The following is a 129708-nucleotide window of genomic DNA, read 5'->3' as shown; positions in this document are numbered from 1 at the left end:
AGAGGCACCTGACTCAGCCTGGAGGATCCTGGAGGACTTCCAGGAGGAGGTGATGGATGCCTGGAGAAAAAAGCCAGAATTATTCTGGAGGATGAAAGAGTGTTCCTAGCATGATATTAACAGTTGCAAAGATTGGGAGGAGAGAGGGCCTACGACTCTTCAGAGAAGCTGAGACTAATTCAGGGGCAGTAGTCTGAGGCTGGGGTGCCAGCTGCGGCCAGATCATACAAGGACTTGAATCGTGGAGACAAGGGGTTTGGACTAGTATGGGAGGAAGGTGAAAGTTATGGGATTCAGTCCCAAGACCAAGACCACTCTGTGATTTCCATTCTCTCCAGAGACAGGACCCAGCTCAGTGCAAAGGGTGTCTTATGCTTTGGTTGCTGCTGTTAGTTTTGGCTTTGCTTTGGGCGTGCTTTATTTATTAAGCACCCACAAAGTTATGCTGGAGAAAACCATGAAAACCCGCATGCCTTTCACTCAGCTTTATCAGGTTTAGACTTCTTCGTGTTTTTAAGATCTTCTTAAAAGTAAATAAATTATAGCTGATAACCCCATATGCCCCCTCTGGTCTTATTTCTCTCCTTCCTTTCCCAAGGAAAATGCCCTCCCGAACTTGGTGTTTATTCTATTAAAACCTATCTGAATTATGTGTGCATTTAGACAATATATGGAGTTGTTTTGCACATCTGGAAGCTTTACCTAAACGGTACCATGTGGTCTACATCTTTCCACAATTTATTTTTGTCCCCTCCACATTGCAGTTATGAAATATATCTATTTAACACTCATTCCTCATTAAAAAAAAGATAAACACAAGAAAACAAATGCTGAAGTAAACAAAGAACAAGATAGAACTTCCTTCATTTGATAAGTGGCAATTTCCAGGAACCCACAGAAATGTCTTACTTGTGAATTACGAAAAACATTTTTGGTAAAATCAAGAAAAAAATAAGGATGCCCATCTTACTATTTTCCTAGTGCAATAATAAATAAGACCTAAAAATATTGGAAAGGAAAGAGTGAATGTTAACAGTGATCATATTTCCAGAAAGTCCTGGGGACTTAACTTCTCGACTAATTAAAGGACTCACCAAGCTTAATGTACAAGGGAGCAAGTTTCTATGTTCTAGCAGTGAACATCGGAAAATAAGAAACAAATCCTCTACCTAATATAAGAAAATCCCTTGAACGTTAAAGAATAATCATAACAAGACTATGAGTAAAGCTGTTATTCTACTAAGGATGTATCTGCACAAATCAAGACAAAAAATGAGTTCCCCAAAAGAACATTCAGTATTTTAAAGAGTTTAATTCTCCCTAAATGAATTTATAAATTCAAGGCTATCCCAATTAAAATCCTAAATAGATTTTTGATTAAATTGTTTTATTGTGGTAAAATATGCATGACATAAAAATCTACCATTTTAACCATTTTATTTATTTTTTAAAAACTGATGTAGAGTTGATTCACAATGTTGTCATTTTAACCATTTTTTTTTTTAAACAGTGAATGTGTGCGTACATTTTTTTTTTTTTTTTTTTTGTGATATGCGGGCCTCTCACTGTTGTGGCCTCTCCCGTTGCGGAGCACAGGCTCCGGACGCGCAGGCTCAGCGGCCATGGCTCACGGGCTTAGTTGCTCCGCGGCATGTGGGATCCTCCCGGACCGGGACACGAACCCGCGTCCCCTGCATCGGCAGGCGGACTCTCAACCACTGCACCACCAGGGAAGCCCCTTTAACCATTTTTAAATGAACAGTTCAGTGGCATTAAGTACATTCACGTTGTCATGCAACCGTCACCACCATCCATCTCCAGAAATTTTCCATCATCCCCAACAGAAACTCTGTCCCCATTAAACACTCACTTTCCATCCCCTCCTCCAGCCCCTGACAATCACCGTTCTACTTCCTGTCTCTATGAATTTGACTCTTCTAAGTACTTCGTATAAGTAGAATCTTAAATAGATTTTTTGAGTCTTTTTAAAGAAACTTAATTTGGAAATAATTTTAGAATCACAGATGAGTTGCTACCAAAACACAGAGTTTAGTGTACCCTTTACCCAGCTTCCTCTGTCAATAACGTCTTACTTTACCATTGTACATTTGTCACGGCGAGAAAATTCCTACCGATACAATACTATTAACTAAACTCCAGACTTCGTTAGATTTCATGTTTCTCCACCAGTGTCCTTTTTCTGTTATAGGATTTCATCCAGGATCCCACACTATATTTAGTCATGGTGAAACCCTGTAACTCATATTGGGATGTGAACCTGCACGTTGGGACTCGAACCCAGCCCAAACAGATTGGGACTTGAACCCATAGTCATTTAACTGAGATCACACACCTGGTCTCAGGACTTAATGAAGTTCCGGGTCTTGATGTCTCATCGCAGAAAGAATTCAGTGAGAGACAACATGATAGGTAGGAAGTGGCTTTGTTTAGAGAGAAACACACTTCACAGACAGAGTGTGGATCACCTCAGAGTGTGAGAGTGGCACCAGGGTATGGGGTTGTCAGTTTTTGTAGAGGTGGGTAAGTTCAAAGGCTAATGAATGGGAGGAGAATTCCAGCTATTTTGGGGAAGCGGTGGGGGTTTCCAGAAATTGGGCCACAGCCCACTTTTTGACCTTTATGGTGGGCCTTGGAACTGTCATGATGCCTGTGGTGTGTCCTTTAGCTTACTGATGTGTTACAACGAGCATATACTGAGGCTCAAGGTCTGGTGGAAGTTGACGCATCCGCCATCTTGGACCTATTTGGTTCTAATCAGTTTATGTCGTGTCCTCGGGCTATGTCATTCCTTTAAAGGTTGTGCCCTGCCCCCTTCCCTCCTGTCTCATTTGTATTCGTTTGTTCAGGCTGCCATAACAAAGTACCACACACTGGGGGGCTTAAACAACAGAATTAATTTTCTTGGATCTGGAGGCTGGAAGTCCAAGATCAAGGTGTCAGCAGGGTTGGTTTCTCCTGAGGCTGCTCTCCCTGGCTTGTAGATACCCATATTCTCCCTGTGTCCTCACATGGTCTCCCTCTGGGTAAGTCTGTGTCTTAATCTCCTCTTCTTACAAAGACACCAATCACATTTATCACATGTATCCATTTATCCACCTAGGAGTGGAATTCCTGGATCTTATGATAACTCAATGCTTAACTATTTGAGGGACTTCTGAACGGTTTTCCAAAGTGGCCACAGCATTTTATATTCCCACCAGCAGTGCAAGAGTGTTGCAATGTCTCCACATCCTCGAGGACACTTGTCTTATCTTTTGGTTTCCAGCCACCCTAGTGGGTGTGAGGGTTTTGATTTGCATTTCCCTTGGGGGCACTCATTAAAAGTGCAGATTTCTAACCCACTCCCAAGACAGTCTGATTCAGTGAGTCTGGGATGAGGCCCAGGAAAATCAGGGGGGTGGTCTTTCTTTTCTAATAATTAGGTTAACTTCTCATTTAAGCCCCAGTTTCCTCCTGGTGGCACATTTCATCACAACTGAACATGTGTTCAACCCATACAATTAGATGAAGCTGAGGCCCAAGAAGGTAGAAATGGAAGAGCATGAGGTCAGGAGCAGCATCTCTGATCCGCCGAGGATCACTGTAAAAAAAGGACTTTCAGTGACCCATGCCAATTAATCATTAGCTGGTTGGTTTACTCCTGTTTGTGTTGTTTTTCTGTTACTTACAACTAGATACATCCTGGCTGACACACATCCTCAGAGCTGAGAGAGATGAAGCCAGTTATGGATCCTGAAGCCAAAAACTCGGCCTCTGTGTACTGGTGCCGAATTGAATCTCAGAGACAGAGTTTTAGGTGAAGTAGAAGAGAATAGCTTGGGACTTCCCTGGTGGCACAGTGGTTAAGAATCTGCCTGCCAATGCAGGGGACACAGGTTCGAGCCCTGGTCCGGGAAGATCCCACATGTCCTGGAGCAACGAAGCCTGTGCACCACAACTACTGAGCCTGCGCTCTAGAACACAGGAGCCACAACTACTGAGCCCATGCACCACAACTACTGAAGCCTGCATACCCTAGAGCCCATACTCTGCAACAGGAGAAGCCACTGCAATGAGAAGTCTGCACACTGCAAGGAAGAGTAGCTCCGCTCACTGCAACCAGAGAAAGCCTGCACACAGCAACGAAGACCCAATACAGACAATAAATAAATAAATAAATAAATTTTTAAAAAGAAAAGAATAGCTGTATTTCTTTGTCAGGCAAAGGGGAACACAGTGGGCTCCTGTCCCTCAAAACTGTGTGTCCCAGGCTTCCCTGGTGGCGCAGTGGTTGAGAGTCCGCCTGCCGATGCAGGGGACACGGGTTCGTGCCCCGGTCTGGGAAGGTCCCACATGCCGTGGAGTGGCTGGGCCTGTGAGCCGTGGCCGCTGAGCCTGCGCGTTCGGAGCCTGTGCTCCGCAACGGGAGAGGCCACAACAGTGAGAGGCCCGCGTACCGCAAAAAAAAAGAAAAAAAAAAAACTGTGTGTCCCTACCTGGGGGGATTTAGTGAGGAGTTTTATAGCAATTGTTTGAGGTCAGGGTTGCTAATAACAATCAGGGTGTGTGCAGGGTCTGCACTCCTTTAATCTGGCCTCAGGTGGTCTCTAGATGAGCTTCTCAAGGTTATCAAACAGTGATCTCTGGAATGAAGAATGCTAACATATTCCATTTGTTGGGGGTTTTAATACTGTAAAGAGCTCAAAGATATTGTTATGTGTATCCCTTGAGGGGGAACCAGGACCCTGCCCCAAGGCTGCACTAATGTTCTTGGCTTCTCCTCCCTTGTCTCTGTATCACCTCCCTTCCCTGATTAGCAATTGTTCAAATCTGCCCTTTGGAACTCGGGGAAGGTCATGGAGGCTGGAGTCTATCCCTACAAATGAGAAATGGGGGACACAGAAAGGTTCCTGTGCCCAAGAACCCCACAGGGTGCTTCTCAGTTTCAGTCCTGAACATGGAGGTAATTTAAAAATCCCTGCTTTTAGGAAGTGAGTGAGAGGCATGTGTCTTAGTTAGCTTGGGCTGCTATTTTTAAAAAATACCAGAGACCGAGGGCCTTAAACAACAGATATTTATTTCTCACAGTTCTGGAGGTCCAAGTTCAAGGTGCTGGCAGATTTGGCTCCCGGTGAGGGCTCTCTTCTGGGCTTACTGACAGCCACCTTCTTGCTGTGTCCTCACATGGCAGAAAGAGAGAGAGAGAGAGAGCTTTGATGTCTCTGCCTCCTTTTATAAGGACACGAATCCCATCATGAGGGCTCCACTTTCATGGCCTCATCTTACCCTAATTACCTCCCCAAAGCCCTATGTCCAATTACCATCACATTGGAGATTAAATCTTCAACATATGAATTTGGGGCAAGGGAGAAACATTCAGGCCATAGCATCTTTTTAATGACAATCATGGAATAGCAAAGCCCTTTAAGCTGGTCTCTCTGCCCACGGGAGCCTAGAAATTTCCATCTGATTTCAGCACGAAGAAATGAAGGCAGGATTGCCCTAGAGAGGAAAGACTTCCTAGGTAACAAGTCAGTAGATGATCACAGTTGGTAATTTGAGAAGAGTCTATTACTGAGAAGTAGGGCACTGTTTCAGGACACCAGATCACCCACGTAGCCATGCTGGTGGACAAGAGAATGACCTCCCATTTTCCCCACATTTGGCAGGAACCTGTCATTTGGGGGATGTCATTTGAATGATGGAGTCAACTTCTTCATAGGTCCACATGGGCTGACCAGGATGGAGGGGATTTAGTGCATTATTAACTTCTTTGTAACTGGCAATATACACATGACATACAATTTATCCTTTTAAAGTGTACAATTCAGTAGCCTTAGGTACATTCACAATGTTGTTGCAATTCATCATCACTCTCTAGTTCCAGAACGATTTCATCACCTCCAAAGGAAACACTCGACCGATTAGCAGTCACTCCCCATTCGGCCTCCTCCAGCCCCTGGCAAGCACTAATCTGCTTTCTGTCTCTGTATGTTTGCCTATTTTGGATATTTCATATAAATGGAGTCATACAATATATGACCATTTTTCATCTGGCTTCTTTCACTGAGCATCATGTTTTCAAGCCCATTCACGTTGTAGGGTGTATCAGACCTAATTCCTTTCTATGGTTAAGTAATATTCCATTCTATGTAAATGACCATATTGCGGTTATCCATTCATTAGTTGATGGGCATTTGGGTTGTTTCCTCCTTTTGCCTCTAGTGAATAGTGCTGAAATATTAACTTTTACTGAACCTTTCCTTGGTACTCTATGTGTCTTGTAATACCAGTTGTGTTTACTGATGCCATAATCCCCATTGCCTGCATCTCACCCTCCACTGCAGACCCCTGTCCTATTTGGCTGCGGTCAATTCTCAGGTTGGCAAAAAAAGAGTTTGGACTCAATTGGGAGTCCCCTGTAAGCCTAGGAAAACACTACATATATTACTCATGTCTTCTGACATTAGTAACGGCATCCATTTATATTGTAACAGCTAAAAAAAAGTCTCAAGGGTTTCCCACTGATGGTGAGATCTACCTGTCTCCCAAATATTTCCTCCCCAGACAATACAAAGCAACAAGAAGGGAAAGCAAAGTGAAAAATCCATGTCATTGGCATAACCTGAAGACAGAGAATACCCAACCTTAAAAGAACTATGAGGAAAACAGAAAAATCATGAACCACAGCATGAGATTCCTCACCCTTCCTCCTCACGCCTGCTCCAAGGGCAATGGTGAAAATCTGCAGGGGATGCAAAAGACAAGAGCTAGAAAAGTAACCTAAACCTGCTCTAGAACTACCTCCAGAAAGACTGGAAATACTACTGTAACATTTGAGCAGATCAGAGTGTGAACTATAGGAGAGGGATGAATTCTTCAAAATGCATAGTTTTTTTAAAAAATATTTCATTACTTTTTTTGTTTTATTTATTTATTTTTTGGCTGTGCTGGGTCTCCTTTGCTGCACTTGGGCTTTCTCTCCAGTTGCAGCAAGCAGGGACTACTCTTTGTTTCAGTGTGCATAAGTCAGTTTTGCTGCATTGACATAAGCAGGTGACATTGAGCTGCCTATCTCATAAAACATCCCCAATATATGACACATATGAACAAAAGGAAAATAGTAAATTCAGAGAGAGTAATTGAAAAGATTCATGAAATGAAAGTTAACACAAATCAACTAAGGAAAAAGTCCCCCAGAAAAGAATCAGGAAGTAAAGGAAAACCGTAAGTCAACACTCTAAAGAGAATTAAATCTAATCAAACAAGCAATTGAGGATATGAAAAATCATCTTACATCAAAAATTCAAAAACTAAAGAACCAAGTACTGATGTGGGCAGAAAAGAAAAGCAGGGTAGATGAAGAGAGATTTGAATCAACTCAGGAAATAAATGGAAGAAAAAGACATAATTATTTCAGAAATGCAGAATAAGTTATAAGGTACCCAACAGAGAATAAACACAGATGAAAGTGTAATAAAGGGCATTGGATAAAAGCAGAAAAACAACTAAGAAAGTGACAATGGGGACTTCCTTGGTGGTCCAGTGGTTAAGACTTCACACTCCCAATGCAAGGGACACAGGTTCAATCCCTGGTCAGGGAACTAAGATCCTGCATGTTGCATAGCATGGCCAAAAAACAAGAAAGAAAAAGAAAAAAAGAAGAAGAAGAAAGTGGCAATGACATGAAGAAAGAAGTGAAAAGGGATCAAGGGGAAATGAACAGAAATGGAATTTCAGACACTGAAGGAGTAATACATGCATTATTGTGGTCCTTGAAGAAGGAAAACAAAACAAGAAAACAGAGCTGATATTTAAAATCATAATCCAAAAAAATTCCAGAAATAGAAAATCACCTGAAATTACACACTGAGAGGGCTGGTCAGGTACATGGGAAAATTAACCCAGATGGTCAACTCAGACATATTCCAGTCAAGCTACTTGATTTCAAAGATTAAGATAAAATCCTTAAGCCTTCCAGATCAAATAATTTACAAAGCCATGAGAATTAGACTGGTATCAGACTTTTCAAAACTAATGTTCTAAGCAAGACAACAATGGAGGAGCATTAAAAAAAAGAACTCAGTGAATGAAAGTGTGAACCAAGGATTCGATATCCAGCCCAGGTGTCCTTCGAATACGTACAAGAAATAAAGAACTCTGTACCCACTAGCCTTTCTTGAAGAATCTCTGAGAGGATTCCCTTCATCCAACAATGGGATGATTTTTTTCTCATAGAGGCATGAATTAGAAATTTGTAAATTGGTGCAGCCACTGTGGAAAACAGCCTGGAGGTTTCTCAAAAAACTAAAAATACAACTGCAACATGACCCAGCAATTCTACTCCTGGGTATTTATCTGAAAAAAAACAAAAACATTGATTCAAAAAGATATATGCACCCCAATGTTCATAGCAGTATTATTTACAATTGCGAAGACATGGTAGCAATCTAAGTGTCCATCAAAAGATGAATGGATAAAGAAGATGTGCCATATATATATATACATATATATGTATACATATACACATATGTACTCACACACAATGGAATACTACTCAACCATTAAAAAAGAATGAAATTTTTCCATTTGCAGCTACATGGATGGCCTTGGAGGGCATTATGCTGAGTGAAATAAGTCAGACCAAGAAAGACAAACACTTATGATATCACTTATATGTGGAATCTAAAAAATACAACAAATTAGTGAATACAACAAAAAAAGAAACAGACTCACAATATAGAGAACTAGTGGTTACCAGTGGGGAGAGGAAGGGGAAGGGCAATAAAAGGGTGGGGGAATGGGAGGTACAAACTATTGGATGTAAGATAGGTTACAGGGATATATTGTACAACACAGGGAAAATATCTAATATTCTGTAATAATTATCAATGGGAAGTAACCATTAAAATTTGTATAAAAAATACAAATCTACATCATACTCAATGGTGAAAAGCTGAAAGCATTTCCTCTAAGATCAGGAACAAGACAAGGATGCCCACTCTTGTCACTTTTATTCAACATAGTTTTGGAAGTTCTAGCCACAGCAATCAGAGAAGAAAAAGAAATGAAAGGAGTCCAAATTGGAAAAGACATAGTAAAACTGTCACTGTTTGCGGATGACATGATACCATATATAGAAAACACTAAAGACGTTACCAGAAAAACTGTATAAAAAATAAAAATAAATAATTTTTTTAACAGAAGAAAAAAGAAATTCTGAAACTCCTTCCTGTGTATTCTCTAGCTGAACAAATAAGCAAATATATTGTGGATAATGAGAACCACATTTCTCACTGTTGGAGAAAAGGTGTTACACACAAGGAAAGGGGAAAGCCTAGGGACTTTCCTGGCAGTCCAGTGGTTAAGACTCTGAGCTTCCACTGCAGGGGGCATGGGTTAGATCCCTGGTCAGGGAACTAAGATCCCACAAGCCATGTGGTGAAGCCAAAATAAAAGGGGTGGGGGAGGAGGAAGACCAGAATGAACTCAGTGATGTTGGACTACAAGTAGGGTATCAATATGAACTCATGGTTTTTAATATATGTGTACAGATAAGTAGATACAGAAATATAGACATATAGTAGGTGTATGCATGCCTATTTGTACACACGCATATGTTTCCAAGCTCTGTCTCCCAAGAAGACCTAGAACAATGGACACAGCAATATGAAAAGCACACGTAAACCACAAGATACCAAAATTAGTGGATAAAAGTTTGATGAGAAATGGAATATTTTCTAACTCCCAATGTTATCTCCTCGCAAGATATTTATTCATTACAAAGAGGAAAAGACTCACTTTGCAATGGAGTAAGCTGATGGGCACCACTTTAACCAGATAATTGTGGTGGCCGCCAACAATAATAGACATAGCGACATTACATAACCTTTGAGATGAGGCACTGCGAAGTATGCAACACCACTTCTGTGGTATTTTTGCCAAAAAGGATAACCTCAATCTAATCAGGAGAGAAAAAAAAACCACACCAGATAAACTCAATCTGAGGGACAGTCTACAGAAAAATTCAACAGCACTCATCAAAAATGTCAAGAGCATGAAAGACAGGACAAGACTAAACCATCACAGATTGGAGGAAACTGAAGAATGACATTTAAATGCCATGTGACATCCTGAGCCAGGAAAAGGATCAAATAAGTTCTGTAGTTGGGTTAATAATAGTGTATCAATGTGACGCTTCCTGGGTTTGATCATTATACTGTGGTCCATAAGATGTTAACCCTGGAGGAAGGTGGATGAAGAGTATTTAGGAACTTGTCTCTTTTCCCCAACTTCTCTTGTAAGCCTTAAAATCATTTCGAAGTACAGAGTAAAATAAATAAATGCATCCAGCACTTCTTTAACTCATAACTTTTATCTCAATGCAAAGCTTCCATTGAGTTTGTGCCTTTAGTGGTTTCTCCACCAGCTGAGCTCCAAGATAGAGACTCGGGTATAATTTATTTGGGACATGACCCTGGGAAGCATGACAAAGGCAGTGGGGATGTGAGAAATGTAAGGGAAGGGAACGAATAATGAGGATGTTAATAAGGAAGTAATGATGGTGGGCAACTGAGGCTGAAGACTTTGCCTCAGAGTCCTCCTTCCACAAGGATAAGTGAGCTGGAGTATTTAACCATTAACTCTGATCAGTCATTGGAGATGTAGTGGCATCGTCATTCCTGGGCATTCCTGACTGCCTTGTATGTGGGCAGGGAGGACTCTGATGTTCAGGAAAAGTCTTTAGGTGGCCAAGTGTCTCAGATGCTGGGCATTGGACATGTGGTGGCTGGTACACCCAGAAACATGCATCAGTCAGCTTAGGTTGCATTACAGTAACAAACAATCCCAAAACAGCTTAGAACAACAAAAGCTATTGCTTGCTTATATGACAGGTCTGTGAGGGTGTGCTTCTGATATTCCCAGTCATGTGTGAGTCTGGGGTATCATTCCTTCTAAAGCTCTTGAGTGGTTCTTTCTTGGCCTCATATAATTTCTCCCCGTGCATGTACCAATCAAAACTCCACCAGAGATTGAATGGGGGGGGGGACTTCCCTGGTGGTGCAGTGGTTAAGAATCCACCTGCCAATGCAGGGGACACGGGTTCAGTCCCTGGTCCGGGAAGATCCCACATGCTGTGGAGCAACTAAGCCCGTGCACCACAACTACTGAGCCTGAGATCTAGAGCCCACGAGCCACAACTACTGAAGTCCTTGCGTTCTAGGGTCCGCGTGCCGCAACTACTGAAGCCCGTGCACCTAGAGTCTGTGCTCCGCAACAAGAGAAGCCACCACAGTGAGAAGCCCGCTCACCACAACGAAGAGTAGCCCCCTCTCGCCGCAACTAGAGAAAGCCCAAGCACAGCAATGACGACCCAATGCAGCGCCCCCCCCCCACACCGAAAAAAAAAGATTGAATGGGGACCGTCTGCAGATTCTTAGAGCTCTCTCTATTCAGTTCTCTCTTCTTGGGACACTGTCCGTTGAATTCTCGCCTTTTCAGCCTGCCTGAATTCCCAACTCTATCTCCTCAAGCCAGTGAGAACTCAGAGCTCTGCTTGGGTTCCCTGCACTGCAAACTGGAAACTTCCTCCAGGAAGTCGACTGGGCCACTTGTAGAGCTCACCTTGTTTCTCCCCTTTCAAGGACCACTGCATTACACTTCTCTCCAGAGACTGAAAATAATTCTTTCATATACTTTGTCCAGTTTTTCACTTACTTCAAGCAGGAGCTGGTACCACATCTTGGCTGAAAATTATCATGGGGATCTCTTAACTCCGTCTTTACAAACACAAGCTGGTAAATAGGAATTATAGTAATTACTGGAGGGATTTTTCTTGAGAAAAGCCATTCCAGCATTCACTGAATTTGGACAGTGTGATTCCTGGATCATTTTTTGTTTTCAACACAGTTCAACAGTTTCCATTTTTTCCCCCTTTGTCCCCTTTTATTTCACTGGAATTATTTTTAATAATCAATTATGCTAGCCTCATAGAATGAGCTAGGAAGAATTCTCTCCTCTACATGTCAGGTGCATGGTTGGGAGCCGAGGTTCTGGAATTCCTCTGTGGGAATAAGAATAAGCCAAAAGACGCTCTTGCAAAACTGTTGCAGATCAGAGAAGCTATCTTGCATCCAAGTTGCAATTGTGGGTTCCAGCGTTGCCAAGGGGAGAGAAGAGTGTGCAGGGAGGTGACCACCAATCGTTCTTAAATGTCCCAGTCTGGAAATGACATGGTCAATCTAGTTTCAGCCCATCTATTTACCAGGTGTGGTTCTGATGCACTGCTTGAAATGAGTCCCATGAGCCCAGCCTGAATTTGGTTCAGTTCCCCCAGACACAGGCCTTAGGACAAGGATTTCAGTACAAGAAGTTGATTTGTTGTGTCATCCTCAGAGGGAGCTAGGAGAGAAGGGAAGGAAGCCATAAGAAAGCATTATTTTTTTTTAAATTTTTATTTATCTTTTGGCTGCATTGGGTCTTCGTTGCTGCACGGGCTTTCTCTAGTTGCGGTGAGCAGGGGCTACTCTTCATTGCGGTGCGCGGGCTTCTCATTGCAGTGGCTTCTCTTGTTGTGGAGCGCAGGCTCTAGGTGTGTGGGCTCCAGTAGTTGCAGCACACGGGCTCAGTGGTTGCAGCATGCGGGCCCTAGAGCGCGAGGGCTTCAGTAGTTGTGGCTCGCGGGCTCTAGAGCGCAGGCTCAGTAGTTGTGGCACACGAGCTTAGTTGCTCCATGGCATGTGGGATCTTCCCAGACCAGGGATCGAACCATGTGCCCTGCATTGGCAGGCAGATTCTTAACCACTGTGTCACTAGGGAAACCCCAAGAAAGCATTATTGGCATTATTGAACAGGTGGTTTGTTCCTCTTGCTAACCTCTAAAAACTCTGAAACATGCCTCAGAGTGGTCTAAATCAAGAGCAGAGAGAGTTGGGATATTACCCACCAACTCATTGAGATTTACCTCGCACAACACATCCATAGGAAGTACAACACGTGGTAGACAGAATAACATCCCCCCTAAAGATGCCCACGTCCTAATCCCCAGGATTTATGAATACTTTATGTTACATGAAAAAGCAGGAAGTAAGGTTGCAGGTAGAAAGAAGGCCCTTAATCCGCTGATCTGAAAATTGTGAGATTAGGCTGCATTATTCAGGTGTGCCCAAAGTAACCACCGGGTCCTTTAAATGTGGAAGACGGAGGGAATTCCCCAGTGGTCCAGTGGTTAGGGCTCCGTTCTTCCACTTCAGGGGCCATGGGTTAGATCCCTGGTCACGGAACTAAGATCCCACAAGCCGTACAGCGTGGCCAAAAAAAATAAAAATAAAATGTGGAAGAGGAAGGAAGAAGAGTCAGTGTTTGAGCAATGCAGGGTGAGAAAGACTTAGTCATTGCTGCCTTTGCAGAAGGAGGGAGGGAGCTCCCAGCCAACGATTGCAGGCAGCTTCTAGAAGCTGGAAAAGGCAAGAAAGCAGATTCTCCCAGCTAACCTCCAGAAGGGAAGGTGGCCTTACTGACACCTTGATTTCAGGCCCATGAGACCCATTTTGGACTTCCAACTTCCAGAACTGTAAGATAATACATTTGTGTTGTCTTAAGCTACTAAGATTGTGGTAATCTGTTACAGCATCAAGAGGAAACTAATACACACGCCTAGAAATAATGTGTTTGTTTTAATTTAGGGAATTCCGTGGTGGTCCAGCGGGAACCAACTGGACTGTGGAGTTAAGACTCCACACTCCCAGTGCAGGGGACCCAGGGTTCGATCCCTGGCCAGGGAACTAGATCCCACGTGCTGCAACTAAGACCCAGCGCAGCCAAATAAATAAATATTTAGGAAAAAAATTTATATGAAGAAAATCATAAAATTTTACTGAAGGGCATTTTTAAAGTACCCGAATAGGGGAGGGAGGGTGGGGGAGGATGCATTGGGAGTTTGGGGCTAACAGATGCAAATTATTATATACAGAATGGATAAACAAGATCCTACTGTATAGCACAGGGAGTTATATTCAATATCCTGTAATAAACCATAATGGAAAATAATATGAATAAAAAATATATATGTATAAAATCACTTTCCTGTACACTGGAAACTAATACAACATTGTAAATCCACTATACTTCAATAAAATATATTTTGAAAAAATAAAGTACCTGAATAAATAATTGGTTCATGAATCAATGAACACATAGATAGCTAGACAGACACATACATACCTATATGTATTGTGTATATATATATATATATATATATATATATATATATATATATACACATATATGTATATATGTACTTTCCCAACCAAAATTACAAACTGATTCAAAACTGTATCTGGGAAATAAAATACACAGTAGTAGAGAAAAACATATTGAAAAAAGAGAATGCCCTAGTGTACATCAAACAGATGATCAAACTATAGTAACTGGAAAAAAAAACTATAGTAACTGAAACAGTGGCAAGGAACAAAAATAAGCTCAATGGGACACATAATGCAATGTATGACTTTATTAAGGGGATGACATGGGGGTGCTGAGGGGGGGCTGAGACCATCAATAGCTGAAAAAAGATGGTCTATAGCCTATGGTGGGATGGGTCTTAGAGGATAAGGGGGGTCTCAGAATCTCCCTCGGGATCTCGAAGACCTCCGTACAGGAGGGGGATGGGAATTCACCAAAGGGAAAAACAGAAACGGGTGGGGCCTGAGAGAAACCAGCAGACCGCATGTCTCAGTTGCCTGATCTCTGCGAACTGGGACAGGGTGGGGTTGGGGGGAGGCAGTGCCCCTCAGAGGGCTGGGCAGGGAGCCGAGGGCTTCTCACAGATCCAGGAGTTTTGTAGGCTGCATTTGCCGTCATTCCAGCCATCGTTGTACAATTCCACGCAGTCCTCATCTTCTTGGTTGTTGGGTTCCCCTTTTTTCCAGAAGCTGTGAACCCCATGAGAGCTCTGAACCCCCTAACTCCACCCAGAGCCCACCCCCAGGTTCCCCTTTGGAGGAGCTGGTCCCTGGGCTTTGGCAGCAAATTGCCAAGTACCAGCCAGAGGGTGGTACCTGAGGAGTTTGGAGGCAGGGTTTTGGAAATGTGGGTAAGGGTTAGAATGCACCTCCATTCGCATCAGCTCTGGTAACGTTAAAATGCAGATTCTTGGGCCCTTACCCAGACTTACAGAATCCGAGGCCCCCACCACTCCCACTCCCACCCCCAGAATGAAGGCAGGACTCTGCAATCTTCACCAACCTCCTCAGGTGATACTTTCCAGCCCCAGAGGGTGAGCAACCCTGCTTTGAAGGTGGGGCGTCCCTGCCCACACCCTCGGGCCCTTGTCACTGGGAGGTCACCTGAGTTCGAGGGGGCTGTTGTCCACCCATTTCCAGGAACCCTCATTGTTGTGGTCACTGAGGCCAATCCAGGTGGGTTTATTGTATCTGACAAACCAAATCTTCAGGAATTTCTGGGGGCGGGGGTGGGGAAAGGGGTATCAGGAGGAAGATCCCTGAATGCCACGCCTCCCTTGTCTGCCCACGTTCCCATGGTCCCCTGCCTCCCATGGAAGTTCCTTTCACAGTCCAGCCTATAGCCCCTACTCCAGTTGTATGTTTTCACATGTGCATGGAGGATGTGGATGTGTGTTAATATACATACCTGTGTGGATATGTGTTAACTTGTGTCTCAGTTGACATACATTATGTGTGGTCTCAAGGGTACTCTGAATTCCTTTTCTGTCCAGACATGGGATCCTCTCCTGTCCAGACATGGGCTTCTCTCACTTGACCTTCCCGAGTCCATTATGGTTCCTCCTCCAGGAAGTCTTCCCTGACTACCTCTCACCCCCATCTACCCCCTGGACCTCCATCTCTCAGAAGGCAGAGGAGTGAAGCAGAGAGCTCTTTGTTGACCAGTCATGTGGCCCAGGCCCAAGGGGAACTTTGCTCAGCCCACCTGCTCCTCAGGACTCTTGACGATCACCATCCGGGCCCCAATGTCCTGACAGGCGGAGACAGCAGATTTCCAGTCACTCTGGCTCCAGGAGAATAAGTAGCATCTTCCCTGGAAGAGTTCCCAATTCCAAGGACAGGGATGGCACAGGCCAGCTGGGAAGGAGGAATAGGGTTGGGACAGAGAGGTCACTTGGCTCCTAGGCCCCAGACACCTGCATCAGATCTTGGGAACCTAGGGCCAGCCCCTGTGTTCAGCTGTCAGCTCAGTCCCCAAGAAATCCATGAGAAAGATCCCAGCTTTGCCCTGCCCTCCTCAGCGTGGCAGCCCCAGAAGGTGGGTCCCAGCCCCACCCACAATCCTATGACCTTCCTCTTGACCTTACCCAGGGTGGCATTCATCCAGGTCAGGTGCTGCAGGACCTCCTCCAGGTTTGATTTCATCTGCCCCTGTGCAATAGCAACTGGAGGGAGAGGACCTCAGTTATTAAGCACCTACTGCGTGCTTGGTGAAGAGAGGGCCCCATGAGAACATTATGTATGGATCTCACAGGAACCTGAAGAGCCCATGACACGAAAAAACCGAGGCTCAGAGAGTGACTTGCCCAACACTGCCAGCCCCCAGGACCTCTTGCAGGGCTCCAATCCCCTCTCCCACTCCTGCCCTCTCTCCTTCACCCCTGGTGATGGCTGGTCCAAGGTCATGCTCCCTTGGAGCCCCATCCCCTCTCTGACTCCGGGACCCGGCGCCCAGCCCCTTATCCAGGCTGTTGTTCTCCGCGTGGTGGTCCCCCAGGAACTGGATCCTGGAAACTACAACAGAGCAGAGAATTCCTGCTTTATGAGCGCCAACTCTATACCTGACCTGGTGTCAAGTCCAGTTTCAAGGTCTCAGGGAAACTAAGCTCCCCATAGGGGAGGATGCACTGCATTTCACGTGAGGAAACAGGATCAGAGAGGGGGAGTAACTGGCCCATGGTCACACAGAAGGTGACACGGAGTCCAAACGCCCCAGGCCTAGTAGGTCTGGGGAATGTGGAAAAGGGCAAAGACCATCCCAAAGAGAAAACCCAAAGGGACCCAGAATTCCAAACCCCCAGATGCTGACTCACCTTGAACCAGGGTGGTCAGCTGGAGCATGAAGAAACCCAGTGAAATGAAGAGCAGCAGCGGGAGCAGAAGGTTCCGGGTCAGACACCCTGCAGACCAGCAGATGGGAAGAGCTTGGGGCTCAGGGGCAGACCCTGTCCCACCCCGCCCCCTAACCGCCGCCTTCCCAAGCTGCCTGCTCCTGAACCAGCCGCTCCGGTACCTGGTAAGCTCCTCAAACTGTGTGGGAGTCCAGGGTGTCTCTCAGCCAATCTCTGGCCCCCAAATGTCTCCTCCTCTGAGTAGGACAGAGCACATGCAATTGAACTTGGAAGCCAGCTGAGCCCTCTCTCAGAACTGCAAGCTGGAAACCAGACCCTCCCCATTCCCTGCAAGCTGAAGGCCAGGCCCCAGCACCCTCAAGACACCGGGGCCCTGTCATCCCCACCATCACCCCAGACTGGGGGTCCAGCCTCTCCGGAACCACTCGGCTCCTTGGGGTTACACATCTCTGCCATCCTCCTTTCCTCTCTGCCCCTCTTTCTAACTCCTCTCTGAACTATGGTTTTTATAACCCCACGTATTTCCCTCTGCAGCCCTTCCTCAGATCTGTTCTTTCTCAACTCAGGAAGAATGAGGAACAGGATGGGGATAACACTTCCTCTCAGAAAAATCCAGGGAGGGATAAAGCGCCTGACACAACTGAGAGGTCACTTAGGATCGGGCAGAAGCTGCGCAGTCAACTTTGGTGCCAGAAGGCACTGTTCCAACCCCTATCCAGTCCTGGGACCTTCAGCCTCACATTCTCAGAGCCTCAGTTTCCTCAACTGTGAAATCGGACAATTACCCTGCCTCACACTGTAATTGTAAGGTTTAATACAAGGCACTAGTAATGGGTATACATTGCCTATTCTAATGATGAATACTCAGAAATAACAGCACTTAAGCATGTGCCCACTGTTGCCCCTGGTGTGTGTTCTCCCTCACTGTAGCAAGTAGTAAGCCCGGATTTGTTAACCACAGGTGTGTTCCTAGTGGTCTAACAGTTCTCACAATAGCCCTATGAGAAATGTAGTTATTATCCTGCTTTACAGATGAGGAAACTGAGACACAGAGAGGGCAAGCAACTGCCTGAGGTCACATAGCTCAAAAGCAGTGGGGCTGGGAGTTGACCCATGAGTCCCTGCTTAACCACTACACAAAGCAGTTACTTTTTTCTCCTTTGTAGTTACTAAGTATTTTGTAGAGAGTCACTTTGAAACTTTGTCTATTGAGTTTCCAATTTATTTCTGTATGGATCCTGGTCTCATATCTGATGCAATTGGGTGTATGTTACAATCTTTTTTTTTAAACCTAAAGTGAGTTTCTTGGGGCTTCCCTGGTGGCGCCGTGGTTGAGAGTCCGCCTGCCGATGCAGAGGACGCGGGTTCGTGCCCCGGTCCGGGAGGATCCCACGTGCCGCGGAGCGGCTGGGCCCGTGAGCCATGGCCGCTGAGCCTGCGCGTCCGGAGCCTGTGCTCCGCAACGGGAGAGGCCGCAACAGCGAGAGGCCCGCGTACGGCAAAAAAAAAAAAAAAAAAAGATACTCTCTCTTGGGTGGGCTGTTCCAACTACTGTTCATTATAAACCCCTCCACCTGGTGTCCAATACTTCGTGATTGGATCCTGGACTGGCCATCCCGTTTTTGCTCCTGGGGCTCTAAAGTCCTGCTGAAAAACTTTCAGTTCCTCTAGGAAACCACATTCTCTTTCACTTCCTGACCTTTGCACGTGCGGATCGCTCGAACTGAAAACACCCTTTCTCCTACCACGCTGTTCCATCTCCTCTCAAACAACTCATCCTTCAGCATGTAACCTTTCCCCTAGAACGTGGCCGTCAGAAAGCTCTGGAGTATTTTCCAACATCACCAAGCTATTCTCCCAGTCTCACCCGGCTCCGACTGGATGTCCTACAGATTGAACGCAGTCCTGACACTATCCACCTGGAGACAGCATCAGATCTGTTAAAAAAAAAAAAAAAAGCAACTGTGTACATGTTAAAGATCTTATTGGCTTTATTCAATGATTCATGAATTGGGCAGCACCCAGTCTAGCAGATAGAAAGGAGCCCTGAAGGGCTGTACAAGACTAGAGCTTTTTTGGTTTGGGGTTTTTTGCTTTTTATTTTCTATTTTTTGGCCGCACTGCGCAGCCTGCGGGATCTTAGTTCCCCAACCAGGGATCAAACCCATGCCCCATGCGGTGGAAGTGCAGTCTCTTAACCACTGGACCGCCAGGGAAGTCCCAAGCTAGAGGTTTTATAGGCAGAAGGGAGCAGGATCGAGGAAGTCGTACCGACGGTACGTACCGTGGGTGGGTCATTGTAAGATTATTTTCCTGCAGGGGATGGCAGGGGTCTATCAGACGCTTCCTTATTGGCTGGTTTAAGATTCCATTTCTGAGAGAGCTCTAACTGTCGTTAAGACTGCGTTTGGTGATGTGAGGCTCACTATAAGTGACTCCATTTTGGCTCTGTTGTCTTCTTTGTAACAGATCCCACAGGTTAAGGGGTCAGTCCCCCAAAACGGTCCTCAACTTCAGACACCAAGTGTAGATCCAGGCCATGCATACTTCTGACCCACTCACTACAAATCAGGGTTTCCCATGACTCCCTCCGCAAGTTTGATAATTTGTTCGAACTCACAAATCTTAGGGAAACATTTACTTACCCAAACATTTACTGGTTTGTTATAAAGGATATTATAAAGGAGACAGATGAGCAACCAGATAAAGTACAAAAGGCAAGGTCCAGAAGGATCCTGCGTGGAGGAGCTTCTGTCCCCGTGGAACTGGCGTGCGCCACCCTTACCAACCGGGAAGCTCATCAGATCTCAGCAAATGTCTAGTAAACAGATGAGATGAGTGAGGAAATACTGTCTCACTCCATTGCGTCGTTCATCTTCTGTACCACACAGACATATGTAGCTGCCCAGTCCTACATTCAGCCTGGATTCTCATCTCTCTCTTCCACCGACAAATCACATCATCTTTTAATACCACCTCCCCCAGGAAGTCTTCCTTGCCTACCCACGTGGAGCCCCTTCCCAAACGAGTTGAGCTGCACAGACTCTGTCTACCTTATAAGTTTTGATCTGACAGCAGAAGGATTCCCCCAAAGACCTGCCCCAGGTTATACCCCCACCTTCCTCCCTGATTCTCAGACAAGTGCCACCTGCTGCTTTAGAGGTGTCATTGAAATGGGACCCAGACTGGGCTGGCCTCACAGAAACCTGCCAGCACCAGAATTCCAGAACCTCAGCTAACATACACAGACCAGGAGGAGACCACTGTGGGCTGTGGGCAGGAATCAGGGAATGGACAGCCTACTGTGTTCCTCGCCAAGCTGGACAGCACCACCCAGTGGTCAAGGAGGCTTCAGCACAGGTTTACAGAACAGATCCCTTCCTGCCTCCTTGCCTTTGCATTAGCGGGTCCCCCTGCCTAGCATGCTGCCCTTGCTCCTTCTCTCAATATTTTACCTATTCTTTTTTTTTTTTTTTTTTTTTTTTTTGCGGTACGCGGGCCTCTCACTGCTGTGGCCTCTCCCGTTGCGGAGCACAGGCTCCGGAAGCGCAGGCTCAGTGGCCACGGCTCACGGGCCCAGCCGCTCCGCGGCACGTGGGATCTTCCCGGACCGGGGCACGAACCCGCGTCGCCTGCATCGGCGGGCGGACTCCCAACCACTGCGCCACCAGGGAAGCCCTTTACCTATTCTTGAGAGTGACTTCACAATCCTCCGGGTTTGCTCATTTCCTCACGTTGAGCCTCAGCCCCTCCTGGGCACTGCTGCCCTCCAGAGCCCCGGGAAGGAAGGCGTGCCCCATCACCCATCCTGCCCTGCAGTAAAGGGTCCTGGGTCAGCTGTTGCTCCAGCCTCGAAGACTCCATTCCTGGTGATGTGGATGAGTTGTGCCTCACGTCTGGGAACAGGAAGACTTCCAGGAGCAGAGGCATGCTTCTGCCATCTTTGGGGAAAAACCTCTAGGTGTCACCACACTTCTTAGAAAAGGGCTCCTGCCTTCACCCCTCCCAAAACCACCAATGGCAGTATCTACTTTTCCTTTGAGAACACCAGCAGACCCATTTTTGTCTTGGCCTCACCTTTGATAAAGGTGGCCACTCCCTCCTTCCTGCTTGAAACCCACTTTCCTGGGACTCCCCTGATGGCTTCACCTGCTGGGTCTCCTCCTTCCTCCCAGCCCACTCTTGCTCCATCTCCTTCCTCTTCTTTTGCCTGACCTTGCAACTTGCCTGTCATTTATGAACTTTTGCAATCCAAATCCCCTTCTGCTGTTGCAAGGACGAGAAAGGAAGAGAACCAGGGATGGATTGATTGTCCAGGATTGATTGATCTCCAGGATTGCAGCCAGCCTGAGGCTGCAGAGGGCAGCAAAGTCAGAGGGAGAGACCGAGACCAGAACTGAGTGAGAAGCCACCCAAGATCCAATAGGTCAAAAGTGAAAGCTCAGGGGCTTCCCGGGGCTTCCCTGGTGGCGCAGTGGTTGAGAGTCTGCCTGCCGATGCAGGGGACACGGGTTCGTGCCCCGGTCCGGGAAGATCCCACGTGCCGCGGAGCGGCTGGGCCCGTGAGCCATGGCCGCTGAGCCTGCGCGTCCGGAGCCTGTGCTCCGCAACGGGAGAGGCCACAACAGTGAGAGGCCTGCGTACCGCAAAAAAAAAAAAAAAAAAAAAATGAAAGTCCAAAGTGGTTATAAACACCAAATGGCCACAAGCTAGGGTATAGGGAGACAAGGGTGAGGTTATAAAAACAATCTTGTTCTGATGTTGTTTTAGGTACTAGATCTTTAATTATTTTCCTTTCTAGTGTCTTGTATGATATTTAGTCTGCTCAGTTTTGTTTGTCTGTTTTTTGTTTGTTTATTTAGTATGGGCTGGGTCTTTTTTAAAATATAAATTTATTTATTTTATTTATTTTATTTTTGACTCTGTTAGGTCTTCATTGCTGCGTACAGGCTTTCTCCAGTTGCCGTGAGCAGGGGCTACTCTTCACTGCGGTGCGCAGGCTTTTCATTTTGGTGGCTTCTCTTGTTGTGGAGCACGGGCTCTAGGTGTGCGGGTTTCAGTAGTTACGGCACGCAGGCTCAGTAGTTGTGACACATGGGCTTAGTTGCTCCATGGCATGTGGGATCTTCCCGGATCAGGGCTCAAACCCGTGTCCCCTGCATTAGCAGGCAGATTCTTAAACACTGCGCCACCAGGGAAGGCCCTGCGTTGGGTCTTAGTTGCAGCGTGCTGGATCTTTTAATTGCAGCACGCAGAGTCTTAGTTGCAACATGCATGCAGGATCTAGTTCCCCGACCAAGGATGGAACACAGGTCGCCTGCATTGGGAGCATGGAATCTTACCCACTGGACCTCCAGGGAAGCCCCAGTTGGCTCGGATTTCAAGCTTCTTCTTGGGTCCCTTTGGATATCTTGTATCACTCTGTGATCTATCTCCAAATTGTTCACTGATTTGCTTGTTTCACCTCTGGCTCCCCTACATAGAAGTTATCTGTTACTATATAACAAATTGCCACAAAGTGAATGGATTAAAACAACACACATTTGTTATTCCAGGTTTTTGCAGGTCAGGGATCTAGCCATGACTTAGTGGAACCTTTGCCTCGGAACTCTCTTGAGGCTGCAATTAGGGGGATGGCCAGGAGGACTAGGGTTTCATCTGAAAGTTGGATAGGGGAAGGATTCACTTCTAACCTCACTCATGTGGGTTTTGGTCAGATTTGTTTCCTGTGGGATGTTGGACTGAGTCTCAGCTCCTAGCTATCTGTTGGTCAAAGGATGTCTTTAGTTATTTACCACATGAGTTTCTCCAACAAGGCAACTTCATCAAAGCCAGCAAGGAAGAAAATGCCAGCAAGGCAGCAGTCAGAATCTTTTGTAACCTAATTTCTGAAATGGCATTTCTTCATGATGAGATATTCTACTGGTTAGAAGCAAATTACTCTTTAGTAGAGGATTACACAAGGCCATGAATACCAAGAGGTAGGGACCATTTTAGAAACGGCTTACCATATCCCACTAGACTATAATTCTGTTAGTGCTGGGACCCTTTTGTTCACATTAACTATCATGTCTCCAGTGTTTTCGAGTGAATGGCATATAGTAGATGCTCAATTAATTTCTGTAAAATGAGAGACTAAATGGAGTAAGCTGTATAGTCTAAGAGTAGAATAGCTAAGGAGTGTTTCAACATTTCTTTTATTACATTCAGCGTTCTGTTCACGGGTTGTTGAAACTAATCAAGCAGCAGTGGGATGGGTGGAATTGTCATGGCAGGTAAAACCAAGGGCAGTGGACTGTAGGGTGAACACAGACAGGGAGGAGTCATTGAACTACAGAAGCCATGGGTCTGCTCATTTGCATCACCTTGCAGGGCTCCAGGAAGTGATCAGCAGATATTAGGCTTGGTGAGTGCTAGGTACCTGCCAAGATGTATCGGTTAGCATTTGCTGCATAACAAACTTCCCCTCCCCCAAAATTAATGATTCAAAATAAAAACTAATTCGTTCATAATTGTGTGGTTCAGAAATTTGGGTCTGGCTCTGTTGGAAAGTTCTGCTGAGCACAGGTGAGCTCATTCATGCATCTGTGGTCAGCTGCTGGGTCGATTAAGTCTGGCTACTTAGCCAGTGCAGTTTTACAAGATAAGTGAAAATACTTTGACAAGGCTCCCATCAAGAGAGGAGGTCTTGATCCCCCTGAATCTGGGTGGGCTTGGACTGCTTCAACGAATAGAGTATAGCAGAAGCAGTATTATATGATCTCCAACACTAGATCATAAAAGACAATGCAAGCTGCTTCCTTGTTTGCTGGAAGACTCACTCCCAGAGACTTGAGACATCATGTAAGGAGTCCAACTACCCTGAAGCTGCCATGCTAGAGATGCCATGTGGAGGGGCTACATGGAGACACACTGAGACTACAGAAAAAAAGAGGGATCCCCCCCTCAAGAGACCCCAATCATCTGAGTGATTCCAGCCCAGAAACCAGACATGTGAATAGAAATGCCACCAGATAATTCCAGCTCCCAGCCACTCTAGGCAACCCCCAGCCCTTCACGTCTTCCCAGCTTAAGTCGTAGATGCCATGGAGCAAAAACAAGCCATCCCTGTTGTGCCCTGTCCAGGCTCCTTACCCACAGGACCCGTGAATATATTTGAAATGGTTGCTATTTTATGTTACTGAGTTCTACGGTGGTTTGTTGCACAGCAATAGAAAATGGGAACAGATGGAGGTTACTCATAGCTGGAGGTTGATTGGTTGGTGATTGAGGCCGCAGGGGTGACTGAGTCATGCGCCTCTCATCACCCAGGTTACTGGGCTAAATGGCAGGGTAGGCAGCTCTCTCATCAACCCCCAACAGAAACATCAAAAAACAAGCAGAAAATGTCATAACCAAATTTCTCAACAGTCAAAGATTTATTTATAGCAACCCTACTCAGTAAAGAGTTCAAGGTATTCATCACAATGATGCTCAAAGAACTAAGGAGGAAAATGGATGAACAGAGTGAGAAGTCAGGCTTTTTTTTTTTTTTTTTAGCTGTGCCACACAGCTTACAGGATCTTAGTTCCCTGACCAGCGATTGAACCTGAGCCTTCAGCAGTGAAAGTGCAGAGTCCTGACCACTGGACTGCCAGGGAATTCCCAGAAGTTAGGCATTAAAAAAAAAAAGTTGGAAAATAGAAAAAACAAAGAGAGCTGAAGAGTACAATAACTGAAATTAAAAATACACTTGAGGGACTTCCCTTGTGGTCCAGGGGTTAAGACTCCACACTCCTAATGCAGGGGGTCGGGGTTCGATCCCTGGTCATGGAACTAGATCCCATATATGCCCCAACTAAAAGATCCTGCATGCTGCAACGAAGATCCTGCGTACCGCAAATAAGACCCAGGGCAGCCAAATAAATAAGTATTTTTTTAAAATACACTTGAAGGAATCAACAGTAGAGTAGATGATACAGAAGAATGGATCGGTGAACTGGAAGAAAGAATAGTGGAAATCACTCAAGCTGAACAGAAAAAAAGGAAAAAGAATTTTAAAAAATGAGGACAGTTTAAGAGACCTCTGGAACAACATCAAGCATACTGACATTCACATTATAGGGGTCCCAGAAAGAGAAGAGAGAGAGAGAAAGGGGCAGAGAACATATTTGAAGACATAATAGCTGAAAACTTCCCTAACCTGGGAAAGGAAACAAACATCCAGGTCCAGGAATCACAGAGAGTCCCAATCAGGATCAACCCAAAGAAGACCATAACAAGACATGTTATAATTAAGATAGCAAAAATTAAAGACAAAGGGAGAATATTAAAAGCAGCAATAGAAAAGCAAGAAGTTATGTACAAGAGAACTCCCATAAGGCTATCAGCTGACTCTTCAGCAGAAACTCTTCAGGTCAGAAGAGAGTGGCATGATATATTTTAAGCGATGAAATGGAAAAACCTACAAACAAGAATACTCTACCCAGCAAGGCTCTCAGTCAGATTTGAAGGAGAGATCAAAAGTTTTACAGACAAGCAAAACTAAAAGACTTCAGCACCACCAAACCAGCTTTACAAGAAATGTTAAAGGGACTTCTCTAAGCAGAAAAGAAAAGACCATAACTAAAACTGAAATTATGAAAGGAAAAATCTCATTGTTTAAGGCAAATATACAGTAAAGGTAGTAGATCAACCACTTATAAAGCTAGTAGGGGGTTTCCCTGGTGGCGCAGTGGTTAAGAATCCGCCTACCAAGGCAGAGGACACGGGTTCAAGCCCCGGCCCGGGAAGATCCCACGTGCCGCGGAGCAGCTAAGCCGGTGCGCCACAACTAGTGAGCCTGAGCTCTAGAGCCCGCAAGCCACAACTACTGAGCCCACGTGCCACAACTACTGAAGCCTGTGTGCCTAGAGCCCGTGCTCTGCAGCAAGATTAGCCACGACAATGAGAAGCCCGCGCACCCGCGCACCACAACGAACAGTAGCGCCCGCTCACCGCAACTAGAGAAAGCCTGCGCACAGCAACGACGACCCAACAGAGCAATAAATAAATAAATTTATTTTTTTTAAAAGCTAGTAGGAAGGTTAAAAGACAAAAGTAATAAAGTCACCTATATCCACAATAAGTAGTTGAGGGATACACGAAACGAAAATATGTAAAATATGATGTCAAAAACAGTAAACATTGCAGGGGAGGAGGAAAAATGCAGGGTTGTTAAAATATGATCAAACTGAAGAGATCAGCAACTTAAAATAATCATGTACATATACAGATTTCTATATATAAACCTCATGGTAACCGCAAACCAAAAATCTATAATAGATACATACACAAAAAAAGAGAAAGGAATCCAAACATAACACTAAAGATACTCATCAAATCACAAGCAAAGAGAGCAAAAGAAGAAAGGAAGAAAGAAGAACTACAAAAACGCCACCACAACAATTAACAAAATGGCAATAAGTACATCAATTACTACCTTAAATGTAAAGCTGACAGGACTCAGACGTTCTGATTTTAAACTTAATACAAAGCTACAGAAACAAAACAGTTCGAAACAGTGTGGTCTGGCACAAGGATAGATGTATTACCAATGGAATAGAATTGAAAATCCAGAAATAAACCCATACATCTATGGCCAGTTGATTTTTCACAACAGTGCCAAGTCCATTCAATGGGGAAATAAATAGTGTCTTCAACAAATGGTGCTGGGACAACTGGATTTCCACATGCAAAAGAATGAAATTGGACCTTTACTTCACATCATATATAAAAATTAACTAAAAGTGGAAAAACAACCTAAATATAAGAGCTAAAACTATCAAACTCTTAGAAGAAAACATAGGAGTAAATCTGTATGACACTGAATTTGGCAATGGATTTTTAGATATGACATCCAAAGCACAGGTGACAAAAGAAAAAATAAATTGGACTTCATCAAAATTTAAAACTTTTATGCATCAAAGGACGTCTTCAAGAAGGTGAAAAGACAACATACAGAATGGGAGAAAATACTTGCAAATCATATATCTGACAAGAGCTTAATATCCAGAACATATAAAGAAATCCTGCAACTCAATAACAACAAAAAAAAACATACAACTCACTTTAAAACTGGGCCAAAGACTTGAATAGACATTTCCCCAAAGATGATATACAAACGGCCAATAAGCACATAAAAAGATGCTCAATATTTAGTCACTAGGTAACTGCAAGTCAAAGCCACAATGAGATAACAGTTCACACCTACTAGGATAGCTATAGCTTTTTTAAAAAATAACAAATATTGGCAAGGATGTAGAGAAATTGGAACCCCCATGCATTTCTGGTGGGAATTTAAAATGGTGCAGCCACTGTAGAAAACACTTTTGCGGTTCCTCAAAAAACTAAACATAGAAGTACCATAGGATTCAGCAGTTCCACTCCTGGGTAAATATCAAAATAATTGAAAGTAGGGTTTCAAACAGATACTTTTGCACCCGTGTTCATAGCAGCATTATTCACAGTAGCCAAAAGGTGGAAACAACCCAAGCGTCCATTGACAGGTGAATGGACAAGCAAGATATAGTACATACAAACATCAGAATATGATTTAGCTTTTAATAAAAAGGAATAAAGTTCTAATACAACATGGATGAACCTGCAAATATTTGCTAAGTGAAATAAACCAGACAAAAATACAAATATTGTATGATTCCACTTAGGTGAACTACCTAGAATAGATAAATTCATAGAGACAGAAAGTGGAACAGAGGTTACCAGGGGCTGGGGGTGGGGCAGGGGGGAATGAGGAGTTATTGTTTCATGGGGACAGAGTTTCTACTTGAGAATGATGAAAAAATTTGCAAGTAGGTAGTGATGATTGCAGAGCATTGTGAATGCAGCTAATGCCACTGAATTGTACACTTAAAATGGCAAATGTTAGGTTATATGTATTCTACCACAATTAAAAATTCTCCAAAAAAAAAAAAAAAGAGCAGAAGCTGCTAAGCCTCTTAAGATCTAGGCTCAGAACTAGCCCAGCATCACTTCTGATGCATTCTGTTGGTCAGAACAAGTGATAAAATCAGCTCAAATTCAAGTAATGGGGAAACAGACTCTATTTCTTTATAGGAGGAGCTACATATATTGTCCCCTTTTTCGCTCTTTATAAGACAAAGTATCAAGTCTGAGACCATATTAGTCAATATTCCCAACAAACAAATTTTGAGTCCAAAGCTTAGTCCAGAAAAAAATTTTTGATTGTGCTAAAACTTATCTGCTAAATACTGAGAAGAGTCTTTTAATAAATTTAAATATGCAAAATTTGACTCTGAAGAAATGACAGCCACCACCCCCCAAAGAAAATCACAGAGGTAGAATTGACAGCTGGTAAAAATTGGACAAAAAGAGTCCAATTAATGAATCAAATATTTACTGCAAAAATCACGTGGAAAAAAATGTTCCTGATAAAAATGATTTCAATCAAGTAAAAATGAACACTGAAAAAAAAATTGGGAACGGTTTCAGTACACTGAATAGCAAAGTGATCCAGCAATCTAATTGGCTAGATTCAGCTTAGGATTCAAAAGTCTTTTCCAACAGAAATGTGTTGGATTTTTTTTTCCCACTGTGCTTATAAAAATGGAATCAAAGTGTCCCCAGAATAAAACCATCTTTTGTGTGAATACAGCAGAGTAAGGATGAGAGGGTCAGATGCCCTGTGCATCTTCCTAGTGTTTAACTTTATTCCCCAGACACCAGATGCCACTTATCTCCTAGGCAAGGTCCCAGAAACGATCTGGTCATGACCTCTATCTGGGTGGCCTTGGACCCCACCCAGGTTTGTGCCTCTGCAGACCCCTCCGTCCCCCCACCTCCTGTACCAGCCCAGATTCTTCTGTTCCTTGGAAGTTGTGGGTCACACCAAACTGTTCTTTTCTGAAGGCAAATCCCAAGATTTGTCCTTTATGATGGCTCCTCACTCCTTCGCACTGAGGGACCACGGGCAGTCAGCTCAGAGATGGTCCTTTGGTGACTACTTGACCCTCACCACATCCTGGTGTCACTCTTGCCCTCCTGACTTACCCTGCATCCTATCTCTAACGTGCCTATAGGGGTCCCCCCGCCGCCTCCCAAGTCCACCCAGGAATCAGAGGACAATGTCCATAAGATTCTCTTCAGCTTCATACTCTGCAAATCCAAGGTCATCTTGGATTTGTCAAGGACTATGAAATGGCCAGTACATAAGCTTCAAAAGAAGGAAGGCAAATAGGGACTTCCCTGGTGGTTCAGTGGTTAAGACTCCACCCTTCCACTGCAAAGGGCATGGGTTCGATCCCTGGCCCGGGAACTAAGATCCCCCCACCAAAAAAAAAAAAAGGGAGAGGGAGGCAAAGATATGGTTTTGTTTGTTTTTTTGGCCCTGCAGCATGTGGGGTCTTAGTTCCCCAACCAGGAATGGAACCTGGGCCCTTGGCAGTGAAAGCATGGAGTCCTAACCACTGGACAGCCAGGGAAGCAAAGATATGTTCTTTTATATATATATATATATAATTTCATTTATTTATTTTTGGTTGCATTGGGTCTTTGTTGCTGTGCGTGGGCTTTCTCTAGTTGCGGCGAGCAGGGGCTATTCTTCCTTACGGTGCACGGGCTTCTCATTGCAGTGGCTTCTCTAGTTGCACAGCATTGGCTTTAGGCACGTGGGCTTCAGTAGTTGTGGCACAAGGGCTCAGTAGTTGTGGCACACAGGCTTAGTTGCTCCGCCGCATGTGGGATCTTCCCGGACCAGGGCTCAAACCCATGTCCCCTGCACTGACAGGCAGATTCTTAACCACTGCTCCACCAGGAAAGTCCCGAAGATATGTTCTTTTTAAAAAAATGGGGTATGGGGGTATATGGGCATATGGGGGAGAAGGAATTCATTGTAATTATTTTTACCACAGAGTTTTTAGAAATATGCTTGGAAGCTTTTCTTAACAGTTCCAAAATTGTAATAGATGCAATGTACAATAGATAGTAAGAGAGAGGGAGAGAGGGAAGACAGAGAGATGGAGTATAGACAGCGGCAGAGAGGGTGTAGACAGATTCAGAGTAGAGACAGAGACAAAGAGAGAATAGACAGGCAAAATGTAGATGGGACAGAGTGTAGACAGAAGCGGAGACGTATGGACAGGGGCAGAAAGCGTGGCTGTATGGCATTCAACGCTCCCAAAACCAGAAGGAACCCCCTATCTACTATTTAGAAGGTTGAGATCTCAAACCTTAGAAGGTCCTGACACTCCCCACTCTGGGTGCCAGCCTCCCCCGTTTCCATTTCTGTCTCTCCATTTTGAACTTACGATGTCACCCTCTCTTCTGTGACAGGGTCCTTCCCTGCCCCACCCCCCTCCAGGGCCCACCCCTGCATCTTGGGGTGGAAACTTGTCCTTTTCTCTAAGTCTTGCCCCCTATCCATAACTGCCTCTACATCTTCCTCCCCAGCCTGAGCGATCCCCCCACCCTTCCCTTCCCTGTTAATAATCTTGGGCCCGCCATTCATTCATTCATCAAACATGTATAAGCAGTTTCCATGTGGTGGGCCCCTGCTCAGCAATGCCGGGACCCCCTGACCTAGGTCGTGCCTTCCCCCGCCCCCATCTATCTAGGAGGGGTGGGGGATGGGAGGGCCATATAAGCAGTGATAACAGCGTGCTCTGAGTTTGACCGGGGAACATAAGACACTGTCAGCCTCAGAGAAGATACCTAACCCGGCCTAGACTAGAGAATGGGACAGACCTGAGCCTCCGGTGTGACACCCCGACCACCCAAAGCCCCGCCCTCAGCACAGAGCCGGGCTCAGAGAAGATATGGTCCCTCAGCCTAAGGGATTTCTGGCAACGCCCCTTCTCAGACCCAACCCATTAGCCTCTACCTGATCTGCCCCCGCCCCATCACTGATCTAGGCCACGCCCTTCTCAGCCCCTCCCGTACTTCATTCAAACCACCAGGCCTCAAGCCCCACCGCCCGGGAGGCTAACCTCACACGATCTCATTGGCCAGAGAGCGTCACTTCACCGCCCTCCTTCAGTGTCATTGGCTCCCTAGGTGTCAATCTTCTTTATAGAGGCCCAAGAGTTACCATGGCCGAGGTTTGAGGGGCAGATAATAATGGCCGTCCCAGGAAGTCTCGTTATTGGGCAAAAAGCTCGGCTCTGGGCGGGGCTTGGAGCCAAACGCTGGCCTGCCTCTGTCTGGGGTTCCTCAGGGACGCAGCCTTCCCTCAGAGACACACCCCTCTCTCCTTTCTATTGGTCCTGCCAAGTGTTGATCAACAGGATTTCACATTCCGATAGGCAAAACACCTCGTCCTTCACTGCTTCCCTAATTTCAATTCGCTTCTCTCCTTAAAGGCGGCAACCTTCTGGCCGTAGCCAGGGCCCTCGCCCTCCTTACGGAGTGACCATGGATTGGCCAGACACCCCGTCACTCCTGGCCGGTGGGCGGAGCCAGAGAGCCTAGGGGCGGTGAATTGGCTGACTGGGCCTCGGGGGCGGGGCAGCGGCTCCTGTCAGCGGGTGAAATGGCAGCGACAGAGCCGGCGGTGGCCGCGGTCCCGGGGGGCGGCTGAGGGGGCCGGGCCGGGCTGCGGGGCGAGCGACGCGGCGGGGCCCGGGACGGCGGCGCGGCCCGGGACGGCGAGGCTCGGCATGGCTATGGCGGCTCGCTCTTCGCAGGTAAGTAGGCGGCGCGGGCCGGGCCTCCCGGGCGCCTTCTCAGGCCCGCGACTCTGCGCTGTGGCCCACAGGGGCCGGGCAAGACTGGGACTCGGGCCCCCTCGCCCCGGAATCCGCGCCGGGACCCCTTGGCACTCCCAGCACGGATCCTGGCCGTCAGCCTCGGGCCCTGGCCCCTGCCCATCCTCGTTCCGACGCTTCCCGACCCCTCAGGACCCCTCCCATGACTCCTCCGGGAGCCCTCCTCCCCGGGAGGCCACCTCAGGCCCGTGACCCCCGCTCACCCTCTTTACTGACCCTCAGGACCCCTTCCCGGACCCTTCAGGGCTCCCCCAGTCCCCACCCCGCAGACCCGGCCCCTAGGAGCGCCCCCGCAAGCCTAGGACCTCCGCCCTCTCTCTGTCCCGATCCCTCAAGACCCCTTTCGTCTGTAGACCCCTTGTCACGCCATCCCTCCCCTCACTTCACATGCTATCTCTGGGCCCAGAACTGCCCCCACCCCCAGGGATACCAGTCTTAGAGCCATACCCCTCCCTTCTGACCGCACAGGACCCCTCCCCAGCCTCTGTAAATCCAGATTCCTGCCCGCAGGCCTCACCTCAGCCTGCTGAGCCATCTCCCACCCCCAGCAGCCCCATGCCCAAGGGCACCCCTGAAAGCCATTCCTCAGGGTCCTCGTCGCACACACACCCTGATCCTGACTTGTCTTGATCCCTACTTCCTGAGAATCCACCCTCACCTCATGCTCAGGACCTCCCAACAGATGTTCTGACCCCCACTCCTCACCCAAGGGACACGACCTCTGTGAGGGCCCCACTCACGCGCACAAGCACACACACACACACACACACACACACACACATCTGGGAGGCAACAGAGCAAAACCAATGAACCCCCAACAGCTCATACTGATAGACACCCTGGGCCCCTCAACACACATTCAGGAGCCCTTCACACACACGCACGGACAGACACTTGGATCCCCAACACACGCAGAAAAACTTAAGACCTCCAACACAAAGCCAAGCAATTGGGACCTGCCCCCCTCAACACACACACACACACACACACACACACACACACACACACACACAGGGCTCCTCAGCACTTTAGCACCCCTCCTTGGAATTCACCTGCCCAGGTCCTCCTGGAGGCCCCAACAGCTCCCAGCTCAGGCAGAGACTCAGAGACATGAGCTACCTGCCATGCCCCAGGCAGCCAGCCTTCCCATCCACACCAGCCTCCCTGAACCAGCGCCCCTGTTGGGGCCCTGGAGGTGGCGGGGTGACCCAGAATCTCCCAGCACCTCTGTGGACACTTGCCCCAGGCCTCTTCCCCTTTATTCATCTCACCCGCTTTACCCTTCTTCAAAGGGAAGGATGCTCCCTCTCTCTCCTACACCAGTCTCCCCAAAAGAACCACTGCCTGCCCCCTGATTTCTGCCACCCCTGGCAGAGGGGTAGGGGTACCGCCTGCTCCTGGCCCCGGTCCTGAAGTCTGGCCAGACTGGTAGGACCAGCATCCTGACCCCATCACGCCCGCTGGCCTCAGATGGCAGGGGCAGCCCCTGACAGCCCCGAGAACTCTTTCACCCACGACCGGCGTGTCATGCCAAAATGAAACAGCTTCCTTCGATCCTGGCATTTGAGACCCAGTGGGGCTGGGTTTGGGCCTGCCAGAAGCAGACAGCTCTTTGTTAAGGAATATTTTCAGAAGGGAAAAATGTGCTGAAGAGGCTTGGGTGGAACACGAGTGAGGAGTCGGTTTGGCTTTTTTCCCCTCAGCTGGGCTGGGATGGATCTGGGGGACCCATTTCGTCATGTCTTTCCAGGTGTAGTGGCTCTTCCCGCCCTACAGCCCACACCCTCGGGTCCAACCTGTGGGTTCCCCTGGGCTTCTGTGGTCTACTGCAGGTGGTTTGGTTTGACTGCAGGTTGGGATGAGGCAAGTCAAAGGGAGGGCAGATCACAGAACTGGTGAGACAGCGCGGCCAGGACCGCAGGGACTGAGAAGGAGCCCCAGGTCCTGCCTGAGGGGAATCCAGATCAGGCCAGAGCTGCCTGTCTGACATAAGCATGCCTGGAAAACCCCAGAGGAACACGCCCAGGCTTTTTTGTGGATATTTACCAGTGGATTCTGGATGGCTCTGGGGAAAAGCGCATCTATGCTTGGGGCCTTGACTTACCCATCTAGAAAATGGGGAGAGAAATCCTGAGACCAGGACTTTGTACTTCAGGGGAGCCAGAGAGGTTAGGATGTGGCGCTGAATGCCCTCTGGGCACCATGTGGAAGGGGTCAGTGGGGTCCAGGAGGGCAGTCGCCTACCTGTGGGTGCTAGCAGAGTCACTGGGCATCCTGGGCCCCTGGTTGGAATTAGCTGATGCCTCAGTGGATAATGGCTGTCTTTCCGTGGCTGAGCCAGTTTACATCAGGGCTAAGAGACAGTTGGTTGTGGGATGTGTGGCCCCACAGGGACCTCCCAGGGGGGCAGAAGGCAGTCGGGTGCCTGCTTGCTGGCAGTGCCCACACCCCACGTAGACCTCTGACGCTGGGCGGGGAGAGGTTTGTTCTGCCCACGTGCTGAAGGGAGGAGTGAACGAGGAGACTTCTGAAGGTCACGAGGCACACAGGAAACAAACTCCACAGCCTCCCCAGGGGGGACTTTGTGCAGATGCAGTGGGGTCAGAAGCCTCCCCGGGATAGACTATGGACTCCTTAGGAAAACACGAGAAGGCTCTCGGGAAGGGCTGGTGAAAGACATCAGTGCCCTTTACCCTAGACTGGGGGGCCAGGGCCGGGTCTTTGTGCATGTGCTTTTGATGGGTGCAGGGGGAATGGAGGATTGTGCTCTAGTTTCCTCTTGTTCCGGATGAGGCCCCCACCACGTACTGGGAATCGAGTCAGGGGCTGGGGTTGTGAAGGATCATCAGGGGTCGCCCCTGCCCTGCATCTAAAGACCCTCTCCACGTCAACAGGCAAGAGCTGAAACCAGGAGTGCACACTGATCAGGCCGTGCGGCGCACCAGGCCCTGTACCAAGCCCCACTGACATACTATCTCATTTAATCCCCCCAAACCATCCGGAGGAACCAGCATTCCAGCCCGTGCCCTTACCATCCCATCCCGTGTGGAAGCGGAAGACAGATGAATGGACAGCATGCTGTGGAGCAGAGAAAAGGGCCCGGCACATCCCCGGGGCATCAGGGAAGATGGAGCAGAGATGACACACAAGTTGGGAGAGGAGCTCTCTGGGCAGGTGTAGCAGGGAGGGGTGTTCCAGGCAGCCCAAGTGCTTGGAAGAGGCCCAGGCGACAGGAGCAAGTATGGTGCATGCAGGGAAGCGTGCCTTGTTTGGTGGGTTTCATCCTATAGGCCTTCGTGTCCCAAATGCCATCCAAGGGGCACATGCCATGGGACGCTCCCTGGTCAAAGGGACCAGTATTTGGAATTGAACTTGGAAAGGCAGCAAACACCCACCCCCTGCCCCGCCCAGGGACGTCTGCTGCACACATGTTCTAGAAGCCAAACAGAGGGCAAGAGGGAGGTTAGTTAGGAGAACTAACAACTCACCGGGGCTGGGGAAGAGATTGATCACTTCCAGGGAGATTTCAAGAACCCCACTGGCACTTTTCTTTCATTTCTCAGTGCACCATGATGTGTCTGTGAGATTGTTTGTTATTGTTGTTGTTGTTTATCTTTTGGCCATGCCACACGGCCTGTGGGATCTTAGTTCCCCTACCGAGGATGGAACCCGTGCCCCCTGCATTGGAAGCATGGAGTCTTAACCACTGGACTGCCAGGGAAGTCCCTGTGAGATTGTTTCATTGAGGGCTATCTCCCAGCCCAAGAGTCCCACAAGGGCAGGGCACGTGTCTGTTCATGGTTGAGTCCTAGGCGAGAACAGGGCACGTAGCAGATGCTCAGTAGACACTTGGTTGATTTTAGGAGCTGACAGTCCTCCCTACTCACCCACTTCTGAAAGAGGGCCTGGATCTCTTCTGCAGAAAGAGGTCAGATCCATCTGCTTGGAGAGCCCCCAAAGGCAGGGCCAACCCACCATGCCCTGGACCCTGGCCCAGCCAGCCTTTGCAGCAGGAAAGATACCATCTTGGCTTTGAAGAGCCGAGAGCCTTTACAAGATGCCACTTCTCTTATCCACCTGTCCCTGGAAGGCTTATGAGGGCTTTAAATTGTTTCCTTTGTCATTGTCAGGGATACTGAAATATAAAGAAATCAGGGATTTGCCAGGAAGGAACCTGTGATGATGGCAGAAAGTAGCTGCTGACATGCAAGGTAGTAAACTTTTTTTGTAGGTCAGAAGGGATTCCACAGGTCCTTCCACAGCTGATTTTAGCCTGAAGGTACTTGCCTCTGCTGCTGTTACTACCAATAACAATGATTTTAGTTTTATTGCATTTAATATTTAAACAGGGCTGCCACATAAGGGGTGGGCCTGCTGAGGAGGGGAAGTTTGTTTATTCAGTCCACAAATATCAGATGCCTGATGGTACACTAGACTCTGGGGATCCACTAGTGGGCTAGCCAGCCCCTGCCCTCATGGAACTTCCCACCCAGGGGGAAATAAATGTCATGGGCCAGCTCCTGAACTAAGTACTTGACAGGTTTTAGCTCATCTATTCCTCCCAACAAAACCTGTGAGGTCGGTACTATCATCAGCCCTGTTTTCAGATGAGGAAACTGAGACAAAGCACACTGTACCCAGATCAGAAAGGTAGAAAAGTAGGTGAGGAGGGATTTGAACCCAGGCTGCTGGCCCTGAAGTCCTCCCAGGAGGCCAAGAGATCTGGGATCATTTATCCACACACACAGCCATGGAGGAAGGTACATGGATGTGGAAACACCGGAGTGGCACGGAGGAGCGGCTAGAACTGGGGACAAGAGGAGGGCCGACAGTGACTGCCGAATTCCAGCAGCCGTCCTTGTTACCTGAGGGTCAGCTCGCCCATCAAATGCCCACCCCATGGCCAAGGAAAAGACCCGGAGATGTCAGGCCGTCTCCCCAGGAGTCGGGGTGGTCTGAGTGGCCCAGCTGATAGTCTGTCAGTCTGGGCAGATGGGGTCACGTGGCATCTTTCAAGGCTTCAGATTTAGAAATTACTCTGGGTCCCCATAATCATTAGAGGTAGAGGATCAGAAGCTGGGCTGGTAGGGGGTGGGGTATGGAGGCGGGGTAGGTAGGAAAGCAAAATTAAAGGAGTCTTGGGGTCTTCTGCCTGCCTCTGAAAGATGGCACACACACACTCACTCACTCTCCCTGTTGAAAAAGAGTAACATTTACTGAGCGCTCACTGCACTCGGTGTTTTACGTAGGTTGTTTCTAAAGTCATTGAATGCAGAGTGACAGCTCAGCTGATCAACTTGGGGCAAAGGCTCTGGAATCAGAAATCCAAGTGCAGGGAATTCCCTGTCGGTCTAGTGGTTAGGACTCTGCACTTTCACTGCTGAGGGAGCGGGTTCAGTCCCTGGTCAGGGAACTAAGATCCCGCAAGCTGCTCAGTGAAAATAAAATGAAATGATTTTCTAAAAAATACTTTGGTCACTCAATATTTAAAGAAAAAAAGAAAAAGAAAGAGAAAAGAAATCCAAATGCAAACCTTTCTTCCTCTACGGCCTCGTCAGGAGACCCAGTGAGCAACTCTCTACTCGCTAGGGCACCTCTCACATGTTATAAAACTGTCCTTTACTTTTCTGTCTACCCTGGTACAGAATCTTCTTTTTTTTTTTTTTTAATTTTAAAAATAGACTTTAGTTTTCAAAACAGTTTTAGCTTTACAGAAAAATTGAGAAGATCAGGACTTCCCTGGTGACGCAGTGGTTAAGAATCCGCCTGCCAGGGCTTCCCTGGTGGCGCAGTGGTTGAGAGTCCGCCTACCGATGCAGGGGATGCGGGTTCATGCCCCGGTCCGGGAAGATCTTACATGCCGCGGAGTGGCTGGGCCTGTGAGCCATGGCCACTGAGCCTGCGCGTCCGGAGCCTGTGCTCCGCAACGGGAGAGGCCACAACAGTGAGAGGCCTGCGTACTGCTAAAAAAAAAATTAAAAAAAAAAAAGAATCTGCCTGCCAATGCAGGGGACACGGGTTCGAGCCTTGGTCCAGGAAGATCCCACATGCTGCAGAGCAACTAAGTCTATGCTCCACAACTACTGAGCCTGTGTTCTAGAGCCCGCGAGACACAACTACTGAGCCCACGTGCCAAGAACCTGGTCTCTGCAGCAAGAAAAGCCACTGCAATGCAAAGCCCACACACCGCCATGAAGGGTAGCCCCCGCTCGCCGCAACTAAAGAAAGCCCACGCACAGCAACGAAAACCCAAAGCAGCCAAAAATAAATAAATAAATAGATGTAATCTCTCATCATTTCTTAAGAAAAAAAGATAAATTGAGAAGATAGTACAAAGCATTCCCACAGACCCCATACTCACAGCCAGTTTCCCCATATTAGTAACATCGTCTGGTAAGTTTGTTATAATGAATGGACCAATATTGATACATTATTATTAACTAAAGTCCATACTTTATGCAGATCTCCTTAGTTTTTCCCTAATTTCCTTTTTCTTTCCCAGGACCCCTTCCTGGATCCCATAGGACATCTTGTCCTCACGTCTCCTGAGGCTCCTCTAATCTAGGACAGTTTTCTTAGGCTTTCCTTGTTTTTGATGACTTTGACAGTTTTGAGAAGTACTAGTCAGGAATTTTCTAAAGTGTCTTCTAATCTGGATTGGTCACATGTTTTTCTCATAGTCTTGGGGAGAAAGGCCCAGAGATGAAGTGCCCTTCTCATGTCAGCGTATCAAGTGCACATGCTCTCAACATGACTTATCACTGATGGTGTTGGCCTTGATCACCTGGCTGAGCAGCACAGGGGTTTTTCTCTTCCTTCATCCAGCAGACATGGACTGAGCCCCTACTAACGGCCAGGTGCTGCATAAGGGGCTTGGAGTAGAAACTTAAGAAGATAGGCCTTTGCCCCCAGAAGCTTCATGACCCAGTAGGGCAGGCAGGCATGTATTAGTAGGAATTGCCATAGAATGTGTCTTGGGCTAGGGTATAGGGGTAGGTATTTGGGGGGAGAGGGGAGAGAAGTGAGCCAGAACCCTGGAGGTGGTCGGGGGCAGGGGGTGGTTTGCCAGGAAAGAGTTCACTGAAAAACATCAGTTTCCTTCTTTTTTGTGGTTGAATACCATTCCATTGTCTGGATGGACCACATTTCATTTATCCATTCATCCATCGACATTTGGGTTGTTTCCACTTTTTGGCTATTGTGAATCGTGCTGCTGTGAACAATCGTGTACAGGTGGGACTTCCATGCAGGTCTCGTGGTTAAGACTCCACGCTTCCAATGCAGGGCGCGCTGGTTCGATCCCTGGTTGAGGAACTAAGATCCCACGTGCCGTGCGGCCCAGCCAGGAAAAAAAAAAAAGAAAATGAATTTTAAAAGAATTGTGTACAGGTTTTCCTGTGAATGTACGTTTTCCATTCTCTCAGGTAGATAACCTAGAAGCAGAATTGCTGGGTCATATTGGCAACTCTTTGTCTACCTTTTTGAGGAACTGCCAGACTGTTTTCCACTCTACCTCATCTTTTATTCCATGCATTTCAATCTGTAATAGAAAGTGCAGGTGATCATCTCTTGGTCTCTTCCCGCCCCCCACCCCCGTATACTCTGGGCGTGCAGGGGCTGCTTCTGTCTTTGCCCAGCAGTATTCAGCCCTCATCATGGTGCCCAGGACCTGACTGGCACTAAGGAAATACCGGTGGGTGGGCAGGCAGGTTCTCTTCCTCCAATATTTCTCGACTCTCAGGTTGTACCAGGCTCAGTGCTGGTCGCAGAAGTAGCAGGGACCCAGACGGTGGTGATTCCTACCCCGGTGGTGGATCTGATTGAGCCAGTCTGGAGCCAGTTGGCAATCTTGGCTGGTGCTCAGGAGAAAGGAAAAGCTGGGGACGAGGGTGTCACAATCACCGACATGTATCTGGTCATTTAAGTCCTGAAAGTGAACTCACCGAGGTCATGAAGGGATAAGCGCCAGGGAAGGAGGGACTGAGGCAGTAAGAATCCAGGTGCTCTGGAGAAGGGACAGGGCTGCTCTCAGAGCTAGGAGGACAGAGAGCCCATGTCCATCCGTATGTACTCGGTTCCAGGCATGGCGAGAGCTGGTCAGTGCAGGAAGTGTGCGTGTGTGTGTGTACGTGTGCACGTATGGGCAAAGGGGTGTGTGGGTGTGAGACAGTGTGTGATTGCGTATCTGAGCGTGTAGGTGTGCGACTGTGTGTGAGTGTATGTTAGAGCATGTGTGCATGTGCACGCAAGACTGTGAGGTGGTTTGTGAGTGTGAATGTATCTGAGTGTGTGGGGTGTGAGGTCGTGGGTAAGTGTGAGTGTGTGGGTGTGAATGTATCTGAGTGGGGGGGTGTGAGGTTGTGGGTAAGTGTGAGTGTGTGAATGTATCTGAGTGTGGGGGGTGTGAGGTTGTGGGTCTGTGTGAGTGTGAAGGAGTGTGTCTCTGTGCATACATCAGGAGGATGGCTTCTGGGGCTGCGCAGCATTTAGAGAGTATGGGGATGAGTCAAGAGAAAGTTCCTGAGGGACCAGAAGGTTCTGCCTCTCAGACTGCAAATTTAAGCCCTGGGTATTGAATACATTTTATTTCTTGTATGAAATACACATTAATTTGTGATAAGTATCTGAGCAAACTCTGCTAGTGGATTGCCCTAGTAGTTTCTTTTAATCGGAAACCCAGAGCTGAACCATTCTCTTGGGCTCTTTGCAGGCCAGGGTTGGGGTTGTGGGGGGGGAGGCAATGCGCTTCTAAGGCTGGAGTCCCCTGGGCTCAGCACGGAGACAGTGGACCCCAGCCCCAGCCCTGGCCACGTGTGGTCTTTGTCTCTGAGGCCCCCACTAATCCCAAATCCAGCTGTGCTTATGGGGCTCCAATCCTCACCTCCACCACCTACTCCCCTCTCCCAGCTCTGAAGTTGGGAAACCTACGCGGCCTTCCCAGCCCCTCCCTGCCCAGAGAGATCCTTCCAAGTCAGCACTCCTTGCCCATGGCCCATCTCTGCCCCGGGCCAGCCACAGACTTTGCAGGAAGCCCCAGAGTTGCCCCCACTGTCCCTCTCTCAGGAATGATTAACTCCTGGCTTGGTGGTGCACCATGGCTTGGTCTTTGGGGCAGGTTGTCCCCGGCCAGCTGGGAAACAGGAGGAAAAGGTCTTCTGCTTCTGATGGGAGCCATTGCCTAGAATTTGTATCACTCACCAAAAGCTAGAGCCCTCAGTACCTGACAAACTCGGGGGGCCCTCAGGGGCCAGAAGCAGAACCAGTGGCCTTGGGGAGCCACAGAGTCCTGGGGTGGGAGGGTTATGAGCCCCCCATGAGGTGAAAGAAAAATGGTGCCCCCCTGCCCCTTGACAGGAGAGCACAAGGGAAGGAGACTAGAATCAAGTGCATGGCCAGGATCAAGTCCAGCTGACCTGTGGACCCTCAGGTTTGGTTGGGGGCTGAGCTTGGGCTGTGGGAAGGTGCTCAGTGACCTGAGGGTGCCAGGCAGGTGCAAAATGGGCTGCTTTTGTCCTGTGACTGTCCTCCTGCTGCCTGGAGACCAGATGCCCCCTCTCCAGGAACTGGGCGAGGGCCCCTCTGTGGCTGAGCTGTCAGAGCCAGGTCAGGTGAGGTCCAAGGAGAGCCACACTTCAGACGCTGTTCCGTTTGAGTCCAGAGCCTTTGCTTTCGGCACAGTGCTAAGCTGGAGCCAGTGTCCCTGAAGCTCCCAGGAGGGTGGGGCTGGACCATCCCCAGGAGGAGTAGGAGAGATGGGCCAGCACCCACCCGGCACAGTATCCTGATCCAAGATCAGGATACTGATCAGAGCCTGTAGCTCTCACTCTGAGGCCATCAGAGCACAGATTCCTAGCACTTTGACATGTCCCTGGCTTCCCAGCCGAAGGGGAGTTGACTCTTCTGGCCATTGGCCGCACCAGACAATTAACAGTAGAGAATAATTGCTTCTGGTTGTGCCAGCAGCCCACTTTGGTTGATGAGACAGGGAAGGTCAGATGCTGAGGCAGGGCTCCCAGGAAAGGCCACAGCTGGGGACAGGGACCAAAGCTGTCAGGAACAGCCACCAAAGCGGGGGCATCGGCACCCCCAAGGTTGCAGCAGGGACCCTGAGTGTGACGGGGAGCCTTGGCCCCTGGCCCTGCTGAAGACTCAAGGATGTCAGTTGAGACTTGGTGTTCATGTGCAGGGACAGCGGGACAGCTCAGGCGCTGGCCGTTACCCTCCTGGCTGCATGCAGGCATCTGGACTGCAAAGTCAGGGACACCCTATCGCCAGCCCCTGGAGCAGAAGGAGCCGGCCAGGCCGCCAGCTAGACTGGGCTGCGTGGGGTGAGGAGTGACCGAGTGGGCAGCCCACGGTGCGGAAATGTCTCTGGGTGACCAGCAGGCTCACTGGTCCGGAGCCGGTGGGGCAGGGTGGGCACCCTGCCCAAAGCTGACCACACATGTTTCTGGTCCGCAGACAGAGCTGTGACCTGGCCCTGCTCACGGCTGAGGAGCCTGCCCACCATGGCGAGCCCCACTCTGAGCCCCGACTCCTCGTCCCAGGAGGCCCTGTCGGCCCCCACCTGCTCCCCCACCTCTGATTCTGAGAACCTCAGCCCCGATGAGCTAGAGCTGCTGGCCAAACTCGAAGAGCAGAACCGGTGAGTTGGGACCTGAGGGAAAGGGAGAGGCTCCAGGGGTACAGCCTGGGCCCCAAACAAGTTGCTGGTGCCACCTCACAGTCAGAGCTAGACCTGGCCCTGGGCCAAGTGACAGCTCCCACCAGAGGCTTGACAAGGATGTCTGCCATCACCTCCCACCAGATGGTTCTCCCATTCAGTTGAGGAGGCCACGGTATCAGGGGGCCCAGTGGACCTGGCCTTCACTTCTTTAGCCTTTGTTGAAGGGAAGAGTAAATCCTCTGACTCTGGAGTTGGCCCTTCCCACTTCTCCTCTGGCCCACCCCCTGTTTTAAAGTGTAGGTTTTATTATTATGCCAGTATGGCGAGGCCAGCAGGTCAGGAGATGACTGCCATTAAAAAGACAGTTTGGGGACTTCCCTGGCGGTCCAGTGGTTAAGACTCCATGCTTCCACTGCAGGGGGCACGGGTTCAATCCTGGTCAGGGAACTAAGATCCCACATGCCGCACGGCACGGCCAAAAAAAAAAACAAACAAAAAAAGTTTGTTATGCACAGATTCCAAGAGGAGGGGCACAACACGCCAGGCACCATGCAGGGCCAGCCGGGGAAGCACGAGGGCCAGTCAGGAGGCAGAGGGAGCGAGAAAATGTGGGCAGGAGCCTTTACTGTGGTTTCTGCCGGAAGGAACGGTGAGGCAGGGCAAGCAGGCTTAGGACTGGCTAGTCTGAATACCTTCAGCGAGCTGCGGGCATAGGGGCCGGGCCCACTTGTCTAGTACCTGGCCCTGGGGTGATCCGGCTGGAGGATAGTGGCCCTGAGTGCAAGAGCCTAACAGAGGTGGGTGGTTTGTAGGTTCTAGATTGGTTGGTTTGCATACGAAAAGTGCACTAGCAGGCAAGTCCTTAATTATCTCTTGGAGTCTGCTAGGCCTGGGAGGGGCAGTCCCTCCTGTCAGGGAGGCCCCAGATGTCAAAGCCTCAGAAATAGGTGGTTCATGCAACCCCTTGCTAGTTGGGGGCCCCCAGCCAGCATCTCACCCTCTCTGTACCTCGTCTGTAAACAAATCTTTACAAAACCCACCCCACAGGGTTGGTACGAGACTGAATGAGCTACTCCCCGTGCTTCTCAGCCCAGAGCTGGGCACAGAATGGGACACATGAATGGCAGCCTCTCCAGGTCTCCCAGGATCAGGACCAGGGCTCAGAGAGGTTAGGGCATTGGCCAAAGTCACTCAGCAAGTGCCGCTCAGGAAAAACAACTTAGACCCAATCCCTGGTATCCTCTGGGACCCCAGGGAGGAGGGGCCAGGCTCTTTGGGACCCAGGGGCCAGGGTGGGAAGCTCCTGCAGCCTCCACCCTCCCCCCCTCCCCCCCCCCCCCCCGCCACACCCAGGCTCCTGGAAGCCGACTCCAAGTCCATGCGCTCCATGAATGGCTCCCGGCGGAACAGCGGCTCCTCGCTGGTGTCCAGCTCCTCGGCCTCCTCCAACCTAAGCCACCTGGAGGAGGACACATGGATCCTGTGGGGCCGGATCGCCAACGAGTGGGAGGAGTGGCGGCGCAGGAAGGAGAAGCTGCTCAAGGTTGCGCAGGAGGCAGGGCTGGCCGGGCGGCCGGGGGTTGGGCAAGGTCTTCCAGGGGCCCCAGCACGAGCAAAGGGCAGGACTGGAGGTGTGTGGGCACTTTCAGGGTGCCTTGCCAGGGCCGGGGGGATGGGTGTGGAGATCAGGGAGGGGCTGGTACCCCAGGTACCCACTTGCTTCCCGCCCATGAGTTCCGTGATGGGCTGGGACGGCACATTCAGCCCCGTGGTTGCCGTGTGCCGTGCAGTGGCTCAGCCGAGCTCTGGGCCCCGGGTGAGGCATGGGTGGACCCAATCTCAGAGGCCGGGCTGGGCGGCCGTGGGGAGGCTGCGCTGGGACGGGGTCCAGCCCGGCCTCCCCATCGCACCCCCCGACCCCCCCACCCCCTCTCTGACCCTGTCACCAGGAGCTGATCCGCAAGGGCATCCCGCACCATTTCCGGGCCATCGTGTGGCAGCTCCTGTGCAGCGCCACGGACATGCCAGTCAAGAACCAGTACTCGGAGCTGCTCAAGATGTCCTCACCTTGCGAGAAGCTGATCCGCAGGGACATCGCCCGCACCTACCCGGAGCACGAGTTCTTCAAGGGCCAGGACAGCCTGGGCCAGGAGGTGCTCTTCAACGTCATGAAGGTGAGGCCCCCTGGCCCAAGGAGAACCGCTGCGGTCACCAGGCCCGGCAGCACCCTGCCCTGACTCGCGTGTGTTCCCTCGCAGGCCTACTCCCTGGTGGACCGGGAGGTGGGCTACTGCCAGGGCAGCGCCTTCATCGTGGGCCTGCTCCTCATGCAGGTAGGTGGCCTGGGCCTGGCCCATCCTGGCTCTGTCTGCCCCCAGGAGGTGGACAAAAGGAGAGTGTTACCTCCATCCGGTGTCCTCCTAGGTCAGAACCTCCCTGTGTCCACCTGTGACCTCTGACAGTCTCCCAGCCAGGCCCCCAGGGGGTGAACACAGAGGGCTGGCCACCTGTTCTGTCCCCTATCCTGTCCCAAGATTGGAGGGAGGGGTAGGCCATCCTCCATCACCTCCCAGGGTTGGGTGGGACACTCAGGCTTAGGTCAGCCAGTGTGATGTTTATGGGGCTCCGGGTTTCCTCCAGAGAATCCAGCAGGCTTAAGAGGGGGAGAATGGAGACGGCTGGGAATGGACCAGAGGATGCCTCCACCGTGGGCTCTGGAGGTGGCCAGACCTGGGGTTCAAGTCCCAGCTCCACTGTTTCCTGCCAGGCGGCCTTGGGCAGGTGACTTCAGCCTCAGGAGGCTTCCTGTCATTGAAACAGGGTGATGATATTTACCGGAGAGGTTTGCTGTGTGGGTCCGGGCAGCCCGGCACTGTCCACGTTCAATAAAAGTAAATGGAGTAGAGACAAGCAAAGCCATAAGAAGAGCAGTGGGTGCCCCCCCACCCCCACTCACAACCCCCTGCCCGCCCACCCCCAGATGCCCGAGGAGGAGGCCTTCTGCGTGTTTGTGCGGCTGATGCAGGAGTACCGCCTGCGGGAGCTCTTCAAGCCCAGCATGGCAGAGCTGGGGCTCTGCATCTACCAGTTCGAGTACATGCTACAGGTGAGTGGGCCCAGGGGCGGTCCCGCCTGCCCCCTCCTCTCCACCAGCCCACACATACGGGTGCTTACGTCGGCCGTCCCAGTGAGTCTCTTTGAAAATTCCACGCCTGAGAAATCACATCCAGAGATTCCAACTCAGAGAAGGGCTCTACTCCCCAAGGGGCCATAAAGCACTGCCCTGAAGGATGCTTTGAGGGACCAGGCAGGGGCCAGCCCCTTCCAGTGGGGGCTCCTCAGAGCTCGGGGCTCACAGAGCCATTACGGCCAGGGTGGAGAAGTCAGCCTGGCTCAGACACACCCACAGCTCCCTCCTGTCTGCTCCCCGGTGTGGCAGAAGGAGGGAAGGTGTTGTCTGCCTGCCTTTGCTGATTACTGGAGAACCGCAGCCGCCTCTGTTTATAAATAGCAGTCCCACAGGGCCCGCTCCTGGCTGGCAGAGAGAGCCAGTATACATGTGTGTACACACACACACACACACACGCGCGCGCACACACGCCTGCTGTGCAGCTCTGCGCCACAGTGGGCAGGACGCGCCCAGTCATGAAAGCCCCCTTCCTCAGGCCCAGGGGATGGGGAGGTGCTGTCGGTCGAGGGGACCCGTAGTGCCAGCAAGCAGGTGTTCCAGGGCCACAGGGGAGGAACACTTCCGCCCCAGGCTGGGGAGCTGAGAGCTCCCGTGGCGAAGGAGCTGGCCGCCACCAGAGAGCTCCTGAGTCGGGAAGCCCAGGGCAGGCCTGGGGACAGCCCGAGGGTTTGTTCTCCCAGTGAAGGACCTCCAGGGGGTCCTACCGCCTTCTCCAGCCTCAGTTCCCCCAGTTTCTGTCGCTTTCCAGCAGTCTGAAGTTCAGACCAGTCAGACAGGCATCCCCTGAGCGTTGCCGGGCACAAAGCACGGAGCACTGTGGGGGGCGGTGGTGAGGGTCCCCCAGGCAGCTGGGCCTCCTGCCATCCCTGCGCATGTCCCCACCTAGTGCTGCTCAGAGCTCCGGGGTGCTGCCGCCCCACCCAGAGACAGCGCGGGGGGCTGCCCAGGGCAGGTCAGGGAAGGCTCCCTGGAGGTGCAGGCACTGAGGCCTAGCACTTGCCGTTGGAGGGAGCCGGTGAGTGCTGACAGCTGTGCCCAGCACCCTCCTCATGGTGCCTGGCCTCCCCCTGCACCCCAGGAGCAGCTCCCGGACCTGAACACCCACTTCCGCTCCCAGAGCTTCCACACGTCCATGTACGCCTCCTCCTGGTTCCTCACGCTCTTCCTGACCACCTTCCCACTGCCCGTCGCCACGCGCGTCTTTGACATCTTCATGTACGAGGTGAGGGCCACATGCCCCTCCTCTCCTGGCCGCTCTGGGTGGAGTGATTCACGCCCCCAGTGGAAACGATTCCAGGGCTCAGGGAGGGTCAGAGGGCTCCCCAGGAGCATGACCAGAGATGCACTTCCCCCGCCTCCTTCGCAGGGCCTGGAGATCGTGTTCCGGGTGGGCCTTGCCCTGCTGCAGGTGAACCAGATGGAGCTGATGCAGCTGGACATGGAGGGGATGTCCCAGGTGGGCCAGGGCGGGCAGGCTTGCCCCCCAGCAGGGGCACCTGGGCGGGTGGAGCCCTTCTGAGAGATGGGGAGGCCCTGGACTTCCTGAGCGCCCTGATCCTTTCCCATCACCTCTGCCCCCCCAAGGTCTCCATGGAGGACCGGAGTTGGGGGGTGCCCGAGGAGCCCCAGGCTCTGCCAGACAGCCCAGGGCCAGCAGCCTGGCAGCAGGGAGAGAGGAAGGCCCAGGCCAAGCCCTGGGAGTCCCCCCGCTTCACCTGCCCCCAGCTCTGTGTCCCCAGAGCCTAACATGGCAAATAGTAATACTGGCCAAACCAGAAGGCCTTGGGTGTGGTTTTGGCCCCAGCAACCAGGCCGGGCGAGGGCACAGGAGGCAGTGAGGGGGCTGGGGCAGACTCTCGCCCTGCCCCACCACAGCCTACCCCAGCTGCCCTGCCTGCTGAGAAGAGGCCGGCCTGCATCTCACCGCCATGTCCCCATCATGCAGGACCCCGCCCCCTCCCAGCGTCCTCCAGCTGGTGCTTCAGGGAAGAATGCACAAAGGCCACAGTTGTGTCCACGAACACGGGCATCCATTGTCCGCAGCTGCCAGAGGGGGCCAGCTGGGCTAGGGAGTGGGAGCCAGCCTGGCCCCGAACTGCAGCAAGCTGTGTCCACCCGGCAGCTTGCGCTTAACTCTTTGCGGAGGTTCCCGGGGCCCCAGGCGAGCAGGCAGACCACTGGGGGGTCCTCCCTCTGGCTTCCTCCGCACCACCCCGATCCTTCAGCCTCTTCCATCTCCTCTCACTGCCCTGGGGCAGCGGCATGTCTCCCCCTTCCTCCGTGAAGGTCCTCTGTGCTCGGACCCCACCCACACCCACACCTGGCCTTCGCCCTCAGGAGCTCCCGAAGCCCGCTTCCCCTGCAAACAGAGTCCTGGCTGCAGGCAGCTCCTTCTCACTCGATCCACACAACAGGCCAGGTGATGGCGAGGGCCCAGGCCGACTGGCTCTGGCCGTCCCTCCTGGTGTGCCCAGGCCCTGCTCCAGGGAGGCAGGGTGCCGCAGGGGCTCGGGTGGCCCCAGGCAGTCAGGGCCCGTGTGTCCGTGACCACCCGTGTCCCCACAGTACTTCCAGAGGGTAATCCCCCATCAGTTCGACAGCTGCCCGGACAAGCTGATCCTCAAGGCTTACCAGGTCAAGTACAACCCCAAGAAGATGAAGAGGTCAGTACCGGGAGGCCAGGGTGCTGGCGGAAAGGGGGTCTCCGAGGGTGGGACAGTGAGCACGTCTGCCCTCCCGTCTGCAGGCTGGAGAAGGAGTACGCAGCCATGAAGAGCAAGGAGATGGAAGAGCAGATCGAGATCAAAGTGAGTCCCAGGTTGGCCTGGGCAGTGTTGGCGGGAAAGGGGAGGCGGGGGTTGGTGGTGGTGGCGGATATGCCCTCGGGAGCCCCCCTGACGGCCGCTAGAGGGCAGCCCACCCAGCGCAGGCCACACAGCAGGGGGTTCTTAGGCTCTGAGAGGTGGTCCCTCGGCCTGCCTGTCCTTTCACTCACCACCAGGCCGGCATGGGAGCAAGGGCCCCCCACCCCAGCACTGGGGACACAGTGGTGAACAGGGCCACTGAGATTCAACCTCCAGCCCTTTCCCCTCCCGGAGGTCTGGGGCTGGGACTGAAAGTTCCAACCCTCTCATCACAGGACTGAGTCCCCGGCAAGCAGCACCATCCTTAGGTGATGAGGGGGGTGGGGGCTTTCCAAAAGTCATCTCATTAACATAACAAAGACACCTTTATTCCTCTCCTCACTTAGCAAATTCCCAGGGTTTTAGGAGCCTGTGCCAGGACCAGGGACAAAGACCAAGTATATATTCCTTGTAAATCACAATATCATAGAGGGTTTTCTGGGTGTGCAGAGCCTCTGAACCCAGACGTCCCTCCATCTCCTTCCCTCTGCTTTCATCCCTCCAGACGTGATTTTGGTTATGCCCTCAACAGGCGTTTAGTGAGCACTATGTGTCAGAGTCACAGCAGGACTGAGGGCCCCCAGTCCAGTGGAGGTGGGGGCCAGACACTAACACAAACAGCAGCACAGCCTGGCTCTGTCCTCCTCAGGGGCAGAGTCCCACAGTGGCTGAAACTGGAGTCCCACAGGCCAGAGTTCGAATCCCAGCTCTCCTACAGACCAGCTGTGTGACCTGCCAGGAGGGTGAATTCACCTCTCTGATCCTCAGTGTCCCCTTCTGCAAAAGAGGGATGATGCTCTCCTGTTCAAATCATTATTATTACTAACCACCACCACCATCATCATCCGTACCTCCTCTAGAAAGGCAGAGACAGAACCTAGATTAGAATCCAGGTCACCTGCCACCCATACCTGAGTGGCGAAAGAGGGCATCATTGTCCTGGCCCTGTTTGTAAGTTTTTGAGAAATAGTCTTGTGTCCTGAATTTTTAAGCATCTCCCTTTCTCAGGAAAGGCAGCTTTACTGACGCACCAGTCCAAACGTGTATGTGTTTTCTGCTCACGCACAGACAAGGGCCTGCTGCCATGTGGTGACCATGATGGCTCAGCAGTAGGGAGGGACACAGCGGATCCTTAAACCACACGCCCAGCCTGGAAAATTATCACTAGAGGAGACTGTGTGCCCCAAGGGCAGGGCAGATGCCTTCTCCCCTGACCCTGCCCTGTGCCCTTTCACCTTTCGCCTGTTTAAAAATGTATCTGGGATTTGTTTTAATCAGGTATGGTGAGGTGACAGACACAGAGACAACCGCCTTCAAGAGAAGAGTTTATTACTCAGGAGGGGGCACGCCTCTGCACGCAGGGCCACATGGGGAAGCACCAGGGTGGGTCATGAGGCAGAAGGAGAAAAGCATGGGCCAGAGCCCTTATTGTGGTTTCCACAGGAAGGGATGGGCGAGGCAGGGTAGGCAAGTTCAAGAGACTTCAGGATTGGCTAGTTCGAATAATTTCCAGGCTCTGGGCTATAGGGGTGGTCCCTAGCTGTCCTGGAACAATTGAGAGCAGGGGAAAGACTAGCTGGGTGTGTGAGAGTTAGATAAGGGAGGTGGGTGGGGGCATGGGCTCTGGATTGGCTGGTTTGCCTGTGGAAGGCGAGCTAGTAGGCAGGTTGTCTACTCTCCCTAGGAATTAGCTAGCCCTGGGAGGGGCAGGATTAGCAAGGCCGCAGGATGTCACAACATTAAAAATACAGGAAAAAAGGGACTTCCCCGGCAGTCCAGTGGTTAAGACTCTGCGCCCCCACTGCAGGGGCCACAGGTTCAGTCCCTGGTTGGGGAACTAAGATCCTGCATACCGCACGGCAAAAAAAGAAAAAAAAAATTTAATAGTGTAATTAGTACATAGGCCCCCATAGTCCTTGTTCACTCTCTGTCTGGTTTTCCCTTGGGAGGAAGAGGAGCGAGGGGGGGTGTTGGTCGGCACATCCAGCTCTTCCAGGGATGGCGGAGCTTGTGGCATCAATGCGTTGAGGCCAGAAAAGGGGCAGACATTCCAGGGGTCAGGGTTCAGGACTCAGGTTCTGGATCCCTATGAGCAACAGAGACCTGTGCCAGCAACAGCTCTGACCCCAGTGAGCCGGGAGGCTCGGGCAAGACACTGCCTGCCTCTGACTCAGTTTCCCCTCCCATGACATGAGTCAGTGCCCATCAATCAAGTCTGCTATTCCCTCTGACCACAGTTGCTTCCTGGGAGTGCTCTGGGTGTTTCCATGGCCTGTTTCTCCCCGGTAGAAACCAGGCAATGTTCTGTGTGATCCACAGGGAAGCAGAACCCTCACTAATCCGTCGGTCAAAACTATTTCTGTACCCACTGCTTAAGGGGTACGTAGTTAGAAACTAGGTGCAAGGCAGATGTGAACCTCCCCTTCTTCCCAAAAGGCTGCGAGGGAACCTAAAACCACAAATATGTAACCAAGACTACCAGCACAGGATGGAAGGCGGAAGCAAGGAGACCATCTCCAGAACCCCAGCCCGGGGAAACTGACAACTCTTGGGTACAGCTGGCTCTCAGTGGGTTGCAGAAATGTAGTTGTCCAACCGAAAGAAGCATGTGTTCAGCAAGACCTCTTCCCCTGGACCCAGACTCTGAGTTTGTCCTCTGAGAATTCAACCCTGGCGCTCCAAGTGAAACAGTGAGGGGTGGGGCCTGTCTGCCAGCGGCTTCCCCCAAAACCCAGAGGCCTTTGCCCTGTGGGAGGCGTCACATTGGTCCTTGACAGGCTCAAGCGTGGGGTAGAAACAGACTCCGGAGCAGGGACCACTCCCCCCAACGCCCCCCACCCCCCTGCACACACAGTGCATAGCCATCAAAGTGATCACATTATTTTTACTGAACCAGAGTTTGTTTTTAAAAAAACACCTGGTGGACCATTCGGAACAAGAATTGGCCTTGACTATTTTCTGGAATCACTGACCCAGAGCATGAGACACTGGCGCCGTCCTGCTGGGAGGTAGCCTAGCCCTGAAGGGACAGACCTCTGTGTGTACAGGAGCAGGAGGTGGCCTCTGACATGCTCTCCCCTCTACCCGCATAGAGGCTTCGGACAGAGAACCGGCTCCTGAAGCAGCGGATTGAGACCCTGGAGAAGGTGAGGGGTGCGGCCACCAGCCTGTGGTACCGAACCCTCCCAGCCCCGAGCAGGACCCAGCAGCCAGAGGGCCAGCCAGCCTCCTGCCCCGGGTGTCGCGCCCCACCCCACCCCACCCCCAAAACCTGTGGTGTAAATCCCAGAGGCCCCACCACAAGCCCCACTGAGATTTGGGCTGCTGTATAAATTTGGGACTGTGGCGAAACTTTGCTTGAGGAGGGATTGAGTTATAACCCTGCTAACTGCAAACATGGAAATCCATTTGTGCCCAGTGCCCTCCCGGGCTGCCTGGGTGCGGGCTGCTCAGACAAAAGAAAGGAGACGGTGGGGGAGGAGGGGGCGGCCTTGCACTGTGGAGGGGCTGCCATAGCCTTGACCCTGGCCCCCAGCCTGTTTTTAAAGATGGGAGTAGAGACAGGGATCCTCTACTTCCAGCTCCCCACTCAGTCTTGCTTGACACTCCACTGACCACAGGGAGTAGGTGGAATTTGTTACCCTTGCCCCAAAGCCTTGATTCTTGCTTTGCCTCCAAATTAAAATGCACCCACCGGGCCCAGTGCTTCCCTCCCCTGCCCCCTCCCCGGGTGGCACCTCCTCACGAGTGAGGCCCCTGCCTGGCGGCCCCCATGAGTAACACCGCCCTCCCCACTCACACGCAGACCCCTCTCCAGGACGGAGCTGGCTCTGGCTTTGGTCTTCCTCTGGGTCCTCTCCCGCTGGTTCTCTGGTTCTCTGGCCTCACTGCTCTCTCCCTGCTTCTAGAGACAGCCCACTGCGTTAGTGACGAGTGGTTCTTGTCTGTCTCTCCCTCTCTCCTGCCCCCGCGTCTTCTGCTCTGCCTCTTCCCCCTGTCGCTCGGAACCCCTCCACCGGCTAGGAGAGCGCTGCTCTGGCTGATAGGCTAATCCAGGTACTGTAGCTTTTCGTCTCCCGGTCCCACTTCTTCCTGGTCCCCTCACATGACCACCAGACCACCTCTGCCCTGGCCGCTGCCATCCCCCGGGGGCTGAGGGGGGCAGGCCTGGAGCTGCGCATGGGGGTGACTGGGGACCGCTTCTCCCGGGAGACAGAGGCTTCCCTCTGGGGGAGGGGGCGTGCGTGTGAACGCGTGGTGCGTGTGGGCGCATCTGTGAGTGTACCCATACGCACATGCACAGGTTTCCTCCCTCCAGGGGACACAGGTGGGGACCCAGGAGGGCTCGGGGACCCTGAGGCTGCATCAGCAACAGGCCCTGGTGTGTGCACGGCTGAGCCTCCCCAGTAACACACACACACACACACACACACACACACACACACACACACACACACACACACACACATACACACACCCTTCTGGCCCCTCACGCTCTTCTCTGCTCCCACCTGCAAGGCCTGCCATCTTCTTTCACTCACCTGCTTCTGCTGCTGCCTCATCTTGAATGGCTTTATCTGGAAGCTTCTGCCCACTACCTAGTGGCTCTGAGCCTGGAATGGGGGGCCTAAATTGGGTGGGCTGAAGGGATGAGGCTGGGGGGGCCTCGGGCAGGTGGAAGTCCCGGGCTCCAGGACGGGAGAAGGCCCCACGAGAGGTGTATCCCACCCTCCAACCTGGCCCTAAGGAGCCAGACCTGAGCCTCTGGGCCCTTGGCTACCCCCACATCCCCAGCCTCACCAGCAGAGCCCAGCCTCTGCTGTGCCATGTGCCCTGGATAAGGACTTCTCCTCACCTGGGACAGAGACTGAGAGCCAGAGCCTGGGCCCCGGGTGGCTGTGCTCCTCCAGGTTCCTCCCAGAGTGTCCTGTTCCTGCCGGTGCCCCCATCCCCAGGCCCCGTGGGGTGCCCCATCCCAGGCTCCGAGTGTGGGAGGCCTCACCCCTCTTCCTTCCGACCCACCTCCACCCTCTCTGGGCCTCGCCTGGGTTGTGAGCAGAGGGTCACGGCCCCCTCTCCTCTCTGTGCTCAGGGGCAGGTGACACGAGCGCAGGAGGCTGAGGAGAATTACGTCATCAAGCGGGAGCTGGCAGTGGTGCGGCAGCAGTGCAGCTCAGCGGCCGAGGACCTGCAGAAGGCACAGAGCACCATCCGGCAATTGCAGGAGCAGCAGGTAGCAGGCTGGGTGGGCGGGGCCACCAGGGCCAGGCCACGCCCCATGCCCAGCTGCCCGCAGGGCTCTTGAGCAAATGGCTCCAAATCAGCCCTGCCTCAGCCCCTGGCCCACCTGTTCCTTCCTGGGGGGCAGGGGACCCAGAGCAGAGTGCAGATTCTCCCCCATCCTCAGCAGCAAACAGCCCCACACCCAGGGGGGACCCCGTGTTTTCCCAATAGGGTGTCTGGCCTACCACACTGAGAGCAAGGCAGTCACCCTCCCCAGCCCCCAGCCTCAGCACAAGCGTCCCTGCCGGGACCCCTCCTTCCACTGATGGGGCTGTGATTCCTTGGGGGAGCCCTGGTGTCTCCCCAGGGTCTGAAGGGCTGTTGGGCTGTTATCAAACTAAACCCGGGTCCGCTCATCTGACATGCAGCAAAGCCAATCCACCAACACTGGGTTGTGCTGAAGGAAAGTAAAGCATCTATTGCAAACAAGGAGAACAGGCAGCTCATGCTCAAAAGAACCCATAAAGTCCCCAATGGCTTTTAGGCAGGGGTTTTTAAAGACAGTGTTGGGGAGAGGGTCCTAGGATGCATGATCAGCTCACGGATCTCCTTCTGATTGGTTGGTGGTGAGGTAACAGGGTGATGTTTCGGGAATCTCCATCATCAGCCTCCTGGTTCCAGCCAGTCTGGGGTGTGCGTGCTTGTGTTCAGCATGTAGTCACTGTCCTCCACCTGGCTGGGGGGTCTCAGTTTCTGCAGAACAGCTCAAAGATCTGTGTCAGATGGTTATCTATGTCCCTTCAGGAGGACCTAGGCACCCTGTGACCTACTGTCCTCATCATTAACTGCTTGCTGCTCTCTGGAACTCAGGGAAGTCCTAGGAGACTAAAGCCTTTTTCTACAAACAAGCAACGGGGACACCAAAGGGTTTTTGTACCCGGGAAGGTCCCACAGGGTCCTGCTCGGTTTCAATCCCCCCTTTTCTTTGAAACTTGTCAATCCTGACGGGGGGAGGGGTGGCACAGAAAGGCAGTAAAGGTTTTTTTTTTTTTTTTTGGTACGTGGGCCTCTCACTGTTGTGGCCTCTCCCGTTGCGGGGCACAGGCTCCGGACGCGCAGGCTCAGTGGCCATGGCTCACGGACCCAGCCGCTCCGCGGCACGTGGGATCTTCCCAGACCGGGGCACGAACCCGCGTCCTCTGCATCGGCAGGCGGACTCTCAACCACTGCGCCACCAGGGAAGCCCGGCAGTAAAGTTTTGGATGGAGAGGTTAATCCTAAGCTTGGCAGGGGAACTCAGCTTTAGGGGGACTCAGTTTCAGGGCTTCCCTGGGGGGGCCAACCATGCAGGTCAGGAGCTGGGACAAGGGAGAGGGTAACCCCTTCCAGCACCCAGCACTTTGCCCTCGGAAGAGGGTCTGGCCTGTGCCCACCAGTCTGAGCCGGTGGGATGGGGGTGAGGGAGCAGCCCAAGTCTGTTGTGGGGTCATGAACTTCGGATGGATAGTGGGAGGACCCATGGGCTGGAGCACTGCAGAGTCCGCTTCTCCCAAAGAGGGCTTTCAGAACTTTCCTCCAGCCGTACCCAGCAGGCTGCCTGCCTTATGTGGCAACCCACCAGCAGCTGCAGCCTGCAAACTCAGCATGCATGCCCCAGCACAGGTCCCAGAGGGGCAGGGAAGGATGATGTAGGCTCCCTGCGATCCAGGGCTGAACACAGCAGGGCCTGGCAGTGAGCTGGGGGCGGGGGGGGGGGGTCCCTGATTTGGAGAAACCACAGGGTGCTCAAGAAACAGTGGGTAGAGATGGAAGGGTCATTCGCTGAGGAGGGCCCCCTCACCCAGGCCTGGAGACCTGGCCTGAGGGATGCAAGCTGATTCTTCGCTCCCAGGTACAGGGGGGTGGAACTTCACCGTTGCTCACCTGCATCCACCTCCTGCCCCGCAATTTCGAGTGCTGTAGCCCCACCTGGCTCTGAAGCAGCCAGGCCAGTGGGGAAACTGAGGCTGGGCTAACCCCACCCATGGCATGATGCCCCCTCTCAGGCCAGTCAGAGTGACATTCACCTGCCACCTCTGAGCTCTGGCCTTCAGGGCCTGATCAGAGCCGGGTGAGGCAGGGAGGCCGCTGCAGGCAGAGGGACGGAGTGCGGAAGGTGCCAGCGCAGCCCCTGAGCACCGTCTCCAGAGGCTCCCAGAGGAAGTGCAGCCTGGCAAGAGGTTGGCATGGGGCCTGGAGCCCATCTGAGCCAAGGGAGAGCCACTGGTACCCATGGGCCTCAGAGACCCCCAGTGGTCAAGGGCAGCGAGCAGACCTGGGCAGCTAGGCAGGTGGGGGAAGAGGGTGGCAGCTGCCCTGCCAGGCTCCCCGGGGAACGACCCCAGGGGCTGCCCTCCCCCACTGGCCAGGTTTGTTTTGTTTAGTTTTGGCTGCGCCACGTGGCATGTGGGATCCTATTTCCCCTCGACCAGGGATCGAACCTGTGCCCCCTGCAGTGGAAGTGCGGAGTCTTAACCACAGGACCGCCAGGGAAGTCCCACGGCCAGGTCTTCTTTATTAGGCCCACCCATCACCCCTCGGACTCCTAGGGTACCTTTGAGAAGCCCCTGGGCACTGATCAAGAAAGGAGTCTCTGCAAACTCTTTCACCATCTGCCCCATACCACCCTCACCCTGTGGTTAGGCCACGGGCCACACAGCAGGAGGGGCTCTCCGGAGAACTCGCCCTCCGTCCTCATCCCAGTAATCCTGGGAACCAGTCACTGGTGTCCCTTTCCATGGCATCCTGAGGCCATGGAAAGTCCCCTCTGTTCCCGGGACCCCTAGACACAGACCATCAGGGCCCCCATGGCATCCGGCCCCTCCGGCAGATCTGGAGTTTCTCCTCACCCCCCTCTCCACCCACAGCCCGGCCCTGGCGGTGGACGGGGTGGGGCCAGGCCTGGGACACAGCCGGCTTGGCAGGAAGGCTGCCCACCTCTGGCCGCAGCCTGGGGCCCAACGCAGCCCTCTGCCTGCCCCCAGGATAACCCACGCCTCACCGAGGACTTTGTGGCCCACCTGGAGACGGAGCTGGAGCAGTCACGGCTGCGGGAGACCGAGACTCTGGGGGCCCTGCGGGAGATGCAGGACAAGGTTCTAGACATGGAGAAGGTGCGACTGGGCAGGTGCTGGGGGAACCCTGAGGAAGGGGAGGTGACAAGAGGCCCTAGCCAAGAAGGGGTGGCCAGGGGGACCAGTGGGACAGGCCCTGGAGTCAGAGCCCCCTGCCCCAGCAGCCCCCAAGGAGCCCAGGGCACCTCCCTCGGCCCCTGCCTCCTTCTCCTTGGTCTCCACACCAGGGTCTCGGTAGATGGGAAGTTGGGCCCCTCACCCTCAGACCCTCTCAAGCCCTGGAGGTACAGACGTGCGTGCACTCACACACACACGAGCAGACAAAGAGCAACACCACTCCACAAGGCGTGCACCCGCCCTCATGTGCCAGGCATCAGGCCACCAGTGCAGTGGCCTTCATGGGCTCCCTGGGCTGTATGTGTCCCCCCTCAGGCCCTGGGTTCCAGGATGGAGAGAGGGGGAGGGAAGGTCAAGGCCCAGGCCCATCAGGGCTGCTCCCCTCCATGGAGACACCACCCAGGGGGCCATCCTCTCCCACCTGCAGCCCTGCAGGGGCACCAGGCCTCTTGGTCCCTTTCCAGCTCCTTCCACACTGGTTATTGTCTCAATTCCCAAGGCGCTGCCAGAAGGGAGGTGCCCTGGCCACCAGAGGGCAGCACTCACCCACTGGCAGGAGCCATACCCCCTACCTCCAAGCTGCGCTATTTTGGGTGCCCTCCCAGGTGGGATGTCTCTGCCATGTGGCCATCGGCCTCTCGGTCCCCAACTGCCCGCCAGCCCAGAGCTGGGCTTCCCATCCCCCTCCCTCCACATCAGAGGGAAATGTGGGCCCAGTAGGTCTGCCACCACCCCCCCACCCCAACTCCCAGACTCAAACGAGGGTCAGAGAGTTGGCTTTTGGTCCAAGAGGCTGGAGCACGAATCGCTCATCATCCTGGCCCTTGGGAGGCCAGGATAGGGCCTAAGCCGGCCCTCAGTCCATCCCCAGGGAGACGGTGCTGAAATCCACCGTCTTCTCTGCTCCAGCTGGGCCAGGTCCCGGGTCTGGGCCCGGAGGGTGTGGATCTCAGATTCCCAGGCGGGTAGCACCCGTCCTGTCCCAGCCCACCCAGTGTTACTAGCAGTCACATGTTGTGAGGGGGTTGCCCTAGGCCAGTGGTGCCAGAGAGCAGGTGCTGTTATTACACCAATTTTACAGACCAGGATGTCCAGCTGGGGTGGCAAGGGTGGGGTCTCCTCCCCTCGGGCCTGGTCCTTGTTCCCTCCGGCGCATCCTGGGGTCCAGGGTGCGCCCTCTCCCAGCCGGGCCTGAGCGCAGAGGAGAGGAGAGCCGGGGCGAGGGACCTGCGGGAAGAGCCGCGTGGCCGCGCACCTCCCCTGGGCTCTGACCGCTCCTCTCCCCGCAGAGGAACAGCTCTCTGCCCGACGAGAACAACGTGGCGCGGCTGCAGGAGGAGCTGAAGGCGCTCAAGGTGCGGGAGGGTGAGGCCGTGGCCTCGGCGCGGGAACTGAAACTGCAGCTGCAGGAGCTCTCGGACACCTGGCAGGTGAGGGAGGGCCTCGCCCGACGCGCACGAAGCGGCCTCGGGGCTCCCAGGCGGAGGCCGACCGCCGACTTCTCCCCGCAGGCCCATCTGTCCCGCGGCGGCCGCTGGAAGGAGTCCCCGCGGAAGCTGGTCCTGGGCGAGCTGCAGGACGAGCTGATGAGTGTGCGGCTGCGCGAGGCCCAGGCTCTGGCCGAGGGCCGCGAGCTGCGGCAGCGCGTGGTGGAGCTCGAGACGCAGGTGGGCCGCTGCCCGCCTGGGGAGGGGACTCGGAGCCCGGGGTCGGCCCCGCGGCGAGGCCGTGACCCCCGCCCGTCCGCCCCCAGGACCACATCCACCGCAACCTGCTGAACCGCGTGGAGGCGGAGCGAGCGGCGCTGCAGGAGAAGCTGCAGTACCTGGCGGCGCAGAACAAGGGGCTGCAGACGCAGCTCAGCGAGAGCCGCCGCAAGCAGGCGGAGGCCGAGTGCAAGGTGCCGCACCCCCACACACACCGCGCCCGCGCCCCCGCCCGTCCCGCCGCGCCCCTTGACCGCTTGTCCCCCCGCCCCCAGAGCAAGGAGGAGGTGATGGCCGTGCGCCTGAGGGAGGCGGACAGCATGGCGGCGGTGGCCGAGATGCGGCAGCGCATCGCCGAGCTGGAAATCCAGGTAAGCGGCGGGGCCGGGGCTGGGGCCGGGCTGCGGGGCGGGACCCCGCGCTGAAGTCCGGCGACCTGGCCCGCCCGCAGAGGGAGGAGGGCCGCATCCAGGGCCAGCTGAACCACTCGGACTCGTCGCAGTACATCCGCGAGCTCAAGGACCAGATCGAGGAGCTGAAAGCCGAGGTGAGCGCGGGAGGGGCGTAAGAGCCCCGGTGTCCTCGGCCGGTGACGGGCCGGGAGTCGGCGCCTCGGGGAGCGGGAGAGGAGGGGGCCCGGCGGCCGGACTCCGTCCGTGGGTACGTCGGTCCACGCCTCCAGCGCGCGGGTCCCCCGCCCCAGGTGCGGCTTCTGAAGGGCCCGCCGCCCTTCGAGGACCCGCTGGCCTTCGACGGGCTCGGCCTGGCGCGGCACCTGGATGAGGACTCGCTGCCGTCGTCGGACGAGGAGCTGCTCGGCGTGGGCGTGGGCGCGGCGCTGCAGGACGCACTCTACCCGCTGTCCCCGCGCGACGCGCGCTTCTTCCGCCGTCTGGAGCGGCCGGCCAAGGACAGTGAGGGCAGCTCAGACAGCGATGCCGACGAGCTGGCCGCTCCCTACAGCCAGGGCCTGGACAACTGAGGCAGTGCCCCGCGTGCCCGGAGCCCGGCGCCGCCGCCTGCCCGCTCCTTCGCCGCCGCCCGCACTTAACAAACTCCAGGCCCTCGGTGGTCCCGCCCACCCCGAGGGCCAGGACCAGCGCGGCAGGGCGCAGAGGGTAGGACCGAAGTCTGGGGATCCTGAGTCCCCTGGCAGGCCCACTCTCCTCAGCAGTGTTTACCCATCTTGGTCCGTACCCCTCTGGGCCCAGTTACCTGGAGGGTCTGCCCCTCTTAACAGCCAGGGCAGGGGAGGACCCAGGGGTCCCAGGACTGGAGGAGCAGGAACCTCCCCCCTCCTACCCGGCCTCCTTCTGGGACAAGGGTGGCCCGGCTGGGAAGGACCCAGGAGCCAGAGGAGGCCTGAGGAAGAAGAGGCCGCTCTAGGCCTGTCGTTACCACCCCGTACCACCCTCGGGACCCTTGGCCTCTGGGGACAGATGGCCAGGCTGGGTTTTCCTGCTTGGGGCAGGCATTGTGGCCCCTGCGACAGAAACCAAAGCCCCCCCTACTGTGTGCAGGGCCGCGCAGGCTGTGAGTGGCCAGCCGGAACCAGCCAGGGCCTGGGTAGTGTCTGTCCCTGCTTCTTGGGGGCCAGAGCAGCTGTAAGGAAGTGAAGAGACGCCCCTCTCCCCAGCACACCACATCTTCCTCTGTGACAGTCCCATCACCCCAGCCTGGCCAGTGATGAAGGGGCTCCCCGACCCAGGCTAGCCTCCTCTCCAGGGGGCCCCCAGCCTCCACCTCCGTTCCTTCTCAGTATCCCCAGCCCCACTCTCTGGCCAGAGTCAGGCCCCAGGGGAGGAGGCCTCCCAGTTGAGTTGCCTCCCTGCGCCTGCTCATGGTGGTCCCGTGGTCTCTGCTGAGTCAGAACCAAGAACGGTGCCAAAATCCAACGATGCCCCCAGACTCCCACCCCTGGGGCCTCACGGCCCTCGGGCTGACCCTCTCGGTGCTCCTGGAGCCTAGAGCAGCATCACAAGGAGTCTCCCCGGCACTTCCTGTGGGGGATCCATGCTCAGTACCCCCTCCTGGTCGCCCACTCCTCAGTATTACAAAGCCTGGGGACCAGGGTGGGCATCCGAGGGGCTCTCCCACATGCCCCCCACACCGCCCACCACCATTTTGCACACTGCCTGTTCACACTCCACATGTCGCCCAGGCGGGAAAGATGGAAAATAAAGTGTATTTACACAGTCACGGACAAGGGATGCTGAGCGGGGCAGGCCTTGGGTAGGGGAATCACCAGCAGCCATGGGTCCCCGGCCCCTTGTCCAGTGAAGCAGCGGGGAAGGGAGCAGGCTGTCCTTGCCCTTGGGAGCCTCCCACCATCTAAGAGAACCAGACGTGGAGGTCATAGCAGGCCAGTAGGGGGGGGCCAAAGAGGCTGTCCAGGTCGGGTGCGGTGTGCAAGAGGAAAGGACATTCACAGTGTGGGCGTCGGAAGAGACGGTTAGTATTGTAGGAACGAGTCACCAAGGACCTGGGACGTCAGGCGTGCGGACAGACCCTTAGAGCAGGGCATTTTCAGGAGGGTGGCTCTGGAGATGGGGAGGGAGGATGGGCCATGATTTCCCACCTGGGTGACTCAGCTGGGGCCTCCCCTGAGAGACAGACACAGAGGAATGAAGGGTCTTAGCGCCTCAGGAAGATTCAGGATCTGGTTTATTTGGCACCCACTTCCCAAGGCCTTCCGGGTGCTCCACTGTGCCTGGTTCTGAGGGGTCCCAAGTGTAGTGGAGCAGACAGACATTGGGGTGGGAGTAGGGACTTAGCCTGCACAGTAGTGTGGCAAGTGCCTAGACAAATGTGCAAGGAGATCAGGGAAGGCTTCCTGGAGGAGGTGGGGGGGTGATCTGCAAGGGCAGAAGCATAACGGTGAGACGTGGCAGGGACCAGGAGGCACGTGAGGTCTGTGAAGAAGGAACAGGAGAGAGTGGGCCTGGCAAGACCGGGAAGGGGCTTTTCTAGTCAGGAGAGTTTGCACTATGAACTAAGGGCGCTGGGGAGCCATGGAGGGCTTAGGTGAGAGGGGTACCATCAGGTAGACTACGGTATTGGGGGGGGGGCAGTGCAGAGGCAAAACAAGCAGGCAGTGGGGGTTCCCCTGGGGGAGGAAGGCTCAGAGAGGCAGCATCCCTTGTGGGGTTGCCCATGGAGCTGAGGCGGAGTCCCAGCTAGCACAGGGGTGACAGAGCCAGGGATGGCAAAGGAAGGCTTCCTAGGAAGAGACATTTAATTGGGTCCAGCCAGGTGCCAGCCAGGCCCTACCCTCTACACCCAGTGTGGACCCACCAAGTGTCTCCCACTCTGCTGCCTGATACCTGCCAAGCGGCAGGGCAGGCAGGACACTGGTTATGCACCAGGACAGCCGAATCCCAGTTCTATACCCGCCCACGACAGCTCCTGTGGGCCCATGCATCATTCCCATCACAAAGATTTAACGCTGAGACGCTGACAGTTGCTGTCTGCCTCTCCTGCTGCCACCGGGTAATTCCACCTGGCTGGCTCCCAGGAGGGGACACGGCCTTAGGGGAAGTGTCTGAGGTTCTGCCCTGTTCCCTCACAGGGGCTGGCCTTGGAGCCCTGGCTGCCCAGCATGTCAGGAGTCAGCCCCTACCCTTGGGCTTGTCTCAACATCTGGAAACAAGGACACCTGGGTCCTCACCAGGGCCCAGCTTAAAAAAGGGACCTCTGTGGACTTCCCTGGCAGTCCAATCCCTGGTCAGGAGAACTAAGATCCCACATGCCACTTGGTGTGGCCAAAAAAAAAAGGAACTTCTGTAGTTTGCCACCTAACTGATTGGCTCCCAGGGGTGGAGGTGGCAGTGTCCCGCTGCGACAGCGCCAATGTCTCTTCAGACCCCAGGTTGGGAGGCAGCCGCTTCTGGGGTGGGGGACAGGCAGGACTTGGTGATTCCTGTCTGACAGGAACCTGGCTTCAGGGACTGGGTCTAGGAGCAGAGATAGGCCTGAGGGCCCCACTCTGTCCTACCTGCCCTGGGGATTGTGGTTCCCCTTGGGCCTCCATCATTCTTGGTATGAAGCAGGACACCCTCAGGGAGGGAAGGCGTAAGGGGTGCATTTCCGGAAGGGGCACTTGGAAATGAGAGCCTGGGCTGGGGCTTAAAGGGTCCAGGGTCAGGGCGACTGGACTGTGGGAGGGCAAGGAATTATGACTGGGGGAGACAAGTGAAGACATTGGTTGGCTCTGGTGAGGACCCTTGACTCTGGGACACAGGCGAGAATGCCTTGCTGGAAGGGCATGGGGAGGACACCCGAAGTTGGGATGAAAGGCAAGGCCCATGGTTGGGAGGCACAGAGGGGCACGATGAGGGCACCTGGAAAGGAGTGGGCATTGTGAGGACTCCCTGATCTCCCACGAGCCTTGGGAGAGGCTGCTCCTTCCCTGCAGGCCCTCCAAGTGCGGTCCACCCAGGAGGCAGGGAATACCCTTCACGGGCCCTGGACCCAGCTGCAGGCCCGCCTTTTGCACTGCAGCCTCCTCGGTGAGCAGAGGGCAGTGTGCACGCTTGAGAGGCCCTGGAGGGACCTGAGATGGCCATGGGTCACAGGACACCCCTGTCTCCCTCCTACACCCGAGGGTGTGCAAAGTAGGGCGGTGCACACTGAGGAGGGACCTCAGGAAGGGGCCGCCCCACCCTCTCCTTGAATCCAAGCAAGCCTTTCCCACGTGTCTTTCCCCTCCTCCCCAGGAGTGCGCGCTCCCCTGGCCGAGCGTGGGAAGAGCTTGGTCAACTGGCCACACCGCCCACGCCTTGCTCACTCGGTCGTGCGGCCCCACCTGGGCCCCTCCTGCACCTAATTTTTCCATGAGAAATTGGGCATGAGAAGACCTACGTTCACGAACGCGGGTGGGTGCGCGGCGCTGGACCACGGGGACTCGGCATCGCCCGGTCCCACCCCAGCCCCTCTTCGCACGCCCCTATCCTCAATGGAGAAGACGCAAGGCCGGGGAGTGTTCGGGAAGGCCTTCAACCAGAGCTACAATCTGCTGTGCACAGCTGCCGGCACAGCCCCGCCCGGCTCCTCTCGCCGCCCTGCGGTCAGCTGCGCCGCTGGAGGGCCCCAGCCCGCTACCGCGAAGGCGAAAGTGAACAGGCTTCAGTGTCCCGGCTTTATTGGAAACTCGGGCTGCGCGCGGTAGACGATACACTGGAATCCGGACAGGGCCTAGGCCGAGGGAGGGACGAGGCTCGAGGGGAGCGGGAGCTAGTCCTAAACCAAAGGGGCGGGGCTCAAGGGTGAGCCTTGGCCAAAGGTATGGGTGGGTCGCAAGCCTGGGTCAAAATTCTAGGGCTCTAAGGGGTCTGAGACCAATCCACAGCGAGCCGGACTCCAGGAGGAGGGGAGGGGGAGATCTAAGACAAAGATGTGCAACCTGAGGGACGGATCCTAAGGCTGGGGTGGGGCGGGTGAGTGGGGCTATGGTCTGGCTCAGTGGAAGGTCTCCACCTCTACCACGGTCCAGTCACCCTGCGGGGAAGTCACGTCATCCGGGGAGAAGCTAGTGACTGAGGTGATGCTGGCGCGGGATTCGTCCAGGGGAGACAATAGTTCGGCCCAGCGGCCCAGTTCGGCGTCGCTGAGCGCAGTGCGGGCTCCCCCCGCGCTGCCTGCACCCCCCGCGTCCCCTGAGCCACCGGTGCCGCCCGCGGCACCCTCGGCCGCAGCTAGCAGCAGCGTCCGGCTCAGCAGGTGCTGCACGACGCTCGCCTGCAGCGCCCCCAGCGGCAGCTCGCCCAGACGCGCCGGCTTCGCGCCCCGCGAGGCCGCTCCAGCCCCAGCCCCAGCCCCAGCCGCCGCCTTCCCACCGCCCGCGCCAGGCCCGGGCCCCGGATCCAGCGCGCCTGTGGCGGGAGTCGCCGACTCGGGCCCTTCAGCCTCGTAGATGGTGCACAAGCCGTCAGCAGAGCCCGACCCGGCAGCAGGAGACCAAGGCAGGGGCGCTCCTGCGGGGAGAGGAGCCAGGCTGGGCAAAGGGAGCGGGAAGCCCCGCCCCCGACACAAGACCCCGCCCCCTCCTTCAACTCTGCCCTCAGACCCAACTGTCCTGCCCCCGATTTGCAAAGCCTCGCCTCCGACCTCGCCCTCCTACCGTCCCCAGACCTCGCACCTCCGCAGTGTCCGGAGGGCTGCTTACCTGAGGTGCCGCGGATGGCCAGCGGCGGAGTGGAACCACGGCTCCAGGCGGCCGGGTGGCAGGCGGCGAGCTCCGCATCGGCGGGCGGGGAGGTTGCGGCGCCGCCCTCAGGCCCACTGTCGTAGCCGCGCAGCTCTTCGGGCGTGCTCGTGGCGCTGCTGCTGTGGCCCGCCAGGTCCGGGCCGCTCAGCGTACTGGATGGGCTGCGCGAGGGCGGCGGCAGTGGGCCCGGGGCCAGCGCCAGGGTCAGCCGTGGGCCCGAGATTGGGGCATCGGGACCCGGGGTTGGGGGGCGGCGTGGGGCTTGCAGAGGGGGTGAGGCAGGGGGAGAGGGAGGGGTCTGCAAAGCGGGCAAGGCCAGGGAAGGTGGAGCCCGCGGAGGGGGCGTGGCCAGGGGAAGGGGAGGGTCTTGCAGAGGGGGTGAAGCAGGGGGAGAAGGAGGAACTTGCAGAGGGGGTGAAGCGGGGGGAGAGGGAGGGGCCTGCAGAGGAGGTGAGGCCAGAGAAGGTGGAGCCCGCGGAGGGGGCGTGGCCAGGGGAGAGGGAGGGTCTTGCAGAGGGGGTGAAGCAGGGGGAGAGAGAGGGGCCTGCAGAGGGAGCGAGGCCAGAGGAGTTGGAGCCTGCAGAGGAGGCAAGCTCTGAGGAGAGGGAGCGGCCTGAAAGGGAGGCGTGGCCAGAGAAGGTGGAGTGGGGGGTGGGGGCACGGCCAGTGGAAGAGGGGCCTGCAGAGGCTGTGAGGCCAGAGATGGTGTCTGTATAGGAGGAGTGGCCTGTAGGGGGGGAGTGGCCAGAGGCGTGGACAGGGGAGAGGGGGAGCCTAGAGGCAGAGAGAGTGTGGTCAGAAGAGAGGAAGGGGCAGAGGTCTGTGGAGGGGATGTGGCCAGAGAAGGGTCCTGTGTGGGAGGCGTGGCCATTGTATAAGGCGTGGCCTGAAGAGGTGGAGACAGAGAAGGACCGGCCTGCGGAGGGGGCGTGGGCAGAGCAGAAGGAGCCTGAAGAGGGGGTGTGGTTAGGGAAGAAGACGGGTTCCTCAGAGATGTTGCTTGACATAGAGGGACTTGTAGAGGGGCAGTGGCTGGTGGCAGAGGACCCGACAAAGGAGGTGTGGCCAAGGGAGAGGGGAGAGCTGGAAAAGGGGGTAAAGCCAAAGACGCCTCGGTGGGGGGCATACTCCGCAGAACGGGTGAAACTGATGGAGGGGCTGAAGTCAGAAAAGTGGCCGTGGCCAAGGAAGAGGCAGATACCTCCGGAAAAGATGTACCCAGATGTGCGGGGGGAGCTTGCAAAGGAGGTGTGGCCGGTGGAGAGGGGAGGGTCTGCAGAGAGGGTGGAGCAGAGGAAGGAGGGGCTAGTGGAGGGGGCGTGGCCAATGGGTGGGTATGGGCCTGGGGAGGGGGCGTGGTCGGTGGAGATGGAGGGAGCGAGCCCCGCAAGGGAGTGGCTGTGATATGGGAAGGCGGTGCAATAGGACAGGGTAGGGAGGAGGTGGCCAGAGGAGAAAAGCCCTGTGAGGGGACTGCGCCCTTCCTTGGGGGTGTGGCCTGCGGGGGGCGTAGAGCCTGCAGTCCTCTGGACTTGGGCTGCGAGGGATGCCCCAGAGCCCGGGGTGTTCCGGCCGGGGAAGCCCCGGAGCGGGCTGGGGAGGACAGAGGAGTGGCGCTGGAGCCCAGGGGGCGCAAGGTTGGCCTCTGGAGGCCCCCGCCGGCGCTGGGTCGCCTCCTGGTGGCAGGGCTCGGTTCCGCGGCGCTGCGCTCTGGGGCGCTGCTCACTGATTTCCTGGAAACCTCGGTCGGGGGCCGGGGCCGGGCACTCGGAGCTGCCCGGGAGACACCCACCTCAGCGCCCGCAGCCCGGGACCGACGGGAAATGGCCGAGGAGGAGACGGCTGGAGTGGACCCAGAAGAGTCTGGGGACAAAGCAGAAGACCGAAGGGTCGCCGATACTTCTAGGCTGGTCCCCCTCACATCCGAGGAACCCCCTTCCTCCCCAGATCACGCACGTACCTCTCCGTGCCCCAGCGCTCAGGACGCTCCTTCTGGGCCCTTCAGGGGCTTTTCCTCTGGCCACAGGTTCCTCAGCTGGGGGCCGGAGCCCCTTCTGGCCAAGAGGGCCTGGCCTGGGGACAAAAGGGTCTGCGCTCAGGACAGCGCTCCAGCTCCTTGTTTTGTCTCCCAAGTCTACATTTCCCCATCTGTGAGGGCATATGCCTTCTCTGCCAACCAATAATAGCTTTCACCAATTTGCGCCCAGTGATGAGCAAGTACTCCCACACACTTTAATTAAAAGCTTCCAGATGGAGACACTAACCCTTGCCCAAGGCACCAGGGGAGAGGAGGCTTGTTACCTGGTGGGCCCGCTGGCATGCCCCGAGCTAGAGATACAGCCTGGGCCTGGGGTCTTCGCAGGGGCCCGCTCCCCTCTCCCAGCTGCTGGGGGCCTGGAGGCTGTGGGGAGAAGGCCGAGTCAACGCAGGCGCCCCGGAAAGGAAGGGGAGGCTGGGGCCTCAGAGGAGAGAGGGGCAAGAAGATGGGGTCTGAATCAGGGAAAGAGGCTGGAGTACCTGGGCTCCGGGGGCCTGTCCCGGCACTCCGCGGTGGTCCCCCCCGGGGAGTAGCCTCCGGGAGAGCGGCTCCCCGGCTGCCCCCCGCTCGCTCTGCCAGAGGCCCTCGCCCTGAAGCTCCCGCTGCTCCCAGAACTCGAAGAGCCGCGCTGGTTACGGGGGGAGGGGGTCGTGGAGACCCTGGGGCCTTGCGGTTCGGAAGGTTGGGAGGGCGAGAAGAGGGCGTCCGACCGGCGGCCCCTGCCCTGGACTTGTCCCTTTTGTCCATCTCGCACCTGATGAGGAGACCGACCGATCAGCATCCCAGGTCCTGGACAGCTACGCTGCCTGCAGGGATCTGGGTCCTGGCACCTCTCGGCTCTTTCCCCAGCGTCGCCACCCATGGGCGCCCAAACCTCTGCCTGGATCCACTTCCTTCCCACCCACCCACCACTCACCAGCGCAGCTGCTCATGGCTGTCCCCGAGTCCCACCCTCACCGCCTTCCTCCAGGCCATGCCAGCCTCAGCCAACCCCCCTGCTCCCTCTCAGGACCGGAGATCCACCCCCGTACCCCTCGCCCCCTCAGGGACCCTGACCACCAGCGTCGGGACAGGGGGCTGCCACAGGTTCCAGATGAAGGGGACGTGAGCACACGCCCAGGTCCCCCTCGCCAGCCACCAGCGCCGTCCCGGAGGGATGTCGGCACCTGCCGGGAGGAGGAGCGGCCCTGGCTGCCCGCGCACGGGCTCGGGGAGACAAAGAGCCGCGTCCCGAGCCCTTCCCCTCCCCCAGCTGGGCCCTGGTCCGCGCCACCCTTCCACCTGCTCGAGCCGAGCTCACCTTGGGCTCCGGCCTCCCGCCACTCCACGCTGGGTCGCCTGGGGTGGGGCAGGGTGGGAGCGCCGCGGCGGCCGCGAGCGGAGGGCAGGCGAGGGGAGGGGGCGGCGGGGGGCGGCGCGGGGAGGCCGGCCGGCCCCTCGGCGGCGGGCGGGGGAGCAGGGGCCGCGCGCGCTGGATGCAGACCCGGCAGGCAGAGGCGGGAGCGCGCCGAGTAGGGCGGCCGGGAGCGCGTAGGAGGGAGGGGCTGCTTCTCCGCGGCTGCGCCTGAGGACCCCAGACACCCAACCGGTCGGGCTTCGGGGGGAATCCCTTGGGGTCCCGGACTCAGCCGAACCTCCTTTCCTCACCCCCTGCCATACACACCTGCCCCGGCCCCCACCCCAACTACTTGGCGACCAAGGCCCGCCTGGACGCGGATAGGCTGGGCCCTGGCAACCAGGGGGCGGGACCATCGCGCCTCGTGCCCAACTGACCAATCCGGCCGCTTGGTGTCCCAGGCCCTGTTCTCGCTTTTGCGACCGCAGAGGCGGGCCCCCCAGGATTCTTGGGGCTTCCGCCCGTCTCATACCCAAAGGGTTTTCACAGACCCCAGGAAACCCCGTACCTGGTTGGGCTGGGGGGACTGGTGGGAGAATGCAGCCCTGGGAATGTAGGGGTAGACCCCAGATTTGGGGGAAGAGAGGAAGAAAGGACAAGAGGGAGAGACCGAGGATGGTGAGAGATGACCCAGCCTTCTGCAGGTCAGAGCACCCCCCACTCGCCACACCCTCCCAGGTCACACGAAGCTAAGTCAGCAAAGGCTTTCTGGCAGAGCCGGGCTTTGTGGGGATGAGATTATGGGGGGCCTGGAGGTGTAAAAACGGGTGCATGAGGAGCCGAGAAGATCCCGTCTGAGGTTTCCCAGCCCAACCTGAGGGAGTGAGAGGTGTCATTTTGGTGACCCGCCAAACTGGTGCAGAGGCCTCATGGAGGACCTTGATAGGGGACTGTGGCATTGAGGGGGTTGAAGCGAGAAGAGAAAGATGGCCATCCTCAGCTGCCCAGAGCTGGCCAACAGTGCAGGTGCCCTCTTGCACCTCTGCTTATACTCAGGGCCACATGGCTCCCCCCACACACACTGTGCTCTCTGCCCCCAAGCCCCATCTCTTCAGACTCTTAGCCACTCACTACCCCATCCCAAAGAACCAGCTCACTCTGTCTCACCCCTTCCCCCATCACATGTGTATACACACACACACACACACACACACACACACACACACACACAGAGTATCCACCGTATGATTCCATTTATATAATATTCTGGAAAACACAAGCTAATCTATAGTGACAGAAAGCAAATCAGTGGTTGTTGGGGACCACTGGGGGAGGGAAACTTTTGAACCACCAATTGAAGCCACTCTGATTGATTCCTGACCCTCAGAAACTATGTGAGACAATAAATTCTTGTTGTCTTAAGGTGCTAGGTTTGGGGGGCAATTTGTTACACAGCACAGTACTATGTAACTACCTCAGGCTCACAAAACCTTAAAAGCTGGGTATAAAATATCAAATGTTGGTGAGAACGTGGAGAAATTGGAGCAGTTGTGTACTGTTGGTGGGAATGTAAAATGGTGCAGCCACTGTGGTTCCACTTATATGGGGTCCCCAGAGGATTCAAATTCATAGAGATGGATGGTAGAATGGTGGGTGCCAGGAGCTAGGGAGAGGAATGAGGAATATGAGTTCAATGGGGACAGAGTTTCAGTTCTGCAAAACAAAAACAGTTCTGAAGATGGATGGTGGCGATGGTTGCCCAACACTGAATGTACTTAATGGCACTGAACTGTAAACTTAAAAATGGTTAGGATGACAAATTCTATGTTATGTGTGTGTTCTACCACAATTGTTTAAAACCTGGGTAGTGTCCATGCGGGAAAACTCACAAACTACCTGTGGGAATGTAAAGGGGGCAGGCTTTCTGGAGGACAACTGGAAAGCATTGTATGCGTGTCATATGACTGAGACATTCCACTCAAGCATCTGTACCTGTGGCAGTGCCATACAGGTCCTTCCATATCTCCTGAGCACCCACAGTCCCCACCTGCAGGAAAGTCAGAAGTGTCAGTGCCTTAACACACCCTCCATCCCCCTCTCCAGAGCAGCCCTCGGCAATGACAGGCAGGAGCTGGTACATCAATGCTTCAACTCTCTCACCTCTTGGGTGGGAAAACTTGGAGGTGCGTCCTCCACCATCTCCCAGAGCTGCCCAGCACAATGGAGCCCCAGTTGCCCATATTGGCAGCCTGTTCCTTCACCATCATTAACACTACTGGCTTCCTTCCCTTCCCCACTGCCTCACCTTCCAGGGAAACTATTTGCATCTAATTCCTTGCCTCGGGGATCTGCATCTAGAAGGGCCCGAACTAAAGCATCCATCCATCCGTCCATCATTTACTGAATGCCCACTGTGTTCCAGGCACCATCCCAAGTGCTGGGGACACAGTAGGGAACAGAAGAGACACGTGTCTGGGGATCATGGGGCTTCGATTCCAGTCACCACAGAGACTCTTGCACAAGTGTGCAAAGCGTCGTTTATGAAAACACTTATCCCAACATAAAGCTGGAAACAAACCACCAGGGTATGGATCTCAAGGAGCTTCTCCCGAGGCTAGAAGAAAGGTAGAAACTATTCACCTCAAAAGGCCCCTGCCCCTTGCTACCACTTCACCTCACCCTACTTTGTTATATACACAGCATTTTTCACACACTGACATTATCTTGTTCCTTATTTATTTGCTTTCTTACCTCTGTCTCCGCCCACCCCACTCCACCCCCAATCCACACACACACACCAATAGAGCAGAAGCTCTGAGAGAGAAGGTAACCTCGCTTATCTTGTCCACACAATGAAGGTTTGCCTTTGGGCAGCCTGTGGTCAAGCTCACAGGGACTTCTTGAAGGGTCTCCATTGCAGGGTTTCACAGGGGAACCTAAGCTTAGGGGATCCCAACCCTCAAGGTTTCGGAGGGTCTCTACTCTTGTTTTCTTTTCCCCATGGGAGATGGGGTCTCACCCTGCCACCTGGTCCAGGTCCCCTCTCCCTTGAGTTTTGCAGACAAGGCAGATCAAGGTCAACTGTCGTCTAAGACCCAGCTCAGGCCTCCCAAAGTGGGGAGGAAATATTGGGGCAGGGAGACAGAGTCTCCCTTTGAGAAACCGGCCTCCCAGACTGGACTCCAACCCCGGCTCCCAGAGCCCTCTGACCCCCGTGCCCCACCCCACCAGGACCCAGGAGCGGCTCACTCCCTCTCCTCCCCCAGTGGAGAGCTTCCCCTGGCCGGGTGGTCAGAGCAGGAAGGGGGGAAGCTCCCTGCCCTCTCTTGGGCCCTGGTCACTGATTCCTTGGTTGAGCCTCAAGGCCAGTTAGTTGCACCTGGGAGTGAAGGGAGGAGGACTTCCACGCGTTCCTCATAGGGTCTATACAGCTTGGCTCCCGGAAGGGTGCCTTCAGGTCGGCTTTGGGAGCCCAGCGCCTCCAGCCCTCCTCAGTTTCCCCCGTGCCAGGTTTGCCCCACTGAAGCGCAGCCCAGAATTCTACGGTCCCTGCTCCTCCGACCAGGCCCTCGCCCACCTCGGAGACATCGGGATTAGGATCGCCCTCCTCTCGCGATCCCGCGGTACCAGGAGTCGGGGTCAACCTGTGAGCGCCCTAAGGGAGGCGGGGCCGAGACCGCTGGTGGGCGGGGCCGGGCGGGGCGGAGCTGCTCCCGGCTCTTGTCCAGCTCGCCCGCCCACCCGCCCAGACTCACCCAGCCTGTCCCGCGAACTCTGCGGGAGTCCCGGCCGCTCCGCTCCCAGGGACACAGGAGTTGCAACAAGCGTCCGGCCCGTGAGGTGAGTAGGTGGCTCTCCGCCCCTGGGGACCAGGTGGCGGCGTGAGGATCTGGCCCACGGGAGGACCGCCCCAGGTGCGGCTGGCCCTGTGACCTGAGCCCAACGCCGTCTGGGGCACAGAAGGAGCTGGGGGGTGGGCTGGGGGGGGGTGCAGAGAGAGGCCCCGCCCTGGCCAGCCCAAGGGCGCCTGTCACGGAGCCCGGCAGGCCTAGCCAAGCACGGAGTGAAGATCAACAGGCTGGGGTCCACGCTGAGGGTCTTGACCGTGTTCCCCTCTCCTCCGCTGCTGACGACTCAACCCTATGAGCCCCTCAATTCCCAGAACCCTACCACGTGGGACCCTCACCAGGCTGTCCGTTCTGGGACTCTTGAACCTCAAGACTCCCCAGACCCCCCCTAGTCCTGGCAGGACGGCTTGGAAAAGTACTGAGTTGGGAGTCCCCAGGCCTGGGGCCCAGAACAGGATCTGCTACTAAGGGCCCACCCTCCGCCACCCAGGCCACAGTTTCTCACTTGTGTAAAAGTCCGAAGTTGGACCCTGTGTCCTCCAAGACCCACTTCAGGGCTGACAACAGTCACTGTTTCTTCTTTGCCCCTTAGCATGGGCTGTGGGTGGGGACGGTGTGGGATGGGGCGCTGGACCAGGAGCACCCGCCACCGCCACGTGTTCAGAGGCAAGCTGGGGGCTTGGGGAAGGCCTGAGAGAGAAGCCGCGGCAGGCGTGAGGCATGGGTGGGCGGAGCTAAGGCTGGGTAGGGGGCATGTTCCTGGCCCTAGGCGGAGGAGGACAACTCAGCCTGCGGGTCAGAGCAGCCATCCTCCCTCCATTTCTTCTCTGCCTGAAGGAACCCCTTCTGAGGTTCTTTCGGCAAAGATGCTTCATCTCAGCGAGACGTTCTCGCTCAGCAACGTGATCAGACAGACGGGACTTGGGGGTCTCGCCTCGAATGCCACTTGTCACAAGCTGTGACACCTTGAGCAAGTTATTTCACTCTCCTGAGTCTGGAAAAGGAGGGTCCCAACATCCACGCTCCCAGAGCTGGGATAAAACGAGACACTGAAAGCACCTGGTGGTCATAAGTTCTCTGCTCCCACACCCCCATGGAGCCTTCTCCCCAAGCCCTCCCACCAGCCCTGTTCAGACACAGGGGGGCCAGCCTTGTGTCTGGGGAAACTTAATGGCAGGTTCGGGATGATCAAGATTGAGTCATGGAGACAGATAATGATAAACCCATGTCTGCTTCTGAGGCTGTTGTGTATACACTATGCTCTGTGGGCGCATCCTCTGGGCCATCTGCGGGGGACCCTGGGTGTGTCTCTGCCTTCTTTCCTTTGATTGTGGGCCCGGGATGGCCAGTTGGGAGCTTCCACCATTGTGAGATGGGTCCTGAAGGGTGGCAAGGACTCGGGGGCAGGAAGTTCGTCCCTGCCCGTCTGTGTGGCATTTTTGCTAACAGTTACCATTCTCAGGTGAAGCAGCTAAGCAGCGTCCCTCGCAGGGGTAGGTGCCCGGGGCAGGGAGAACAGTGGGTGGCCAGAACTGGAAGAGGGCTTATGGCCGGCTCCCTGGTCCTGGATCTCTCCTCAACTTAGTGTGTACTTGCCCTTTGTACACACATGCCCTGAGGTGCACACTCCAGAATGCCCCCAGGGTGTCCCTTTTGGTGGCTGCAATTTGGCTCCTGGGGGCTGTTGAGCTGCCCTGAGTGTGTTTCTAGCAGATTCCCTGGTGTTTTAGCCTGTGATGCACTGGAGGCATCATTACTCTCGGCTTGTTGTTCAGGACAGGGTGTGAAAGTGAGCACGAGGGATGGGCCATCGGGTGAGGGATCCTGTGCTCTGTCTGCACACCCCCTTGCATGCATGTGCCGGCTGCTGGGTGAGTCAGGGCCTGAGTCAGGGCCCCCCCACCCCTCACCGCCCCCACCCCACCCCCCGCCCCGAGACTGGGTGTGGGCAGGCGTGTCCTTGTCCCTTACATGTTATCCCTGGTACTGAGGTGGGAGCCTCTGATGGGATTAAGGGTTGTGGCGGACTGTCCCACCGACAGCCTGGTGGGCGGGGCCTGCATCCCCTATCCCCGCCCACTTCCACCTTGTCCTCACTCAGGAGTAACCCTAAGGCCTTCAAAGGTTGTGGGGACCAAAAAGGGAGGCAAGGAGGTGTCAGAGCGATTGACTGAGGTGTGGGACAGAGGCCAGTTTCCCTCCCACCGGCTGGTGACCCAGATGCCTCCCTTCTTTGCCCAGCCTGTGCCCAGTGACAGGCTATCAGGATGACGACCGCAGGCCGCAGGAAACCTGCGTGATATAAAACCGGATCTTTATATTTGGGAGCATGGATGCTGGGGAGGGGGGCAGACTGCCTAGGAGCCCCCTCAGAGGCGGTGAGGGGCTTGCTGCCTCCCTTTCCTTTGCCCCTCCAGCCTCGGCGGTGGGGGGAAAGGCTCCCGACTGCCTGTCGGGGAGGGTGGTGTCCCAGCCCGTGGCCCACGCCCCCGCGTGACTTGCGCCTGGTTGTCTGTACCTGGAATAATGATACCTTGCTCTAAAATGAAAGCCAGGGACAGACAGAGTGGGCTGGCCGCCCAGGAGCCTGGCAGCCCAGCCCTGTCCCAGTCGTAGGTGTCACCCTGGCTCTCTCCCTGTGAGTTTTCCGTTTCCTAATCCTCTGTCCGTCCTCGCGCCCCCCTGCCCCTGCCTCTCAGAGGCCAGGTCTCTGTTTTCGGCCGCAGATCCTAGGCACTTGCCCCACTAGAAACCCAGGGGTCCGAGTCACTCCCACCCCGCAGGGCTGACCAGCCCTCAGCTTTGCCACTCCCTGCCCCTGGGGCCCGTAACCGGAGCCAGGCTCCAGCCGGCTTTTCCGGTTGGAGGTTGGAGGTGGTGCCCGGAGCGCCCCTGAAGGGGGTGTGGGGCCCACGCCCCGGAAGTCCCCGAGTCTCTGGGACTCCCTCTGGTCCAGTGGTGGAGGGAGCCGGGGCTGGCCGCCTGGATACCGCGTACCTGGGGTCAGAGAAGCAGAGCGAAGTGTTTCGGATTGGCGTCAAGGGTGGGAGGAGATGCCTGGGCTCCGGGAGAAGGCCACACGGGCAAGCTGTGGGGCAGGGGCCCCGGGGGCTGCCCCTCCTGAGCTCTGAGAGGGCACACGGAGTCCGACCGGGGCAGGGGTCCCTGGGAGCGGAGGTGGTGAGGACAGTAGTTGCCTGGCTCCAGGAAGGAGGCGAGGTCTGTGGGGGGAGGGGAAGGAAGCGCACAGCTCGCGGGTTCTGCCAGAGTTTGGCAGGGCCGAGCGCGGACTGGGAGCAGATGCGTGTGTCTGGCTCTTCTGGGGACCTGGCACCAGGCGCCCTCTCCTGAGGGTCTCTCTCTGCATCCTCCACTTCCTGCTCTCGCACAGGCGGGATGATTCCGGTGGCGGAGTTCAAGCAGTTCGTGGAGCACCAGCCCTCCTTCAAGGTGCTCAAACCTTGGTGGGACGTGCTGGCCGAGTACCTCACCGTGGCTATGCTCATGATCGGGGTCTTCGGCTGCACCCTCCAGGTAAGGGGCGGGGCGGGCAGGGGCGGGGTCTCTAGGGGCGGGATCTGGGAGGTTCCGGAAGTCTTCCGTTACCGTCTGGAGACTGGAAGTCTGAAATCAAAGTGTTGACAGGGTTGGTTCCTTACGAAAGCTGTGACGGAGAATGTGTTCCACGCCTCCCTTCTAAACTCTGGTGGCCTCAGGCATTCCTTGGCTTATAGATAACGTTCTCCCTGTATCTTCAAAGCATCTTCCGTGTGTGATGTCTGTGTGTCTGTGTCTGTGTCCAGATGTCTCCCTTTCATAAGGCCGAAGTCCTATTGGCTTAGGGCCCACCCCCAATGACCTCATCTTAACTTGATTACATCTGCTCTGCAAAGAGTATTTCCAAACAAGGCAACATCCACAGGTATTTGGGGGTTAGGACTTCGACATCTTTTTGAAAGACACAAATCAACCCAGCTCTTTTTTTCAGACAAAGTCTGATGCTCGGAGGTTTACTGACTCTTCCAAAGCTGGGGAACAAACTGGGGACAGTTGGGGGTTGATGGAAACCTCTCTTGCCTTCGGGCTGCTTCCTCCCCCACCCCACAACTTCCCAGGCCGCCCCAGATCCTTCACCATCTTTCCCCCTCTCTCCCATCCCCAGGTGACACAGGACAAGATCATCTGTCTGCCCAGTCATGAACCCCGGGAGAACTTATCAGAGGCCCCGTGCCAGCAACTGCTGCTGCAGGGGGTCTCCGAGCCCGTGGGGGACCTCCGGGAGTTGAGCGGCCTCAGGAACAACCTGGACCTGCAGCAATACAGCTTCATTAACCAGCTCTGCTACGAGACGGCCCTCCACTGGTATGCCAAGTACTTCCCCTACCTGGTCGTCATCCACACTCTCATCTTCATGGTCTGCACCAGCTTCTGGTTCAAGTTCCCCGGCACCAGCTCCAAGATCGAACACTTCATCTCCATCCTGGGCAAGTGTTTCGACTCTCCGTGGACCACGCGGGCCCTGTCCGAGGTCTCCAGGGAGAACCACAAGGACCCTGCCGCCTCCGGTCGGGCAATGGTGACCACGGCAGCGGCGGCGGCAGGACTGGGGAAGGCGGGTGAGGCTGAGAAGGAGAAGGTGCTGGCGGAGCCCGAGAAGGTGGTGATGGAGCCACCGGCTGTCACCCTGCTGGACAAAAAGGAGGGTGAGCAGGCCAAAGCCCTGTTCGAGAAGGTCAAGAAATTCCGCATGCACGTGGAAGAGGGGGACATCCTGTACACCATGTACATCCGGCAGACGGTGCTCAAGGTCTGCAAGTTCTTGGCCATCCTGGTCTACAACCTCGTCTACGTGGGGAAGATCAGCTTCCTGGTGGCCTGTACGGTGGAGACCTCAGAGGTCACGGGCTATGCCAGCTTCTGCTGCAACCACACCAAGGCCCACCTCTTCTCCAAGCTGGCTTTCTGCTACATCTCCTTCGTGTGCGTCTACGGGATCACCTGCTTTTACACACTCTGCTGGCTCTTCCACCGGCCCCTCAAGGAGTACTCCTTCCGATCCGTGCGGGAGGAGACGGGCATGGGCGACATCCCCGACGTCAAGAACGACTTTGCCTTCATGCTGCACCTCATCGACCAGTACGACTCCCTCTACTCCAAGCGCTTCGCTGTCTTCCTCTCCGAGGTCAGCGAGAGCCGCCTGAAGCAGCTCAACCTCAACCACGAGTGGACGACCGACAAGCTGCGGCAGAAGCTGCAGCGCAACGCCTGCGGCCGGCTCGAGCTGGCCCTCTGCATGCTCCCGGGGCTGCCCGACACGGTCTTCGAGCTCAGCGAGGTGGAGGCACTGCGGCTGGAGGCCATCTGTGACATCACCTTCCCCCCAGGCCTCTCGCAGCTAGTGCACCTGCAGGAGCTCAGCCTGGTCCACTCGCCAGCCAGGCTGCCCTTCTCCTCGCAGGTCTTCCTGCGGGACCAGCTGAAGGTCATCCGGGTCAAGTGCGAGGAGCTCCGAGAGGTGCCCCTCTGGGTGTTCGGGCTGCGGGGCCTGGAGGAGCTGCACCTGGAGGGGGTCTTCCCCCTGGAGCTGGCCCGGGCGGCGACCCTCGAGAGTCTCCGGGAGCTGAAGCAGCTGAAGGTGCTGTCTCTGCGGAGCAACGCCGGCAAGGTGCCCGCCAGCGTGACCGACGTGGCCGGTCACCTGCAGCGGCTCAGCCTGCACAACGACGGGGCCCGCCTGCTGGCACTGAACAGCCTCAAGAAGCTGGCGGTGCTTCGGGAGCTGGAGCTGGTGGCCTGCGGGCTGGAGCGCATCCCCCATGCCATCTTCAGCCTGGGCGCACTGCAGGAACTGGACCTCAAGAACAACCACCTGCGGTCCATCGAGGAGATCCTCAGCTTCCAGCACTGCCGCAAGCTCGTCACACTCCGGCTGTGGCACAACCAGATCGCCTACGTCCCCGAGCACGTACGGAAGCTCCGGGGCCTTGAGCAGCTCTATCTCAGCCACAACAAACTGGAGACACTGCCCACCCAGCTCGGCATGTGCTCTGGCCTCCGCCTGCTGGACATCTCCCATAACGGGCTGCACTCCCTGCCGGCCGAGCTGGGCCTCCTCCAGAACCTGCAGCACCTGGCTCTCTCCTACAACGCCCTGGAGTTTCTGCCCGACGAGCTCTTCTTCTGCCGCAAGCTGCGGACGCTGCTCCTTGGCTACAACATCCTGAGCCAGCTCTCGCCCCAGGTGGGGGCCCTCAGGGCCCTCAGCCGCCTGGAGCTCAAGGGCAACCGGCTGGAGGCACTGCCGGAGGAACTCGGCAACTGTGGGGGACTGAAGAAGTCGGGGCTCCTGGTGGAGGACACCCTTTACGAAGGGCTGCCGGCAGAGGTGCGGGACAGGATGGAGATGGAGTGAAGCCAGGGAGGGGTAGGTTGCGGTAGAGGCCTTCCGGATGCTACCACCCTGGAATCTCTACTGTCATCTTCAAGGGAGGGGGGCCAAGTGAGCCCAGGCCCAGAGAGGAGAAGCAGACGCGTCAGGCTGGTGGAGCCCAGGCAAATTCCTGGGCTTGTCTTGTCTGGGAGGCTGTGGATCTGGGGTGGAACATCCTGGAGGGATTAACTCAGTCATAAGACTCTCAAAGCAAAACCACACCTGTGTCTTTGGCTAGCTGGCCTGCCCCCAGCCCTGGGCCGGAGCTGCTGTTCCCCCCAGCCCACTCCGAACATTCTGGCTCAATCAGTGCCACATATGGGGGTGGGGCTCATCCCGATGGGATTTCAGCCCTCTCTTCCTGACTGAAACAGCTTATATCTGGGGTTCTCTCCCAAGGAGGGGACACAGACGCAACGGACAAGCTCCCCCCTCCTCCACCCCCAACTTGGATGTTAATCCCCTATTTATAAGTTGTTTGCTATGGACATCTGAACTCAGAAAAATGGTTTTCATATGTGACTAGGCATCAAAATCAACAACATCACCAAAACAAAACATCCCAGGCCCCACCCCTGAAAGACTGACTCAGGAGCTTTGCCTGGAGGCCAGGAACTTGCCGGTAAATATAAGCATCCCAGGTAATTCTGACACAGACAGACTCAGACCTGTGTGTTGGGAAATGCTGACCTACAGAGTAGATATCTGCGTGTCTAGAGCAGGGATTCTGAACTTTTTTTTAGATCCCTAGATGCTTTGAGAAATCTGATGAGAGCTGGGCACCTCCTTCCTCAGGAAAATGCTCACGTACACATACATGAAAAGTTCTGCAAACAACTTGAGGCAATCAACAGATTCCCCCAGATCCCCTAGAGGGCTGTTTATGGACATCCTAAGGATCAGGGATCCCAGGTTAAGAACACCTGCTGTGGAGGGTACATTTTTCTGAAGACAGGCTGGGACTTTGTCTTTCAAATGTTCCCTATGCGAGGGAGTGTGTGTCAGTGGGTGCTTAATAAATGATACTATGAGAACTATAATCTTGATCCCTTGTGTCCACTCCTGTCATAGTCTAAGCTTTCGATTCCACCAGACCAAGTACAGGCAAGTGGCGACAGTCACATTCCAGAATCAAGGGTATGAGTCTATCCCGGAAGCAGAGGCAGAGAGAGACCTCAGCTAGCCAGGAGAAATCAGGTGGCATCGTCTGCCTAGCTTTTTTCCTGGAGAACTGCTCTTCCTCTACCTTCCCTGTTAGTCTCCCCGCTACACAGTTTTGGATCTGCTCCACCTGTAAGTTGTCACCAGAGGAGTCGCCACAAGCCTTCAACGCCCATCACAGTGTCCCTGTGCTGGAGTGGGCAGGGCACAGCCTGCCCAACCCTGACCTCCTGGGATCACCACCTCCATGACGTCTGCAAAATGCGAGCCTCCTCCTGGAACCAGAGAGCAGAGGCAAGGTGCTCTCCGGGAGCTCCAGGGTTCCAGATGGGGACATTTTCCCAGCACTCTTCAGACCAGCTAAAGAAAATGTGCAGGCCGTGGAGGCGCCAGGTAGAGGCACCAAACCCCTGGGCCTATCTTCTGAGTTGTCCAGGAGCTGGGCGCAAATTCTTGGGGCAGGGCAGTTGAGGGAAGTCTTAAAATGTCCCACGCAAGTCTGATTTGGAACTCTCTGGCCTTGACCTTGGCCCCCCCCCGGCCCCCTCCCCCACCCCGTCGCCGAGGGCAGGGGTCACGCCACTGGATTCCCAAGGGCCTGACTGTCCTGAGCCCTACCCCGCCCATCCTACATGTCCTCGGCCAATCCTGAGCCTGCTGAAATGGAAAGGGCTTGCCCCGGGTGCCTAGGTATGGTGAAGAGGCAGCAATTAAGCATAACAGGGATGCTAATGAAGCACTGTCCGAGATGAGAAAGGCAGTTCCGAAAGGGAGTGGGTGCCAGCGATGGCCGGGCCGGGAAGAGAAAGAGCGAGGCTGAGGACAGAACCACGGCGACCACCGGGGACAGCGACAGGAAAAAAAAAAAAAAAAAAAAAGTCACGAATGCGCATGCGCAGCAGAGGCAACGGGCGTGACTTCGTCTCCTCCTCTGTATGCTTGCGCGCTGCTTTCTCCGCCCACCGCTCTAAACGGAACGGTGAGTGAGTTTCCACACAGCGCCTCTTGTCGGAGCGCTCGGGAATTCACGCATGCGCCTCACACCGAGAGGATTCGCACGTTGCCAGCAGCGAGCTCTAGGCGGCGTCATCCCTCCGGCCGGGACGAAGCACGCACGCGCGGAGGTTCGCACGCGGGAAGGGCGGGTGTGCACCGCGAGCATGCGCTGTGCTGAGCGAGACGGCGGCTCGGCGGGGTCATCCCAGCGCAGGCGCAGTGCTGTGTTTGTCTGCGGGACTGACGGGCGGCCGGGCGGTGCGCGGTGGCGGCGGGGAAGATGGCGGCGTCCTCCCTGGAGCAGAAGCTGTCCCGCCTGGAAGCAAAGCTGAAGCAGGAGAACCGCGAGGCCCGGCGGAGGATCGACCTCAACCTGGATATCAGCCCCCAGCGGCCCAGGCCCAGTAAGCACGGCGGCGTGGGGGAGGGGGCGAGCGGGGCGGGGCGCGCGCCGCGGGAGGCCCCGCCCCCGCCTCCAGGCCCCGCCCCCGCTTCCGGGGCGCTCTAGCTCCTCCTCTCCGCCCCGCTCCCCGCTATCGGCCAGCGGTGAGAGGGTCACGGTGACCCGGGAGGCGTGGGGCCCGCGGGTTCCCGGGCAGCCCTCCCCCTGTCTGGGGGTTCCCCATTAACGGGGCCTGGGAGCCTAGTTACCCGGCTCCAGGCGAGGCCCCCCCACCTGATGACCCGCCCCCAATCACCGGGATCCTCGGAGCCTCTGTCACCTACCCTGAGCCTTGCTTCTCCTACTTCATGCGACCGTGACCACATCCAGGTCTTCCGCTAACATGTACACATCCCTTGTCACCAGCTGATTCTACTCCCGCCATCTCAGTGATTGTGTCAAGAGGTTCCGCCACCCCCCCACCCCCGCTCCGCACCTGGGTCCTTGTCTTCGGGGTTCAGCAGATGATCCACTCACGCTCACACACGCGCAACTGGCCGGGGACACTTGAGGTCGCTTGACCATATTATAACTCTCCCTGTGGTTGTGTCTGGTGCTCCATTCTCCCCCCTCTGGGATCTTGTCATTGGGCTCAGTGGACTCCCTCCCATATACAGTTTATCCACATACACCAGGCCCTCTCATACTCCTCTGACTCGTTCCACTGTTGCCATCTTTCTGGCTTCTCCAGAAATAAACACGCAACTCCCAAGCGTGGCGGCCTTGTCATTTAGAATCAAGTGATTTCTCCATTCTTACACACCCACACCCACCCAGCCCCGGGACACCTGAGGCCAGTGCGACTCTATCTAGGCATCCCAGGGCACATACACCTCCTTTCTGATCCCACAGTCCCGGTGCCTGTCTCCCTGGAGTCTTGTCATCTGGAGTCAAGAGCTACCCCCCAGCACCCACACCGTGACCACATCTAGTCTCCTTGTGATTTCCTTCATGATCCCCTCCCTGTATCCTTGAAGCCCAGAGGGAGTCAGATTTTTCCCCTTCCTACAGACCTGATGAACAGCAGCCCACACATATGCTTTCTGTTTTTGTTTTTGGCCGGACCGCGCGGCATGTGGCATCTTAGTTCCGCCACCAAGGATCAAACCTGTGCCCCCTGCATTGGAAGTGCAGTCTTAACCACTAGACTACCAGGGAATTCCCCTGCCCACACACCCATGCCTTCTGTGTCTCTCTTGACCCAGCAAATTGCTCTCCTTTTTATCCCCTCTGATATGACTCCTGTGGCTTATGTAGCTCCCTGTGGGGTCATCCTGACAGGACGGGGAAGACACCTCCTCATCTCGGTTCCCCCACCACTGCCTGCTCACCCAGCCTGGCGCCCCCATCCTTGTGTAGGGTCCACTCCTCATCCTCCCTTTCCTGACCTGGGCCCGTGTGGGTTCCTCACTGGATTGGGCGTGTGTGTGTGTGTGTGTGTGTGTGTGTGTGTGTGTGTCTTGGGGCCCAGAAAAAAACCCCGAGGTGGCAGTGCTGGCGTTGGACACTGCCTGGGGTAGGAAGCCCAGCCAGGACTGGAGGGTCCCAGCTGGGCTCTGCAGTGCTGCTCCCCCTCCAACCCCAGCGTGGACGAGACAGGCCTAGGTACGGGGCCTGGGGTGCCTTGCAGGGTGGCTGTCCCAGATGCAGAGGGAGGCACGGTGAGAGCCATGGCGAGCAGGCCCCGGGGAGCCCCCTCCAGGCGTCTGTGTCTGTGTCAGCTCCATCCCATCCTCCCAGTTCTCCCATCTCTGTCGGTTTCTACCCATCTCTGCAGTTTGGTGCCGCGTGCCTCCCCCTCCTCTTTGTTATGATTTGATTTGATTTCTTTTCTTTTGGACAAATCGGTTGTTTCCGTTGTGATTTATCGTGGTGTTGTGTTTTTTTTTTTTTCTTCCTTTTCCCCATCCAGTTATTGTGATCACTCTAAGCCCTGCTCCTGCCCCGTCCCAACGAGCAGGTACCAGCCTTTTTATCATCGCTGCTTGGACCTCTGCACCATTGACCTAACCGCTGCCCCGGCCGCAGAATGCCATCCCCCCCCTTCCCCCTCCCACGTGCTCCGTGTGTGCGTGTGCGCGTGCGCGTGCGCATCCCCTCCTCTCACCCTCACTCTCTGTCCATCCACACCGTCAGCGTCCGGCCCACCCGGCCACTTCCTCTGTCTTCTCACCTCCCGCTCCTCCCTTCCTCTCGGGCTCAGGTTTGGACTCCCTGGAGGAGGAAACAGACTCCCTCACCGGCCGGGAGTCTGTCGCCTGCCAAGGGGGTCACGAGTGTCCGTGCGTGCGTGTGCCTGCAGGCGTGTGTGTGAGCGGAGGGAGGGAAAGCTGGGCTCTGCGCCTGCTGGTCCACCTCAGCAGCTCAGCGAGCCCGTGTCGCCCTCTGGGCTGGGCCGTGCTAGGCTTGGACTGAGTCCCTGTCCTCTCGGGGCTGGCGCTCCCCAGGGGGTGGGGGGCCCTGGGGGCCTCCGGGCAGGAAGTGGAGGAGGCCCCGGCGCCTTAAGAGGGAAGGCCGGGTGGAGCAGGGGAGCAGGGTTGAGGTTGGGAAGCCTCTGGAGAAGGTGGAATTTGAGCAAAGTCTCCTGGGAGGTGGGGGCAGCACAGGGATGGAAGTAGAGGAAGCAGCCCCCCCAGGGCCCGAGGGCAGGTGCCAGAGGGTCTGGGAGCAGATGGGTGTGGGACATGCCTGTGCGAAGGGGGGGGATAGTGAGAGAGATGGGGTGGGGGTCTGGCCTCGGTCCTCGTGCGCGTGAACAGGACTAGGTTGGGAAGTGTGTGTGTGTGTGTGTGGGGGGGGGGTGTGTGTGAAGGTGAGGGGCTCTGTGGCTCTGCTGGAGACCCTGTGGCCTGTCATCTCCCCGTCTGCGTGGGTTTGTGCCCTGCGTGTGTGCGCCTACGTGTGTCGACTGACAGCCTGGGGCGTGTGTGGTTCCTGATGGCCGCATGCTCCCCGCCCCCCTCCCCCCACCCACCCCGTGTCCTTTCTCGTTCTCTCTCATTCATTCTTCTCTCTCTCTCTTTCCCCTTCAGCCTCTCGCTCTCATTCTGCCCTCCTGACCTGCCGTGGGCCCGGTACCACCTCTGTGACTTCTGTTCTCAGGGTCTTTGTCTACCTCCCTCCACCCCACCTTAGCCACCCCACACCAGCCCCGCTCAGACGCCTACAGTGCGTCAGTTTGTGGGGGCGGCCGGAAGCCTCTGTCCCCCTACAGCCTTGGCCACGGGTTCTGGGGCAGCCCTCAGAGGGCCCGGTGGACTGTGTAAGGGAGGGGACCGACAGGACACCACACCTAGAGGTCTGGGGAGGAGAGGGGTGTGGTCCTCGCTCAGAAAGGGGGCCCTGGTGCCCCCAGGGAACCTGAACCTGACAGGGATCCAGGGTCCCGGTACACGGAGAGCTTGAGGGTCCTCGGGAGCCCCAGAGATTGTCCGGCCAGAGAGGGAGGGATTAGGACTGGGATTTTGACCCTGGCAGAGCAGCAGGGAGGGCACGGGAGGAGAGGCCTCCGGGCCCGTGGAGGGGACTGGGCCCGGCCGCGTCCCCGGGGTCCCCAGAGCTCTTGCATCACTCCCGCCAGGCCCTCCTAGGACTGCAGGCCAGGCTCTCATAGACCTGCCCCTCGCTCTGGCTGCGGTCAGGGTTGCGGGCCAGCAAAGCGCCCGGGCCCCAGGTGCTGCACCATTCCCATCTCTACCCGTTGATCACTGGGCCCACGTCACCAGGTGCCTGGATAACTGTGGGAGGAGAAGGTGGGCTGTGCGGGAAGTGTGGAGAGAGAGGAGGGGGCGTCAGCCAAGGGCTAAGGAGAATGGCAGGCCCCCAGCTCCTGGCCTGCTCTCCACGGGAAGGTGAACCTGGGAGATGCTTGTAGCCTGCAGCCTCCCCAGCCAGGGGCTCCCCTTCTGGAGGCCGAGTGCCAGAGTCTCCGGGGTTCAGGGGTTCACTGGAGGCTCGTCACCCTGGCCCCCACTCCCCACCCTGTGGCCTGCCCAGCCAGGAGGCTCCTAGCCCCTCAGGGACTCTGCTCTCCTTTCCCAGGCCCCTCTCCGGCCTGTCTCTGCAGCGCCTCCTCTGGGCAGCTGGGCCCCAAGTCTCAGCTCCCGTGTGTCTGTCTCCTGCCCTCCCATCCCCTAATGCCGCCTGCCCGTCCTGGGGTGCCCGCTGCCTGCCCGCTGCCTGCCTGCCTGCCTGCCTGTAGCATGCCCGAGCTGTCCGCATGCAGGCTTCTGAAAAGAACCAAACTCGCCGCCTGGCCCGGCCCCTGCCCCCCCCCCACGTCCGGCTGGCCCCTGAAGGGGCTGTGCCACCTGGATCCCCTCACCCAGAGGACACAGGCCCAGCCTGGGGTCCTGCCCCTGCCTCGTCGGCCCTAGCTCCGCAGGCCAGGAGGCTCACCGCTGAGCCCACTGGCCGGAGGGCGGCCCTCCCTGAGCCTGAAACAGAGTGCTGGGCGAGGCACCTGGAAGCCTGGGTCCCTTGCCCACTCTCTGCCCAGGGTGGTCCAGCGAGGTCAGCGCTGCCCACAGCGCCAGAGCTCAGACTGACCCCAGCGGGCTTCCCTGCCTTGTGTGGCCCAGAGTGTGGGCGTGGTGGCCCTGGGCGGAGGGAAGGCTGCCTGCCCGAGGGACGGCATCCGCCTCTGGGCCTCCGTTTTCTGTCCGGGGAGGCTTGGGGATGAACCCTCAGCCTCTGGGGACCACCCCGCCGCAACAGCCCTTCCGGGTCGGAGGAGTAAGTGGGGGTGGGGGGGTGGGGAAAGGCACCCTAAGAGTGGTCTGGGAGCGGGGAGCTCCTCCAGCCCAGCAGGGCAGGGGGCTGTGCCGCCCTACCTGAGGGATGCCAGGGAGGGGAAGATGAGGGTGCCAGGCCCTTGAGCTGGGGCCAGCTGGGAGCTAACCCCCTCCCCGCCCCTGGTTCTCACCACCCCAGCCCTGCAGCTCCCACTGGCCAATGATGGGGGCAGCCGCTCACCGTCCTCCGAGAGCTCCCCGCAGCACCCCACGCCCCCCGCCCGGCCCCGCCACATGCTGGGGCTCCCATCAACCTTGTTCACACCTCGCAGCATGGAGAGGTGAGCGGCTAGGGTGGCCGGTGGGAGGGCCGGGAGGTCGGGGCCGGGGCGGGGCAGGGCGCAGGGCCAGCCTCAGGGAGGAGCTGGTGAGCTCTGTGGAACCCTGTGTGTTAGGGGCTGAGGGGGCCTCAGGTTGGTCAGGACCCCCATTCGCCAGCACCCATTCTCTGTCCCCTCAGCATCGAGATTGACCAGAAGCTGCAGGAGATCATGAAGCAGACGGGCTACCTGACCATTGGGGGCCAGGTACTGCCCTTCCCTTGGGCCCCCCCAGGGAGGGTGGGCAGGACGCAGCTGGTAGGTCTGGGCTGGGGGTGGAGGGCAGAGGCCCAGTGGACCCCCAGCCCTGGCTCTCCTTGCCAGCGCTACCAGGCGGAAATCAACGACCTGGAGAACCTGGGGGAGATGGGCAGCGGCACCTGTGGCCAGGTGTGGAAGATGCGTTTCCGGAAGACGGGGCACGTCATCGCTGTCAAAGTGAGCCCGCACCCTCCCCGCCCCCGCCCCTGGTGGGCCCCGCACCCCAGGCTTGGCGCTAAGGCCCCTGCTGTCCCATGCAGCAAATGCGGCGCTCGGGGAACAAGGAAGAGAACAAGCGGATCCTCATGGACCTGGACGTGGTGCTCAAGAGCCATGACTGCCCCTACATCGTGCAGTGCTTTGGGACCTTCATCACCAACGTGAGCCGGCCGCCCTCCCACCAAGCCTCCCGTGCTGGTCTCTGAGCCAGCCCCGTGCCCCCCGCCCCCCGCCCCTCTCCCAGGACCCGAGCCTGTCTGGGGTGGGCAGGAGGGTACAGCCACCCCGCCAAGCCGCCACCTGCTGTCCCCGCAGACGGACGTCTTCATTGCCATGGAGCTTATGGGCACGTGCGCCGAGAAGCTCAAGAAGCGGATGCAGGGCCCTATCCCTGAGCGGATCCTGGGCAAGATGACGGTGGCGGTGAGCAGCTGGGTGGGGTGCGGGGGGGCGGGCGGGTAGCGCCCCCCACCCATGCCCTGTCCCTGCCATCACTGGTGCCCTCTTCTGCTCGCGCCGCAGATCGTGAAGGCACTCTACTACCTGAAGGAGAAGCACGGCGTGATCCACCGGGACGTCAAGCCCTCCAACATCCTGCTGGATGAGCGGGGCCAGATCAAGCTCTGCGACTTCGGCATCAGTGGCCGCCTTGTTGACTCCAAAGCCAAAACGCGGAGCGCAGGTTGCGCTGCCTACATGGCAGTAAGTGGGGCCCAGCAGCACCCGGCGGGCAGGCGTGAGGGGCGGTGCACCCATCCCAGCCACAGGGGTACATCCACCCTCTCCTACTTCCCACCGGCAGCCTGAGCGCATTGACCCCCCGGACCCCACCAAGCCCGACTACGACATCCGGGCTGATGTGTGGAGCCTGGGCATCTCCTTGGTGAGTTGGGGCCCCCTGCTCTCCAAGGCCAGGGGTGGGGTCTTCTCGGGGTATGGAGGTAGTGGCGGGAAAGGGCAGGATCCTGTCCTTGGCCGGCCCAGCCCTGCCCATCTCTCTCCCAGGTGGAGCTGGCGACGGGACAGTTTCCCTACAAGAACTGCAAGACGGACTTTGAGGTCCTCACCAAAGTTCTACAGGAAGAACCCCCACTCCTGCCCGGTCACATGGGCTTCTCGGGGGACTTTCAGTCCTTCGTCAAAGACTGGTGAGGGGACTTCCCTGGTGGCACAGCGGTTAAGACTCCACGCTCCCGAAGCAAGGGGTCCGGGTTCGATCCCTGCTCAGGGAACTAGTTCCCACATGCATGCTGCAACTAAAAGTTAAAGACTGGTGAGGAACCCTGGCCCCACCCTCCGCTCTGGAAGGCAGGGTGTGGTCAGATGTGGCCCTGCACCCAGGCCACTGGGGAGGGGAGAGGGGCCCCAGGATGGGGTGGGGGCTGGAGACCGAGCCCCGGGAGCTAGGAGTTGGGTTTGGACTCAGCCTGAGGGGACACCTGGCCCCAGGGGTATTTGGCAGGGTGGCCCTTGGCCTTCACCTTGGGGGAGCTGAGAACGAGCAGAGGTGCCCCAGGGCTAAGGGCTCTGAGTGTCCTGCGCCAACTGGCAAGAGTAGCGCACGCGGGATGTCCACGTTGGAGCTTCCCATGGGGGAGCCCACCCACCTCTCCCATGGGCGTCTCACAGCGCACATTGGGCTTCTGTCACGGTGGGGGACCCAAGCGCAGGGCCGGGAGGGTGCGGGCTTCTGCCCACAGATCTTGCAGACCGGACTCACCCACGAGGGCGGCCAGGCTCCTCCTCCCTGCTCTTACTTCTCTTCCTTTCCTCTTCTTCAGCCTTACTAAAGATCACAGGAAGAGACCAAAGTATAATAAGCTACTTGTGAGTACCCAGGACCCTCCCCAGCCCCCATCCTAAGCCCCTCGCCACACTGGACGCCGGGCCTGAGCAAGGCCCGCAGGGAAGACGCCCTTGCCCTAAGTGCCCCGCCTTGGGCCCCACAGGAACACAGCTTCATCAAGCGCTACGAGACGCTGGAGGTGGATGTGGCGTCCTGGTTCAAGGATGTCATGGCGAAGACCGAGTCGCCGCGCGCAAGCGGGGTCCTGAGCCAGCACCACCTGCCCTTCTTCAGGTAGCTGCACAGCGGCGGCCAGCCCACTGGGGGCCGGGGGCATGGCCACCGGCCTCCCGTTACCCACCCGGCCACCCAGCTGCCCTCCAGGGGAGCCCTGGGACCTGGACGGCCGCCGAGGGCTGAGGACAGAAAGTAGGGGGCGCCGACCCACCCCTGGCTCCCTGCCCACCAGCCATGGACAGATGGGCCCGCCAGGCCCCAGCCCTTCCCGTCCCAGGATCAGCCGGCTGTGTGCACCGCCCCCCCCCCAACCCCCGACAGACACTGTGAACGGAAGACAGCAGGCCGCGAGCAGACTCGCTATTTATTCAGTTGTAACCTCTGGGCTGGGGCGGCGCCCGGGGGCCGGGAGAGAGCCTCCTGTCCTGTCCCCTCCTCTCCACACCGCGCTGTCCCACTGCCGCCTCGCACGCACATGCACCCTGGCTCCATCTCCCTCTCTCTGTCCCCTCCCTCTCTACCTCTCTGGCTTTCCCTGTCTCCCTTCCTGCCTCTGCCTCTCTCCTGGCCCAGGCCCTGCCACCCCCGGCGGGACCCCTGGGTCCGTTTAGGTCTCCGGCAAGCCATGAGTCAGTTGGCTGGCGTCCTCGCCCTGGGCAGGCGGGCTGGACGGTGTGACTGCAGCCAGACCCGGGCTGGTCTCTCTCTTTCTCTTTTTGATCTCAGGGGGTCCTTTTTGGAGTTTATCGTATTTTATTGTACTTGGTGGGGTGTTTGGGGGGTGGGGGGAGGAGAAGAGCTTGTTCTCATGGGGTTTGTCGGTACCTTCAGAAACTTTTACCAAAGTCATGTTTAGCTGCTTGTGGTGGCAGCCCCCCCGATGGCCCCACGGGCGCTGGGGGGCTGGGGGCCGAGCTGTGGGGGCCTGGGCCACCCCGCCGGGGAGAGACTAGTCCCAAAGGTGGGCTCTGGGGGGCGGGGTGCTCCTCCCTCGGGGCTGGAGACTGGCCACAGCTTGTAGGGGTGAGTTGAGGACCTCGGGGGGTGTGGAGGGAGCCCAAGGGGCCGTGGCCACACAGGGTGGCCTTCAGGGAAGGCAGGCATGGGGCATGGTGGAGGGCAGCAGGTGCCGGTGAGGCAGAGGAGGAGGGGAGGATGGGTGACAGGAGCGGGGGCCGTGGGGCCCGGGGAGGCAGGGATTGAGGGCGCGTGGAGTGGACGTGGGGGTCTGAGGACGTGTGACAGGGACAGAGGTGGGGCAGGCCGAGGGCTGGGCGTGTGGAGGCAGTCACGCCCTCGTAGTGGCCCTGAGCGCCCCTCGACTCACCCAGAGCTGGCCAGTCCCCAGCCCACGCTGAGGCCCGAGCCCGGCACCCCCGGGGCCCTGGGGAGCAGCCAGAGCAGGAGGGGGTGTGTTTCCTTTTTGTTGGTGACGCATGCAAATCAAGTGGACAACGAAAGAACACATACAAAAAAAAAAAACTCCAGAAAAACCACAAAAAGCAACCAACACCAAAGGTGAGGAAGCTCGCTGGATGTAGCTGAAGCAATCTAGACTAGGCATCACTGTACCCTCCATCTATCTCACTGACTGTAGTTACTACTAGGATAGTCACAAAACGCCGCATGTTTTAAAAAGTACTCGAAGTCATCTTTTCTCTGCCCCCCCTCTGGGGGGTGGCCACCTTCTCTTGCTCCAGCCCCCTTTGTGAGGGGAGGGGGGGAAGGGTGCGGAGCCGGTAGGCCTGGCCCCCGCCCTCCCTCATGGGCCCCAGCCACAGGGGCCTTTGTGGGTAGCCGGGAAGGTTGCGTGGCTGGGTCCAAGGGCCAGCTGCCTGAGTTTATTTTTATTTAACTTTATTTTCTGTTTTGTGAGTGTGTGTCCGCCCGTTCCCCCTCCCCGCCTTCAGTGTTAAATGGGAGCCTCTCCTACCCCCCTGCCTTTCCCATGTCTCCCCCCCCCCCCAAGTCACCAGTCACCAGCCATCCCTCTCCATCAGGTAGAGGGTGAAGTGGGCAGGTGGGGGCCTGGGGCGGCCTGGGCCCAGCCCATGGTCCACAACCCCTTCTCAGGCCACCAGTACTGCCCCATCCCTTTTTAAAACGAAACGCCCTCGTTTGTAAATCCTTAGACGCTTGAGAATAAAACTCCTCCCTTTTCTTCTGCGGTGTCTGTGGTGTGTGTCCTGAGCCTGGCAGGGCCTGGCAGTGAGGTGGGGAAAGGGGCCAGGGAAGGGGTCATGTCATGAGCCCCGACCTTGGGGTTTGGGGGCTGGGGGGTCGGGACCATTCTGGTGGATGGGGCTCTGCAGCAAAGAGAGACAGGCAGGGCTGGGGGCTGGTGGGGTGGTGTTTGTAGTAACTAGCCCCATATCTGATGGCCAGCGTGAGGGACCTCCCCCCAACCCGATAGCTACAGGTCTGGCCAGAGAGCCCTTAATCCCCAGCAGGCCTTGGCCGTAGGCTCTGACGTGGGCCCATCAGTGCGCCACCCCCGTTTCTTGCCTCCCCAAATGGCCCCCCAGCCAAGGCCAGAGCCGCCTGCCCGCCTGCTCGGCCCAGTGCTACCTCGGCCGGTCCAGCACGCTGGGCACCGTGATCCCCCTGCTCCCAGGAAGACCACCTTTCCCAGTGAGCCAACTGGTATGTACAGGCAAGGGGACATGGCCCAGCACACCCCCATTCCCGTGTTACCCTTTCTCAGTGCACCCTCTCACCCACCCCGCCTGGGGGAATGGGGGTGGGTGGGAGGTGGGGTCTGCCCCGACCCCCGTTTTCCAGGTTTTCTGGGATCCCCAACTTCTTCGAAGTTCCAGCAGCCACGGTGAGACCAAGGGCTGTGGGAGGGGAGCAGTCTGCACCAGCCAACGCTTTTAGGGAATGTCTGTGCTGGTGATCCTGGACATTTGAGAACATCCTTTGGTGAGGACCCCATCTGAGCGCCTCCTTAAGGCAGAGGTCTTTGTCAGTGTGGTGCATGTGTGTGTGATGACACACGCCAGTGGACGCCCCCTGTGCCTCTACCCTTTGCCGCTGCTGCCCTCAGCCTGCGAGTGAGTGAGGAACACCGACAAAGGGAAGAGGCCCAGACCCTGGTGGCCGGGCTGGGGCTCCACGATGCCCAAAGGGCTGGGGGGAGAGCACCTTGCTATTCTTCCCTCCCCTTAGGCAAGAACGGGGCCAGCACCCTCCCCCCAAACGGCCCTGCTGTGACCCCAGAGGAGCCCTTGGTCCTCGGTGGGTGAGTGGGGGGTTCAGACTCCAGAAGGGGAGGACCTTTGACCTCACTCAGGCTGACCCTCCACCATCAGGTGCCCCTCGACCCCTTCCGGGCCAGGGATTTCCTCGCTCACTGGGGGTGGAGAAGTAGAGGTCTGGGAAGGGTGCTCCTCCCCAGGAAGGCGCAGCTTTGCACTCAGGCAGGCAGTGGAGGCGAGGTTGGCTCATTTGCCAGGGGGGCCTAAGGGACGGCGCATCCTCCTTCCCCTATGCCACCCTTTCTCCCTGCCAGTGTCTCCGTTCCCCGCGGCGCCAGGGCCCACGCTGCGCCGACCCCTTTTCAGTCTGGAGCTGTCGGACGCGGAGGACGCCTTCCCGTGCCGCGCGGGGCCGCTGGAGGTCCCGGCTGACAGCCGCATGTTCGTGCAGGTACGGGCGCGTGGCTCACCGAGGCCGGGTGGCAGCCGGTGGGGGCAGCCGACCCTGACCGCGACCCCGCCCCCCAGGCGGCCCTGGCCCGTCCTTCCCCGCGCTGGGCCATGGCCCTGCACCGCTGCTCGGTGACACCATCCTCACGCCCGACCCCGGGTCCCGCCCTGGCGCTGCTGCGTGGGGGCTGTTCCGCCGACTCCTCGGTCACCTTCCCGCCACCGCGGCCGCTCCCAGGTGCCGCTCGCCCCGCGCGCTTCAGCTTCCGCCTGCGCCAGGTCTTCAGCGCCTCTGTGCAGTTCCCGCACTGCCAGCTGAGCCGCTGCCGCCGCCTCCGGGAGCCCGCCAGACGCCTGCGCCTCTGACGGTCTCCACCGTCGCCGGTGCTCGGGCACGGGGCGGGAAATCTGGGCGCCCAGGCCCGTCGGGGGGCTGGGCACAAGAGCCTCTGGCATCTGAGGGAGAAGCCCCTTAGGATTTGGGGATCTAGGGGTCTGGGAGCTTTTGGACCTGGGGGCGGAGGTACCTCGAAACTGGGACTAGGAAAAAAAAAAAAAAGAAAGAAACTGGGACTAGGCACTGGGTCTCAGGCTGGGGTTGGGCGCAGGGACGTCCGAAGGGGCCGAATTTCCAGGGGTCTAGTAGTGCGACACCAGGTTGCAATATAGTGCTGGACACTTAGATCTCTTGAGAGCCCTGGGGACCCGCCCCTGGAGCCGGGGCCCTGACGTCCCCGCCTCTTGCCTCCCCCTCCTCCCAGTGTCTGCCTCAGGATGAGGCGTGCGCGGGCGCCGGCAGTGGCCGCGATGAGAGTCTGGGTGCCGACAGCCCTCACCTGCACACGCTGACGCAGCCCATCATGGTCACGGTGCCGCGGCTGCCCCCCAGTGTGAGCACGCAGTAGTCCTCAGCGGGGGTCTCTGGGGTCGGGAAGGAGGATGGGGAGGACATCTGAGGTATGCGCCCAGTCTCTGCGTTGTACTCCTCACAGGGCCACCCAAGGGCATCCCTGGCAGTGCCGTGAGACCCGAGCCTCCCGCGCCGGCCCCGGGGGTCCTGGAGCCCGCGCCGATGGTAGCACTTGTCTTGGCCGCCTTCGTGCTGGGCGCCGCTCTGGCCGCCGGGCTCGGCCTCGTCTGTGCTCACTCATGTACCAACCTGGGTCCGCCGGGATCTCCGCCTGGCCCCCAGCCTATTCCCACGCGTCCGGACCCCTAGTCGCGGCGATCCCAGCCTGCTCGGGCCTGACCATCCCTAGACCTGCTTCCGCTACGCCTGCAGCAGCCCCCCAGGGGGCGCCCTTGCCCCGGCCCAGCGCGCAGCAACACCTACTCAGCCTGCCTCTCCTCTCCAGCGCCCCCGCCCCGCGGCCCGCCCCCGAGAGCCTCGCACAGCGGCCCCACGCCCAGGAGGCCCCAGTGAGGCAGGTAAGTGTTGGGGGGAGGGAAGAGGGGGAGTGTAACCTGGGGCCGGTAGGACTGATGGAGGAGGGAGGTGATGATGACTTCATAGCGCGTTCTCTCTGCCAGGCGGAGTATCAAATGTTTTACGCATATTAATCCTTGTAACAAGCTTCAGGTAGATACTCTTATAATCCCCATAATAGATATTTAAAAATGAGGCACTCTCTGAAATTAACTTGCCAAAGGTCACAAAATTTCGTAGAGCTGGGATTCGAAATCACGTAGTGGGTGACCCGCGGCCGACTGCGGGCTTAGTGTCGTAAGAAAGGACCTCAACACCTCAGACAGGCACACTAGGCAAGGAGAATTCCGGTTTCAGACCTAGCACCCACCCTCGCCCCGGCACACAGACTGATGGAGCGGCCAATGATCGGCTGGGAAGGGGGTGACCTGCCGTAGAGTCCTCTCCCCTGCTCAGCCTGAGTCGCCCCTCTCCAGAGATAGCGCGCCCCCAACAGGGTCCGGAGACATACCAGCCACAGCCTTGGACCAGGCCCGCCAGGACCTGAGACTCGATGGGTCTAAGATCCCTGAGCCCCGCGCCCCCTCTTGCTCCTCCTCCCACCCTCCCACCTGGGCTCAGAATAAACATCTGGCCTGAACTGCAGCGTTCCGAAGTCTGCGTGTGCGCGTGGCGCGGGGGTGGGGATTCCGGGGTGGAAAAGGTCCAGACTGGAGGGGTGGAGCTTTGGGGCGGGGCTCATACGCCCTTAAAATATACGTGTGCGGCTACCTCCCAGGGGAGCCCCAAGGGCATTTTGTCCCAAACAAAAAGGGGACACCCAACCCCACCAGCTTAAATTAAAAAAATAAGCCTCGTCTCCTTCTCCACCCCTGCACCGCCCACCTGCCTTCTCAACCCCAGGATTTCTCCACTCTTCACTCCCACCTCCCGGACCCTGCCTTCGCTAGGGCCTCGAGCTCAGGTCTCTGCTCCAGTCTCCTCTCCGTCTAGCCTAAAGGTCCTTAAATCCCTCCTGCCCAAGATCCTCCCTCCCCAGAGCATAGACAAGGGGAGGGACTATTAGCTCCATTTTACGGTTGAGGAAACTGAGGTTCGGCAAGGCCAAAATCACTTGCTCACCAGTCAGGACTGGCCGACCCCACAGCCCAGGCTCTTGGCTACAAAGCACATAATAGGAGTTTCACAAGACGTAGTCTTGGAAGGGAGGGAGGGCACGAGATCTAAGAACTTGGCTCCAGTTCACGAATGAGATAGAACGCGGGCGGGGGGTCTTGTTCGCCCCCGCCTCAGTTAGATGCCAGTCTCCTCATTACTTCCCGGGGAGGCAGTTCCCTTCGGCCAGCAAACGCAGAGCCACGCCTCCATCTACTTCTGCCTCCGCGCGGAGTCTTTTGGCCCCAGCGGCCGCCGTAACCCCGCCCACTAGGGAAACGGCCCCAGAACGACGACACCGCCCTCACCCGCCTCACCGGCATGAAGCCCCCGCAGCGGCGGCGAGTGGCCCCGGCGCGCTATCTGGGTGAGGTGGCCGGCCCCGCGGCTTGGAGCGCCCGCGAGAAGCGGCAGCTGTTACGACTACTGCAGGCGCGACGGGGCCAGCCGGAGCCGGACGCCGCCGAGCTGGCCCGGCAGCTGTCGGGCCGGAGCGAGGTCGAGGTGAGGGGGGGGTCTCGGGACGGAGCGATGCTGGAGGCGGGGCTAGGATGTGTTCGGGGCTGGCGGAGAGGCGGGCCCTGGGAGTTGGCGGGACTAGAGTGAGGCTTGGGGGCAGGGCCTTGGAGTGGGCGGGTCGAGGGTGAGGCGGGAGCGAGGTTGAGGAACCGGAAGAACGCCGGAGGAGGCGGGACTAGTGCAAGGCTGGGGGCATTGTGTGCCTGCGAGAAGCTGAGGGCGGAACATAGCCGAGGGGCGGGGCGAGGAGGAGGCAGTGCTGCGGCAGGCTGAGGGGCGGGGCGAAGCCAAAATTTAGGGGCGGGGCGAACTTTGAGTTAGAGCGGAGGCCCCAGACTGAGTGGAAGGCGCAGAGGGACTGGGCGGGAATGAGGTTGAAGTGAGAGTCGGGCAATGGGGCGGAGTGGACGAAGCGGGTAGGTGACTAGGGTAGTACTTAGCACGGGGCTGGGCGCTGGCTGCGGGGAGGAGCTAGAACCGGCCAGGGCCTTACATCTTTGTCTGGTAGCTGATCACACCTGGGGCCTTGGCCCAAGACCCCTGGGCAGAGTCCCTATGACCCTTAACTCCGGGCCAGCGGGAGGCTAGGGAGCAGTGGCCGGCCCTGGAACAGGCAGTGGACTGCCTAGCGCTAGGATTCTAGAAGGTCCATTTGGCCTCAAACTCTCACTTCCCCAGATCCAGGACTTTCTCCGGCAGCTCAAGGGTCGAGTGGTCCGAAAGGCCACTCAGGGGATGCATCCAGGTGGCCCACAGGGTGCCAGGCGCCGGGAAACACAGACCCCGGCCCCCATCGAGGTGAGGCGGGGCGAGGCTCCCCAAGGCCGGCCCCTGGAGGATGAGGTGGGAGTTGGGGGGATATCCTGGTCAGGGGAGCCCCAGGAGGGGTAGGGCTTGGGGGACTCCTGAGGGTTGATCCCTGAGCACCTTCTGGTTACTCCACCCAGGTGTGGATGGATCTGGCAGAGAAGATAACAGGCCCGCTGGAGGAGGCCCTGACCGTGGCTTTCTCACAGGTACAGCCATCCGCCAGGCAGGATGGGGGTATCCCGGGGACGGGGTCATATATGTGAGTCTAATTAAGCTGGATCTGGTTCCTGGATCCCTTCCTCTTGCCAGCTCTGTGACTCTGGTCCATCACCGGACACCCTAGCCTCAGTGTCCGCACTTCTGAAGCCCTCTGCTGAATGTGACGCCTTCCTCAGGGTGGCAGAGAGGATTTGGAGGTGGAAGGCTGTCTCCTGCAGGGCAGGGGAGTAGCCCACGGGGACACTTCTGCCTTTCCTTGCCTTATCTCTCTGCCTGCCAGGTGCTCACCATCGCGGCCACGGAGCCCATCAGCCTCCTGCACTCCCAGCCCCCCAAGCCCACGCAGGCTCGTGGAAAGCTACTGCTCCTCAGCGCTCCTAGAGGGCAGGAGGACCTGGGCCCTGAGGCTCCTGGCCCGGGCCCTGAGGCTCCTGGCCCCGCCCCTGAGGCCCCTGGACGGCAGGAGGCTCCTGGCCCCGCCCCCAAGACGCAAGGCCCTGCCCCTGAGGCATCCTCTGAGTCCCTGGCTGGCCTGTCCGCTGAGGAAGACTTTTCTGTGGACTTCGAGAAGATCTACAAGTACCTGTCGTCCATCTCCCGCGGCGGCCAAGGCCCCGAGCTTTCTGCAGCTGGTGAGAAGGGAGGGGCTGACGATCTGCCGGTGGGAGTCTCTGGCCGTGGGAGTCTCCGGCGGCAAGTCCCGCCCTTCCCTCACCCGTCCCCTTTCCATTCATCACCAGAGTCAGCTGTGGTCCTTGACCTGCTCATGGCACTTCCTGAGGAGTTATCCCGCCTGCCCTGCGCCGCCCTGATTGAACATATGTCAGATATGTACCTACGCCTGATGGCCCCCCAGCCCGACCCTGCCAGTGGGGGCCTGGGGTCTGGGGCTGAGCATGACGGGACAGGTTCCAGGGGGCAAGAGGAGGCTGGCCAGGCCACTCCTCAGGCCCCCGAGAATGCTGGGCCCAGCGAACCGATATCCACTTGGCAAGCAGCCGGGATCTGCCCCCTGAACCCATTCCTGGTACCCCTGAAGCTTCTAGGCCAGGTGGCCACCTCTGCAAGGTGAGGGGTCTGGCACCTCGCCAGACACACCAGACATCAGTGAGCCCCCAGGCCCTCAATCCTGCTTGGGCTGGCACTGGGTTGTCACTGAGGATCTTGCCACGGCGGAAGGCCCCTGACGCAGTGCACAGTACAGGTCGCCTTTAAGATGCTCCATACAGCGTGTGTCTCAGAAATGGAGGCACAGGGAATTCCCTGGTGATCCAGTGGTTGGACTACACGCTCTCCCTGCCGAGGGCCCGTGTTCAATCCCTGGTCAGGGAACTAAAAACCCACAAGCTGTGCAGCACGGCCAAAAAACCCCAAAAAACCGAAGCAAAGTTGTACAGGGTTTCAGCCATAGAACTGGAGTGAGGGGGTTCCAGTCAGATGGCTGGGCTAAAATCACCCTCAGATACTCCCCCCACGGGTTCCTCATCCCTTCTGAAGTCCTGTGTCCAGTGTCCTGTAACTGTGAATAAAGTTCTGGTCTATCCCCCTGGCTCTCTTTTTCCTGTGAGTTAAAGGTGGGAGGGGGCCCAGAATCAGAGATAGGGAGCCATAGCTTGGAGTCCTGGGGACGGAGCGGGGACATACCAGGGAGGAGGGTGTGGTTTTCGGTAAAGACCACTGCACCAGGTCCAGTCTGATGCCATCTGGAGCAACCTTGGCTTGGCTGTGAGGGGACCCTGGGTGATTGTTTGGAGGGTCTAGGCCTGAGCCTGACCAGTGTCGGGGAAAGGTTTTCAGAGCCCGATGACCCTCCATCATACGGATGGAGGGGAGAGGCTAGCAGAGGGAGGGTGGCCAGGTCGGGGGAGCTGGACTCCTGACCACGGGAGGGTTAAAGGTGGGCTGCCCGTGTGGGAGGAAGTTGGAGGGAGGGGAGTGAGTCCCTGAGGTAGCCTTGGGGAAGCAAGTGGGGGAGGGAGGGAGAGCTGGAGGGGCCTTAGGATCAGGGAAGGGGGAGCAGAGCTGGGTGGAGGAGGGGGCTGGGGTCCTGGCCGTTGCCCAAGGTCTCCAAGTCCCAGAGGTGCTGCCAGGTCTCCCTGCACGGGTCCCCCCTCCCTCAGCCTTGCTGAGCCTGTGGATTCAGGGGCAGGTTGGTGAGGGCCGGGTGGGGGAACTGGGTGTCCTCCTACGGCGCCACCTTCCCCCAAATCGAACCAGTCCTCTGAGAGCCGCCAGTGAATTTTCTGTTCGCAGAGCCTGTGCATTCACACAGCCTTCCTTTTATAGCAACGCTCGTCTCTCCCCACACACACTGCACACGGCTCCCCCCGGGGGCGCACAACACATCTTGCAGGCGGGCCGTGGAGCAGAGCCAGCCCACTCCATGACCAAGGCCTCACAGCACCAGCCCCGTGGTGTCCAAAGTGCACATGCTGATGGTGGGACGGAGGGACCAGGTCAGAGAGGTTTGGGGCTGCGGGTGTGGTCACAGTACCAGAAGGCCGTGCCATTTCTTGGAGACAACCTCCAGGGCTGGCTGAGGGCACCCCATCCAGGCTACCTACCAGGCTAAGTCCATTCCATGGCCCCCACAGTCTCTTCAAGTCAAGGGAAAGAAGGGTGGTCTTGGGTGTTCCTGGAGCGAGGGGGATGGATTATGCCTTGGTCCCCCAGAGTGTACATCTGGGTTTTTCGCAGCCCTGGACAGCTGTTAAGAGTGTGAAGTCAGCCCTGGGTTCAAATTCTAGCCTGGCTAGAAGCCAGCTATAGGCGGGTCACTCAACCCGCCTGGACCCGAGTCCCCTGGCCTGTAGAATGAGGATGCTAACAGGGTCCTGAAAAGAGAACAGACCAAGTACAGGAGGAGCTACCTCAGCACGCTGCCTTGGCATGCAGTAAGCGCTCAATAATAGCTTTTATTAATACCATGGGCTCAGAGGCAGGGAAGAATGAGAAAGCAAGGGGAGGGCCTGGGAGGGGGGGTTACAGGAGGGATCAGGGGGAGGTGGCAGGAGGGCCAATGAGGGGTGGAGGTGGTGACAGAGGGAGGGGCGCGCTGACCTGAACTGGGGCCTGGGCTGGGGGCGGGAGGGAGCCTGTCTGCGCTCTCCCCGCCATGGAAGGAGCCTCGCATCCTGGACGCAGCAGCCATTGTCGCTCTGCTCTTCAGTCTCTGTCTCCGGAGCAGGCCGCGCAGGGCATATTGGTATGCAGCGTCCACCTCATGGGCCCAGGAGAGCCCGCAGGGCCGGAGCCCGAGGAGGGGCTCAACACTTAGGGGGGCGGGCGGCGGGGGAGTGAGGATGGCCAGAGGACACGGGAGGGAGGGAAAGGGAGACGGGGGTCCCCGAACCCGGGAGCGGACATGACACTCATGCTCGGCGGCAGGACAATAGCAGAGCCACCTACACGCTGGGGGCGGAGGGGCGGGCGTCCTCTTCCCACCCAGGCTTTAGAGTCGGGGGCCAGCCGGGCCGGTGAGTTACGGAGAGAGGACAGGGCGGGATAAAGGCACGAAGTGGGGCTCCGGCCTGGCCAGGAGGGAAGATGGGAGGGGTGTGAGGGGGGAGGGGTCGGACTTCTCCTGACGCCCAACCCCCTCGGGCTGCGGGCTCGGGGGCAGGATCCTGAGCGCGGTCCAGGCCCGGCGGCGCCCCGTCGGATCGGCCCCGGGAGAGAGACCCCGCGGAAGGCCGGCCGAGGGCGCCGCACCGCTCAGACCAGCGCGTAGTCGAACTGCCCGCGCTCGAGCGCCTCCTTGTGGTCTGTCCAGGACGAGGCGGGCATGCGGCTGTAGGGGTCGAGCAGGATACGCACGCAGCGCACCATCAGCAGCACCAGCACCACGAGCAGGCACAGCACGAAGGCGAACACGGTGCGCTGCTCCGCGTCCAGGCCCGAGCCCACCGGCGGCCCCGTCGATGGCGGCAGCGGCTCGGGGGACAGCGTCCACGTCGCGCTCATGGCTCACATCGCCGCGCGCCCTGCGGAGGAGGGGGCCCACCCGGGAAGCAGGGATGAAGCTGCGCCTTCCCGCGCCCCCGCGTCGTCCCCACCCTCCGCCACCCCCGCTACCCTGCCGAGCCCCAGCCCCCGCCCGCGCCTTTGTCCCCTGGCTACGCCCATGCCTGGCCCGCGGGCACCCAACTCCGGGCGTGCGCGCAGGTGGGGACGCTAAGAGCAAGGAGAGGAAACGCCGACCCGGCCGGCCCGCGCACAACAGGTGCGAACGCGCGGCCCGGGCTGCGTGGTGGGGGGCGAGACCCGGTTCCCCCACCCCGCTCCCTTTGTTCTTGCGTCCTGGGGACCCCCCCCTCCCCCACCGCCCCCGCCCCAGCCCCGCCGCGCCCCTCACCCTGGCCTCGACCGGGACCGGGACCAAGCGGCCGGCAGCCGCGCTCTCTTCCGGGACCCGCACCCGCTCCTGGTCGCTCCCCGGTGGCCGCGGCGGCGGCCCGGACTCTGCCCACCCCACCCGCCCCTGGAGCGGCGGAGACCGAGGCAGGCGAGCTCCGCGCCAGCCGGGCCGCCGCGGCTGTTCCCATGGCGACGGGGGCGGGGCCGCCGCGGGGGGCGGAGGCTGCGCAGGGAGCGGCGCTCGGGCCCGCGACCCCGCCCCGTCCTCCGGGAGAACCGGGGCCCGCCCAGAGGCGCCGGGGAGACCACCGGCCCCAAAGAACCATGAGCACGCCTCGCTCTCACCCCCACAAGCACAACCCCCAAACCACCCAGCCCGACTTAAGCTCCCACAGCCCCATTCTCCTCTGCAACCGACCCCTCAGACTCCCTGTTTGGGGGAATCCCAGTGCCCCCAAAACTCAAACAGGCGCTTAAGGTCCTCCAGCCTCGGGGACCCCAACCCTCAAGCGACCCCAGCCAGGTGACTGAAAACCTCCATAGCTTTTCCAGTCTCCTTCCTCCCCCCCTCCCCCCGCCCGACAACATACTCAGGGTGGGCAGGGTCCCGTCCAGGTGAGTCCTCCCCCTCTTGTTAGAGTTCCTTCAGTGACCATGACCGCTGCCCCATGACCAGTGGGCTGCCCCCCGCCAGTCCCAGCTCCTCCCACCCCAGTGACAGACACCTTGGACTACCCAGGTTGCTCTCCTGCACTTTGGTGTTTTATTATTTCCAAATCTCTGCGTATGTACAGGATAATAATAAGGGCACTGTTTAAAAAAGAAATGCTGAAACGGCCTGGCTGATGTGGCCAGTGGGCCCAGGCCGCACCACTGGGTCCTGGGAGGGTACCCCTGGGCTGGGGGCCTCTGGGCACTGCCCGTGGCCCCGGTGCCCATGGCCCAAGCAGCCCCCATGGGGCACAGGGGCGGTGCGGGGGCTGGTGTTGTGCACAGCAGCCCCTCCCCTCCCCGCCGCATCCCGCTAGCTCTGCAGCAGTCCTGGCACGGCGGGGGCACAGCTGAGAGTCTCGTCCCCAGAGGTCTAGCTGCTGCAGGTGGACACCAGTCCCCCGTGTGTCTGCAGTGACGATCCAGCCCCGAGGCCCCAGTCGTGGCTGCTGCGCTCAGAGGACCTGCTCTGTGCTGGAGGCGGAGATGTCCAAGAGCCGCCAGGCCGCATAGGGGTTGAGCTCGTCCTGGTCTCGGCAGAGAGCCCACACGCACAGCATTCGCAGTACCTTGTCCTGCAGAATCGGGGAAGGGTGAGGGCTGGAGGCAGGGTGCGAGCCCGGCACCCACTCCAGGACCAGCGCAGGGCAGGGAGAGAGACCCTGCCAGGTCAGGGCACCGGGAGGGACCAGGGAGTGGTGCTGTGGGGTCGGCCTGGCTCTGGGGTCCAGAGCAGAGGCAGGGACAGAGGCTGTAACTCAGGACTTGGTCAAACCAGAGGGATCAGCTACCCTCCACCAGGCCGAGCTCAAGGTGCTGCCCTGCCACGCCGCATCCCCTGACTCTCAACTGGCCTCACTGCGTGTTCCCACCCCATCCCCTCCCCCGCTCACTCACCGGGTCACCCTCGACCACCTCGCCTTTGGGATTCTTGATCACCATCACCAGCTGGGCCTGGAAGGTGATGATCAGCACAGGGCCCTGCTCCATCATCTTGCCCATGGCCAGCTGCAGGGGCGGGGGGGGGGGGGGGGGCACGACAGGGCAGGCAGGCCTCAGAGAACGGTCCCCAGCCCCTTTGCTGCTGCTCCCCCTTCAGGTGCAGACCCCTGCTTCAGCACCCCAGGCCTGCCACCTCTCACAGGCCCATTTCCGGGTGAGCACTTCGCAACTGTGAGGCAGAATGTGAACCACTGAGGACCCACACAGGCTCCCTGGACCGAGGCTGCGCAGGCGTGTAATGGCCTCTCAGAGTCAGCTGTCTCGCGCACAGGTGTGGGTGTGCCTTCAGCTCCCCACGGGGAGGAAATCGAGGCGATCGTGGCAGAGTAGACCAGTGGGGGCCTGAGCAGTCCTGACAAAGCCCCCCCAGTGAAGGTGCAGGGATAGCCCGGGCCTCGGGGGACCCTGGGTCTGGGCAACAGCACCCCCTGGGCCACCACTTGCCTGAGAATTCCTGAGAGCAAGACCGTGGAAACCTTCCACTGAAAGGGACCCTGGAGGTCATTTAATCCAAGCACTGGAACTCCTCCGGGGAGGGGGAGCTCAACCCTCCCAGCTGAGCGCAATCCAGAGGAGCACCCCTGCCTGCCCTAGGGTCCACCTGGCCCCCCGGAAGAGGCACTCACATCGATGTTGTCGATGTCCAGGATGCGGGAGTGGAACTGGAGGCCCAGCGCCTTGGCCTGCTGGATTGGGTGGGCCAACTGGCTGTAGGTCTGCAACAAGAAGCCAGACACAACCACATGGCCGGCCACCTGTGCGTGCGAGCCACGCCAAGGCGCTGCACCGCAAGGGAGCCGGGGGCTGCTGCGGTGTCTCGGGAAGCTCCCTGCGGGCGAGCTCACCACGGGGTTTCAGGCTTTCAGCTCTTGCACCTTCCAGAAATGGCTCCCGGCTCCTGGGTGTGCGGCGCCAGGAGTGGCAGATGCCAGAAGCATGGGTCCAAGCAGGGAGGCCGGTGCCACCCGTTGGCTGGCTCGAATCACACACTGCCCTCTCATTATAAAGACGGCACCGTATCAACGCTACTGGAAGCGGTATTAATCAGTGAGGCCGGTAATTCTCCTGGAACGCGATCTGGAATACACTCCCAGAGGTACGCTGAGGCCTCTCTGGCTGATCCTGAACATTCCCACGTTCACCTCACTGTGAATCCTGGCCTGGAACCAAACGCTTTCTCTAGGATTCATCCTACCCCACGGCTGCTCTGGGGTGAACTGCCCGGGTCTACCGCCTCGTCACTGACCAGCCCCTGTGGGCAGGTCTCGGCCACTGGCAGCCGGTTCCTCTCATGGGGGCAGCAGTGCCCCAAACGACACCCTAAACCCTGTTGTGGCTGCTCCCAGGCCCGGGACACAGCAGCCAGCAGCCTTGTATCTCAACAGGCAACCATGACGGAAGACATTCCAACAGCATCCGCTCTTTATGGAAGTAACTGATCCACCAAGCGAAAGAAAAAAAAAAAAAAGTACCAATCTGACTTCTTGTGTGGTTTCTTAAAGATGACATTTTCAAAACACCCCTGTGTGAGTGGCTGCAACTTCAGCTTCGTTTCCAGGGGCACCAGCAGCAACTTGCTGGCAAAGATAACCAGCCACATCCTAATGGTCCCAAAGTTAAAAAAAAAAAAAACACCAAACCACTCATAAATGCCCACTGGATTAGTCACCGTCGTGCAGGGGAGTATTTAACAAGAAAACCTGACATCTTCTCCTCTGCTTTTTCAAGTTGTTTGTGAGCTGGGTACAGAATAAAATCAGCCAAAAGAAACTCTGGATTGCTCAGTATCAAGAAGCTGGTGGGGGAGGGAGGGGGGAACAAAAGCCGTGAAGACACAGGTCAGGGAGTGAGCTGGGTGGGGTGAGGTGGCCTGATGACGGGGATGGGGAGGCTGCCAGGAAGGGGCAGAGCAGACAGCGTGCTCCCAAGGACGCCGGAGCCGCCGCCATGCAGCCCAGCGCGGCCTGTGGCCCGGGGCCCAGAGCCCTGACTCCAGGAAGCAGCCGGGCCTCATCAGGACACGCGGCTCTTCCCCGGGTGGGAATCTATCAATGTCTGTTTGGACGTGTTTGAGGATCTTGCAACGAGAACAGCTGATGAATACATCCAGCGCCGCATGTGCTGGAGCGCTGCCCTTGGTGTCCCCAAAGCACCCTCACGACCCCCATCGGATGAGCCCGATGATGTAACTCCGGCCCAGGGAAAGGAGGCTGTGGGGCCTCAAACCCCACTTGCCGGCCAGCACCCAAGACCCCCGTGCACTGAGGGAACATCAAATGCACCCCCTGAGTTATCCGCCGTCCCTTTCCGCCCACCCCCGACCCCTGGGCCCCCAGCCTGTAGCCACCCCCGCCCTTCCTAGACTGAGCCACCCAAGCAGATCTCCTCTGAACTGTGATTTCTTCTTAGGCCTAAACAGGGGGGAAAGCAAACAAGCACTTACAGCTTCGTAGCACCAGTCTTTAAGAATGTCGAGTTCTCCAGAAATCATGGCCTAAAAAGGGAAAGACAAAAAAAAAAAAAAAGTGTGAGAATGAGAGCGGGCTTTTGAGGCAGGTGAAGTCTGGAGAACGTTCTCCAGTTAGAACCTTTCCTCTGCAGACCCCCGGCCCCAGCCTCCGGGTCCTAGTCTGGGGAAGGGAGACCGGCAGGCTGCAGCAGTGGGAGCGGAGCCCCCGCAGGTGACAACGGGGCAGCCAAGGCTGGGTCCCAACGGCCTGCTGGAAGGAAAAGGAAGGTGGCAGTGTTTGGGGCTCTCGCCCTGGATGGGAAACCAACCCAAGGAGGCCAGGCAGGCCATTCTACCTCCCCTGGGGACGAAGAAGCTTTAGACAGCGAGGCCCACGCGGGACAGGGCAGAGGGGGAGTGCAGGGGAGGGTTCCCAGGGTGCAATGAGAGAAGCTTCCACAGGAACCCAGAGACAGGGCTGGATCTGGTGAAGGAGAGGGTGGGTTTTGAGGGGAGTGGGGTGGTGAGATACCACAGGGAATCTGGGGGCTGAGACAATCTCAGCCCAGAAGATTCTGCCCGTGCTTGGGCTGCCGCTTTGGGGAAATGCTACACTTTCACCTCCTCCCAACCCCGCCAAGTGTCGTGAGGGACCTGGGAGCTTGGAGGAGGGAGAGGGGGCCAGGCGGAAGCGGCGCGGGAGGAAGGGACAGACATTCACACGGGGCCGGACGGGCTGCCTGTGGTTCCACTAAGGCCGTGCCAAAGGCCCCTGGCTTGGCTGGGCTGCAGGATGCCTAGGCTCCAGCCCCAGCCTGGAGGGACCTCGAGGAGGGTGACCTTGAGCAAGTCGCCTCCTCCTTGTTTATGTGCCAAAAGGAGAGGCAAGAAGACCAGAGATGGGCTTCACGGTTCCCAGAGAGGAAAGGCCCCTGGGCTGCTGTGCTGGTCCCGCCTCCCTGCCTTGAGTCACGCGCTGCCCCCGCACCCTTGAAGCAGCAGACTGCTTCTCCCAACTCCTGAAAGGCCCCTGGCCCCTGGGAGACAAACACCTGGCCCCTGGCAGCTTCAAGGGAACAACTTCAGGAAGAGAGCTCGAGGGAAACAAGCCACGGGGCTCCAGGATGCAGTGGGTGAGAAACTCAGTCCCTGGGGCAGACACACCCCGTGGGCGAGGCAAGGATGGTCAGGGCACCGGCCCAGGGACCAGCGGGGGCTGCAGGAGACCACAGCGGCCTGGCTTTCTCGAGCTGCTTGACTAACAAGGGCTGGGCGTGTGGGGTGCTCAGGCCTCTGTCAACACTGGAGCCACCTCTCCGCTCAGAAGCCCCGTCCACAGCCAAGCGGCCCTGCCAGCCTCACACCCACCTCCAGGACGTTAGGGATGATGTCGTTCTCACACTGCTGCAGGAAGCGGTCCTTGTCGAAGGCGGGGTCCACCCGCAGGATCTCCGTGAGCACCTCCGACATCTCCGTCTTCGAGAACAGGCCCCCTGGGGCAGCCGAGCCAGGAGTGGGGTGAGGGCCCGGGACCCCACTCCCTGCCGGCTCGGGCTGTGGGGTGACGATCCCAGGACAGCCCACTCACCCAGCAAGTCTGTGACCTTGTCTGTCAGCACACGGGAGGCCCGGATGAAAGCGTTGTCGCTTTCGTCATACTTCATCTTCATCGCGAAGAACCCTGTGGGGGTGGCGTTTGGGGTCAGGGGCCCCTTCCGGAGAGAAAAAGCCACTCCATCGCAGCCCCCTCCGAGCCTGCTGGCCGACCCTGGGAGGCCGCAGAGACCCCTCCGCCAGGGCTGAGGGGAGCCGAGTGAACGCCGGGCGGCACCCCTGCTGGCTGTGGCTTCCGCTACCGAGGGAACACAGGCCTCTGGACATCCTCATTTGAGGAGGGCCAGGGCTCTCTGTCAGCGCCGGGGAAGCCATGTGCCCCAGACTGAGCAGAGAGCTCCGGGCCTTGAGCTGGCTCCTGGCCCGTGAGGGGGTGTGTCGAGGGCAAGTTCACATGGGGGGGTGGCTGGCGCGTGCACCTGGCTGCCTCGCAACGACACTGGCTCCAACCGAGATGGTGACCCAGACCTGAGTGAAGGAGCCCGCCGCCCAAGAGGTAGTGGGCGCTCCCCCTCAGGCCGCCCGAGGCCTGCGCCCCGCTGCTCACTCGCTGGGCAACCCTGTGGGAGCGACTGGCCGTCTCTGGCCCCGGCCTCCTCTGCCTTGTGCGCGGCCCTCGGGGAACACTCGGAAAGTGTCCGTCCCCCGCCTGCCGCCGGGCAGCTCGCTGAGGCAGCAACACTCACGATTAAACACCACGCTGTTGTCCCTGAAGTCCTTCCACTGCTGGTACCACCTGGAGTCCTTGTGCAGCACGACCCCCAGGGCCTCTCTGGGGAAGATCAGGGAAGCCAGTGAGCGCAGCCCAGGAGCCGCAGGACGGGGTGATGACCCCGGCCTCTTGCCTTCTCTTTCCCCCTTCCTGCCACCCTACCCTTCCCCTCCCAGTTCTCTCAGGGTGCCTGGGAACCTCGAGCAGAAAGAAACCCCACAAACTGACTCGGGTAGGAACCCTCTGTGGGTCCTGGGAAACGGACAGCAGTGCAGGTAATACAAAGGGAGGTGGTGAGAGGTGGGCCCTTTGGCCGGTCTGGTACCTACTCATTGGCCTCAAACACTTTCTCTTCCTTCAATTTCTCTCCTGAGAACTCCTTCCTTTTCCTGAGCCGCTCGGGCCGCCTGTAGGGCCCGGTCTGCCCCAGGACGCTCTCATCGATCTCCTTCTTGACGGACTCCACGCCCTGCAGAGCACAGCTGGCCATGTGGGAGCTGGGGCTCCCCAACACCCCAGACCAGCAGCTGTGGACCCACCCCAGGGCCACGCCTCCCAGGTATCAAGGTCATGTGACTCGCAGGTGCAGGGCAAGGGCACGCCCAAGCCTCGGCGGGAGCGGGAGGCAGAGGCAGAGGGGAGACCCCAGCTCTGACTTCAGCCCCCCCGCCCCGCCGGCCACGAGCTGCCCCCAGATGACCCTCACATTGAGGCCGATCCCGCACTCTCGCTGGAAACATTCCTGCACATGGACCAGAAACCGGACGGGCGTCCTGAGGGCTGCCTGTGCCTCACCACCTCCATCCTAGCTGACCCAGCCTCTGGATCCCACCTCTGCAAACCTCTGGAGCCCATTTCCCTGCTGGCTCCATCACCCAAGACACTCTCCGGCCTCCTCTGAGCTGCTGCCGGAATCCTCGCTGGGAGGCGGTGCTTTCAGGATGAACCTAAGCTCCCCCGCACGGCCTCCAGGACCCTCTGGTGTCCCTGCAGCCGCTCTGGCCACACCTAGCTGCGCGGGGCGCCCCGAGCCGGTGATGCCCGCTCCCCTGGCCTGGCGTCTTCCCCGAGCGTTCCTCTGTCATGTGTTACGTGGAACTGCATGCCCCTTCCCTGTTCCCATTCCTGTCCCGGGATCCTCTGAGAGCAAGAACTCGGACCTTCTCTCCTGAGGCCCCATGGCCAGTAGAGGGCCCAGCGTGTGGTAACTGGTATTTACGGAATGATTCGGGACCTCAAGTGACCCAGAGCCCGACAGTCTCTCTGGGTTCTGGACGTGAGTGAGCCAAGGGTGTCAGCAGCTGACATCGGGTTGGAGGCTGTTGGTATGTTAATGTGTAGCTCCCTAGGGGCTGTGACTTGCCCGAGGCTGCTCAGCCAGGAGGGGCTGAGGCCTGGTGTGCCCTGCAGCCCTCGGTGAGGCCTCTCTGGAGCTGAGCCCAGAGCGCCGGCGGGCACGAGCCCCGGCCCAGCTCACCTGGGAGAGGGCTTTGAAGGCAGCGGTCCTGCCAATCTTCTCCCCACCTTTGGACACAGACTCAGCCGACTGCTTGGCGGTCTTGGCTGCTTCTTCCACACCCTCCTTGATTTTCCGGCCAAGGTCACTTTTACTGACTTCGTCAAGACTCTACTGAGACAGAGAAGAGGGAGGTGTTGGCGTGGCACCCGGTGGGGGCCTGCAGGAGCCCCCCGCGAGCTAATAGCAGACCTGGCCTCCAGAGGGCGGGAGCAGGCGTCCTGAACCCATCTGGCTCATACAGCCAAGCCTGGGGTGCTGGGGCGCTGGACCCTAGGGCTCCGGCCTGGAACAGGCAGGAAGGACAGCACAGGAGCAACAGCCCCAGGGTCAGGACAAAGGGGAGGTAGGTGTGTCCAGCGATGGGCTGGCCTGGAGGCAAAGCCCTGCCCCTCTCTGCAGCCCAGGAGAACAGAAAAGCAAAACAGAAGCAGCGACAAGAAAGTCTCCCAGGCCCTCTAGGAGTCTCACTCTCACCTCCACCCTCCCGGGGGTGGGGCGTGCAGTGTCCCAGCTTCCTTTTAGCCTGAGGCAGAAAAAAAACATCCTCATTTCACCCTCCTACTGTTCTTGCTTGTAGTACAGAGGCTTCTAACTTAAGCGGTGAATCGGTGAATCGCAGGCCAGTGGGTTAGTCTGAGCTCGCCCTCCTTCCTGAAGGCATCTGGACTTTAGCTGCGGAAGCCTCCGCCTGCTCCACCCCGGCTGCCAGCTCCCCACGACGCCCCCGCCAGAGGCGAGGAACAGATGGGCTCCGGAGGTCCTAAGGGGCTTTGGGGGTCCTGAGGCCATTACCTCCTTCACGGTGCCGGTGATCTCCCCCAGCTTCTTCCTGATCACCTCGCCCGTCCGCACGGTTTCTGATTCGATGGTTCTCTAGGGTAAAGGATGTTGTATCTTTGTGTTGCGACACACAGTCCAAAGAAGCGTTTTCTCAGCAGTCCCCTCCTCCCCAGACACACCCCGTTCTCCCACCCCCTCAGCCTGTCCACCCGGCCCCTCCCGGCCCCCTAGGGTCCCTGGCTGAAGGCTGGGACGGGGACGCTCCTGAGCACAGAGCCCCAGGCCCCGCATCTGTCTCTAGGCGGCAGGGGGTGATCTTGCCCATATGCTCATCAGTGATATATTGGGGGCGGGGCGGGGCATTCTCAGCACTCTCCTGCCCCGCCCCGCCCCCTCCCCATCACCCGGCCACGACCCCTCTCGGCTCACTCCTCTTCCTTAATGAAAAGGAAGGGCGATCTCCCACCGGGTCGAATCCCTCACAGGTAGTTACATCCAAGTGAGTGACTTGGGGAGACTCGGGGAACAGGCGTCGCCCATGGCCTGGGAGGGGCGCCAACAGAACAAAACCTCCGAGGGGCCTGGGACAAATGCCCACAACCCCAGGCTTGGCCGCCCACGGGTGAGATGGGGGTGCCGCCAGGCAGAGACCTCACAGGCAGACAAATAAAGGGCGCCAAGCCCATCCGCTGGTGGGCGCCAGGCAGCTGCTCCGTGAGAGACGGCGGCAGTGATTAATATAATAATTACACCAGCCCCGCAACTCACTTTCTACCCATTTCAGTCAGAGGCCCTCAGGAGCAGCACATCTCAAACCTAGTGCCCGAGGGACCCGTGGAGATGCAGATTCTGATGCAGCAGGTCGAGAGGGCTCTGAAACCCCATCAGTGCTGCTGGGCCGTGTGTAGAGAAGGCTGCGGTCTTACGGCTGAACTGGAAGGCTGGGGGCCTGCTCCTGTCCCCTCACTCCCCAGCCGCCCCAGCACTGCACTGGGAGGGAATTCCTGGCTCTGAGAGCAAGTGTGACTGCCCAGGGAGACTCAAAGCAAAGGGGACTCACGTATTTCCTTCTGGCTTCCTGGAGCGCATCTGACTCTTCCAGCTTCCTGGCCTCGTCTCGGAACTTTTTTATACTTTCTTTCATTTCTTTGTTTTTGGCTAATTCTTGTTTGATATTATCTAGCAAGCCGGAGAGAAAGCCTTTCCTGTTTCCAGAAGAATAGGATTTGGACTAGAGAGAATGTAAAAGAAACGAAGAATTTTTTCATTTTCTCCTTTCTGTTGATATAGGTTTAACAATGAATACAAACTACACGGCGTGGCCAAAAATAAAGAAAGAAACAAAAATTTAAAAATAAATAAAAACAATATTTGGGAATTCCCTGGAGGTCCAGTGGTTAGGACTCTGCGCTTTCACTGCTGAGGGCCCTGGTTCAATCCCTGGTTGGGGCACTAGGATCCTGCAAGCTGCTCCGTGCGGCCAAAAACAACAACGAAAACAAAACAAAGCAAAACAAAACCAAAAAAGCCCCGCAATTAGAAGAGTATAACAGACAAAGTAAAAAGCCACCAGGCGGTAAACTGTGGGACAAGATATTATTCAGCAAGAAAAAGAAATGAGTTATCAAGCCATGAAAAAAATACAGAGAAGTCACATGACACGTTCTGTCAATTACATCGCAATTCAAAAAAGAAACAAAACAAGATGCGGAGGAACCTTAAGGGCATACCACTAAAAGAGAGAAGCCAATCTGCAAAGGCTACAGGCTGTAGGATTCCAACTCTAAGATCCTAGAAAAGGTGCAACTATGAAGACAAGGAAAAGGCGAAACTATGCAGACAAGGAAAAGGCCGGTGGTTGCCAGGGGCTGGAGGAGGGGAGGGAGGGTGGACAGACAGAGCACAGAGGATTTTTACCGCAATGAAACTACTCTGTAACCATACTGTTAACGATAGACACATTATACATTTGTTCAAACCCATAAAATGTACAACACAGAGAGTGAACCCAATGTCAACCACAGACTAAAGTCAACAATAATGTGTCAACACTGGCTCATCAGTTTTAACAAATGTACCGCCCTAACTGCAAGGTGTACAGCCGGAGGAAAACTGCATGCCTGGTGGGAGGAGAAGGGGACAGGAGGCTGATGGGCACGCCCTGTACTTTCCACTCAATATCCCTGTAAAACTAAAACTGCTCAAAAAAATAAAGTCTACTAAAAAACAAAAGAAAATGCCTGGCCCCTTCTCTCACTGGGGTGAGAGAAACAGGCACAGCTTGGAGTCCGCATGGGGACTCACACACGCCCACCCAAGGAAAAGGCCAACACCCAAAGGGACCCTCGTCCCAGGACTAGAGTTGAAAGGACTCTGTGGCCCCTTATCCCAAAAAAGCCGCACAGGCCCTACTCCAGGGGCTTCTGGAAGCACAGGGTAACTTCTTCCTTTGGGGCCACTCCCGAGTCCCCAGCTGGGCTTTACATGTCACCCAAGGGCCTGGGGACTAGCACAAACCTCCCTCTCTTGACCCACAGGATCACAGTCACCTAGAGCCTGAGCTGAGGGTCCCCTCTCCAATCCCCACAGGAAAACCCAACTGAACACACCCAGAGGCCAGAAGACAGCATGAGGCCCTGCTCCAGGCACTGCCCTACCCGAGACGCAGGCTTCGGGGTCAGACACAGCCGCCTTAGACGCCTGCTCCGCCCCCTGCGTAACTAAGTGCAGGCTCGGGAAAGAGAAAGCTTAAAGAATGACTGTGAGCCAGCCACGTCACAGGAAATAGCCGCACGTGCTCAGCTGCTCCCACCACTCCAGCCGGTGTGCGGGGCCCGCTGCAGTGGCTGGGGGTTCACCCTACCAGTTTCAGGGGCGACTGCCTCCCCGGTCCCCGTCCAGCCCCAGGGAGAGCAGCAGCAAGTCTGGGTGCTGCCCCACAGGTGCGGTGGCCCGGCCTGGCACTGGGAGGCTGCTGTCTGGTCCAGATGTGCCCTGACCAGCCTTTCTCCAGGGGAAGTCCAAGTTCTCAGACTGTCAGGGACTGTGCCAGCTCACGGCAGCCCCACCGCTCACTCCAGGGCTGCAAACTGGGGGTGAGGGCAGGGCTGGACAACTAAGGGGAAGTGCCAAAGGGCATGTCCCAAGCCCACAACAGCCCCAGGACAGGATGTGGGAGATAAAGCATGCTGAGGCTAGAGGGCTGAGATGAGACTCAGAAGGGAAGGGAGGGTGTGGGCTGCCTGAGCATGTGGATTTGGAGACGGTGAGATTTCGGGCTTTCTTCCCCATGGTGGTGAGGCACCAACAGAAACGTGGTTGAAGAGGAATGACGGGGAGGGCAAAAAAAGCTCTCTGTGAGGAACAACATAAAGAGTAAGGGAGATAGGCCTGGGGAAACCCAACTCCAGGAGATGGACGGGTGACTCTGCTCAAATGCCCAGAGGGCTGTCACCCAGCAGAGGGCACAGCCTTGCTTAGTGAAGGACCCACACGTGGGAGCCACCGGGAGGTGGATTTCAGCTCAGTTAGAGGAATGCCCTTCTAGCCATCAGAGCTGAGACACGCTACTGTGTGTGAGGCAGGAGCCCTACCCCTAACAGGGTCGAGCACTTCCCGGGATACCAAGAGGACCAGGCCCACTGGGCTCTGTAACTCCAAAAGACCTTGGATGAGCAATGCCTGCCAATCAGACACCCCCAGCAGTGTGGCCAGCATCCTGCAGCCCTCTCTCCTGTCAACTAGGTCAGATTTTCACACCTGCCCCTCCTGCCGGCTTGCTTGTATCCTGAGTCACTCACCAGGGTCAGCTCTCCACTCGGCCAGGGCATCCGATAGGTACCATGGGGTAGTGGCACTAGATTGTGGCTGGAGAGAAAATGGACTCCACCTCCAAGGCATCTCTAATTGAGGGAGAAAAGAGAAAGATCCATTTAGACTAGAGGGTGACGAGGAAGTAGGCCACGCTAAAAGAGCAGGGGTCGTCTGAGACTCATTTGACGATTTTTATCACATGTCTGCTGCATGCCAGATGCTTAACCATCTTCCCAAATTCTGAGAAGCCAGTGGAATCTGGTGGAAAGAGAAAACGCTGGATTTTTACCTCCGGGGCCCATATCTACCCTCCTGCCTCTGAACGTGGGGGAAACCGATGGGTCCTAGGAAATGCCAACCTATGGTGGAAGAAGGCTAAATGTGCCAGTCTGGCTGAACACCTTAGTCTGAAAATGGGCAGGCTAAGACTCGATGCTGGTGGCAAGCAGTCTCCTCTCACCAGCCCACCCTACTTCTGCCAGCGTTGGAGGACCAGAGGCCTGGGTTTCAAGGGGTAAACACTGCCAACTTGTCCCAGGCACAGCCCTGGAATAAAGCTACCATGTCCTGGTCCAGGGTTGAGATGTGAGCAGAGCAACTTAGGGGAGTCACCTGGGCAAAAATGCTGCTAACCTCATGTGAAGCACCTCTTTGATAGGCAGTTCTTCTCCTACCAAATGATGAACTTAAAGCTCCACGAGGGAAGCTCCATGCAGGTCCCGTTCAACGCTACACCTGAACACCCAGCATGGAGCTAGGTACACTGCTGTCAGTGACCTGATAGAACCACTCTTCCATTTCCATATCCCCTGGGCCTTCCTCTCCCCATTCCATGCTTCCTGTCTTCAGTCACTCTAAGCAACACCCCAAACTTACAAAGATGCCACACTCTGTGTGAGTATAGCTACTCAAGAGTAACTCTTGGGAGTTTAACTAACTTGTTTTACTCCTCTAAATGCCTACACCCATTGATCCTGGAGCCACTGACTTCAGCAACAGCCTGAAATAGAAGTGGATGGCTGTCTCACTGAGGAGAAAAATCCCCCAGCAGGACCAAACCTGAGGGTGGTTCTCCTTGGGACTTGTGCCCAAATCCAAACACGTGTACATTCAACCTCTAAAACCTGCCTCAAAAGACAAGCAAGCCCAGAAAAAAAGCTCAGTCCTGAGTCAAAAACACCTTCTTTCTCCTGACACTCAGATTCCTGGAAGATATTTTCCTTCCTCCAGAGTCTGGCTCTGGAGTCAGACTGACCTGAGCTCTGGACCAGGTCAGCCACCCCACTAAACTCTTGAGACTGTGGCAGCTTGCTTAACAATTCTGAGTTCCCAGCTTCCTACCCTGTGAAATAGCGACAAACAGCTGCAACATGAGTACTATTTTCTGAAGCCGCTTTACACGCCTTGACCCCCAGGGCATCTTATGAGCCCAGGCTCTTAGCCAGGGCGACAAATACCTCCCACACTTTCAGAGGATTAAGAGAGGCGATGCAGGAAATGCTCCCGGTAGGGGGACGTGGGTGAGCTGTGACTGTCACGATTTTATGCCTTTTCCTCGCTACTTTTTCTCCACTGAGCACCACGGACAGCATTCCCTCATCGGTACACATGGGGTCAGCCAGGAAGTGAGGGGCGATCCGCTCCCGGCCCGGCACGCCCGGCCCCAGCCCTCAGGCCTCGCTTCGGGACCCACGTTCCGAGGCCTCGCTCCGGGGCCCCCGCCCCGGCCTCGGCTGACCCAACGACCAAACTCCGAGCCTCTCGCTGAGCTCAGGGAAGGGCCGAAGGGGTCAAAGTCCTGGGGAGAACGAGGTCCTGGAGGTCACGGGTCCGGAGCTCCCTAAGCCCGACCCCGCGGCCCCGCACTCTGCTCACCCGCGGGCAGCGGCACCAGCCTCCCCGCAGCGCCGCCGCCGCCGCCGCCGCCATGCTAGAAGTTCCCGTGTGACCTTCTCGCGGCGTTATCCGATGGCGTCATCCGTCGCGTCGGTCTAGTGCGGCCTGGGCCTGGGAAAAGCGAGACCTGCGGGTGGGGTTTGTGGGAGGCAAAGGCCTATCACTGGACAGGGCTCCCAAGGAGGGCGGGGCCGTGGAGGGAAATCCACCATGGGGGCGTGGCCTAATAGTGGGCGGGGATTCCTAGAGAGCTAGTCCTCTGACAGGGCAGAATTTCGGAAGAGCGAGGCCTGTGACTGGATGTGACCTGGGAGGCGGGTACTCCTGTGAGGCAGAGACGTATGGTTGGATAAAACAGCGAGGGGGCGGAGCCTGCGGGTGTGGATTCTGTCGCGAGCGGTGATTCTCCTACTGGCAACTCGGGGTTCGCGTGGCCGGAAGAACGGGTAAACAGAACGACCCACACCGACGCACCAGCCCGATAGCCACTGACTCTGGCTCTCACTGACAATGATGGACAGTGACCAACAGACGGGCAAGTGAATTGCTTCACGAGCAAGAGCGAATGAGCCCACTTTTGTACAGCACTTTGAGAAGGCCACTGTTGGTTTTGGTCCAGAAAAGGAACGGGAAGCTGAGACCTGGCTGGGGGTGACTACTCCTCCCTCCATCGATTCAGTGTGAATTGATACACCTGGCCCTGAAGAAGCTCAAGCCTCTGTCATGTCAGCACCCAGATACTATTTTCCATTTGGAGAATGCCGCCACCAAGTGGCGGTACCTTGACATGGCCATGCAGTCTGAGGCTGGGGAGGGGTGGTGGGCTGGTAACGTGGGGAGAGTTAATGTATGTTGCCTTTGCCCTATTGAAACCTTTTGCATTACTAAACTGTGATAAGGTCTATGGGACTTGAAAGGGAGGCAACATACATTCCCTGGCTTCAGGATTGGACAGATCTGCGTTTTCTGTAACTCAGGACCTCCACCTCGAGGTGACAGAAGGGATGAGGGCTTCCACTCGGCTTTGTGAAATGTCTTTACTGGAAGAGGAGCAAACTAATTAAGAGGTTGGGATATACAGGTTTGTTGTTGAGAAGGTCTAGGATTCTTAGTTGTAGTTGAAACCGTGGAGTTGGACAAGGGCACCCAAGGGGAGTATGTCAGAGGGGCACATCAAAGCCCCATAGTCAGGGCTTCCTTGGTGGCGCAGTGGTTGAGAGTCCGCCTGCCGATGCAGGGGACACGGGTTCGTGCCCCGGTCCGGGAAGATCCCACGTGCCGCGGAGCGGCTGGGCCCGTGAGCCATGGCCGCTGAGCCTGCGCGTCCGGAGCCTGTGCTCCGCAACGGGAGAGGCCACAACAGTGAAAGGCCCGCGTACTGCAAAAAAAAAAAAAAAAAAAAAAAAAAAAAAAAAGCCCCATAGTCAAATGGAGGAAGAAGAGCCCTTAAAGGAGACTGGGAAGTCCTTCCCAGTCAACAGGTCAACTGGTCAGAAGAGAACCTACAGGGCCTTGGAGAAGGCATGTAGAGTAAACAGTGCTAAATGTTGCAGAGAACTCAAGCAAGGCAGGCCAGGCCGGAACTCTTATCTATCGTCCTTTGCATTTTGTAAAATGGAGAAGGTCCCTGGGGAGACAGGCTAGAGGGTTTTGGTTGAATGATGGCTGTGGAAGCCAGGTTTCAATGGGCTGAGATTTTTTTTTCTTTTTTTTTCTTTTTTCACAGAGGTGTGCCGGAGCCAGCTTGTACTGCCTGGCAAGAGCCAACTAGCAAATTTTCAGGAATTTTGGAGCCAGTTGTTAACTACAGCCATTATTTTAAAATTGATTGTATAAACTTAAGATCAACTGGATTATATTAAAACAAAGGTAATAAATACTTAAAACTCAGCACTTCTTAATTATGTTACTATCTATGCTACTGAGGTTATTTGCATATATCACATCTGTAGGCTGGAAATACCATATTATATGCGGTGCATCTCTTATGTATTTTGTCTTTAATGACACCACATTAATAGCCTGAAATTGGCCGTGGTGGGAGTATTTACACCATAGGAATTGACAAACACTACAGATGGTAGCTTTATGGTTTGTTTGGAGGGCCAGTTATTTAATGTTTAACTACCACATAGAGAGGGAGAACCGAGACGCCTCCAAGGAATCTTTTCGTTGTTGTTAGGGTGCGCGGGCCTCTCACTGCCGTGGCCTCTCCCGTTGCGGAGCACAGGCTCCGGACGCGCAGGCTCAGCGGCCGTGGCTCACGGGCCCAGCCGCTCCGCGGCACGTGGGATCCTCCCGGACCGGGGCACGAACCCGCGTCCCCTGCATCGGCAGGCGGACTCTCAACCACTGCGCCACCAGGGAAGCCCTCCAAGGAATCTTTGCCATGCTTAGAAGGTGAAATGATGACAGCTGGAGGGACATATGGGGTAGAGTTGAGGGTGGTTTGTGTGTTATTCCCACCTTTTTATTTTGAAAATTTTCAAAGCTACAAAAAAGTTGCAAGAATACTATAATGAACACTCATATACCCTTCACCTAGATTCATTTTGCTACACTTGCTTTAGCATTCTTTCTCTATGTATATGCAAACAAACATATATATGCAAACAAATATGTATGTGTCGTCAAACTCAAGGTTGTGTGCCCAAGGAACAGTGAGGCAAACAAACCGAAACATTGGACTTTGGAGCAGAGAAAGGTTAATTAGTTGAAGAGGCACCAACCTGGAAGATGGGAGACCTAGGCTCATCTCAAATCCATCTTGCTGGCTGGCTGGGGGCACAAGGTTTTTTTTTTTACTGAAGTATAGTTAATTTACAGTATTGTGTTACTTTCAGGTGTACAGCTAAGTGATTCAATTATATACATATATGTATATATGTAATTCTTTAAAAAAAATTTTTTTTCCATTATAGTTTGTTACAAGACATTGGAAATAGTTCCCTGTGCTATGGAGTAGGTCCTTGCTGTTTATCTATTTTATATATAGTGGTGTGTATCTGTTAATCCCATACTCCCAATTTATCCCTCCCCCCTTCCCCTTTGGTAAACATAAGTTTGTTTTCTAAGTGTGTGAGTCTGTTTCTGTTTTGTAAATAAGTTCATTTGTACTATTTTTTAGATTCCACATATAAGTGACATCATATGGTATTTGCCTTTCTCTTTCTGACTTACTTCACTTAGTAAGCTTTTCTCTAGGCCCTTCCATGTTGCTGCAAATGGCATGATTTCATTCTTTTTATGACTGAGTAATATTCCATTACTTATTATATATACCACATCTTCTTTATCCATTCATCTGTTGCTGGGCACTTAGGTTGCCTCCATGTCTTGGCTATTATAAACAGTGCTGCTCTGAACATTGGGGTACATGTATCTTTTCAAATTAGAGCTTTTGTCTTTTCTGGATATATGCCCAGGAGTGGGATTGCTGGATCATATGGCTACTCTATTTTTAGATTTTTAAGGAACCTCTATACTGTTCTCCCTAGTGGCTGCACCAATTTACATTCCTACCAAAGTGTAGGAGGGTTCCCTTTTCTCCACACCGTCTCCAGCGTTTGTTATTTGTAGACTTTCTAACGGTGGCCATTCTGACCAGTGTGCGGTGGTACCTCATTGTAGTTTTGATCTGCATTTCTCTAATAATTAGCGATGTTGAGCATCTTTTCACGTGCCTGTTGGCCATCTGTATGTCTTCTTTGGAGAAATGTCTGTTTAGGTCTTCTTAAAGGCAAAAAAAGGTGAAAGGGAAGGGGCCTTTGTGATTTCAGCTCCCTGATAAGACCTCAGTTGCAGACTTACCAGCTTCGTCTTGTGACTTGGTGTGTCATTGGTGATTGTGATTGATCTACATGTTCCTGCAAGGCATACTAGTAAATCATGGTCTGTTGTTGAAGCCACCAGTGGGTGTGGTGTTTTGTTATAGCTGCCCTAGCTGACTAAGACAGTCTGTTCTCCCGGATCAGTATCGTAACCCCAGGCTGCCTGGAAACCTTCCCAATGCCGTCCAGTGAGTGTGTCTTACAGTGGGCGGGGCGCAGTCAACAGCAAGGCCAGGAGTAGGACACAGACCAAGGCAATGAGGAGCCACCCTCCAGAGGAGCATCCAGAAAGCCCGTTCTTGGCAGTGTGTGCATGGTGTCCCCAGAAGGGCAAGATTTTGGGCTAAGATGATCACAGAAGGACTCTTTGTATTATTCATCTACTGCTCTGTAACAAATTACCCAAAATGTAACGGCTTAACGGAGAGTTAGGATGGTGGTTGCCAGGGATTGGGGGTAGATACACAAGATGCGTGAATTCTAGAGCTCTCTTGTACAGCCAGCTTGGTGCCTACAGTTAATAGTCTTGTACTGTGCACTTAAAACATTTCTTAAGAGGGTAGATCTCAGTAAGACAGAGAAAGAGAAATATCATATGATATCACTTACATGCAGAATCTAAAAAAAAGTGATACAAATGAACTTATTTACAAAACAGAAACAGACTCACAGACCTAGAGAAGGAACTTAGGGTTACCAGGGGGGAAGGGTGTGGGGCAGGGATAGATAGCGAGTTTGGGATTGACACACACACAAATTGTAAATCACTATATTGTACACCTGTAACTTATATGCTATTGTACATCAACTATACATCAATAAAAAAGAAAGTGAAAAAAAAGAGGGTAGATCTCATCCTCCCCACGTCCCACAAAACAAACAAATAAAACAAACAAACAAAAAACCACACACAAAACAAAGGGATACATAGGGAACTTTGGAAATGATGGACATGTTCCTCACCTTGATTGTGGCGACGGGGTCTGTGTGCGATGCCCCAGCTGCAGCTTGTGTATATCAACGGTACCTCAATAAAGCTGTGTGTCCTCACATGGTGGAAGGGGCAAGGGATCTCTCTGGGGCCTCTTTTACAAAGGTACTGGGGCACTTTGATAAGAAGCATCCAGAAGTTTGCCCCCCCAGGCCCAACTGGGGGAATGTTCTGCTCCAGGGTCACTCACGTGGCCGTTGGCAGGATTCAGTCCCTTGCTGGCTGATGGATGAAGGGCCTCCGTGTCCCACCGACTGTTGCCTGGCAACCCTCTTCAGTTTCTGCTTCCATGATGGCAGTCGGCTCCCATCCGAGGGTGCAAGAGAGGGCCAGCAAGACAGTCTTTTGTAACCAAATCTTGGCTGTGACATCCCGCCACATTTGTCAATTTCTGTTAGTTAAAAGGGACTCACTAGGTCCTGCCCACACTCAAGGGGACAGGATCAGACCAGAGCGTGAATATAGGAGGTAGGGGTCCTGGAGGCTACTTTAGAGGCTGCCCCCCCCCACCTACACTCTCTTTTTTTTTTTTTTTTTTTTGCGGTACGCGGGCCTCTCACTGTCGTGGCCTCTCCCGTTGCGGAGCACAGGCTCCGGACGCGCAGGCGCAGCGGCCACGGCTCACGGGCCCAGCCGCTCCGCGGCACGTGGGATCTTCCCGGACCGGAGCACAAACCCGTGTCCGCTGCATCGGCAGGCGGACTCCCAACCACGGCGCCACCAGGGAAGCCCCCACCTACACTCTTTGTTAAGTGTTAGAGCAATTTGATTCTATGGTCTGGGGAGGCCAAGAGTGAGGGCTAACTCAAACGTTATTTGTTACAGTTGCACCAAACAGAACCTGGGGCAGAAAAAGGACATTAGGGGAAATCTGAGAAAATCTGAATAAAGTATGGACTTCAGTTCATTATAATGTATCGGTATCAGTTCCTTAATTGTAACAAATGTCTCCTACCAGTCTAAGATATTGCTAATAGGGGAAATGGTGTCTGTGTCATTATTTTTTGTGACTAGATGCATAATTTTAATGTATTTGCCTTACTAGTCTCAATATAGGCATTAACGTAAAAAAATAATTAGGGACCATTCTTCGTTTTCTGCTGGTTTTCTTTTGTAACATAAAACTTTATTTTTTAGTTTTAGGCTCATAGCAAAATTGGGCAGAAAGTCCAGGGAGTTCCCATATAATCCCCGCCCCCCCAGCCGCCCCACACAGCCTCTTGCCACCGTCAACATTGGCACCAGAGTGGTGCCTTTGTAACAATCAATGAACCTGCGCTGACACATCATCACCACGCAGAGTCCATGGTTTACATTAGGGTTCACTCTTGGTGTTGAACATGCTATGGGATTGGACAAATGAACAACGACATGTATCCACCATCACAGTGTCAGACAATAATCTCATTGTCCTAAAAATCCTCTGTGTTCTGCCTGTTCCTCCCTCCCTGCCCCATAACCCCTGGAAACCACTGATCTTTTTCCTGTCTCCATAGGTTTGCCTTTTCCAGAATGTCATAGAGTTGGAATCATACATCACGTAGCCTTTCCTGATGGGCTTCTTTCACTTAGTCACGTGCATTTGAGTTTCCTCCATGTTTTCATGGCTGGATAGGTCATTTCTTTTGAGTCCTGTCCAGATATACCACAGTTTATTTAGCCACTCACCTGCTGAAGGACATCTTGGTTGATAGTTATGAATAAAGCTGCTGTAAACATCCACGTGCAGGTTTTTGTGTGCTGGTAAGTTTTAACCTCGTTTGGAAAAGTACCAACAGGGGCAAGTGCTGGATCAATTACTTCTTTTTTATACACTCAATAAGATGATATTCAGTTCTCACTGCAATTAACGCCTCTGTCAATTTCTTCTATTCTTAACATTTTTTTTCCATTTTATTATTGTATTTTATGAAGCCTCTAGGTTTAATAATGCCACAGCTCCAATTTTATGGTAACCGTAATCATTATATAATCAGGTTCTTGATGTTTTCGACCTAATTGATATTTTTTTCTGAAATTAATATTACTGACCAAATAATCCTTAGAACAATAATAGCTACGATTTGTAGAGCTCTTACTGGGCTAGGCAGTGTGCCAAGTGCTTCACACACTGGTTTAGGGAGGCCCTCTGTGGCTGGAAGGAGCCTGAGTGGGCGGGACAGGCATCTAACCCCGCAGCTGGGCCTCATGGGCAGAACTGAACTGTCCCTCCAGCCTCAGATTAGGATGCACGCACTTCGTTATTAAGAGAAATCTGTTGTCTCCAGCCTAACGCTCTTCCTGCTCCCCTTCTCCCAACGACCCCCTCACCAGCTGTTACAGGCTGAGTGGTGTCCCTCCAAAGTCATGTATTGCAAGTCCTAACCCCAGGACCTCAGGATGTGTGTTTGGAGGGAGGGCCTTTAAGGTGGTAATTACGGTAAAATGAGGTCACTGGGGTGGGACCTAAGCCAACATGACTGGTGTCCGTATAAGAAGAGGAGATTAGGACTCAGACACACACAGAGGGACGACCATGTAAAGACACGGGGAGAAGACAGCAGTCTGCAAGGCTAGCAGAGACGCCTCAGGAGAAACCAACCCTACAGACTCCCTGACTGTGGACTTGCAGCTTCCAAAACGGCGAGAAAATACATTTCTGTTGTGTAAGCTGCCCAGACTGTGGTCCTCTGTGAGGGCGGCCCATGCAAACTCAGACGACAGATCCTCTACCTCTCCGCTCAGGCTCAGAGCCCCTGCGCACACACACCTTCTGCTGCCCACGGGCCTCCGCCATCTGTCTGCCTTCTCTCTGGCCTCCTTCCCGCTTCTTCTCCCCGCTCCACCCGGCCGACTCTCTCCACCTTCTCCTGTTCTCCTTCCCCAGGAATAATAATAGCTGCTGGCACTGGCTGTGTGCCTTCCCTGTTCCAGACGGCGTGCTAGGCCCCAGGAAGCGGTGTCTTATTTAGCACCAGCCCACCAGCCTTCAAGGCGGATGCTATCATTAGTGCTCTCGTACAGACCGGCACCCAAAGCTTGCAGAGGGAGAGGAAGCTGCCCACACCGACCACGTCAACAAAGAGAATCTAGCTGGCCCGGTTAGGGCAGAGCCTCGGACCCAGGTCACAGCTTAGAACCCCGGGCCGGTCGGCTGTGCCCAGACCAGGTGATGTGAAAGCAAGGGCTGTCCGTAAGACAGGCTTCGAACCCTCCTTAATATCTGTGAAGCTGGTGGCATCATTCCCTTTCCTGGCAAGGAAGCAAAGACCTCCTGAAGTTAAGCCACTCAAGTGCTAGGATGGCGAAATCGAAGGCGTTTGAAAGAAGCCATAAAGGGCAGCTAGGCTAGAAGGCTCGCTGTGGAGACAGCACCGGCAGGGGAGGAGGACAGATTGGGGAAATGTCAGGGGAAGCAAAAGAGCTTGGCCGGAGAGACAAGGCGGGGACAAGATCACGAGGGTCGCCTAAGCCAGGAGCTCTGGGGAGTTTTAAATGGGGTGGCGGGGTGTTGTGTGAGCCATACGGTCAGTTCTGTTTTGTGGAAAGATCCCCCTCTGGCTTCAGTGAGGAGGCCGCTGTGGTCGTTATAGGGGATCACAGTGTCCCCAACGAGGGGACGTGGCAGATGGGCCTGCTGAGCAGCCAGGAGTCAGGGCGCTCAGGGCTCAGGGACAAGGAACCCTTTCACGGTGCAGGTCGGTGGCACACCTGGCTGTCAACCTCCAGGCGCGGCCGTGGTGCAGGGCAGTGCCCTTGGCCATCGCAGGTGGGCCATCGGGAGGGGCTTCTAGCATCTCCAGTGGTCCTTGAGGACACTCTCTCTTTGGAACTTCGTCTCTCTTCTCACAGTTATTTGCACTTATTAGAGTCTGTGGAGGGTGTGGGTGGAACAGTCAGGCAACAGATGCAGGGCTTCTAAGGCAATCAGGCCTTTCACGGAACCAGGCCTGACCTCTTAGCAGGGCTGACCTACCTATTAGTTGCCTAGGGCCCACGATACTTTGGGGGCCCTTGCAAATGTTTCACTTTTTTTTTTAAATCAGAAGGAAAATATATATAATCTAGCTGGCATTATAGTCATCTTTAGGCCAACTTAGCTGTAAAATATAATTTTAAAGTTTTTTTCGTTTCGGATGGGCCCCATGAAGGCAAAAGTGCCTGGGACATATGAAAGTCACGGTGGGGCATGACTTTAGCATCCTTCTTTGGCCTTATCATGCCAAGGTCTGTCTCTTCAGTCTTGGGTGCCATTATCAACTCCTTTGTTACCATGACCCAGGAAGGGGAGGTGGGGAGGGAAGAGAGAAAAAAATAAACAGTGGGACCAAAGAGGTATTGGCACACCCATGTTCATAGCAGCATTATTCATCATAACCCAAAGGTGGAAGCAATGCAGGTGTCCACTGATGAAATGGGAAAACAAAATGTGGTTCATCCATATGATGGACTGTTATTCAGGTTTAAAAAGGAATGAAGTTCTTTACTCTTTCCTTTTCTTTCTTTGTTGTTTTTTTTTTTTTTAATTGGCCGTGTGGATTGCAGGATCTTAGTTCCCTGACCAGGGATCGAACCGGGGTCCTTGGCAGTGAAAGCACTGAGTCCTAACCACTGGACCGCCAGGGAATTCCCAGGAATGAAGTTCTGATACATGCTACAGCATGGATGACTCTGAAAATATTCATTAAATAAGCCTACAGTTTCTGAAATGCACGAAACTCTACATGTAAAGAGCCATTCTCCTCTCAGCATTTGGGTGGGCTTAAAACAGAGCTGGTGGCCTCGCCTGCCCTCCCCCACTTAAAATACAGCATAGACCTATAGTTGGCTTATAATGTGCAGAGTTTTTCTGGAGGGATACACACAGGCAGCTCGAGAGAGGAAAGCCAGGTGGCTGGGAAACCAGAGAGAGGGGGAGCTTTCCTTCACTCATCTTTGGACCTTGTATGCTTTGAACAGTGAACATTACCTATTAAGAATAAACACAGGGTTCCAAAGAAGACATACAGGTGGCCAATAGGCACATGAAAAACTGCTCATCATCACTAATTATTAGAGAAATGCAAATCAAAACTACAATGAGGTACCAGCTCACACCTGTCAGAATGGCCATCATTAAAAAGTCTACAAATAACAGATGCTGGAGAGGGTGTGGAGAAAAGGGAACCCTCCTATGCTGCTGGTGGGAATGTAGTAAAATGGTGCAGCCACTGTGGAAAACGGTATGGAGTTTCCTCAAAAAACTAAAAATAGTGTTGCCATATGATCCAGCAATCCCACTCCTGGGCATATATCCAGACAAAACTATAATTTGAAAAGATACACGCACCCCAATGTTCCTGGCAGCACTATTTACAACAGCCAAGATATGGAAACAATCTAAATATCCATCAACAGATGAATGGATAAAGAAGATGTGGGATACTTACACAATGGAATATTACTCAGCCAGTAAAAAGAATGAAATAATGCCATCTGCAGCAACATGGATGGACCTAGAGATTATCATACTAAGCCAAGTAAGTCAGAAAGAGAAAGACAAATACCATATGACATAATTTATATGTGGAATCAAAAATATGACACAAATGAACATATTTACAAAACAGAAACAGACTCACAGACATAGAGAACAGACTTGTGGTCGCAAAGGGGGAGGGGGAGTGGGAGTGGGGGAGGGAAGTACTAGGAGTTTGGGATTAGCAGATACAAACTATTATATATAGGATACATAAACAACAAGGTCCTACTGTACAGCATAGGGAGCTATATTCAATACCCTGTGATAAACCATAATGGAAAAGAATATGAAACAGAATATATGTATGAATAACTGAATATCTTTGCTGTACAGCAGACATTAACACAACATTGTAAATCAACTATACTTCAGTAAATTTTTAAAAAAAGAATATACACAGGAAATGGCGAGTTAGTGACTAATGGGGACAGAGTTTCAGTTTGGGGTGATGAGGAAATTCTGGAGATGGATGGTGGGGATGGTTGCCCAATAAAGTGAATGTACTGAACGCCACTGAACTGGACACTTAAAAATAGTTTAAATGGAATCTAAAAAGTGACACATATTTACAGAACAGAAATAGACTCACAGACATAGAAAACTTATGGTTACCAAAGGGTAAAGGAGGGGGAGGGATAAATTAGGAGTTTGGGATGAACAGATACACACTAGTATATATAAAACAGATAAACAACAAGGACCTACAGTGTAGCACAGGGAACTATATTCGATATCTTGTAATAACCTATAATAGAAAAGAATCGGAAAAAGAATATATATATATTGAAACACAACATTGTAAACCAATTATACTTCAATAAAAAAAATTCTTAAGATGGTAACTTTTATGTTACATGTATTGGGTTGGCCAAAAAGTGCCTTCAGTTTTTATTTTAAAAATAAAAGGCACATTTTTCATTTTCACGACCGACTTTATTGAACAACGTATTCTCCCTTTTGTTCCACTAGCCTCTGCCATTTTCCAGGCAACTTCACAATTCCATCTTCTCAAAACTTTTTATCTTTTTGAGCAAAGAACTTTTCCAGGTGCCTTTTCCAGTCTTCCAGGGAATTGAAATTTTTTCCATTAAGAGAATTTTGTAAAGGCCGAAATAAATGGAAATCCGAAGCTGTAATGTCTGGTGAATACGGCGGATGAATCAGAACCTCCCAGCCAAGCTGTAACAGTGTTTGCCTGGTCATCAAAAAAACATGTGGTCTTGTGTTATCCTGATGGAAGATTATGCGTTTTCTGTCAACTAATTCCAGACATTTTTCATCGAGTGCTGCTTTCAGTTGGTCTAGTTGGGAGCAGTACTTGTTGGAATTAATCGTTTGGTTTTCAGGAAGGAGCTCATAATAGAGGACTCCCTTCCAGTCCTACCATATACACATCACCTTCTTTGGATGAAGACCGGCCTTTGGTGTGGTTGTTGGTGGTTCATTTCGCTTGCCCCACGATCTCTTCCGTTCCACATTATTGGACAGTATCCATTTGTCATCACCCGTCACAATTTGTTTTAAAAACGGAAAGTTTTCATTACGTTTAAGTAAAGAATCACATGAGGAAATACGGTCAAGAAGGGTTTTTTTTTTTGGCTTAACTTACGTGGAACCCAAACATCAAAGCGATTCATATAACCAAGCTGGTGCAAATGATTTTCAGTGCTTGATTTGGATATTTTGAGTATGTCAGCTGTCTCCTGCGTGGTATAACGTTGATTGTTCTCAATTAATGTGTCGATTTGTTCGCTATCAACTTCAACTGGCCTACCAACCATGAAGCATCGTCCAGTGAGAAATCTCCAGCACAAAACTTCGCAAACCACTTTTGACACGTTCGATCAGTCACAGCACCTTTCCATACACTGCACAAATCTTTTTTTTTTGGCCTTTCAGTTGTGTTATTACCTTTCTTGAAATAATAAAGCATAATATGCCGAAAGTGTTTCTTTTTCGCTTCCATCTTCAATATTAAGATGGTTACACAAAAATTCACCAATTTTGATGTCTTTTTTTTTTTTTTTTTTTTTTTTTGCGGTACGCGGGCCTCTCACTATTGTGGCCTCTCCCGTTGCGGAGCACAGGCTCCGGATGCGCAGGCTCAGCGGCCACGGCTCACGGGCCCAGCCGCTCCGCGGCACGTGGGATCTTCCCGGACCGGGGCACGAACCCGTGTCCCCTGCATCGGCAGGTGGACGCTCAACCACTGCGCCACCAGGGAAGCCCTTGATGTCTTTTTTTTTTTTAAAGGCACCCTGATATAACAGCTGCCACATACAGTCTAACAAAACTGTTTTGAATGAAGTTAAAAACAACTAAGTGCCGCTAGAGTCATCTTACGGAAAAAAACGAACGAACCTTTTGGCCAACCCAATGTTTTAACACAATTTTAAAAATTAACAAAAGCAGTTATTAAAAAAAAAAACAAAAACACTCAGGAGCCAGACTGCTCCTGTGACCCTGGGCAAGGGATTCACCTCCCTGTGCCTCAGTTTGCCCACCTATAAAGTGGGTAGACTCAGTTCTGGGTGTGCCTGGCTCAGCTGCATTGTTCTCTGCATTTAGAGCAGGGTTATGGAAGGAGCCTTTGGAGCTGCCCTGTCCCTGGGGGTGGGGAATGAAAGGATGTCCCAAAGGCTTTTAAAATACAGGTTTACCATTATTGCACTACAGCAAGGCCAACAGATCAGGAGATGACTGCCACTGAAAGAGAGTTTGTTATACTTGCAGTTCCCAAGAGAAGGACCATAGCACATCACCTAAGGCCACACAGGGAAGCACCAGGGTTGGTCAGGAGGTGGGGGGTGGAAGGTGGGGCTAGCGGGGAGTGTGGGCAGCAGCCTTTATTGTGGTTTCCATGGGGAGAAATGGGCAAGGAAGTGTAGGCAGGCTTACGATTGGCTAGTTTGAATAATTTCAGCAGGCTCTGGGTGTAGGGGCTGGCCCTAGTTGTCTGGCACCTGGTGCTGGGGTGATCAGGGCAGAGGAATATTACCTCCTGGAGTGTGAAAGCCTGATAAAGGAGGTGGTTTGCCGCTATTGGCTCTGGATTGGTGGATTTGTCCACCAACACAAAAGGTGCACTTTTTGGTAAGTTGCTTACTCTCTCTAGGAATTAGCTAGTCCTGGGAGTCTCTCCCAGATCACCAAGGCCCCAAGATGTCAAATCATCAGAATACAGAAAATAAAGGACACCGTTAATATGCAAGGAAGAGGGCAGCATTGCCAAAGGACAAAGACAGGAAGGCTGGAGCAGGACTGGTGGGAAGGTTCTATGATATGGGTCATGTGGGAAGCTGGGATCCTCGATGCTGGGACTTCCTCCATCCCTCCCAGGCCCTCTGCCTTTGAGCCTTCTCTGGAATGGAGGGGCTGAGGGGATTGCCAGGACCAAGCCTGGGGTCCAGGCTGACAATACCAGCGCCACCAGGGCTCTGTCTTCTTCTGGCTTTGCTTACGGCTCTGGCAGGGACAGCTGTGTCTATGGACGGAGTCTCGTCCCAGGAGCCCTGCCCCACTGCCCTTGGATTCCTCCCACCCGGTTCCACCAATGGCTTCTCACTCCTCCTCCCTACTCCGACCCCTCCTGATTGGATGAAGTCCCCCCAGTTCCTTGAGCCCCCTCTAGAATGGGCCCAGCTGCTGTTCCTTCTTGAGGCTCACTGTTCTTCTCTAACAATGTATAGTGAAGCATCCGGTTGTGCTTCTTTTTAACTTTCCAATCTCTTGTGAGGCAACATGCGGTTCTGCTGTACGTGGCCAACACACAGCTGGGAAAGTGCCAAGCGACTTCTAAGATTGGCTTCGACGCTGGGCAAGGAGAAGGGTTAACTGAGGATGCGCTTGGAGGTCGCAACAATATCAAACGGCTTCCCACATTTCTAGATGCCTCTGCTACGGTCCTGTGCTTCT

The 129708-nt window shown here is 55.7% G+C and overlaps 9 protein-coding genes and 1 long non-coding RNA gene across 25 annotated transcripts; 6 read left to right on the top strand and 4 right to left on the bottom strand.

Annotated features, from left to right (window-relative positions):
* Nucleotides 1-14497: 14497 nt before the first annotated feature.
* CD209 (CD209 molecule) lies at nucleotides 14498-17631 on the bottom strand. Of its 5 annotated transcripts, XR_010840455.1 has the most exons (9): nucleotides 17482-17619; nucleotides 17257-17331; nucleotides 17057-17143; nucleotides 16623-16757; nucleotides 16331-16408; nucleotides 15949-16100; nucleotides 15652-15751; nucleotides 15348-15460; nucleotides 14498-14933 (listed from the first exon to the last, which is right to left on the bottom strand). XR_010840455.1 is itself a non-coding variant. In XM_067032918.1 (8 exons), the coding sequence occupies exons 1-8, from the start codon at nucleotides 17549-17551 to the stop codon at nucleotides 14792-14794; spliced, it is 852 nt and encodes a 283-aa protein (XP_066889019.1). In that variant the 5' UTR covers nucleotides 17552-17631; the 3' UTR covers nucleotides 14498-14791. The 5 variants fall into 5 exon arrangements, 4 of the variants coding, with proteins under 4 accessions (XP_066889019.1, XP_066889016.1, XP_066889018.1 ...); XM_067032918.1 differs by lacking the exon at nucleotides 15652-15751 and having other exon boundaries at nucleotides 17482-17631; XM_067032915.1 differs by lacking the exon at nucleotides 15652-15751 and having other exon boundaries at nucleotides 17488-17605.
* Nucleotides 17632-31680: 14049 nt separating this feature from the next.
* EVI5L (ecotropic viral integration site 5 like) lies at nucleotides 31681-60971 on the top strand. Of its 6 annotated transcripts, none has more exons than XM_059062618.2 (20): nucleotides 31683-31773; nucleotides 42316-42499; nucleotides 43874-44063; nucleotides 44470-44694; nucleotides 44779-44853; nucleotides 45501-45626; nucleotides 46789-46932; nucleotides 47077-47166; nucleotides 48276-48373; nucleotides 48457-48517; nucleotides 51706-51759; nucleotides 52637-52669; nucleotides 53706-53846; nucleotides 56860-56988; nucleotides 58356-58496; nucleotides 58578-58733; nucleotides 58820-58966; nucleotides 59048-59143; nucleotides 59224-59319; nucleotides 59476-60971. In XM_059062618.2, the coding sequence occupies exons 2-20, from the start codon at nucleotides 42363-42365 to the stop codon at nucleotides 59752-59754; spliced, it is 2418 nt and encodes an 805-aa protein (XP_058918601.1). In that variant the 5' UTR covers nucleotides 31683-31773; nucleotides 42316-42362; the 3' UTR covers nucleotides 59755-60971. The 6 variants fall into 6 exon arrangements, with proteins under 6 accessions (XP_066889015.1, XP_058918601.1, XP_066889014.1 ...); XM_067032913.1 differs by having other exon boundaries at nucleotides 31691-31773; nucleotides 59200-59319; XM_067032914.1 differs by having other exon boundaries at nucleotides 31681-31773; nucleotides 58356-58733; nucleotides 59200-59319.
* A 2924-nt stretch (nucleotides 60972-63895) lies between these two features.
* On the bottom strand, nucleotides 63896-68695 carry PRR36 (proline rich 36). 4 transcript variants are annotated; one of them, XM_067032909.1, is made up of 6 exons: nucleotides 68679-68695; nucleotides 67495-67769; nucleotides 67279-67378; nucleotides 66938-67050; nucleotides 64936-66840; nucleotides 63896-64744 (listed from the first exon to the last, which is right to left on the bottom strand). In XM_067032909.1, the coding sequence occupies exons 2-6, from the start codon at nucleotides 67760-67762 to the stop codon at nucleotides 64230-64232; spliced, it is 2901 nt and encodes a 966-aa protein (XP_066889010.1). In that variant the 5' UTR covers nucleotides 67763-67769; nucleotides 68679-68695; the 3' UTR covers nucleotides 63896-64229. The 4 variants fall into 4 exon arrangements, with proteins under 4 accessions (XP_066889010.1, XP_058918593.1, XP_066889008.1 ...); XM_059062610.2 differs by lacking the exon at nucleotides 68679-68695 and adding an exon at nucleotides 68316-68396; XM_067032907.1 differs by lacking the exon at nucleotides 68679-68695 and adding an exon at nucleotides 68072-68165.
* A 2822-nt stretch (nucleotides 68696-71517) lies between these two features.
* LRRC8E (leucine rich repeat containing 8 VRAC subunit E) lies at nucleotides 71518-79665 on the top strand. 2 transcript variants are annotated; one of them, XM_059062620.2, is made up of 3 exons: nucleotides 71518-72191; nucleotides 75591-75733; nucleotides 76362-78611. In XM_059062620.2, exons 2-3 carry the CDS (start codon nucleotides 75596-75598, stop codon nucleotides 78609-78611), a joined length of 2388 nt encoding a protein of 795 aa, XP_058918603.1. In that variant the 5' UTR covers nucleotides 71518-72191; nucleotides 75591-75595. The 2 variants fall into 2 exon arrangements, with proteins under 2 accessions (XP_058918603.1, XP_066889554.1); XM_067033453.1 differs by lacking the exon at nucleotides 71518-72191 and having other exon boundaries at nucleotides 75104-75733; nucleotides 76362-79665.
* Nucleotides 79666-80836: 1171 nt separating this feature from the next.
* Nucleotides 80837-90315, top strand: MAP2K7 (mitogen-activated protein kinase kinase 7). Of its 3 annotated transcripts, XM_059062655.2 has the most exons (12): nucleotides 80992-81190; nucleotides 83141-83188; nucleotides 86161-86302; nucleotides 86482-86548; nucleotides 86666-86779; nucleotides 86863-86982; nucleotides 87137-87244; nucleotides 87344-87523; nucleotides 87624-87704; nucleotides 87827-87969; nucleotides 88603-88648; nucleotides 88771-90314. In XM_059062655.2, exons 1-12 carry the CDS (start codon nucleotides 81067-81069, stop codon nucleotides 88903-88905), a joined length of 1308 nt encoding a protein of 435 aa, XP_058918638.1. In that variant the 5' UTR covers nucleotides 80992-81066; the 3' UTR covers nucleotides 88906-90314. The 3 variants fall into 3 exon arrangements, with proteins under 3 accessions (XP_066889007.1, XP_066889005.1, XP_058918638.1); XM_067032906.1 differs by lacking the exon at nucleotides 83141-83188 and having other exon boundaries at nucleotides 80837-81190; nucleotides 88771-90315; XM_067032904.1 differs by lacking the exon at nucleotides 83141-83188 and having other exon boundaries at nucleotides 80991-81190; nucleotides 86482-86779.
* On the top strand, nucleotides 89947-93914 carry TGFBR3L (transforming growth factor beta receptor 3 like). The gene is made up of 10 exons (XM_059062442.2): nucleotides 89947-89976; nucleotides 90845-90924; nucleotides 91370-91487; nucleotides 91891-91897; nucleotides 92013-92081; nucleotides 92356-92492; nucleotides 92570-92849; nucleotides 93209-93379; nucleotides 93484-93642; nucleotides 93847-93914. The coding sequence occupies exons 1-10, from the start codon at nucleotides 89947-89949 to the stop codon at nucleotides 93912-93914; spliced, it is 1119 nt and encodes a 372-aa protein (XP_058918425.1).
* Nucleotides 93915-95393: 1479 nt separating this feature from the next.
* SNAPC2 (small nuclear RNA activating complex polypeptide 2) lies at nucleotides 95394-98163 on the top strand. The gene is made up of 5 exons (XM_059062657.2): nucleotides 95394-95576; nucleotides 96270-96389; nucleotides 96539-96607; nucleotides 96901-97252; nucleotides 97361-98163. The coding sequence occupies exons 1-5, from the start codon at nucleotides 95394-95396 to the stop codon at nucleotides 97690-97692; spliced, it is 1056 nt and encodes a 351-aa protein (XP_058918640.1). The 3' UTR covers nucleotides 97693-98163.
* Nucleotides 98164-99475: 1312 nt separating this feature from the next.
* CTXN1 (cortexin 1) lies at nucleotides 99476-101179 on the bottom strand. Its single transcript, XM_059060946.2, has 2 exons — nucleotides 100975-101179; nucleotides 99476-100603 (listed from the first exon to the last, which is right to left on the bottom strand). Exon 2 carries the CDS (start codon nucleotides 100581-100583, stop codon nucleotides 100335-100337), a length of 249 nt encoding a protein of 82 aa, XP_058916929.1. The 5' UTR covers nucleotides 100584-100603; nucleotides 100975-101179; the 3' UTR covers nucleotides 99476-100334.
* A 537-nt stretch (nucleotides 101180-101716) lies between these two features.
* Nucleotides 101717-115594, bottom strand: TIMM44 (translocase of inner mitochondrial membrane 44). The gene is made up of 13 exons (XM_059061561.2): nucleotides 115452-115594; nucleotides 113564-113665; nucleotides 110824-110994; nucleotides 109776-109856; nucleotides 108942-109091; nucleotides 107794-107933; nucleotides 107439-107524; nucleotides 106727-106819; nucleotides 106507-106631; nucleotides 105133-105183; nucleotides 103316-103405; nucleotides 102585-102695; nucleotides 101717-102262 (listed from the first exon to the last, which is right to left on the bottom strand). The coding sequence occupies exons 1-13, from the start codon at nucleotides 115503-115505 to the stop codon at nucleotides 102143-102145; spliced, it is 1374 nt and encodes a 457-aa protein (XP_058917544.1). The 5' UTR covers nucleotides 115506-115594; the 3' UTR covers nucleotides 101717-102142.
* A 265-nt stretch (nucleotides 115595-115859) lies between these two features.
* LOC136794193 (uncharacterized) lies at nucleotides 115860-117362 on the top strand. Its single transcript, XR_010840579.1, has 2 exons — nucleotides 115860-116553; nucleotides 117199-117362. It is a non-coding gene; the product is annotated as an uncharacterized lncRNA (long non-coding RNA).
* Nucleotides 117363-129708: the final 12346 nt, after the last annotated feature.

This window comes from Kogia breviceps, chromosome 4 (genome assembly GCF_026419965.1).
Source record: "Kogia breviceps isolate mKogBre1 chromosome 4, mKogBre1 haplotype 1, whole genome shotgun sequence".
Classification (NCBI taxonomy): Eukaryota; Metazoa; Chordata; class Mammalia; order Artiodactyla; family Physeteridae; genus Kogia; species Kogia breviceps.
The sequence above is the reverse complement of the archived record's forward strand: the minus strand, read 5'-3'. Positions and strand labels throughout refer to the sequence as shown.

What these genes read in the sequence shown, in the direction of transcription:
- LRRC8E (XM_067033453.1), top strand. Translation starts at nt 75,596, where the DNA reads ATGATTCCGGTGGCGGAGTTCAAGCAGTTCGTGGAGCACCAGCCCTCC. An exon ending in TCTTCGGCTGCACCCTCCAG is followed by an intron (nt 75,734 to 76,361) that starts GTAAGGGGCGGG and finishes TCCCATCCCCAG; the next exon opens with GTGACACAGGACAAGATCAT.
- EVI5L (XM_067032914.1), top strand. Translation starts at nt 42,363, where the DNA reads ATGGCGAGCCCCACTCTGAGCCCCGACTCCTCGTCCCAGGAGGCCCTG. An exon ending in AACCCCAAGAAGATGAAGAG is followed by an intron (nt 48,374 to 48,456) that starts GTCAGTACCGGG and finishes TCCCGTCTGCAG; the next exon opens with GCTGGAGAAGGAGTACGCAG. An exon ending in GGATTGAGACCCTGGAGAAG is followed by an intron (nt 51,760 to 52,636) that starts GTGAGGGGTGCG and finishes TCCACCGGCTAG; the next exon opens with GAGAGCGCTGCTCTGGCTGA.
- MAP2K7 (XM_067032904.1), top strand. Translation starts at nt 81,067, where the DNA reads ATGGCGGCGTCCTCCCTGGAGCAGAAGCTGTCCCGCCTGGAAGCAAAG. An exon ending in CCCCCAGCGGCCCAGGCCCA is followed by an intron (nt 81,191 to 86,160) that starts GTAAGCACGGCG and finishes TCACCACCCCAG; the next exon opens with CCCTGCAGCTCCCACTGGCC. An exon ending in GGCACGTCATCGCTGTCAAA is followed by an intron (nt 86,780 to 86,862) that starts GTGAGCCCGCAC and finishes TGTCCCATGCAG; the next exon opens with CAAATGCGGCGCTCGGGGAA.
- SNAPC2 (XM_059062657.2), top strand. Translation starts at nt 95,394, where the DNA reads ATGAAGCCCCCGCAGCGGCGGCGAGTGGCCCCGGCGCGCTATCTGGGT. An exon ending in TGACCGTGGCTTTCTCACAG is followed by an intron (nt 96,608 to 96,900) that starts GTACAGCCATCC and finishes TCTGCCTGCCAG; the next exon opens with GTGCTCACCATCGCGGCCAC. An exon ending in CCCCGAGCTTTCTGCAGCTG is followed by an intron (nt 97,253 to 97,360) that starts GTGAGAAGGGAG and finishes ATTCATCACCAG; the next exon opens with AGTCAGCTGTGGTCCTTGAC.
- CTXN1 (XM_059060946.2), bottom strand. Translation starts at nt 100,583, where the DNA reads ATGAGCGCGACGTGGACGCTGTCCCCCGAGCCGCTGCCGCCATCGACG.
- TIMM44 (XM_059061561.2), bottom strand. Translation starts at nt 115,505, where the DNA reads ATGGCGGCGGCGGCGGCGGCGGCGCTGCGGGGAGGCTGGTGCCGCTGC. An exon ending in CAACAGCGTGGTGTTTAATC is followed by an intron (nt 106,820 to 107,438) that starts GTGAGTGTTGCT and finishes CCACCCCCACAG; the next exon opens with GGTTCTTCGCGATGAAGATG. An exon ending in TGGACATCGACAACATCGAT is followed by an intron (nt 102,696 to 103,315) that starts GTGAGTGCCTCT and finishes CCGCCCCTGCAG; the next exon opens with CTGGCCATGGGCAAGATGAT.
- CD209 (XM_067032918.1), bottom strand. Translation starts at nt 17,551, where the DNA reads ATGGCAGAGATGTGTAACCCCAAGGAGCCGAGTGGTTCCGGAGAGGCT. An exon ending in ACCCCCAGTCTGGGGTGATG is followed by an intron (nt 17,332 to 17,481) that starts GTGGGGATGACA and finishes TGTCCTACTCAG; the next exon opens with AGGAGGAGACATTTGGGGGC. An exon ending in TGGACCAGCCATCACCAGGG is followed by an intron (nt 16,409 to 16,622) that starts GTGAAGGAGAGA and finishes CTCTCCCTCCAG; the next exon opens with TTGCTATTGCACAGGGGCAG.
- TGFBR3L (XM_059062442.2), top strand. Translation starts at nt 89,947, where the DNA reads ATGGGGCATGGTGGAGGGCAGCAGGTGCCG. An exon ending in AACCCCTTCTCAGGCCACCA is followed by an intron (nt 90,925 to 91,369) that starts GTACTGCCCCAT and finishes ATGGCCCCCCAG; the next exon opens with CCAAGGCCAGAGCCGCCTGC. An exon ending in GGAGCCCGCCAGACGCCTGC is followed by an intron (nt 92,850 to 93,208) that starts GCCTCTGACGGT and finishes CCGCCCCTGGAG; the next exon opens with CCGGGGCCCTGACGTCCCCG.
- PRR36 (XM_067032909.1), bottom strand. Translation starts at nt 67,762, where the DNA reads ATGGACAAAAGGGACAAGTCCAGGGCAGGGGCCGCCGGTCGGACGCCC. An exon ending in GAGCGCTGGGGCACGGAGAG is followed by an intron (nt 66,841 to 66,937) that starts GTACGTGCGTGA and finishes CTTTGTCCCCAG; the next exon opens with ACTCTTCTGGGTCCACTCCA. An exon ending in GGCCATCCGCGGCACCTCAG is followed by an intron (nt 64,745 to 64,935) that starts GTAAGCAGCCCT and finishes CTCTCCCCGCAG; the next exon opens with GAGCGCCCCTGCCTTGGTCT.